The sequence below is a fragment of the Humulus lupulus genome, chromosome 5, assembly GCF_963169125.1.
Source record: "Humulus lupulus chromosome 5, drHumLupu1.1, whole genome shotgun sequence".
NCBI classification, from domain to species: Eukaryota; Viridiplantae; Streptophyta; class Magnoliopsida; order Rosales; family Cannabaceae; genus Humulus; species Humulus lupulus.
In genome coordinates, this window is record NC_084797.1 from 59884998 (window position 1) to 60029176 (window position 144179).

The 144179-nt window shown below is 38.6% G+C and overlaps 2 protein-coding genes, 1 long non-coding RNA gene and 1 other non-coding gene across 4 annotated transcripts; 2 read left to right on the forward strand and 2 right to left on the reverse strand.

The window, feature by feature from the left end:
- The first annotated feature begins 6707 nt into the window (after positions 1-6707).
- LOC133834853 (uncharacterized) lies at positions 6708-47482 on the forward strand. The gene is made up of 7 exons (XM_062264623.1): positions 6708-7141; positions 8794-8948; positions 9197-9445; positions 28590-28724; positions 43833-44015; positions 44181-44342; positions 46912-47482. The coding sequence occupies exons 1-7, from the start codon at positions 6775-6777 to the stop codon at positions 47332-47334; spliced, it is 1674 nt and encodes a 557-aa protein (XP_062120607.1). The 5' UTR covers positions 6708-6774; the 3' UTR covers positions 47335-47482.
- A 2840-nt stretch (positions 47483-50322) lies between these two features.
- Positions 50323-55422, reverse strand: LOC133779169 (uncharacterized). Its single transcript, XM_062219161.1, has 6 exons — positions 55365-55422; positions 54534-54704; positions 53616-53810; positions 53058-53414; positions 52574-52811; positions 50323-50365 (listed from the first exon to the last, which is right to left on the reverse strand). Exons 1-6 carry the CDS (start codon positions 55420-55422, stop codon positions 50323-50325), a joined length of 1062 nt encoding a protein of 353 aa, XP_062075145.1.
- Positions 55423-58638: 3216 nt separating this feature from the next.
- Positions 58639-58745, forward strand: LOC133781118 (small nucleolar RNA R71). The gene has a single exon (XR_009869913.1). It is a non-coding gene; the product is annotated as a small nucleolar RNA R71 (small nucleolar RNA).
- An 8246-nt stretch (positions 58746-66991) lies between these two features.
- On the reverse strand, positions 66992-68383 carry LOC133834854 (uncharacterized). The gene is made up of 2 exons (XR_009893481.1): positions 68146-68383; positions 66992-67339 (listed from the first exon to the last, which is right to left on the reverse strand). It is a non-coding gene; the product is annotated as an uncharacterized LOC133834854 (long non-coding RNA).
- Between the last annotated feature and the right edge of the window lie 75796 nt (positions 68384-144179).

Genomic DNA, 144179 nt, shown 5'->3' on the forward strand with positions numbered 1-144179 from the left:
CAATAAAATAGTCTATACAACCAGATCTACTAATATAACCAAAAAATACTCAAGAACTAACCAAAAATTCTACCTTTGATGGTTCTAGCTTGGAGATGAGGTCCCTTAGCTTTTCAAACTTCCTCCTTATGTTCTATACACTCAAACCGAGCCCCAATAGTTCCACATGCAGATTTTTTCAAAAGAGTGTTAGGGTCGAAGATGGAGATGAGTGGAAAAACATAAAAGCTTTAGAACCATTACCTTTGTTTTCAATAGATCACCAAAAAGCTTCAAACTTTGAGATTATCCTAGAACCACCTCACTTGAACCCTAGAATACAAGATCCATGCCATGCATGGCCATTAGAATCACATGCATGCATAGGATTTTGGGTTTGAAGAGGAGGAGAGGAGAAAACATGGAGTAGGGTTCGAACTTACTCTTCCTTGGTGTGCTCTTGAGCTTCCCCCCTTCCTTCAATGGAGAGTGAGTGCCTAAGCTTTAGGAGAGAAAATGGCAGCCATGGAGCTTGGGGAGCTCTGGGTTTTGGGGAGAAGAATGGAAAGAGCTATTTTTGTTTTCTTGAGGAAAAAAATAAATTAAAAGAAATAATGATTGGATGTGTAAGAGGGAAATGCTTGGAGGTTTAGCCAATGGGTGAGGTAGCCTCTTACTCTTCCTGGGGTAAGTGTAATAGACACTTGAGTACACTAAGGCATAGCCTAGCTGCTCATCACGCCCTCTCTCCACCTTTGGAAATGACTAAAATGTTCTTGCCCCTTTTAACTCACTTCTAATGCACTCAAGGGCCCTTTGGTAATTTTACTATCCAAATTTAACCAAAAGATTTACCCTATAGTTTTTAAATATCTCCAAACTAAAATAAAATAAATGTGAGCAAAAATAAATTTTGTTACATAACACATAATTTTGGTAATTTACTCAAATTGACTACAATGCCCTTAGAGGCTTGGGCAAGAATTTCCATTCTTATGCCCGGTAGATTGGAATTAAATCCTCAATCAATTTTTCTTAAATTTATTGGCTCGACTATACAGTCCCAGTTCCTAAATATTTTTATGCCATAGTATTCCTCATTTTACCTAATCCGAGATTTTTCCGTTATTAGGGTTTGTCCCTCGGTCCAAGACCAATTTTCTTTGCATAGGCCTAAACCTTTTATCAAATTAGAACAACAACTATAAAATTCACGAAATAACATAATTTCACATAATATTATTTATCGAAATAATATTTTACATAATTTTTCACCGGCTCCAATCGGCTACTAACGGTGTCAAATACGGGATGTTATAGCTTCGATGACTCCGGTCATACGATGGTCTTGGGAAGCATGCTCCAAACCCTCTTGCCGAATCCAATAGCCTATGTCATCCCAATCACATGGGAAGAAGAAGAAGATGAAGAAAAGTAGAGTTTTAAATTAGATCTAGGTTTTAGTTTCTATTAATGTATTTTTTATAATTAGTTTTTATTAATGTTACTTATTTTATTTGGGTAGGTTTTATATTTTTTTATTTGTTTTAAAATATATTTAGTTGATTTTTTATTATTTGAAATAGTTTTTTAAATGTTTTTTATTTAAAAACAATTTTATTTATTTTTTATTATTAAATATATTTTAAATTATTTAATAAGTTCATTAATTAATAAAACTTGAGTGCATTTTGGTCATATTTAAAAAAAGTTTGACCAAAATCAGGCTCAGAGTACTATTTTGTTCCATTTTGCAAAATGCAGGGTCCGAATTGTCATTTAACAAAATAAAAGGTCCGATCGGTAACTTTTGCACAACACATGGTCCAAAATGGTATTTATCCTATTTTTGTATAAGATACATGCCTTCAAATTCAAGGTATGATACTTCATTTCTACATTCTAATTATATAACATTGTGATTAATGATTGACATGGTAAGAATATAAACAGTGAAATATATCCCATTGTTTTGTCTCGATGAAAAATGGTGAAGTAGTGCCAATAATTGCAAATTAATAACTATTGTTGTTGAACAAATCGATTATGTATATTCGTTAAGAATGTTAAGTTTTTATATTATATTTTTTCTAAATAAATTGCACATTTGAATGAGTATAACAAATTGTAAACAACTTACACTTGATAATGTGTAATTCTCTTTCCTTTTACATATTGATTTGTTATATCTAATTCTTGTATCACTTGTATACAAAAATGAAATTTACATTTACTAGCTTTCTACCATTGTACAAATATATTTGTGTGATATATATTTTTTATTTTTTATAAATCAATTGAATGATTACAATTAATTAGTAGTTTTGTGCTGATGGCCATATGTTTCATATTTTATGCAAAATTATGTGAGTGTAATTAGTTACACTTTCTTAGTTTCACAACGATAACCAATTACAACGTTTCATAGTTTCACAATGATAACCAATTACAACATTTCTCAGTTTAACTGGTTACAAACATGAACCAAAAGGAAAAAAAATTCACAAACTTGTAACCAATTACAACTCTCAAACAAAGAAAAATTGTAATGAATTACTACTATTTTTATTTTAACCGGTTACTATGATGTGATTTTAAAATTTCCAATAGAAAAAAAATTCATATTCAAATTAAAATTGTTGTAACTGGTTACAAACTGGAACAAAAAGGAAAAAAAATATCAGAGTTGTAACCAGTTACAACTCTTAAACAAAAAAATTGTAATCGATTAGCACTACTTTTATTGTGACGGGATTTAAAAATTTCCAAAAGAAAAAGAAACAATTTCGTATTCAAATTCAACCCAAAAACCAATTGTTAATCTTAATTATTTTATTGGAATTGTAGATTGAGTAATACTAATGTTAGGTAACATAAAATTAATCAAAATTGTAAATGACTTATGAACCCTATTAGATGAGAAACTTTTCATAAAAATATACTTTATATACAAAAGCATTGCGGTGACATTGCTTATAAAAATATCTATGTTACTTTCTCTCCAAAAAATTCTGAGCTGCTTTATCTTTTTAATTATTTAAAAATTTGTTGGGTCAAAAAATGAATAATTCATTCATCCATGAAAAATATTAGCAAAATAGCTTCCAATTTTTTTTAAAGATATATATAGTTTTACTTTTCACAAGAGAGGGAAAAAAGAGTATTTTTCTGATTTACATGCCTCCATGTTTTGTTTCACTATATGTGGATGTAGATAGTGATTAAAGTTAAAAAAATTAATATGACTACATTATATTATTATTTTTAATGGTGAGTGCTCTCATTAGATTTTGGACATTTAATACAAATATATTTCAACACATACATAAATGTCTGACCAAATAAGTTACTTCATTTTCATAACTATAAAAGCTACGCGTATATATGTATAAGAAAGGGAAATTTCACTTTGTATGTTTACAAAAAAATGCTAGACATATTAAAATTTTCAAAACAATGCTATTTTTTTGTACTTTACCCAAAATTCCCTTACCATTTCCTCCTCATTTCTCTCTTCTCTCTCTCTCTCTCTCTCTCTTATTTCACCCTCTCTCACCTCACACCACCATAAACACCACCACCACACTAAATATTATATTTCGAACAGATTTGGACATGATTTTTGGGTTTTTTTTTGCGATTTTTTTCAGATCTGAAACTCTGAAATCTGCAGAAAATTGACTTTGCTCGATGGTGGTTCGATGGTGCTTGATGCCAGCTCGATGGGACCTTCAAAATCATGATTTTTCATGAAAAAATGACTTATCTTGATGGTGGTTCGATGGTAGCTCGATAGTGGCTCGATGGTGCTCGATGCAATTCTTGCAAGAGACATAATTTTTCCCTCGGGTGTCCGTTTGAGGTGATTTTTTTTTTTTTGGGTATTTTTTCAAGATCGACACGTTTGACATGTTAATATGCACATTTTTGAAGTGTAACACTTGTAAAAAATACAAAAGTGCAAACATACCTCATGTTTAAGACATCTTTTGGTATATTTTTAAGTTTTAAACATCCCAAATGTGCATATGAGTATGTTAAACGTGTAGATCATGAAAAAATACCCAAAATCAAAAAAATCACCCCAAACGGACACCAGAGTGAAGAATTATGACTCTTGCAAGAATCACATCGAGTACCATCGAGCATTATCGAGCACCATTGAGCCATAATCGAACCACCATCGAGTAAAGTCATTTTTTCATGAACAATCTCAATTTTGAAGGCCCCATCGAGCTAGCATCGAGCACTATCGAGCAACCATTCGCTGGGGCCTTCAAGATCAAGATTTTCATGAAAAAATGACTTAGCTCGATGGTGGTTCGATGGTAGCTCGATAGTGGCTCGATGGTGCTCGATGCAATTCTTGCAAGAGACATAATGTTTCACTCGGGTGTCCGTTTGGGGTGATTTTTTTTTTTTTGAGTATGTTTTTCAAGATCTACACGTTTGACATGTTAATATGCACATTTGTGAAGTGTAACACTTGTAAAAAATACAAAAGTGCAAACATACCTCATGTTTAAGACATCTAGTATATTTTAAAGTTTTAAACTTCCCAAATGTGCATATGAGCATGTTAAACGTGTAGATCTTGAAAAAATACCCAAAATAAAAAAAAAATCACCCCAAACGGACACCCGAGTGAAAAATTATGTCTTTTACAAGAATCACATCAAGCACCATCAAGCCATAATCGAACCACCATCGAGCAAAGTCATTTTTTCATGAACAATCTCAATTTTGAAGGCCCCATCGAGCTATCATCGAGCACTATCGAGCAACCATTCGCTGGGGCCTTCAAGATCAAGATTTTCATGAAAAAATGACTTAGCTCGATGGTGGTTCGATGGTAGCTCGATAGTGGCTCGATGGTGCTCGATGCAATTCTTGCAAGAGACATAATGTTTCACTCGGGTGTCCGTTTGGGGTGATTTTTTTTTTTTGAGTATGTTTTTCAAGATCTACACGTTTGACATGTTAATATGCACATTTGTGAAGTGTAACACTTGTAAAAAATACAAAAGTGCAACACATACCTCATGTTTAAGACATCTTTTGGTATATTTTTAAGTTTTAAACTTCCCAAATGTGCATATGAGCATGTTAAACGTGTAGATCTTGAAAAAATACCCAAAATCAAAAAAAAAAAATCACCCCAAACAGACAAAAAATTATGTCTCTTGCAAGAATCACATCGAGCACCATCGAGCAAAGTCGTTTTTTCATGAACAATCTCAATTTTGAAGGCCCCATCGAGCTAGCATCGAGCACTATCGAGCAACCATTCGCTAGGGCCTTCAAGATCAAGATTTTCATGAAAAAAATGACTTAGCTCGATGGTAGCTCGATAGTGGCTCTATGGTGCTCGATGGTGCTCGATGCAATTCTTGTAAGAGACATAATTTTTTACTCGGGTGTCCGTTTGGGGTGATTGTTTTTTTATTTTGGGTATTTTTTCAAGATCTACACGTTTAACATGCTCATATGCACATTTGAGAAGTTTAAAACTTAAAAATATACCAAAAGATGTCTTAAACATGAGGTATGTTTGCACTTTTGTATTTTTTACAAGTGTTACACTTCACAAATGTGCATATTAACATGTCAAACGTGTAGATCTTGAAAAAATACCTAAACTAAAAAAAAATCACCCCAAACGGACACCCGAGTGAAAAATTATGTCTCTTGCAAGAATTGCATCGAGCACCATCGAGCCACTATCGAGCTACCATCGAACCACCATCGAGCTAAGTCATTTTTTCATGAAAAATCATGATTTTGAAGGTCCCATCGAGCTGGCATCGAGCACCATCGAACCACCATTGAACAATGTCGATTTTCTGCAGATTTCATAGTTTCAGATCTGAAAAAAATCGCCAAAAAAACCTAAAAATCATGTCCAAATCTGTTCGAAATATAATATTTAGTGTGGTGGTAGTGTTGGTGGTGGTGTGAGGTGAGAGAGAGTGAAATAAGAGAGAGAGAGAGAGGGAAGAGAGAAGAGAGAAGAGAGAAGAGAGAAGAGAGAAATGAGGAGTGAAAAGTGAGGAGGAAATAGTAAGGGCATTTTGGGTAAAGTACAAAAAAGTAGCATTATTTTGAAAATTTTAATATGCCTAGCATTTTTTTTTGTAATTATAACTTTTATCAAGCATATAAATTGAAATTTCCCATAAGAAATTAAAAGTTACATATATTTTTATATATAAATGTGTGTACCTATAAAAAATGTTATAGTCTATATATATATATATAAGATATTTAAATCAGTCATGTTATTTTATAAGATTTAATGTTCTTGCCGTTGAATGTATAATTAGGACACATAGGAATATGTTTTTTTTAAGATTTAATGGTGAGATAAAGCCATACAAAATATGACTTTTTAAAAAGAATCCATGTAAAATTACACAATATGGAGATGCCATATCATCTTTTAAATCCCATATATATATTTTTTAAATTCCATAATTTATAGTCTTTTTAGAATTTTAAATAATATGTACATGTTAACTCGATTGTCTAGATGGCAATTTGTGAGACAAAATATGAGAGCATATTATTTTTTTTGGATAAGATGTTTGAAAAGAGTGAAAAACAATTAAAGAGGTGTTTAGATTAAAAATAATTGAGATATAATATATAGTTAAATATCAAAATTCAATACATAATATAATTTGAAAATATAATGAGATTATGAGAGAGCTAAAGTGAGCTAGCAGTATACTAGAGCGAGCCTGCCGAGCATTATTATATCTCAAATTAGGCTCATTACCAAAGCACCTAACAACCATGGTTGCTTTGCCAGCCCAATGCGCCACACTCACAGCAGAAATACCTCTACCTTTAACCCAAATCTGCTTCTCATTGCCCAATTCTCTTTCTTCTTACACTCGTTTGCCGGCTTTTCACTTTAGCAACACCAGGTTCTCCAGTCGCCGCCATCTCAAATCGCATTCTCCAGCGGTGGTCACTTCCGGTCACTCCGAGATCGAGGTTTCGTCTCCTCAGGTCCTGACTCGACTCGCTGCCTCTGCAGTTCTCTTTATTGGCCTTGGCTTTGCTTTTGGGGCCCGTGCCTGCTCTACTTCTCCCGTTCAGTTTCCCTCTCTTCCTCCCTCGGAGTCTTCGACCCTGCTAGAAGAACAATCTGCTCAAGGTATTTTCTTATATGCACAAGAATTTGGGTTGAAATTGTATGGTTTTGTGCCAAAATGCAAGCTATATGTGTGTGTATATCAAGACCCGTTTAGTTGTTTTATGCTTACTTTATTCGCATTGATCAAAATACTTCAATTATAAGAAATCATTGAATGAAATTTGTTTGTTTAGTGGATCTGAGGGTATGGAGTTATGGATAATTACATTGACTGATGAAATTGACAAAGAAAAGAAACATAAAACAAAATTCATGACTTTGGTCAAAGGTTTTTCTTTTCTTTTTAAGAAGCAGTAAATTTTAATTAGTTGATATAGTAAGAAAATTATCTTTATGTGTCAAAGAACTAGGAGTGACCCAAAATTTAATTCTAATCCCAAGTGACTCAATATGCCGTTCCAAATCTTCATAAACTGTATTGTTTCTTTCTATCCATAGGGACCAGCACATGGACCTCACAAATTTTCAACTTTCCTAATACAATGAACCAAACTGAAAACTTTCACTGTAGACGGGATGCTAGTTCTCCAAACAAAGGAAGATGAAGAAAAAGAGAGAGAGTCTTCATTCGTTTTTAATTCCTTTAACATGAATTTACAAGAGAACATCTCAGATCTTTCTAGTTCCCAAATTCTCCTGTCAAAGTGAATGTGTTGAGTTTTTTCTTACTCTATTCTACTTAACAAGAACCAAGTTTTAGACCTTGTTAAATGAACATCTTTATGATTTGTTCACCCTATCCTCAGAATGGCGGAAAGTCAACCTCATCTCTATGATTGTAGGCATAATTTTAATTAGTTGATATAAGAAAATTATCGTTATTTGTCAAAGAACCTAGGAGTGACCCAAAATTTAATTCTAACCCCAAGTGACTCAATATGCCGTTCCAAATCTTCAAAAACTGTATTGTTTCTTTCTATCCATAGGGACCAGCACATGGACCTCACAAGTTTTCAACTTTCCCAATACAAAGGAACCAAACTGAAAACTTTCACTGTAGACGGGATGCTAGTTCTCCAAACAAAGGAAGATGAAAAAGGGAGAGAGTCTTCCTTTGTTATTAATTTACAAGAGAACATCTCAGATCTTTCTAGTTCCTAAATTCTCCTGTCAAAGTGAATGTGTTAAATTTTTTCTTACTCTATTCTACTTAACAAGAGCCAAGTTTTAGACCTTGTTAAATGAACATCTTTATGATTTGTTCATCCTATCCTCATAATTGCGGAAAGTCAACCTCATCTTTATGATTGTAGGCATAATTTTTCACTTCATATAGCCTTAAATATATTTGATCAGAGTTTTATATGCTGTAAGAGTTAATGAGTTAGTGGGAATAATGGAGAGCTTGGATTAGTTGGATTGATTTCCATGCTCCACTCTGGGCTTCAATGGTTAAGGAAATAATACACATTCTGCTTTCCCTAATTATTCCGGTTGGAAAACACTTTGTTTAGTGACTAGCTTTTTCCCTGTTTCTTTTATCATTGAAAAGCACTTGTTTCTCTTGTTTCCAGTTTGTCTTTTCTGCTTTTCATTCTTTGAGGATACCTTATACATATGTTTAATATATATTGATAAATGTATCTATGGGTGCTTTTTTCATAGGACTTGGTTGATATTATTGTAACTGTATATCTTGTGACGCAGAACAGGTAACCGAGAGCAGAAAAAAGTTGATAGAGTGGAAATTTTAGAAGATAAAAAGTTGGAAGAAGCATTCAAAACTTGGAAATCCAAAACATATGCTTTGACTGTACCTTTGAAAATTGTTGCTCTACGTGGCTCTGTACCTCCTTCATGGATTAAGGTCAGTAGCAACTCTCCTTTACTTTGTTTTGAAACATATGTAAAATGCCTCGTTTTCCACTTTTTTTTTCTTGGTCGGTGTGTAGATAAATCTCTCTTGCAAATAGTTCCTAACTTGACTGCCTTAAAACAATTGGATTTTGTTTGTTTTTTGAGTATACTGTTTTTCTTACCTTTACTCTCTTGCTAACCATGTTGTTTATGAATACTTAATATAGTTTGTCATTTAAATTTCTTCTTGTCATAAAGGAATTTGTGCAAGCTCAAGGAAAGAGAATAAAATTTCAATTAAAGTTTCACGGAAGTCTTGAGGGCATCTTTTCTAATCTATCAACAATCTTTGACAATGGCAATGTTGGGTCGTCATCTGTTGTCGCAGCTGATATGGTTAGTGTTGGTGACTCATGGCTCAATTATGCTATTAAAAAGTCTCTAATTGAGCCCTTAGAAGGGGTAGAAGATGAAGACTGGTTTAAAGGGTTAAGCACCCAATGGAAAGTAAGAAAACAATATCATCTCCTCTTCTTTTTTGGGTAGCATGTTCATCTAAATAATTTATTTTTTATTTTTTTTGACTAAAAGGATTCTTCATTAATAAAGACATGAGTTGCCAATAGCATACAAATAAAAAGGCTATTAAGGCCATAAACAAATAGGCAGCCCCGACCACCACACAGTGGCTTGTGCCATGAATAGAGCAAGCTTAGCAAGTGAGTGAGCAATAGTGTTCTCAGACTTGTTACAATGGTGGAAATGAAAGAAATTTTTTTTGAACTTTTTGGACAAAGCATATATATCTTGCAGCACTAACCCAAACTCAGCCATAGTCTCAAATTTACATTGTATCATATTGCACACCTGAAGACAATCTGTTTTCACTCTAACACAATCATAACCCATACGTAAGCATAACATTAGTCCCTGAACAGCAACACATGCTTCAGCAACGTGAGGCTCCAAGGTCACAGTCAGGGGAATAGTAGTCGACCCAATGCATAGCCCATTTAGGTCGTAGATAGCAGCCCCAGCCCAACCTTCATTTGGCCTATATCAATCCCTGCATCCACAAATAGGTCCACCATATTCAGAGCGGGAACACTCGACGATGGGTGTAGGTCTAGAATCCGAGTAGTTGCCACTAGTGCATTTCGATCCAGAGTTTGAGCGTCTTGGTACCTTTGGAGGTAGCTTGCAGCCCCATTGATCAAGATGGTATCACTAGTATAAAAACTGGAGAAAAAAGATTGTATTTTATTTCTGTGTTATTTTACAGCCTAAAACAGTGAGTATATATAGGAAAAATATGCAAGTAACGGAAACGTTACAACTCCTATAAACTAGGAGGAAAAAAAACGGTAACATTAAGGTAGAAACGATTGATTTCGTAATTGTCATCACACCCTCTCAAGCTGGACTATAGATATTGATAATAAGTCCAAGCTTGTTTACAAGAAAATCAAACACTCGCTAGGATAACCCCTTTGTGAGAATATCGACAAGTTGTTGATTTGTGTGCACATATTTAATGCTTATTATTCTTCAATCAATTTTCTCTTTAATGAAGTGACGATTCACTGTGACATGGTTAGTTCGATCATGATGAACAGGATTATGTGCAATGCTGATGGTAGACTGATTATCACAGTAAAGCTAAATGGGAGCTTCATACTCGATTTTTAACTCCTCTAGTAGACGTTTAATCCATATTGCTTCGCACACTCCATGGGCCATGACTCTATATTCTGCTTCCACACTACTCCTCGCAACCAATGTTTGTTTTTTACTTCGCCATGTTACCACATTACTCGATACAATGGTACAGTACCCTAGATGTAGACTTTCTATCATCAACTGACCCAGCCCAGTCTGCATTTGTGAACACTTCGACCTTTCTCTCAAATGTCTTTTTGAAGAAAAGACTTTTTCCTGGTGTTAGCTTGAGATATCTCATAATTCTATATACAGCATTGAGATGTCCTTGACATGGATCATGCATATATTGACAGACCAAACTTACTGCAAAGGCGATGTCGGGTCTAGTATGTGATAGGTAGATAAGCTTCCCTACTAGCTCCTAGTACCTCCCTTTGTCAACTGGACTTCCTTCAAACATTTATTTCTTGTCTCCAAGCTCAATTGGGGTCTTGCTGGGATTGCTACCAAGAATTTCTGTTTCTTTTAAGAGATCAAGAGTGTCTTTTCTTTGGGACACTGGAACTCCTTTTTTCTTCTAGCAAATTCCATTCCCAGAAAATACCTGAGAGCATCGAGATCTTCAACTTCGAACCCTTTTGCAAACATTTCTTTGATTAGACTCATCTCTTAAGTATGGTTGCTAGTAACAATTATGTCATCAACATACACGATCAGAACTGCCATTTTCCCTTTTCCTGAATGTTTGATAAAGAGAGTATGGTTAGTTTGACTTTGCATGTACCCAAGCCTCTTGACGACCTTCAGAAAATGATTGACCATGCTCGAGGAGATTGCTTTAGACATAGAGAGATTTATTTAGTTTGCAGACTTTGGATGTATTTGGAGATTCTTCGAAACCCGGAGGCTGGCTCATATACACTTCTTCCAGCTCACCATTCAAGAAAATATTTTTTACATCGAGTTGATGCAACTCCCAATCCTAGTTGACTGCTAATGAGAGCAATACTCTGATAGTATGGAATTTGGCAACCAGAGCGAATGTCCCAGTGTAGTCAATTCCATAAGTTTGAGTAAACTCCTTTGCAACTAACCGGTCTTTGTACCTTTCAATAGTTCAATTTGCATTGTACTTGACTGTAAACACCCATTTGCACCCTATTATCTTCTTATCTGATGGTACTCTACTAAACTCCAAGTTCCATTCTCTTCAAGTGCTTCTATCTCTTTAAGAACTGCTGCTTTCCATTGAGGAGTATCAAGTGCTTCATTGATCCTAGGAATTGCAACATCTGATAGACTAGAGGTATAAGCTTTATATGGAGGTGATAATTTTGAATAAGAAATGAATTTTGAAATAGGATGTTGAGTGCAAGATCTAGTTCATTTTTTTAATGCAATAGGAGTGTCTAGATCTGACTGAGTGTTTGAGGGAGGATCATTTGAGGGAAGTGGTTCTATCACCGGATTGGGCTCTTGATTGTGATGAAGATTCGTGACTTGTTTATTTCTTTCTCTTCTGGAATACACCCGAATTTCTTTCTGCAAGTTTTGATTTTGAGGAGGTTTTTTTGTTTCTAAGATTTCCTTGGAAGAAGAAGGATTTTCAGGAATGGAATTTTCTTTTTCTGCATCTGAAGGGAATGGAGTATCTAGGGATAATTCTAAATCCCACGACCACTGAGTTTCTTGCTTGCGATTGACGTGCTCCCCCTGAAGCAAGGTGGGAGTGAAGTATGGAACACTTTTAAAAAAAGTTACATCACTTGAGGTGTAGATTTTTTTTGTGAGTGGACAATAGTAACGATATCCTTTCTGGGTAGGAGAATTGTAGAAATAATTTGAATTATTACTTAGTATTTTACAGCTAAGGTGTAATTAATGTATATTAGTTTATACCTAGAATATTCCTTTGTACTCAGCCTATTTAAAGGCTATTCCTTTAGAAGTAAAAATAATATCAAGAGTATATTTTTCCACACGGTATCAGAGCTTTAAGAGCTTAAAAATTGAGATTTTTTTCCAAATTAGGCTTATTTTTTCTGCCCTTTCTTCAAAAATTAGGGTTTGGTACTCTTGAGGTTCAACCTTAGAAAACTATTTTGGAGTTGTTTTCTCTTCTCACCTCCACCACAGAGAGATTGCTCAGCCTCTGATCAACAAAACCCCGGCGTCCACCTTCCAGATCACCGGCGAATATTGTTCACGCGCGTCACTATTCACGTGCGGTACTGTTCACAGATTTTTTTTTCTATCTTCCCAGCCAGCACCTTTCCTCTGATTTTTCCTTTCTGACCATTGAAAATCGATCATGGTCACTTCTCCAACTGATCTCAACACCACTTGTAATAATTCCACCATCACTGAAACCTCAAAAAACACTCTCTGAGGTTGTTGCCCATCACTTTGAACAGCCTAATCTTCACCACTCAATTGCTGAAAACAATTTTAAAGGGCGCGCTATGACTGTTGCTCAGCGTGATACATTCCCTTTCACCACAGATCAGATTGTTCCACTTTATATGTTTCTCAAGTCAACATCCGCACCAGATCTGAACTCTCCGAGATTTTTCTCCACTCCAAACACTTTTGCTGCGTTTAATGCTCAAACTTCGCTGTGGATCGTCGACTCTGGCGCATCTGACCACATGACTGGTCAATCTCATCAGTTCATTACTTATAGTCCTTGTCCAGGTACTAGTAAAATAAAAATTGCTGATGGCTCTCTATCAACTGTGGCTGGTAAAGGTTCCGTTTATCTATCTCCTCTCCTTACTCTTAAAGATGTCCTCCATGTGCCAAATCTATCTTGTAATCTCTCAATTAGCAAATTTACCCTTGATCAAGGTTGTATTGCGAAATTCTCACCCTTACATTGTGATTTCCAGGAATTGTCCTCAGGGAAGACGATTGGAAGTGGGAGAGAATGTAGCGGGCTGTACTACTTTGATGTTGACCCTTCATCTGCTCAAGGTAATAAAATGTTGCATTCTGGTTGTACCGCTTCTAATATTGATATTATGCGATGACATTATCGATTAGGACATCCTAGTTTTCCCTATCTGAAACATCTGTTTCCTAGTCTGTTTAAAAACAAACACTTGAACATGTTCCAATGTGAAGTGTGTCAATTTGCAAAACACACTCGAAGTGTTTTTCGTTCTCGCTCCTAAAAGGCATCTCATCCTTTCACTCTCATTCATAGTGACATGTGGGGGCCCTCCAGGGTTACAAATATCTCTAATACTCGTTGGTTTATATCCTTTATAGATGATCATACTCGTTTAACTTGGGTGTTTCTTTTAAAAGACAAATCTGATGTTGCTGCCACCTTAAAAAAAATTCATTCAATGATTAAAAATCAATTTCAAGCTAATCTCCAAGTTCTGCACACCGATAATGGTACAGAATATTTTAATTCTATCCTAGGTGATTATCTTATCTCTAATGGCATTGTCCATCAAAGTTCATGTGTTCATACTCCCCAACAAAATGGGATTGCTGAAAGGAAAAATCGACATCTGTTAGAAGTTGCTAGGGCTCTCATGTTTACTACTTCTGTTCCTAAGATTTTTTGGGGAGAAGCTATTTTGACAGCAGCCTATTTAATCAATAGAATGCCTTCTCGTGTCTTACACTGTCAAACTCCAATATCTTCTCTTCTTAAGATTCATCCTCAGACTCACCTACTCTCAGATATTCCACTAAAAACGTTTGGTTGTACTGCTTATGTTCATGTTTTAGGACCTACTCATACTAAACTTGATCCTCGTTCTCAAAAGTGTATTTTCCTTGGGTCTTCTTCCACCAAAAAGGGCTACAAATGTTACAACCCTTACACTCGCCGCCTTAGTGTCTCATCAGATGTCACATTCAATGAAGAGCAACCTTTTTATCCCAACACTTCGCTTCAGGGAGGGATTGTTAAGAATACTCACTGTTGGGATACCTGTTTACCAATGATAGGACCTGAATTCAGTCCACCCATTGAATCTAATCCACCAACTGAGTCTAGTCCTCCAATTGAGTCTAACTCTGTGCTAAATTCTGAACAAAACACTTTTGAAATGGAAAAGACAGACCAAATAAATTCAAAAAAAGAGTTGTTGGTTTATACTAGACGACGGGACAAACATCAAGTAATACCGCCTGCTACGGATCTCGTCTCCCATGAGTCTGAACCAGTGACAAATCCCAATGTAAGTGATTCTTTGAGTCCAATTTCATTTAATTCTAATCCTAGTTCGAGTGTGACAGAATCAGATTTGCCCATTGCAAAAAGGAAGGGAGTGAGAAATTGTACTTTACATCTTATATCTAAGTATGTATGCTACAGCAGACTCACACCAAAATTCAGAGCCTTTGCTGCCAAAATTGAGGAGACAATTATTCCAAAGAATATTGATGAAGCCTTGTCCATTCCTGAGTGGAAGAAAGCGGTTGAAGAAGAAATAGGGGCGTTGGAAAAAATGGTACTTGGAAAATAGTTGCTAGCCAAAAGACAAACATGTTGTAGGATGCAAGTGGGTATTCACAGTGAAATACAAAGCTGATGGTACTATAGAAAGATACAAGGCGAGACTGGTTGCAAAGGGGTTCACTCAAACTTATGGGGTGGACTACACAGAGACATTTGCACTAGTGGCAAAACTAAACACAGTAAGAATTCTCCTATCAATAGCTGCTAATCTTGATTGGCCATTGCAGCAACTTGATATTAAGAACGCCATTCTAAACGGAAATTTAGAGGAAGAGGTCTATATGAAGATTCCTCCTGGTCTCGAAAGAAAATATGGAAAAGAAACTGTGAAAATTTGAATATTTTTCTGTGTTTTATTATCTCAAAGAGAGGGAATATATATACAACCTAGAATCTGACCTAATAAATATAAATAGCTAATTCTAGAAAGTACACCATTAAAATCCCCTAATTTTAGAAAGAATAAATATACAAAATATTTGGTATTAATACCAAATTGATTCCTATATACAGCTGTGTCAACTTCCTAATTACTGAAATAAATCCACACTCCCCCTCAAGCTGGGTTGTGTATATCAAACATCCCAAGCTTGCAAATTAAATCTTCAAAACTGGTTCTTGGGAGAGCTTTAGTGAGGATGTCGGCTGTTTGAAATCTTGATGGAGTATAAATAGCTTGAACAATGGCATTCTCAATCTTCTCAGCGATGAAGTGTCTATCTATCTCAATATGTTTAGTCCTGTCATGATGAACATGATTTTTTGCTATACTGATGGCAACTTGATTGTCACAAAGCATTTGGATAGACTCTTCTGTAAATACTCCCAGTTCACCAAGTAACTTTTTCAGCTAAATTCCCTCACAAATGCCGAGAGCTAGAGCTCTAAACTCAGCTTCAGCTGAGCTTCTGGAAACAAAATGTCTGTTTCTTACTTCTCCATGTTACTAGATTATCCCAAACATAAGAACAGTAACCTGAAGTACTCCTTCTGTCTGTTATATCTCCTGCCCAGTCTGCATCAGTGTACACTCGGATTTCCTTATTTTCATTCTTCCTGAATAGCAGACCTTTTCCTGGAGTCATCTTGAGGTATCTTAGGATTCTTGTAACCGCTTCCATGTGTTCCTCTGTTGGATTATTCATGTATTGACTCACCACACTAACAGGAAAACCAATGTCAGGTCTAGTGTGAGATAAATAAATAAGGCGTCCAACTAGCCTTTGATATCTCCCCCTGTCCACAGGGGTCTGATTTGTCCCCGAGCCAATTTTCTTGTTCGACTCCATTGGAGTTGAGGCTGGTTTACACCCAAGCATTCCTGTTTCTTTGAGTAAGTCTAGAACATACTTACGTTGAGAAACAAAAATGCCATGTCTTGATCGTGCAATTTCCATGCCAAGAAAATATCTGAGATACCCTAGATCTTTAATCTCAAATTCTTTTGATAAGAAACTTTTCAACCTTACTAGTTCCTCCTTGTAATCGCCTGTTAATATTATATCATCAACATAAACAATTAGGATAGCTATCCTTTCATCTGAGTCGATTTTGACAAACAATGTGTGATCTGCCTGACATTGAGTATAGCCATTCTGAATGATTGACTTAGTGAATTTTCCAAACCATGCTCGTGGAGATTGCTTAAGGCCATATAGAGATTTTTTGAGTCTACATACTTTATCCTGGTTGGATGAATTCTCAAAACCAGGTGGAATATCCATATAGACTTCTTCAAGATCTCCATTCAAGAAAGCATTCTTAACATCTAGTTGGTGCAATGGCCAGTCCTAGTTTGCAGCAAGAGAGAGAAGAACACGAATGGTGTTGAGTTTAGCAACGGGTGCAAAAGTCTCTTGATAATCTATCCCATAAGACTGAGTGAAACCCTTGGCAACCAAGCGAGCTTTAAACCTCTCAATGCTACCATTTGCTTTATGTTTAATAGTGAATACCCACTTGCATCCCACGGGTCTCTTCCTAGTTGGCAATTTTGTGATTTCCCAAGTACCATTCTTCACCAGGGTGTTGATCTCATCTTGTACAGCCTTTTTCCAACTAGGATCAATCAGCGCCTCTTGAATTGTATGGGGAATCTGTACACTGTCAAGAGTAGAAACAAATGCCTGATAGGATGGAGATAAGATTTTGTAGGACACAAAGTTGCCAATAGGATGTTGAGTACAAGCTCGAACACCTTTTCTTAAAGCAATAGGCAGATCATCATTTATATGAATAACATTATCATGACTAGGATTACTCAAACCTGAATGTATTTCTGGAGGATGTGGATCCAGTTCTGATTCATGATGGCACTCAAGATGTGTTCGATCTTTTAATTCGTTGTCAGAATTTTTCCTGGTAGACACGGATCTCTTTAGGTTCTTGTTGTTGAGGCTTAATAGTCATAAGTGGATCTTGATTTTCTATGACTTGGGAAGAACTAGATGGACCTTGATTTTCCATGACTGAAGATGTCGAAGAAGTGTCCTTGACTGGATTGGGAAATTGATCGAGAGGCGGAGTATGAGTATGAGTACCCAGAATAATGTCAGTATGGGTACATGGAATACTCTCCCAAAGATGAGATTCATTTACATTCTCCTCCTGAATCTCAGATTTGTAGTAAGCATGTTTTTCAAAAAAGGTTACATCCATAGAGTTATAAGTTTTTCGAGTAGTAGGAGAATAACACTTATAACCCTTTTGATGGGAGGAATAACCAATAAAGATACATTTGATAGACTTAGGATCTAACTTACTACGATGTTGTGAATAGAGATGGACAAAAACAGTGCATCCAAAGATTTTAGGGTCAACAAAGCTAATGAACCGAGTATGAGGGAATAGTTGCAAAAGAGTTTGACAAGGAGTTTGAAATTTTAGCACCTTGGATGGCATCCGATTGATGAGGTATGCAGCAGTAAGAATGGCATCACCCCAGAAGAATTTGGGAACATGAGTCCCAAACATGAGAGACCGAGCAACTTCAAGGAGATGTCGATTTTTGCGTTCAGCAATTCCATTTTGCTGAGGAGTATCAACACAAGAACTTAGGTGAATGATGCCTTGTTGTATCAAATAAGGACCAAGAACAGAATTAAAGAAGTCTTTGGCATTGTCAGTTTTGAGAATTTGAATCTTTGTGTGAAATTGTGTTTGAATCATAGAATGAAAGCGCTGAAATATTTCACTCACTTCTGTTTTATTTTTCATGAGAAACACCCAAGTTAATCTCGTGTGATCATCTATAAAAGATACAAACCATCTTTTTCCAAATATAGTGTTGACCCGCGAAGGCCCCCAAACATCACTATGAATTAATGAAAAAGGTTTGGATGGTTTATATGCTGATCTAGAATAACTTTTGCGAGTGTGTTTTGCAAACTGACAAATTTCACAGCAAAAAGAGTTTGGATTTTTATTAATAAATAAAAAGGGAAACAATTTTGACAAATACAAAAAATTTGGATGACCAAGGCAATAGTGCCATAGCATAATATCACTATCTTTATTAGAACAAGAAATGGATTGATTATTCAAAGAAAGCAAACTAAACTTTTGGATTGTGCTAGTAGATTGAGTTTCATTCCTTAGAACATAAAGACCAGAACACATCTCAGCACTGCCAATCCTCTTCCCCGAATCCAAGTCCTGAAACACACAAAGATTTGAGAAAAATTTAGTCACACAATGGTGGTCACGAGTAAATTTACTAATAGAAAGTAAATTATAATCCAATTTCAGTACATAGAGTACAGAAGTGAGGGTTAGGTCCTTATTAATGATGACTGAACCCAAACCCTCAACTTCAGAGAGTGTACCATCAGCAATTTTGACAGTATGATTTCCTGTACTCATGTGAAACTCAGAAAAATTTGATGCATCTCCTGTCATGTGATTTGAAGCCCCGAAATCAAGAATCCTAGATTTAGTAGTTCTTTTATTGACAAAATAAGCTACTGATTTATTACCTCGTTCTGCCAACATTCCAGTACCATGAGTGGCAGTCAACGGAGTGGAGGATTGACTTAGAAGCTTCTGAAGGGCCTCAAGTTGAGCTTTAGTGAATGGGGCTGACTCAGTTGCCTCACTTTTTCCTTCAGCTATGAAACCAGTAGTGGCAGCAACATTCCCCCTACTCTCACGATCACCCCAAGACTTTGGCTTCCAATTTGGAGGCTTTCCATGGATCTTCCAGCATATTTCTTTGTAGTGTCCAGGTTTTCGGCAGTGATCACACCAGGGGCGCCCCTTAGTTTGACGAGTATCAGGGGTAGCTTCATGGAACTGTCTTCCGGCAGCAAGGGCAGATGATTCTTGATCTGAAAAAGAATTTTGAGAACCCATCATAACCTTTTTCCTACTTTCTTCAAGACGGACTTCAGAAAATGCTTCTTTGACCTTAGGAAGTGGCTTGGTGCTCATGATTCGACTCCGCACTGCGTCAAGATTTTTGTAATGGCCATGAAGAAATTTGAAAGTTCTCTTTCTCTCCACAATAGTACGATATAGAGTAGTGTCATCACTGCATTTCCAAGCATATTCTTCAAATAAATCCAGCTGCTGCCAATACCGTGTGAGAGTGTTGAAGTATTGCGTGACTGAGGTATCATCTTGGCAGAGATCGAACAAGGTAGCTTCGATTGCAAAAAGTTTTGAGGTATTTTCAGAACTTGAATAAGAATCTTTGACAGCATCCCATAATTCCTTTGCTGTGGCATATTAGAGAACATTTTCTCCTATATCATTATTCATAGAACTGATCAGCCATGATTTAATCATGTGATTATCAGATTTCCAAGCTTTGAATGTAGGATCATCTTGTTTTGGAGCAGAGATTTCACCCGTGAGATACTCCTCCTTGCCTTTTCCACCAATATACATCACCACAGATTGGGACCATTGAAGATAATTATGCCCATTAAATTTGTGACTGGTAACTAGGGAGATAGCTTCATTGCTGTGAGAGGGAGTTGGAGTAGAGAGGGGCTGATCTGGTGAGGAGGTCTTGGAGGTTACCTCTGAGATGGAGCTGTCTTTTTCAGCAGCCATGGTAGTCAGAAAAGGACAGAGATGGACACACAGAGAAGAGGAGAAATTTTTTTTTTTGGAGAGCTAGGCAGCGGAACCTGGCTCTGATACCATGTGAAAATTTGAATATTTTTCTGTGTTTTATTATCTCAAAGAGCCGGAATATATATACAACCTAGAATCTGACCTAATAAATATAAATAGCTAATTCTAGAAAGTACACCATTAAAATCCCCTAATTTTAGAAAGAATAAATATAGAAAATATTTGGTATTAATACCAAATTGATTCCTATATACAGCTGTGGTCAACTTCCTAATTACTGAAATAAATCCACAGAAACAGCATGTCACTTAAAGAAATCTCTCTATAGCTTGAAACAATTACCACGAGCATGGTTTGAGAGGTTCAATCAAGTGATGAAGAAGCATGGTTACAAACAAGGTCAGTCGAATCATATTTTATTCTTCAAACATTTACAAGATGGTAAGATTATAATTCTTATTATCTATGTAGATGATATGATTCTAACTGGAAATGACCTTAATGGAATGGAGGAGCTTAAAAGACTACTAGCTCAAGAATTTGAGGTAAAAGATCTTGGTCAGATGAGATAATTTCTGGGTATGGAGTTTGCAAGAACCAAGGAGGGGATTTCAGTCTCTCAACGTAAGTATGTTATTGATCTACTCAAAGAGACTGGTATGCTTGGATGTAAACCAACAGCAACTCCAGTGGAACCCAAAGGGAAGTACAATAAGAAAGAAAAGGAGAAACCTGTAGACAAAGGGATGTATCATGACTAGTGGAAAAATTGATCTATTTATCTCACACCAGACTTGACATTGCCTTTGCAGTTAGCTTGGTCAGTCAGTATATGCACAACCCTTTTGAAGAACACTTGGAGGCAGTTTACAGGATATTACGGTATCTAAAGAAGACACCTGGAAAAGGTCTGTTGTTCAGAAAAAATGGAGAAAGAGGCATAGAAGCTTTCACTGATGCAGATTGGGCAGGTTCAATTGAGGACAGAAGATCAACATCTGGATATTGTACCAAGGTATGGGGAAACCTTGTTACTTGGAGAAGCAAGAAACAACCTGTTGCAAGAGCTGAGCTTAGAGCTCTTGCTCAAGGAGTATGTGAATTGATCTGGATCAAATGAGTTCTTGAAGAACTACAACTTCTAAGAGCGAATCCTTTGAAACTATACAATGACAATAAATCAGCTATTAATATAGCATCAAGATAGAACCAAATATGTGGAGGTGGACCGTCATTTCATAAAAGAAAAGATTGAAGAAAAAGAACTATGTGTCGTTTATGTGCCAAGCAAACAACAAGCTGTTGATTTGCTAACAAAAGGATTATCAAAAGAAAGCTTTGATGAGCAAGTGTGCAAGCTGGGCATGTGGGACTTGTATGCACCAGCTTGAGGGAGGGTGTAGAAATAATTTGAATTATTACTTAGTATTTTATAGCTAATGTGTAATTAATGTAAATTAGGTTATACCTAGAATATTCCTTTGAACTTGGCCTATTTAAAGGCTATTCCTTTAGAAGTAAAAATAATATCAAGAGTATATTTTTCCACAAGAATAACCCAGGAACACTGTTTTTATTGCTCTAGGATCAAATTTACTCCAATTGTGGGCGTGAACATGAGCAAATGCAGTGCAACCAAAGATTTTGACTGGTAGAGTATTTGAAGAAGTGAGGATAGAGAGATTGAATGACAGCATATGGTATCTTGAATTGAAGGGGTCGACTTGGAAGGCGGTTAATGAGGTAAGTAACAGTGAGAACAGCATTGCCCCAAAGATGTTTTGGAACATGCATAGTGAACATGAGAGCACGGGCTACTTCTAAGAGATGGCGATTTTTTCTTTCAACAACTCCGTTCTGTTGCGGAGTATTCACACAGGAACTTTGATGAACAATACCATTTTGGAGAAGGTAGGGACCGAGAGTGATATTGAAGTATTCAGTACCATTGTCTGTACGGAGTGTTCTGGTAGAGGTTTGAAACTGTTATTGGATCATATGATGAAAGTTTTGAAAAACTTGACACGTTTCAGACTTATGCTTAAGCAGATAAACCCAAGTTATAGTGTGTGATCATCAATAAACGTAATAAACCAACCCTTACCACGAGCAGTAGTGATCTTGGAAGGTCCCCATATATCACTATAAACAAGAGAAATAACTAGATGGTGTATGCATCCTTTGAGGAAACGAAACACGTGTGTGTTTAGCAAATTGACATATATCACATTGAAATTCAACAACATTTTTATTGATAAACAAAGATGGAAACAAATGTTTTAAATATAAAAAATTGGGATGCCCAAGTCGACAATGCCATAACATAATAGTGTTAAAATTGGAATCAGAAACAGTGTGAAACATGAGTAGAAAAAAAACTTGAAACTTTGTTAACTGGATGTTGTCTGTCGAATAAATAAAGCCCGTCATGAATTCTAGCACTTCCAATCATCCTCCCTGATGATAGATCCTGAAATTGACAAGAATTGGACACAAATTTAGCAAGACAATTGTTATCGGTAGTCAATTTGTGAACAAAAATTAAATTGCATTTCGAAGAAGGAACATAAAGTACTGATTTAGTCTACTTTCATGGTGCCAATTCCTACAATAGGGGATTGAGTGCCATCTGCAATCTTGACACTAGACTTAGTCGAACAGGGAGAATAAGAATCTAACAAATAAGATAAACCTGTCACGTGATCTGTAGCACCAGAATCGATTATCCATGGAGTTTGGGCAGCGGAAGAGAAATTACTAGAGTGTGCCACTGAAGCACTATGAGATTCAGATCCAAATTTGGGTGCCATGGAAGATCGACTCAGGAGAGTATACAACTGTTCGAGATGTTCGTTACTGAAGGAAGGGGCAGCAGTAATTTTAGTTTTAGTTTGAACTTGGTTGACCTTTTTGTCATTTTGGCGACAAGGAGTCTAGTTTTGTGGTTTTCCCTGGATTTCCCAACAAGTAGATCGAGTGTGACCATGACGTTGGCAATGATCACACCAAGGTCTATCGCCTTTACGGTTAGGTCGAGGATCAAGATTGGATTTGCCAGATGGTGGTGGACCCATTTTGGAAAGAAGAGCCGAACTTTCAAAAGATTGTAGTTCTGGGTTAGTGAGCATGACACGACGACGTGCTTCTTCACGCCTGACCTCAGAGAATGCTTCTTCAGTATCACGAAATGGAGAGCGACTAACTAGGTGACTTCTTACTTCATCCAAATTGCTGTTCAACCCAGTAAGAATCTCAAAGACGCGTTCTTTCTCTAATTGTTGTCGCTGGATTGTGGTGCAATCAACACAGTGGTGTGGTATCCACATACATATCAAGTTCCTGCCATAAGTTGTGTAAATCTGAAAAATATTGAGTAACAGTTTGATTACCTTGCTTAATCTCTGAGTTTGATTACCTTGCTAAACAGTCAGGACTCGGATGGATAAGATTAGGAATAGACAGGATGAAACGGGTCTCCTCAATAGAGAAGTACTCTCTAATTAAGTCGGTATTCCAGCCACCATTAGTCATTTTAAGATCGCTTACCTTCTCAAGAGAAGAAGGGCCACTAAAAGAAATGGAAGGTCCCATGTCTTTTTTGGGTATCCAGTTATCAGTCTTGATGTTTACCGAATTTCCATCTTTTATGAGCCATCTTGCTCCAGTCAGGAACAACTCTCTTCCCTACATAATACTCTGCCATAAGTATGAGGTCCTCTGAGTAACTTTTGCTTGAGTGAAAGTAGAGAACGGGAAATAGAAGCTTTTCGTGAGGTCTGAACTGTAATAGATACGAGCTGCTTGCTTAGCTAGTAAGACCTGACTGAACAAGGACAGATTGTGAATTCCAAGTCCTCCATCAGATTTATGCTAGCACATTTTGGACCATGAACACTAGTGCATTTTCTTAGATGCAGTATTAGCCCCCACCAGAAGCGTGCACATAGTCTATGTAGTTCATTAATTAGAGACATCGACAAACTGAACAAATTCATAGCCTAGGTCGGGATAGCTTGGACTACAGATTTTAACAGAATCTTCTTCCCACTAGAGGAGAAAAGCTTTGATTTCCATCCAAACAGCTTACCCCAAACTTTGTCTCTTATAGATTGGAAAAGGCCACTCTTCGTTCTGCCTACAAGACATGGTCATCCCATATACTTTTCATGACAAGGCACCAAAGGAACCCCAAGAGATATTGCCAAATCTAGACATTGCTGGCTAGTCAAATGAGCCAAGAAACATACAACTGATTTCGTTAAGCTAACCAGTTTTCCAGAAGCTCCTTCATAGCACGCTAGAACATCTTTAAATTTCATACACCCATCTAGAGTTGCTTCAAGGAAAAAGAAATCATCGACGAATAATAGATGAGATACCACAGGGCCATTTCTTCCACATTTAAGGCCAGCAATGGAACCAAGGGAAAGCTCATACTTGAATAGAGATGAGAGACCTTCAACACATATAAGAAATAGAAATGGGGAGAGTGGGTCTCCTTGTTTGATCCCACGGGTTGGTGTAATATTTCCCACTATGTTTCCATTCACATTGATAGAGTATGTAACTGTGGAGATATATTTTTTATTCAACGCAGTGAAGTCCCTAAGAAACCCCAATTTCTCCATCATCTCACATAGAAAGTTCCATTCAACACGGTCATATGCCTTTGCCATATCTGCTTTGAAGGCAAGGTGGCCAGATTTTCCTTTTTTGCGCCGTTTAATTGCATTTAGACATTCAAACCCCACCATTGCATTATCTGTTATCAAGCGGCCCGGTATGAATGCACTTTGTTCTTCAGAGATCACACTCACAAGATCTTCTCTCAACTTGTTTGTAAGCACTTTGGCAATAATCTTATATAAGACATTACATAAGCTGATAGGGCAGTAATCAGAAGAGTGCGTGTGATCTTTCACCTTAGGGATAACAGTTATGATAGTTTCATTTATGCAACTAACTGAACCTACTCCCATGAGGAAATCCAAGCAGGTTTTGCTTACATCATCGCCAACAACATCCCAATATTTCTGGTAAAAACCTGCACCCATGCCATCTTTCCCAGGACTCTTTGAAGGGTTCATCTGAAACAACGCACATCTCACTTCCTCCTTTGTAAACTCACGTGTCAGCTGCCTGTTCATGGTTATTGAGACTCGTTCATGGACACAGTTTAGCATGCGATCCATTGCCTCTTGGGAGGCCTGAGATGATGTATATAACGACCCAAAGTACCTTTCAAAGGCAGAGGCAATGTCACTAGATTCCTCTTTCCAAATGTTATCCTCGTTGAAGATTCCTTTGACGACAGTCTTCTTTCTCCTTTGTGAAGCACTTTAGTGAAAGAAAGCAATATTTCTGTTTTTTGTCTCCCAATCGCAGCCCAATATTTCTCATCCTTATAAATGAGAGTATTAAGCTCTTTTTCAGTTTTCAAATATTCACTGCTAGTGCTTCCATCCACATGTAAATCTAAAGCTTCCAATTCCTCCTTTTTCTTCTTTTTAGCCACTCTAGTTCTCTTATAAGATGACAAGTTCCACTCACTAAGGTCATAGGCAACACCCTTAATCTTCCCCCTTAAACTATCTAGGTTGTTACACTGATCCGTACCCCAAGAGCTTTTTACAAGGTCTTTGCATTCCGGCTCATCCGCCCAAGCTAATTCAAAGTGGAATCTAGCTTTTAGACGAAGCCTGTCCCGACGATCGTTGTTCCTCAAAACTCTTGCATGTAAAGGCTTGTGATCCGACCCCTGGAGTTTTAGGTGGGAGACAATAGAGTTTGGGAAAAGGTCGAGCCAATCTTTATTGCACAACATTCGATTTAACCTCTCTTTGCAAAACGACCCTCAAGGTGGCGATTGCACCAAGTGTAGCAAGCCTCGTCAAAGCATTCCAAAAGTTACTCATAAGATATTGTGGACAGGAAGGGCCTCCACTCTTCTCATGGTCAAATAACAGCTCATTGAGATCACCTCCACATAGCCATGGGCCACGGAAGCCATGCCCCAACCTTTTAAAAAGGACCCAAAATTCTTGACGAAGGGTACTATCTGACTGCCCGTAGAATCCTGTGTATCTCCACCTTACCCTGTAATGGGAATTAACCATAACATCAATGTGGTTATAAGTGTAGCCAAGCAATTGTACATCAATTCTGTCGGACCACATCAGACATAGCCCACCACTTCTTCCTCTTCTTTCCACAACAATCTTTCCCGCAAAGTCGAGTCTAACCCGAACCAACTCCATGGCAGTCCAAAACTTATTGTTTCAAAGAGAGACGATATCGGGATTGGACTCCCACACATGGGAATGGAGAATTTGGAATGTCTGGTCATTCCCTAGCCCTTGGACATTCCAGGATAGACAATTCATAATACTCGGTGGCCCTGATTCTCAGGGACCACCGACTCATCAGTAACAACGGAACCATGCCCAACCAGTCCTGGTAAAGGAGATGGAGCACCAAACCCAACGGACACCTCTTTGGAAGGTTCAGGAGGTACATTAAGAGGAATTAGCAACTCCTTTGTTCCACGTTTGAATGCCTTTTTGGGGCTATTAGCTTTGACACCAAGGACCCCACTGAAGTTGAATCTCACTTTCTTCTTCCTTGTATAGAGTTGAGAACCAGCCACCGATTTCTCCTTCACTATGTCAGGCACAATCTTAGAATGCCCAGGAGGGTATTGAATTAAATGGCTCACGTGACTCTCACATGTGTCATTTTTAGAATGTTGCATGGGCTTTTGAATATTAGTCGCGGGCTCCTGAATACTATGCATGGGCTTTTGAGAGCCATTCACACCTATGCTCACGTGAGAAACACGTTCACTGCCTTCTTTTATAATAGATCTTTTCATTATTTCCATATCAGTAGACCCATCTCCACCTTCTGAAATACTCCCTTGATTTGATGCACAACGTGTGCTAAAACTCTCATGATCTAATAATAAATTATTATGATGCACAGGTTTACTCAAATCGGGAATGCCTTGTGATATATTAGGAATGGGCTCATACATCTCCCCATTACAAGGAGAAGTCAAACCGTTAATTTCCAAATCATGGCTTTTAAACTTGCTGGAAATCGGGTGCCATTTAATGGCAGATTCCTTCACTTGCATCTTTCCTTTATTAGCACCAGCTGTCGTCGTTCCCGTTTTCCGAGCACTGGACACCTTACCAACAACCAGAGAACCACCAAGATTCAAACCATCACCCCCACCTTCCTTCCCTCTACTTCTCTTCACTGGGTGGCCACTTGTTTTTTTGGGATAGGGGCTCTAATCCAGTCCCCAAATTTCAGTGTTGTATTGCTATCGACTCCATTTGGCTTTGTCAGGCACTCTCGGAATGGATGACCAAGTATGCCACAAAAATAACAAAGTTCCAGTAGGCGTTTGTATCGTACCGGCATAACAATCGGTTCCTGCCCTGCCTTCATTCTTTTTTTAATCACCCTCGTAAGAGGTTTCGAGACATCAATAGCAATTCGAACCCTCATGAATTTTCCGATGCACTCCCCAACCCCACTACTCTCGACATCTAGGACTGTCCCTACCGATTTATCGAGTTCGACAAACAGAACACTGGGACTTTGAGTATTTGGACCCAAAATGGTGCAATATTGAATACCATATCGGAGGGATCACATAGTTCATCGGGTTCTTTAAGGACTAAGAGACTGTTTTCAAAGATCCAGAGACCCCCTTCAAAAACTCTTTTACGATCCATAATTAATTCAAATCTGAACAGAAATATATTCTTCCCCAAGGCTTCCACCTCAAAAGAGCCTTGGATCTTCCAGTAGAGTCTCACCATTTAGATAAAATTGTCTCGTGGGATTACCCTTGTAGCAAGCACCCATCCCACAAGGGATTTAGCAATGTTATCAGCTCCTTTGTCCAGGAGTGATTGATCCACAACATCACAGAAATCGTCCTCATCTTCATCTTCCAGTGACAAGGAATCGTACAATGAGGCGAGTTCTTCATCATTCATTTTTGAATAGATAGCCGGAATCTGGGTTAGAGGCAGCCGACAAGATAATAAGCAGTCTACACTATGAGCTAGAGAGAGACGTAGGCAGAAGTTCCTATATAATTTATTTTTAAATCCTGAGTTATGTCATCTATTCTCCAGAAATTTATATATTTATATATATTATGTATAAATGTTATTTTTAATTGATCTAGTGCATGTTATGCTTATCATTTTACCTTGTTATAGATTAAAAAAGAAGTGGATGGAAGAGGGTTAAATTTTATCCAACTTTGGCATGTGTGTCTCTTTTTTAGTTGGGCAAGCTTAAAAAGCTAGCTTGCTCTTTAATATTATTAGTATAACTTTGCTGGAGATTTTTTTTTGTTTTTTTATAATTTTCTTTTCCAGAATAAGTTTTTTGCTAAAAGAATCTCAGGTATATCTACGCAGGAACCATGACGGGTGTCTCGATCCAGATGGTAAAATATGGGCTGCTCCATATCGGTGGGGTTGCATGGTGATAGCTTACAAGAAGAGTAAATTTCAAAAGCAGAATCTGGCTCCAATAGAGGTAATTTACAACTCATTCAATGATGTATGCATCATTCTAACAACAAATATAATTGTTATATTTATCTCTTTTTATGAGTAATGCTGTTGTAATTATATAAGATTATTTTTACATGTGCAATACCTATTCAAGACCACGTCCTCAATAAATGGCAGCAATGGTTAGGCACTCCTCTAGCCATTGAGAAATAAACTATCAAGGGAATCAAAGGAACCAAGTAGAGACAAGCATGGAATCCTGACCATGGACTTGTATGCCATGTTTGCTTCTAATGCTATGCACTAGAACCATATCTTGAGCCAACTTCCTCTCTTCTCACAAGAAATAGTGCTTCAGTTTTTCCACAACAGATGCACTGATTCACTTAACAAGGAGTTCTGAAGAGTACCATAATAGTTTTGAAAACAAGGGTCAAGGGACAAGTAAATCACTGTAATTTCTTTCCTCATGAAAGATAATCTTTTTTCATTCCATCCAAGTCTTTTTAGTAACTTTCTCCCGCATGGAGCCCAGAAACTAATCTGTATAGGACAACTGTTTCAAGGTTTACTTAATAGGATTCTGTTATCCAAAAAACTGGCGTAGATGATGTGGCAAGTGATTCTCGGACACGTGGCTGACACTTGGAGGAACTTTGCTAGGATATCGACCAGAAGAAAGATTATAAGCAGTAGGCAGCCTAGTCTTACCTGTGACCAGTCTGGTCGCAGGTTCCGCATGCAACATGATGTTTCCATAAAGATCTTTGTAAATCCCAAAATTGACTCCCACAATCTTCTGAGTATCCGATTATTTAGGAGAGAATATCTATAACACATGCATGTAATCCCCCTTGAGCCTATAAATAGAGAAAGATAGCTCAAGGAAGGGACTTTTGGCTTTCGAATTATTTGAGAGTAGAGTAATTCTATTTGAGAGATTGTATTGTTCTTCAGAGGTTGGTGAAACTCATTGAACCCTAGTTCTTTAATCACTCCTTTGGACCTTACATCAATAACAATCTAAGTGGACGTAGGTTATTACCAGATTCTGGGGCCGAGCCACTATAAAAATCTTGTGTTCTTATTATTTTCGTCATCACATTCTTTTCAACGCATTCATCCACGTCAAGCGTATTTTGACTCCGTGTCAGTTGACCAAAATCAGGGTCAACATTCTGGTGCTTTCATTGAGAGATTGATATATCACCGTTGAGAAAACCAATGGCGAAAACTGCAAGGAAAACTGGACAGGTGGCCGTCGCTGCACCATCAAACCCGCCTCCTCCTGCAAGCGTGGTTGAGGATGAGCCACATTTGGACTTTGAAGAGGAAGAAATGGATGACGCGACGCTAAAGAGTACTCTGGGGGCGTTGCATTAAGAGCTGGCCAATCTGAGGGCCAGTCAGGAAAGTGCTGCCGAAATCATGGCGCGGCAGCAGCAAGAGATTGAACGGCAGCGCGCGGAGTTAAGTGAGAGACAGGCGGAGATGGACCGTCGCCAGAGCATAGTCATGGCAGCCCTCGAGGCAGCCTTGCAATTGGCTAGGAATCAGGCTGCACCTGCCTCGCAGCCTGATCAACCCGCGAATGGGCCACCCCACAGGGGTCCCAATCCCAGTCCGCCTATCCAACCCTCGAGCCCACAAAGGCCCGAGCAGCCACCAGCACCTCAGGACGATGTCCCTCTAGGAGACCCTGAAGCACAGCCTCCTTCCCAAGCTGGTCGTGGCAATCCCCCGCAGCAGAGGCAGAATAGGACCGGGCAGCAACCTCGAAGTCCTAGACGCCATAGGGGCGACGAGCCGAACCTTCCGAACAGAGGACAGCATCCTCCTGGTAACAGGAGGAACTCAAAGTTAGGCTCTTCGGTCCGAGGTCCCCCAAGGCATGATAATGCACGGGGACCTAACGACCAACGCAGGCCACCCTCTAACGCTCGGGACGTTTCAGCTCGGGAAGGAAATCGAGGAAACAGTCGATCCTGTCATAGCCAATCGCGATTCAGAGATGGCAATGGTTATGATGAGGCCGATTCCGGCAGAGGAAATGCCGGTCGAAGGAATGAGGAAAAAGGTGGAAACAGGGATCAGCCACCTCAAGATGACCAACCCGGCAGACGGGACGCTGGGGGGCAATCCAGGCAAAATAACGTCTTCAACCGGCTTGGAGCTAGCAAGCAGCGGAGAAGAGACGAGGACTTGAGAGATGTACTTAACGATCGCCGCGAGCGTCATGTCGAGAACATCCCCCCAGCAACAGAAGTCACAGCGATTCCCGTCGTTGTGCAGGCCCAAATAGATGCCCTTAACCAGGCGGTGCAACAACTGGTCGGGGAAGAACATCTCATATCGACCACGACAGGAGGAAAGGCACTCCTTTCGTCCAGAGGATAGCTATGGCAGAGACTCCTAGTAAGTTTAAAATGCCTATGCTTTCGAACTTTGATGGATACGGTGACCCGGTATCTCACGTCAATAAGTTTGAGATACAAATGGACATTCAGAAAGTGTCCGAAGACGCTCGGTGCAGGATCTTCCCTGCAAGACTTTCTGATGCCGCGCAGGAATGATTTTTTAAGTTCCCTCCTGCAAGCATAGTTTCCTGGGAGATGTTCGTAAATGAGTTTTACGGATAGTTCTACGCAGGTCGAGTGCATCCGACCGAGGCAAACCAGCTGGTTGAAATTCGCCAGTAGGATGGAGAATCGCTTAAGGACTACATCCAGCGCTTTATGCGAGCAGCCGCTGGAGCGAAAACGGTAGGGGACGAAGGCAAAATGATGGCCATAACCGCAGGGGTTAGGCGTCGCACCCCTCTCTGGAAGAGCCTCTGAAAAGATGGAGTTAGAACTACCCAGGAATTCTTGGACCGGGCTGATCGTTACATCAAGCTCGAAGATGCCATTGCCGACTATGGAAAGCCTCCAGGCAAGGATAAGAAGGTAGCCGAGCCCGCCAAAGCCGCCAATGGGTCTAAGCCTAACGGGAACGGCAATGGCAAGAATGGTGGGAAACGGCCGCACAACGAGCCTTCCACCTCTGACAATAAACGAGCCAAGGGTAACTGTTATGAACCACGGTTCACTAACTATACTGCCCTAGTTGAGTCTCGGGGAGAGGTTTATCAGGCCACGAGTTCCAGTGTGCCTTATAAGAAGCTTGCCTCCATTCGAGAGGATATTTTGAAAAGACACTTCCAAGTTCTGTCGTTATCATAACGACTACGGACATGACACCAACGAATGCAACCAGCTGAAGGATGAAATCGAGTTCCTTATTAGACAAATACACTTGAGAAGATACGTACGGGCCTCGGGAAATTCCCAACGAGAAGCTCCAGGTGGCAACGAGCAAGCGCCCACACGCCAACGCTGGCCACCTTTGCAGCCTGCCCCCGTGACTGGCACACTGTTAACCATTTGTGGAGGCTCGCACCTCGCCAGAAATAGCGGAAAGGCCAGGGAACGATACGCTCGGACTCTGCGCCACGACCAGGACATCGAGATGATGACTGTGGAGGACCGCGCGCCAAAAAAGGCTCGGTCAGAAGAGGGCGAAATAACCTTCTCTGATAGCGATGCCCAACATGTCCGGTTCCCACATTCCGATCCGCTAGTCGTGGATATCCAAATGGCCAACATGATGGTGAAGAGAGTGCTGGTCGATACAGGAAGTTTGGTGAATATCCTGTATAAGTCTTCGCTGGAACGCATGAAGTTGTCCGTTAAGGACCTGGAGCCTTGCAACCAGACAATATACGGCTTCTCTGGTGAGGGACTCGCCCCCGCAGGAATAATCAGACTACCAGTGACGACAGGTACAACACCTGCTACCAGGACATTACTCGCCACTTTTATAGTAGTTGATTGTCCTTCGGCGTACAATGCCGTCATTGGAAGACCTATACTGGTTGATCTACGGGCCGTCACCTCTATGTGGCACTTGGCCATGAAATTCCTGACAGACGCAGGGGTAGGACGCGTGTTGGGAAACCAGAGGGAGGCCAGAGAGTGCTATAACGCCTCAGTCACGAAGGCGAAAAAGGGAACATCAAAAAGCACTACCTCGGATAGGTTGCAGATGGCAATTGATACACAAGCCCAATCCGGTGATGAAGTCACCAAATAGGGTGTTGCCCAAAGTGAGGATAGAGATCTAGATCCTCGCTTTGGAGATTTTGAAGAGAACGTTGGACCCGTCGAGGACCTGGAAGAGGTCCAACTCGACGAAAAAGACCCGACCAGAGTCGTGAAGGTCGGGAAAAACCTAGAACCAACCACGAAGCATGCACTGGTGGAATTTTTGCGAAAGAACTAGGAGGTCTTTGCCTGGTCACATAAAGACATGGCTAGGATAGACCCTGCAGTTATTAGCCATGTCCTGAATATAGACAAGACTTTTCCACCCGTGCAACAAAAAAGAAGGCTGCTCGATAAAGATCGATCAAGAGCCTTAAAAGAAAAAGTTGAAAGGTGAAAGGAGAATGGGTTCATCAGGGTGGCGTTTTATCCATCGTGAGTCTCCAATCCAGTGCTGGTTCCCAAGCCTAACAGCAAATGGCAAACCTGCGTAGATTTTACAGACCTCAATAAAGCCTGCCCAAAAGATTGCTTCCCACTCCCAAGAATCGACCAGTTGGTCGATGCCACTGCAGGACACGAGATCCTCTCCTTCATGGATGCATATTCGGGCTACAACCAGATGCGACTTACCAGCGGTTAGTCAACCACATGTTTAAAGAATTGATCGGAGTAAACATGGAGGTATACGTGGACGACATGCTGGTAAAGTCTAAGAAGGCAGAAGGACATGTGAAGGATTTACAAGAATGTTTTGATGTATTGAACAAGTACCAGATGAAACTAAATACTCTCAAATGTTCCTTCGGAGTTGGATCAGGAAAGTTTTTGGGGTTCATTGTAAATTCAAGAGGAATCGAGGCCAACCCCGACAAGATAAAAGCCCTGATCGACATGAAATCGTTAGAAAAGATCAAAGATGTACAAAGTTTAACCGGGAGAATCGCAGCCCTAATTAGATTTATTTCAAAATCCACAGACAAATGCGTCCCTTTTTTCAATCTACTTAGGGGCAATAAGAAGTTTGAATGGGCAGAAGACTGCGAGCAAGCTTTTCAGGCCTTGAAAGCACATATGGCACAGCCTCCCGTTTTATCCAAAGCCGATAGAAAGAGAAACTTTGTTCATTTACCTGGCGATCACGGAAGTTGCTGCGAGTGCGGTACTAGTACGAGAGGAGGAGGGCGTACAAAAAGCGGTCTACTATGTTAGCATGAGGCTGATCGGGGCAGAACAGAGATATCCACCTATTGAAAGGTTAGCGTATTGCTTAATCCTGGCCTCAAGGAAGCTGCGCCCTTACTTCCAAGCCCATCCTATCACAGTTTTAACCGACCAGCCCCTTCGGCAAGTCCTCCAAAAACCAGAGGCGGCTGGGCGATTATTAAAATGGGCAGTCGAACTAAGGCAATTCGATATCACATATTCTCCGCGAGCAGCAGTAAAATGACAAGTCTTGGCTGATCTTATTGCAGAGTTCACCGAACTCCCAGACAGCGAGCAGTGCGAACAGCCTAGTGCGCCTGAGCCTCAAGAGAAAGCTCCTTCTTGGAAGTTATTCACGGATGGGTCGTCCAACGAATCTCACGCAGGAGCGGGAGTGATATTGATAATGCCGGAAGGATATTTATTTCACTGCACCATTAGGTTCGACTTTACCGCTTCAAATAATGAAGCCGAATACGAAGCACTCCTCACTGGGTTGAGAATGGCGAAAGACATGAGCATAAAGACGCTTGATATTTACAATGATTCATAGCTGGTAGTGAATCAAGTTCTAGGGGAATATCAAGCACGAGGCCTAAAAATGGTGGCCTACTTAAATAAAACCAAAGACCTGCTAGCCCAGTTCACGAAGTATACCCTCCAGCAAATACCGCGGGATCAGAATTCAAATGCAGACGCCTTGGCCAAACTCGCGAGCGCGAAAGATGCTGACACTATGAACATTGTGCCAGTAGAAAGATTGAGTGAGCCAAGCATACAAACAATTGAAGCCAGTATGGAAATTCGAATGGAGGATACATGGATGGCGCCTTACTTGGAGTATCTGACAAATGGTGTGCTACCAACAGATAGAAACAAAGCCAGAACTCTACAAAGGCAGGCTGCTAGATACATACTGGTCGATGGTGTTATGTACAGGAGAGGGTATTCAATGCCACTACTCAGATGCGTTACACTAGAAAAAGCTAAGGAACTAATGAAAGAGGTGCATGAAGGCTTCTGTGGAGATCACGCTGGGGGCAAAGTTTGGCAAAAAAGATTCTAAGGCAAGGCTACTTCTGGCCGACTATGAACGAAGATTCAATGGAGTTTGTACGAAGATGCAATAAATGTCAAAGGTTCTCCAAAATTCCACAAGCAGCTCCAAACGAGTTAAAACAGATGCAGAGTCTGTGGCCTTTTGCAGTATGGGGATAGATTTGATTGGATCTCTGCCAACGGGAAAAGGCGGAGTGAAGTACGCAGTTGTGGCAGTCGACTACTTCACCAAATGGGCTGAAACTGAACCACTCGCTACCATAACGACCAAAAAAGTTCTTGACTTTGTCATCAAGAACATTGTTTGCCGGTATGGTTTGCCCCGAAAGATCATTTCAGACAACGGAACCCAATTTGACAGCGACTTATTCACCGACTTCTGCGAAAGGCACGAGATTATCAAAAGTTTTTCTTTAGTTGCGCATCCACAAGCAAACGGGCAAGTAGAGGCTGTGAATAAAACTCTTAAAGACACCCTGAAGAAGAGGCTTGAAGACGCTAAAGGAGCATGGCCAGAGCAGCTGCCTGAAGTCCTCTGGTCGTATAGAACCTCTCACCGAACAACGACAGGTCACACCCCATTTTCCTTAGCCTACGGATATGAGACTATGTTATCTGTCGAGTTAGATCCCTTCACACATCGACGCTTAACATACGATCAGGACCAGAACAGCCAACTGATGATGGAGTCCCTAGACTCAATTGACGAGATACGGGAGAAAGCTCAACTCCGAGTTGCTGCATACCAGCAAAAGGTCGCCCGGTACTTTAACTCAAAAGTAAAAGAAAGAAAATTCAACGTCGGTGACTTGGTGCTACGACGAGTTTTCTTGAATACCCGCGACCCCACTGCTGGAGTACTCGGACCTAATTGGGAAGGACCTTACCAGATTGAAGAAGTCCTTCACCCGGGCACCAAAAAACTTGCACGCCTAAACGGAGATCTCGTTCCACGTTATTGGAATAAAGAACACCTGCGCAAGTATTATCAGTGACCAGTCCTTTTTAAAGGACTGACTTGTATTAAATTTTACTTTTTACAAGTTTTGCAAAAAGGGTTAGCCACGTTGTATGGCTAATCGCTTATATATGTAAGATCCTTTTTTAGAATCATTCGTAAGGATATGTTTAGTCCATTTTTAATACGAGATTATAAGGGACTGTGCGCAGCCAGTCATTCTTGCGAACCTTTGTAAATTTATGTTTACAAGTATTTGTTCATTACATGTGTTGTTTTGCTGTAGTATAAGCATTACGTTTCCTATCGAGCAGAAATGTTCGAACAGGTCATGATCAAGGCAAGTGACCCAGGATCTAAAGCTCCTCGATCACTTGGGGGCATATAAGGCACATCGATAGCAAAGCATATCAAAAGGTATTTAAACACATGAACAAAATAAGTGAAAGCATGTTAAGGTACTTAGAGTATTTTTCAAAATTTATATTTTGTTAAATCAAACCAAAGTACTATGCTAAGTTCGGTCATACGGACAGATGTTATGGTAAATGAAAATATTATAACATTATAATGCAGTCTTTTACACCGCACGCATCACTGCTTGGATGTAACTGTTCAAATAAAAGGAAAGTTTGCTGCCCATGCAGCAAATTCAAAAAAGATATATAGTCTTTACATCACGACCCGTGGGTCGTGTAATTGAAGAAAAATAAAAAGAGAATAAGTTTAAGGAGTAGTAGGAGCAGGAGGGTCTTGCTCAGCAATCTGGTTGGCCGCATCCTCAACAACTCCTCCTTTCTCTGCGCCAGCGGCCGGCTGGATGCTTGGGGAAGCATGGATCCTTGCTCTTTCCTCTTCTTCGGCCAATCGAGCAGTGTAGCCGGCCAGCTCAGCATTCCTGACATCTTCTGAAAGGTAGTCAAAGTTGGCGCCCTGGTTGTGTTTCCAGAAGTCATAGAAACACCGAAGCGTCGCATTCTTGTACCTTTCCAGATCTTTGGCGTTGGCAAGCTTCAGCTGCTATATTTGGCTCTCAAGATCAGCCATGGCCTTGTTCTTGGCAAGAAGCTCCTCGTTGAGTCTCTTGCATTCGCGATATTGGACTCGGCTGGTCTCCTGGTACTCCTCCCTCTGCTTCCTCAAGGCTGCCTTGGAAGCTTCGACCTCCGCCAGCTTTGCCACCGCAGTATCCTTCTGCTGGGTGACCGCCTCCAACTCCCCCACATGCCTGGTTTCTGCAGCCTGAAGCTCCTCAGCAGCTTTCGCCTGGTACCTCTCGATGGCATTTGCCCGAGCCTGGTCGATGGTAGCTTGGGCACGAGTACGAGCAGCAGTTGCAGTCAGCAAAGCCTGTGGATAAGAGATAAAGTTAGAGTCTGTTGCCAAGAATAAAAGACGGAAGCCAAAGAGATAAGAAATGCTTACGCTGGCCATTTCGTTTAGGGCCCTGTTCAGAATTTGGTCGACCCCCATTTTCTCTACCTCAGCCATTGCATCTTTGCAACGGTTGTACTTCACGATGTGTGCAAGGCGGTCCTTGGCTGCTCGCAAGGCGCGGCTCGAAAGTTTGGCCCCAAGAGCTTCGTCCCGCTGGGTTTGTTCTTTAGCGGCTGCAGGGGGAGGGTTCGTCGTAGCAGGCGGGGTTTCCTTTTCAACAGGAACCGAAGGCTGGGCAGAAGTTTGCCCAGTTAGCACGTCCTTGGGAGGATCTTATGTTCGACCCTTCTTGGCAGGAGGTCCTTGGCTTGATTCACCGTTATGCCTCCTGGACGTCTTTCGCCGGACCAGAGGGACTTCTACTTCCTCCTCAGTCTGATGTAAATCGAAGACGTTGTGAGTGGTCATATCTGCGTACAAATAAACATATGCAAATGATAAGATAAAGGCAAATAAAAACTCTTGATAAAACAGGAAAGATGTCACAAAGTTTAATACCCGAGCTACAATTACTGGTCGCTATACTATTGACTCTATTAGTCACACACTCACTATCTGGCACGAAGAAGTCTGACCCTAGATTTTGAGTATACGTAAAGTTGCCCTCCTCGTCAAACTAGTGACAGGGAATTGGCAAGCTATTTAAAAGCGAAATAACTGTACCGTTTTAATCGGAGGATTCCCCCAAATTCACAACAGGTTCTGTTGCCTTTTGTTTCTTCTTGCCTTGGGGTGCAGAAGGATTGCCCGTGGGTTCCCTGATTGTAACCCCCGTCGGCCTCCTTCGTGGAGGGGACGCAGGGGGTTGCTGCTCGGGATCCCCCTCGGCAGTGGCATCTGCTACTACGGGTCCTCTTGTTTCATGGCGAGGAGGCAGGATGCCAGATAGCCTCAGATTTTCATCAGTAACCAGGGACTTGACGCTTTTTTCTGCGTTTGTCATCCTAGCCAATGCGGTGGACCTCAACACCATGTCTGGTGTTGGGGTCGGACGTAACCATGGGCCTGAAAGACAAAGTGTACTTTAAGAAAAATGAAGGGAAATTCGCTGATAAAAAGTATCGACCAGTAAAAACAGCACTTACCTCCTCGAGCGAAGGCCAGGTTGTTGCTGGTCATGTCCGGAGTGAGGAAGTACTCCTTGCTGTACTGCCCCACGTTGGATATGTGCGTATTGTCACTCAGGAACGTCCGGCTTGTCTCCTGGTGACAAAGATGGAAGAAGCCCGTCCCATACTGTTGAGGGTTGGACTTGAGGTCGAAGAGATAGTTGACCTCATGGGGGTAGGTTCTGGTTATTTTTTGAGTTTTTACAAGATATAGAGTGCGGCCAGCATTCTATATCCATTCGGAGTAATTTGGAAGGGGGCGACACCAAAATAGTTGGCCACCCCCTGATAAAAAGATGTAGAGGGAGGGTAGCCCCTGCCTCTATGTGATATCTAGACCAAACACTGTATACACCTCCGGGAAGGTTAGCCCTTGGGTCTGCAGTAGGAATTTTGAGATTGACCCCTGTGAGAGGATACTTCCTGATGTAGTTGGCAAGCATCCGAGGAGTCACTTGGCTGGTCGGGGAGAGATACCACTCGACATCAGGCAGATTCTGATGACGAGGGCGGACTCTAGTTTGGATATTAGGGTCAGGAGCGGGATTTTCTCGACCACTGGTCGAAGGAACCCTAGCCTGTGAATCAGGCTGGGCAGGAGAGTTTGGGCTATCTTCGGAGTCAGGTCTTTTCTTGCCTAAAGACTTAGAACGGGTTATTTGAGGAGATGGACGAGGTCTAGGAGAAGATCGTGAAAAAGGGATCTCGTGAACTCTGTCGGTCGGTTGTTCTTCGCCTTCGAGCAGCTGGGCAAGATAATCGTCGTCGATGGGCCGTTCACCTCCCCACAAATCTGGCATTAAAGTCTGCAAACAGAAGAATGGAGAGGTGAGGATAGAGAATTTTTAAGACTTTTTAGAATAGCGCTGGTCGAGATAAAAGTTAAGCTTTTATACAGCAGCATTCTAAAAAAAAGCTAAAATTTTCCATACGAACAGTTTGAGAAACAGATCAAAGGGTGAAAGCAAAAAGTTTTTCATAAAAGCTTTTTCAACTCCCCTTAGGGCGGGAAAAACCTATTTTTTCGGTTGGCCTAAAAATCGAACCTTTACTTCGGTTTTACGTCCTAAAAAGTATGATCTCAACTATCAAACTAACTCGTAACTTTTTTCACCCACAAGACATTCTACTGACAAGCATGTAACGCCCTACTTCCTTAGAGCCGTTACTTAGTGAGTTTTAAGACAAAACAGTGTGCAAAGATCTCGCTAACCGAGGTTTTGAAACGAAAGTGTGACTAATTAAAAGTTAAGGCTGTAATCTTAGAAAAATGCGTTGTTTCAATAAAACTTCTAATATTAAACATTGGGATCCCAAAATAAGGTTTGAAAACTATTTACATCTAAAAAATGAGTTCACAGTTGATAAATCATAAAAATCATAGATTATTACAGCCATTTTCAAATAAACCCCCAACCAAAGCAGTCGGGCAGGCCAAACATGTACGCGTCGCTTCACGCTCTCCGTACTCATGGTTGGTTGACTCAGACATTGCCCTACCTGCAACACAGAGCACCCGTGAGCCGAAGCCCAGCAAGAAAACTCATGCAGAACATAACATATGCAATGTATACAGTTTATCATAATAGATAATCCTCAAATAAACAAGTCAACCATTAGACTAAGCTAACACAGCCATGCCGCCCCAGAGACCTTACCAAAGCCCTGGGGTATCGGTTCTCACCGCGAGGATAACTCTTGTATCCCTTGGGTCCCACCTTGAATATAGCATAACACATGTATCCACCGGGCCCCGCCCTGACTATAGCATCCCATGTGCTAGGTGTTACTTTCGGCCCACGGCCGCCCCGGCCTACGCCGTACTCGGCCCTTGCCGTTCATTTCATCATAATCACACATATAATATAACACAACAACATGCAATCAAATATTAATTCATTTAAGTCTGCACCCTAACATGTGATGCAATATAGGGCCGCGCCCCACAATCATACTATGGGCCCACGCCCTATCCTACGGGTGTTATAGTTTTCTTACCTGAATTCCGAGCCTCCTGATGCACTAAAGCCGCGAGCACGGTCCTCAAGCACGAGCCTCACCAACAACCTAGTCACAACACACAAGAAACATCCCTCAATACTAATCAACCCAAAACCACTTCCCGGGACCAATCCCGCACTCTCGGGACCTCTAAAACCTTAAAACAACACCCCGGAGACATCCCCCGAACCCCCGGAGCAAAGGCCTAAAATTGCCTAAAAATGATGCCCTGAATTTAGCCTTGTGCCGCGGCACCCATCAGTCAGAGGCTCCCTCGCCGCGGCACGAAAAACCTGTGTCGCGGCACGCCTTCGCAGACCCAGAATTCTGGGTTTTCTCCTGCGTTTTCTCCAAGCTAAAACCTTCCCAATTCATACCAAACCAATACCCAAACCCCAAAATCAAATCCAAACTTCATATGACCCATCTAGCAACCCATAAACATCATCAAAGCAATCAAATCCCCAAAATCCACATCCTTGATTTCAATTTCAGAAAATTAAAAACTCAAAGTTCAAACTTAACCCATGCTCAAATCTCTTAACCCATAACATAATCGAGCCTTAAATGTGTATAAATTCCTTACCTCAAGTAGAGAATCCCATCCCAAGCTCCCTTGATTCATCTCCTAAGTCTCCAAATTTCAGCTCCTTCACTTCTTCTTCTTCTTCTTCTCATTGCCCTAACTTTCCTTCTCTTTGGTTTTTCTTCTCTTTAGTTTTTATCAAAACCAAATAATGCCAAGCCCCAAACCGTGTACCCCCTATAACCCAGCTGCCATAAATCAATTTCCCAGTCAAATGACCATTTTACCCCTCCTTGCCTATCCTTTCCCAACTAAACCTCAAGGGCACTTAAGTCCTTTTACTTCTATTTCATTTCTACCATTTTCTACCTAGAACTTGTTACTCTCAGCAGTAACTAATGGTTACCCAGGTTACTAAATCTCTAATAACCATTACCCGCTAAATCTCAACTTAACCATAAAATTCCCGAGGTACCCCTAGGCTCCTCCCGAGCCGGGTATAGAAATCCCGTTGTGACTCTTAAGTTAAATTGCTCTCTAGGACCGTCTCGGCACGTGCATCACAAAATAAAACCACACTCACGTGGTACAAATCACGGAATACAATTATCACAAATATGCCCTCGGCGGGCTAAAATTACAATTATGCCCTTCAAACACAATCAGGGCCTACATGCATACTAATACACATATACATGCGTCTCAGATAAATAAATAGTCAAATAACATGCTTTAAATCATAACCATGCATTTAACTCATAAAATCACACATAATTCCCATCGTGCCCTCCTGGCACGCTAATCAAGGCCCTTAAGCCTTATTAACGAATTTGGGTCGTTACAAAGCACCTCAACCCAAAAGTAGATAAACTCAACAGTCAAACATACAGAAACATGCATTACAAAAATATGAAACATAAAGATTCCAAGACTTACCAGAAAGAAGGTCGTGGAGATTGGTAAGAGTTTTCGGAGATCAGGGAACTCTCGGGCTGAGTCTTGAAAACGCAGAAGGACGATCTCCAGAAGAAAATGGATGCTCTGGTTTTAGGGTTTCTTGAAAGAGTAATGGCGTGCGTAAAAAGAAAAAGAGAACTTCGGAGATGTTATATATAAATTTTGTCTGTGGCATTAAAAGGGATTAATCATCAGCTTCCCTTTTTTCGAAGTATGGGGAAACGAGATAGCCGTCGAATGATTACTGGGGAAGTGAAAAGTCATGATTAGACAAGAGTAGGTTGCTTTTTCCAAGAACACACGAAGGGTTCTGACACGTATGGTGGGGTCACTGAAGGGTCGTTTCCTCAAAAGTTTATTTATTGCTCGTAATAAATAAACTTGAGGGGCAAATGTTATCCAAAAAACTGGCGTAGATGACGTGACAAGTGATTCTCGGACACGTGGCTGACACTTGGAGGAACTCTGCTAGGATATCGACCAGAAGAAAGATTATAAGCAGTAGGCAGCCTAATCTTACCTGCGACCAGTCTGGTCGCAGGTTCCGCATGCAACATGATGTTTCCATAAAGATCTTTGTAAATCCCGAAATTGACTCCCACAATCTCCTGAGTGTCCGATTATTTAGGAGAGAATATCTGTAACACATGCATGTAATCCCCCTTGAGCCTATAAATAGAGAAAGATAGTTCAAGGAAGGGACTTTTGACTTTCGAATTATTTGAGACTAGAGTAATTCTATTTGAGAGATTGTATTGTTCTTCAGAGGTTGGTGAAACTCATTAAACCCTAGTTCTTTGATCACTCGTTTGGACCTTACATCAATAACAATCTAAGTGAACGTAGGTTATTACCAGATCCTGGGGCCGAACCACTATAAAAATCTTGTGTTCTTATTATTTTCGTCATCACGTTCTTTTCAACGCATTCATCCACGTCAAACGTATTTTGACTCCGTGTCAGTTGACCAAAATCAGGGTCAACAGATTCCATTATTTTTTGTTTCTTAACATAGAAAAGTAACTCCCAACTAAGTAACCCAACCAGTTAACCAGCCATCCTCACATACTCTTCTTTGAGCTTATCATATCGTCAAATTAAACGTCATACCTGAAATAGCTAATGATAATCAAACTCTGCAACATATTTAAAATCTTATCTTGGCTTTGCGATACGAAGGAGATTGTATTCTTGAAAAACTAGCTCTAACTGAGATGTGTCTGCATTATCCTTGTTCTCAATAAAAGCTTCAATATCAGACTCCTGTTTTGCCTTTGTCCATCATTCCTCACAAAATCCCATACAGCCCCTAATCCAACTTCTCCTTTTTTCTAGAAGGCCATAATCTAAAAGACCCAGTTAGGATCCATGATAAGTTAATTGTTGCCATATTTAATCTCAGAATGCGCAATCGATATGAAGCTTGATGTCATATTCTGGTTGCTCATGATATATGTGCACCATACTTTATCCTCCAATTGATCTGCCCCATAAAAAGGTCTCCAGGAAGTTTATTCTTTTGTTTATTTCACAATTACAGAAATGGAAGATGTTACTGAATACAAGTTCTTCCAGTATCATTGTTTTCAATGTATAGGGCACAAACAGTAAAATGTCATGTTTGTTATTAGTGAAGAGAATCAGAGTTTTCCATTTAAACTTTATTCTACTGCCTCAGGAATGTGATGGCAACATATATTCATTTAAAAAATTGAACACTTTTACGGATCCAGTAAATTTTATAAAGTCTGTGCTCTCGTATATAGTATTCTGACATGGCAAACTGCTACTACAGGACTGGGCAGATTTATGGCGGCCTGAACTTCAAGGAAGGATAGCAATGGTTAATTCTCCTAGAGAGGTTCTTGGTGCAGTTCTGAAGTATATGGGAGCTTCATATAACATAAACAACATCAATTTGCAAGTTGATGGTGGCACAGATGCTGTCCAGCAAAATCTGGAATTCCTTGCAAATCAGGTAGAGATGACATCTAAGTCATAATTCTTATTCTATATCGAAAAAGTAGACAATGCTACTTTTTATGGTTAATGCAACAAGGACTTAAATGTGGGACAATAATGTTGCTGAAGAATTCTATTCTGTTTCATTTTGTATCGTTTCACCTCCATTGGTTTTATGCAGGTTCGGTTATTTGATAATACACACTATCTAAAAGCATTTGGAGTTGGAGATGTTTGGGTGGCTGTTGGGTGGAGCAGTGATGTCATTCCAGTTACAAAGCGCATGTCTAATGTTGCAGTAGTTGTTCCCAAGTCTGGATCTAGCCTGTGGGCAGATCTTTGGGTATGCCTTGTTTCAAGTTTTTACTCTGAAATTTTCTTTCTTTTCACTTTTTCTATTTCATCTGAAATAGCATTATTTAATTTTACGTTTAAGCAGTAACAGAAGATAAATATACTTTTTTCTTAGTTACTGTTCATATCTTATTTTTTGATCATGATATCTGTCATATATGGAGGAATTTTTTATTCAAAACATCAGTGCTTGTATTATTAATATGAAAAACAATACAAGAGATATGTGGGAGTACAGGAAACTTACTACCCATACATAAACAAAATCAAACAGAAAACTAAACTTAGGATTCTATAGCACAGAACTAAGAATATAAACATTTACACAAAACATTGCCAATCTCTACTTAAATCAGAGAATGGGACATTCTTAAATTCTTTCCTGTTGAAGAGCCAAATGACTACACAATATCTCGCTCTGTCCCAAGTCTCTTCTGCACTATTTTCAACCTCCTCAAACAGTCTTTTATTCCTTTTCAGCAACATTGCCCACCACACAGCTGCTATCCCTGTTCTCCACAATACTTTTTTGCCTCTGAACACCTTGAACTATAAGCTCCTCACAACTCTTTGGCATGCACTGATGGATCTGAAATTAATTTAGATACCAACCCCAAATTCTTCTAATTAAGGAGCAATGTAAGAATACATGAGAAGAATCCTCCCAGCTGCAATTACATAACACACCATCCGGGAGATATCTTCACATAAGGTTTTCTTCATTGGAGAACATCGTGGACACTCAACCTTCCTAAACACAACAGCCATAAGAAAACTACTCTTGAGGTTGTAGTACTTTTCCATATCGTTGTTGCCCAAGAAAATTGTTTATTAGGCACATCACCAGTCAATATTTTAAAAGATGATTTGCAAGAAACATCTCATTAGCATCCCCCAACCATATCTTCCTATCCTCCAATTGTGGGTGAATTCTTTGGTTTTTCATTCTAGACATCATATCTACGAGAATAGGGACTTCTCTATCATTTGAGTATCTTCTGAAATGTAAGTTCAGCTCACTCCCTTCTCTTCCTCAAGGATACAAAAATCAGCTATGTTTGTGTCCTTTTTTTTTCTTCCAAAAGCATAGCAATTCTAGGAAAGGCCATACTTAGGCTTTTATCCCCACACCAAATTCCTTCTTCAAATTGAATTGACCTTTACCCACATTAAATTTCACTAGTTGCCAAAACTCCTCATAATAGCTAGAAATACTCCTCCATGGACACCTAGAAGATTTCCTATTCCCATCCTTTGTGTCCCACCTATTTTCCGGCATACTGTACTTGCTTCTTATGATCTTATGCCACTCTGAAGGAACACGCCATAGCCACGTCATCAGCAAAGTTTTGTTACTTTAAGTTGGCCAATTTTGAGACCCTTTCGATTTTGACAAGCACACATTCTCCCAAGCAACTAAGTGATCTCCTCCTAAATCCCTTCCTTCCCACATGGAGGGATGAAGATGAAATACTTCTAAAATTATGCACACAAATTGGATACGAAGAATTTGCTTAGATGAAAAAGTAATCATCTTACCTTAGTATGTAGCATAGGACATAGGACTTGGGTTGAATATTTTGAAAACACTTGCTAGAAAAGCATGTAGCATAGGACTTGGGTTGAATATTTTGAAATTCGTTTGAACGCTTCTAAAAGTAGCTTATTATGGGTTTGAAAGCCGAAAGGAGCTTCCTAAAAGTCGCAGGCCCTCTTTGGCTAAGTTCTTTAAAGTTTTTTTTTTCAGCTTTTAGAAATAAAAAACCACTTTTAGAAGTCTATGAATAAAAAATAAAGTCTTTTTTTTAATTCAAAATATCTTTTCAAAGAAAATAGGTTCCCTAGCTTCTCCTAAAATCCTTGTGAAAAAAACTATTTTCTAAACTAGAATAATTTTCCTAATTCCTAATTCACTCTCATAATATCTTTTTGTTTTAATTGATTATCCAAACACTTTAAAAAAAAGTTTTCATTAAAAAAAATATTTGGCCCTGTTTGGCAAAGTTTTTGCTTATGGCTAAAAGTATAAGATTTGTAAAAGCTTTTGACTTAATTTTCATGTTTGGATAACTATTTTATAAGATTTTTTTAATGAAAAGTTCTTTTTAAAGTGTTTGGATATCAATAAAAAATATATATATTTTATGAGTAAAGTAGAAATTAGGAAAATTATTCTAATTGAGAAAATAACTTCTCAAAAAGGTTTTTTGAAAAAAGATGGGAATCCTAACTTCTCCAAAAAGAATTTTTAAATTAAAAAAAGACTATTTTTTACCTAAACACTTTCAAAAGTGTATTTTTTTTTTAAAATTCTAGAAGGTAAAGACAGCTTAAAAAAAGTATATACAAGTAAAAGTAGAAGTTTTCCCAAACGAGGCCTAAACTTATACCTGATACCCTTATGAGAGACAGATGAGTGAATTCCCATTAAGGAACAAAAGTAAATGCCCCAAGTCACAACAAACTTTCTGAATATAATAAAGTAATAAACGAAAGCATTTTGTTATGAAATTTATGTTTTCATTGATTTGTGAGGTTATACTTTCTTCTTTTTCTAGGCCATCCCGGCTGCCTCTAGGCTCGAAACAAGTCGAATTGGGGGACGGATTCGAGGGCCATCTCCTCTCATACATCAGTGGATAGAGTTTTGCTTGCAAGCTAGCAGAGCGATTCCGTTTAAGGAAGAAGTAATCCCTGGTGCATCTCCATCTGCGCTTGAAAGTACTCGTCTTGAAGTGCCTAAAGAGCTTAAAAATGGTAAGCCAAAACTGGACACCAACCTTATTGCAGGAGTACCTCCGCCTAATATCTTAGCCAGATGTGAGTTTTTGGAACCGTTAACTGACTCTTCTTTGGCAGAGTACCAACGGTTGATTGCTAACATTAAGAAACCTGACCATGGTTTGTTCTACAAAATGAGTCGACACTTTTCGTCAGTAATTCAAACATTTCAGCTGAAGCTGAATTTAAAGACAAGATAACCATGATCTTAATTTTTATCATGGGGTTAATTGTATTATGGTCTAATTCAATGTGTCTAAGGCAATAGATTAATTCTTGTCGACATCTATACTCGCGATCAATGAACATCATAAATAAATATAAACAGTTCAGTTGTCTTCTAATAAATTTGTATAGCTGCCCTGCAATCATTCTCTTCCGGAAATAATGTTGTTTTTTTAGATGGATTAGTTGCGAATAATATTGAGTCAACTCAGCCGTAAAGTATTGCTTTCGCTTTGGTGGTTTATTTGCTGTTTTGCTTCTGGTAATTTTTTTAATAGGGGTGCATTTAGTTTTTTAATTTTGTAAAATAAATAAAGTACAAAACCATTTAAAAAGGGGAAAAGTTGAGAACTCCTTTGTTTAGGAGGAAACTAAAATTAGAAATTAAATATATTTAGTTAAACTACCCATTATTATCGCTAGACTTTCCAAGTTACTCTTATTTGAGCACGTAGTTCTAAATGTTGTTGTAGTATGTATTATATGTGACATATTAAAGTTAAATTGGAATTGCATTCGAATTGTTTGCTAAAATGTCTAAAGAAGAATTCTAGGCTCATGACAATTCATATTAGGCTCAAATAGTATTAGTTTTGAAATGCATTCTAAGTGTTTGTTAAAATAACTCAAAAAAACTAAAGTTGTCATTGCAAAACTGAAACTTTTATGCTGTCATATATATGTGTGATAGCTATATTTATAAAATTGTATTCAATTTATGAAAAATTATTCTTTAAAATATAAACATCAGACCTTAAATTCTAAACCACAACTCTTTAAATTTTAAACCACAAAGCTTAAAATGTAAACATCAATATTTTTAAATATAAACTTCAAAACATAAAATCTAAGTTACGATCTTTTAAAAGTTTAACACCAATACTTAAAATCTAAATCACAACTTTTCAAAATGTAAACTACAAAACTTAAAATTAAAATTATTAGTATTTAAAATTTAAACCACAAAGCTTAAAATTTAAACTACGATTCTTTAAAATTTAAACCATGATTCTTTAAAATTTAAATTATGACTCTTTAAAATTTAAACCACAAGGCTTAAAAGTTAAACTAGGCTTAAAGTCTAAACCAAGACCATATAAAATATAAACAATGATCTTTAAAATCTAAACCACGACTTTTTAAAATTTAAACCATTAGTGTTTAAAATTAAACTGTAAGACTTAAAATTTAAATCACGATTCTTTAAAATTTAAACCACAAATCTTAAAATTTATACCATAAGACTTAAAATTTAAACTACGATTCTTTAAAATTTAAACTACAAGGCTTAAAAGTTAAACTACTAAGCTTAAAATCTAAACTACGTCCATATAAAATATAAATAATTATTCTTTAAAATCTAAACCACAACTGTTTGAAATTTAAACCATAAAGCTTAAAATTTAAACCATGTGTTTAACGCCCAAAATGTGACTACACTAAGCGGTAGTTGTAGTAAGATCGGGCGGTCGATCCACAAGGAGGTAACCTAAAATCAAAAGGTTAGTAGAAAATAGCACAAAAAGTTAGTAACAAGAAGTAAATAAAATTGTAAATGGAAAGATGTTTGAGATTTTGGTATTGTATTTTGATAAAGTGATGAAATGAGATAAGTGAAATAAAAGTAAGATGTAATCAAGAGTTTGAGAAAATGAAAGGTTTCAAGAATCATCCATATGTTTGTTTAGTTACTTGGTTACTTTATTTACAAAAATACACAAGTAAATAGTTCACATTCCAACATTTACTTGGAAAATCTAACATTAAAGTCCATAGTTTTTCTAACAAAAGTTCATTTGAGCTATAAAGTTCTTTACTTTAAAAGCACAATGTTAATCTTATGAAAAATGACAAAATACCCAAGGGCAATAATGCAATAGAAGATTAGACATAAAATTATGTATCAATATTACTTTTACTAATTAGAAGCACATAGAAAGAGCATGACTAATCCTATATACTATTAGCATAAGTAAATAAAGATAGCAAAATAAAGATAGAGATGAAAGAACATAAATAACCCAAATATATTACATTAAGAACATAGTAAATCAAAGTAGCAAAATAACATCACTTGCATATGGAATCATCCCTAACTTTCCTAGGAAGATTAGGCCATTATGCTCATGATTCTCACAAAATTCTAAGAAGAAAATATGAGAAGAAAGTGAGTGGAAATTTTGCTATAGTTTCTCTACTCTAAAAATTACATACCAAATGTGAAGAGAGTGTCCCTATTTATAGATGGAGAAAAGGACTAAAAAGAAATTAAACAACAAAATGGGGTTTACAAAATAAATCTGAAATATTAATAATAAGATATGATTTTGAAAAATTAAATCTTATTATTAATATTACCCTAGCTATTTTTGTGTATAGTCAAAATGCTCCTTTTCTAAAATACCACAAAAACATGAGCTTTAAAGCTCAAAATGGCAATTTTACAAACCTAATACCCACAAAATATGGCTGATGACACAAGAGGGTTTTGACCCACTTTCAGCCAATGAGGGGGTGCCACGTAGGCAGGCTGTTGCAAGATGTTATTGGGTCACGGGCTTGTGTTGTGGCTGGGAGAGTTGGGCTTGCACGTGACTAGGATGGCTGAAAAGAGGAGCTAGGCTCTTTGGGCCTGTTGGAGCCGTGGAGCTTGAAGGCAATGCTGAAGGGCGGATTGGGCCGTTGGGCCTGGAGGGAAACAAGGTCACATTCTTGCAACAGAAGTGCTAATTGATGGAGCTGAAGGAGGCGTGAGATTGAAGGGGTGCAAATGGAGCTGTTGGCGGCGACGTGGCAGGGCGTGATTGGCTGGCAGGGAGGCTGGCAGGCGGTGGCTCGGCAGGGAGGCTCGGCGGCTCGGCTCGCGTGGCTTGAGCTCGGAACGGCTCAGCTGTGGCTTGGCTGCGGGCTGCTGGACCGTGGGCCTCCATTGGGCCTCAAATGAAACAAAGAAAAGGAAGTTACTACAATAATATCATTTTTAGCACTCTTTTTTCAAGTTTAATTCTTTTCTATATTTTTTTCTTTTAATTAGGCTCAAATGCATTATAATTCATATAAAATATTTTTAAATTAAATTAAAACTAATATTTTCCATTTAAAGAATATATCATAATAAATTCAAGAAAATATTATTCAAAACTTAATTTAATTTGAACTTAAACTTGATAAAATGACATCTTTTGAGCACTAATCACAACCCCCAACCAGCTTATTGCTAGTCCCTAGCAGTTCAAGCGAAAAAGAAAATTGTCAAGTTGAATAATCAAGTCAAATCAAGCAAAATCATCTAAGCATTTTCAAAGTATCAGCAAGAAGTCAGAAATTACTATCTAAGCTACTATAGTTGCGATTTCAGAGTTGTGTGTGTGTGCACCAAACCATATTCTTTTTATCACAAGTCATAACACAAATAATATCGAAAAATCTCAAAAGTATAAAGATCTCAACTCCAAATTCCTCACGGGCATTGAAAGTGTTTTTATGGGAGGGATCACACTCTTGGAGTTGGAAATGTAACAGTTTACGCTCAATTGAGAAAAGATAAACTTTTTAGGACAATCAATTTGAACAAATATTGATCACAAGATAGGCAAATCAACTTATTGGAATTCAAATGACAAACAACCTTTGGGATTTACATGAGAAGGCTCTAAGAACAAAATGACAACTAATTAGAAATGATAAATAAGAAAATGAACTATAATGATAATAGTAATTTTTTTTTTTAATACAATTACACAAAATAATAGTAATAGAAATATATATACTATTATTTTTTTTCTTTAACAATTACAAAATAATAGAAGGAAGTGTTGCTCTTGTTCTTTTATTTTCATTTATTTATTATTATTATTTTTTTTTTCTTTTTCTTCTTTTTTTTCTTCATTATTTTGTTTTTTTTGTTTTTTTTTCTTTGACAAGAGACAACACAAAGATAACAAGGAAATTACAAATACAATACAACACAAACTTATTACAAAGACTTTTCTTAAATGAAAAACATCCCTCTAGTAAATGTCATGTTTTAAATTCCAAAGATGTGACTTTACCAATTCAAATGATCAATAAAAGTTCAAAAAGTTGTTTTCTCAACTCTCACAACTCACCAAGAAATGAAAAACTTTAAACTTGAAATTTCTCTCAACTATTTGTGTTAACAACCAATTTATTTATCATATGTTTGGAAAGTGCACAAAAGAACTCTGAAAATCACTTCTTAATAGCTAAACATAGTAAGAACTGACTCAAACCAACAAATTATACTCATGCTTAGATAATTTTGAGAAAATTTGACTTAAAAATTCAACAAGACAATAATGTTTCCCAAATGACTGCTAATGACGTAACAATAAGATTTTACAAATGAAAGCCAATGCATGTTCACCACCCCCAACCAAAAGTCAGACAGTGTCCTCAATGTCAAAATGAATAAGCAATGAAAAAGATAAGGAAAGAGAACACCTAGATGATGACCATGTCCATGAGGTGAGAGCGAAAATAGCCTGGTAACAAAACCCCAAAACAAAATACAAAAACGAAAAGCATACAAAAATAGAAAAATAAAGCTAGGGAAAAAAAAAAAAAAAAAGAACAACAACAAACCATTCAGAACGTCAGAGTGTATAGATTGGGTCCTTAAGAAGGACCTCTTCAACATGACTCACACTCTCAATGTAATGCTTCAGCCGTTGGCCATTGACGCGAAAAATTCTCCCATCGGTTGGATCCTCGACCTCCACCGAACCGTTGGGGAATACTTGCTTTACTACAAATGGACCAGTCCATCGCGATCGCAGTTTACCGGGATGCAAGTGCAAGCAAGAGTCGTACAGATGCACTTTTTGATTTGGCTCAAAGTGTTTTCGCAGGATTTGTTTGTCATGAGCGATTTTCAATTTTTCCTTATAAATCCTGGAATTGTCATATGCATCGTTTCTCAACTCCTCAATTTCGGACAACTGGAGTTTGCGATTGATACCTGCGGCATTCAGATCAAAGTTTAGGGATTTGATAGCCCAATATGCTTTATGCTCGAGCTCGACAGGTAAATGATAGGCTTTTCTAAAGACGAGCCGATAGGGAGACATCCCAAGAGGGGACTTGAAAGCAGTGCGGTATGCCCAAAGAGCGTCTAGAAGTCGTGTAGACCAATCTTTGCGGTCGGGATTTACCGTCTTTTCCAGAATGTGTTTTATCTCCCTATTGGCTAACTCGGCCTGACCATTGGTCTGTGGATGATAGGCATTTGCAACTTTATGAAGTACACCGTACTTGCGCATAAGAGCCTCAAAGGATCGGTTGCAAAAATGAGTGCCTTGATCACTGATGATAGCGCGAGGGGTACCGAACCTTGATAACACATTTTCTTTCAAGAATTTGACAACTGTAGCGTTATCATTGGTTCGACATGGGACAGCCTCGACCCATTTGGAAACATAATCCACAGCGAGAAGAATGTAAAGGTAGCCAAAAGAAGGTGGAAACGGTCCCATGAAGTCTATCCCCCAACAATCAAATATTTCGATAACAAGAATTGGGTTCAAGGGCATCATGTGCCGACGAGATAAGGATCCTAACTTTTGGCACCTTACACAAGAACGACAGAAATCATTGGTGTCTTTGAACAGAGTGGGCCAGTAAAGGCCGCATTGTAAGATTTTTGCAGCGGTTTTCTTCACAGAGAAGTGACCACCACAAGCATCATTGTGGCAAAAATTCAGCACACTAGACACCTCATCGTCATGGATGCATCTTCGCATGATTTGGTCGGGGCAATACTTGAATAAGTATGGGTCATCCCAAAAGAAATTGCGCACCTCGACCAGAAATTTGCGTTTGTCTTGTGAACTCCATTCGGATGGGAGTTCACCTGTTACTAAGTTGTTTACAATGTGAGCGTACCACGGCAACTTAGCAACAGAAAGCAATTGTTCATCGGGGAAATCATCATGAATAGGTGGACCGTCAGCGGGATCGCTGAATTCAAGTCGGGACAAGTGGTCCGCGACGACATTTTCAACACCTTTCTTGTCTTTGATTGTTATATCAAATTCTTGCAGGAGAAGGATCCACCGTATTAATCGCGCCTTAGCATCCTTTTTGGAAAGGAGATACTTAAGGGCGGAGTGATCTGTGAAGATCGTAATAGGTGATCCAATCAAATAAGAGCGGAATTTGTCAAGGGCAAAGACAACGGCAAGCAACTCTTTTTCAGTAGTTGAATAGTTCATTTGGGCACTATTGAGAGTTCGGCTTGCATAATAGAAAACAAAGGGTTTCCCCTCCCTTCGTTGTCCTAGCACAGCTCCCACAGCAAAGTTGCTGGCGTCACACATGATCTCGAAAGGAAGACTCCAATCGGGTGACTGAATGATGGGAGCAGAAGTGAGCGAATTGACAAGCGCTCGGAATGATTCCTCACACTTAGGTGTCCACTCAAAGGTAACATCTTTGGCTAGGAGGTTGCTTAGTGGACGAGCAATCATTGAAAATTTTTGTATGAACCTCCTATAGAAACCAGCATGACCAAGAAATGACCTAACGTCCTTGACAGTCTTAGGAGTCGGCAGGTTGGAGATAAGGTCGACTTTGGATTGATCAACCTCAATTCCCTTTTCAGAAACAATGTGGCCTAAGACTATGCCAGAGGATACCATGAAGTGGCATTTTTCCCAATTGAGGACAAGTCCTTTCTCGATGCATCGTTTTAAAACAGCTTCAAGATGAAGAAGACATGTCTCAAAGGAGTTTCCAAAAACGGTTAGGTCATCCATGAATACTTCCATTGATTTTTCGATCATGTCACTAAAGATGCTCATCATGCATCTTTGGAAAGTAGCTGGTGCATTACACAAGCCAAATGACATACGCCGGAAAGCAAACGTGCCAAAGGGACAAGTGAAAGTGGTCTTATCTTGATCCTCCAATGCAATCTCAATTTGATAATAGCCAGAATAGCCATCAAGAAAGCAATAGAAAGGGTGACCAGCTACACGTTCAAGGATTTGATCAATGAATGGGAGTGGAAAATGATCTTTGCGGGAGGCGGCATTCAATTTTCTATAATCAATGCACATGCGCCACCCCGTCACCGTTCTTGTGGGGACAAGGACCCCTTTTTCGTTTTGGATAACGGTGACACCAGATTTCTTGGGCACAACTTGAGTTGGACTGACCCATTTGCTATCTGCTACTGGGTAAATAATACCGACATCTAGCAATTTCAAAACTTCATTTTTTACAACCTCTTTCATCGTGGGGTTCAGTCGCCTTTGAGGGTCTCTTCGAGGGATAGCCTCGTCCTCCAGATTGATCCGATGGGAGAAAATTAACGGGCTAATACCTTTGATATCAGCAAGCGTCCAACCTATCGCAGATTTATGTGCTCGCAGTAGCTCGAGTAACTGCAATTCTTGAGAATTTTGAAGGTTGGATGAGATGATAACTGGAAAGGTTTCACCGTCTCCCAAGAAGGCATGTTTCAAACCCTCGGGAAGTTGGGTCAATTGAACAATTGGAACCTCTTCGGCTGAAGTTTTCGGCTGTGCCCTCTCGCGAGGTAGCTCTTCAAAGCGAGGTTGCCAAAACTGAGTCCGTCTATTGCGTGAGTCTATGTGATCTGATATTGCAAGAGTAGACTCAATAGAGCTTGGACTTTCGTTGTCAGACAGAAGGAGGAGTTCATCAAGATTATCAAAGTTGTTGCGCAATTGAACCTCCTCAGGAATTAAAGAGTCAATCATGAATGTTTGATAACATTCATCATCTTCTCGGGGTTGTTTCCCGATGTGGAAGATATTGACTTCAAGAGTCATGTTTCCAAATGATATCTTCATTAGACCATTCCGACAATTGATCAAAGCATTTGCAGTAGCAAGGAATGGTCTTCCGAGGATAATAGGAATTTTAGACTCCATGTTCACCACAGATTGGGTATCAAGAATAAGAAAATCCACGGGGTAATAGAATTTTTCAATTTGAACCAATACATCCTCAACGATACCCCTAGGCTTTTTGGTGGAACGATCAGCAAGCTGTAGTACAACAGATGTTGGCTTCATTTCTCCAAGACCGAGTTGCGAGTATACAGAATAAGGCATGAGATTGACACTCGCGCCAAGATCAAGTAAGGCTTGGCTGACTTCATGGGTCCCAATTTGGCAAGAAATGGTGGGACAACCGGGATCTTTGTATTTGGGCGGTGTTGTAGAGTCCAAGAACTTTACTTAGCTAATTGTTAGTAGTATTATAGTATGTTTAGTGTTATCTTTGTTACTATGGATTTTTGGTTCAAACCAGGAGTTATTTGGACACTCATAGTAGTACTTATAGATTTTCTAAGTTTAACCTATAGTTTAAGAATATTAAGTATAACCTAAGGTTTGATTATATGACTGATATTAAGGATAGTATTTGTTATATTATAAGGTTTAGATATCAACCAATAGGATTTTAAGCACATGTTATGAATGGTAATTAAGGATTAAGTATTTTTGAGGATTAAATTAAATAAGGGTAAAATTTGAATGTTATAGGGTCAGTCAGCAGCCTTGAGTACGTTGAGGGCTTAGTCAAGGCTGTTTACTCCATTCAAACTTAGCTAAAAATGTGTAAATTCGTGTTTAAATATTCAGCATATGCCGATATATCGCAGCTATAGGGGGGCGATATATCGCAGCACGTAGATACGGAAAACACGAATCGATGCACGGTTGCCTCGGGAACAAAGGTCCAGGCGATATATCGCCTATAGGGGGCGATATATCGCCTCCTCCAGTATGTTTTCAAATGTTTTTGAATTCATTTCCTTTCAGCCATTCAAACTCCTTCAACAGTCCAGCATCTTTTGAACGAGTCTTCAGCCTCTGCTGAACGATTATTCAAATGATTTTCACCTAAAAAGCCATTATTTTTATTCAAGTAAAATCAAGATATTTTCATTCCCAAACTCTATAAATAGGACCTAGTACCCAGCCATTATTCACCATTTGCTCTAAGTTCAGAAGCTGCTAGTGTTAAGTGAGTGTGAGAGTGTAAACACCTGGTTTGGGGAAAAACTATAAGCTTAAACATCATAAGCTTATCAAACACTTTGGGAAGTGAGTTCTATAGTATTTCGGTGGAGGTTAGATTGATCTTGCAAATCTTTGAGGTAACCAAAACTCTAGTTCCTTTCTGTATTATGTTTCCTTTCCTTAGTCTTCTACTCAATTTCCTAACCTCATTCTTATTTTGGTTAGGGAATCCAAGTTCTTAAGCACTTAAGTTGTGGTAAGCATATTGTCTTTTAATGGTTTAGTCTTCCTATTCTCTTTCATTTCATCTCCTTTCTTTAGACTCACTCTTGTTCATTATTGGTTTTAGGAGTGTTCCAAAAAGTCCCAACTCAGTCCATTTTATCCCGGTAACTTTGGTAAGGAAAATAGGCTAGAATCAATATGTTATGTGCTTATGTTATCTATATGTTTTATGTGTTATGATATGTATATGTGTATGTTTGTAGGCTTGGGCATATGACCCATATGACTAACAAGACCCCAAATGGGTTATGGGCATATGACCTACTTAGCTAGTAGGACCCCACTAATCCCATGGGCATATGCTTGTTTAGTCTATGGGACCCCAAGTAATAATGGCCATTATAATAAGTGTATGTTATATGTATTATGTTAAGTCTTTATGTTTTCTTATGAAATTGTGTATATGACTATGTGTTAGATTTTCCTTGCTGGGCATTAGGCTCATTCCTTTTTGTTTTATGTGCAGGAAAATAAGCTTTAGAGGCGGTAAGATTCGTGACACTTGGAGGATGTGTATCGATGGTGAATGGAGTCAAGGGGCCGAGCGTTATTCGATTCGAGGATGTAGTTTCGGTTTTATGTCTTTTTATATGTATTTTCCGCACTAATTATGTAATGTTTTATTATTTTAAATTATGTTTTTGTTTTAAAGACAATGGGATCCCATATCCGCTTTGGTATTTACTTTGTAAATAACCCTTATTTTGCAAGTTATTCAATAAATTATGGTATTTTCGTAAAAATGTAAGTTTTATGTATAGTTTCGTTAATGGTCCAAATAGTCTAGATTAGTGGGTCATTACAGGTGTCTTTTGTTCAATCACCGCACTCACTTGCTCGGTCAAGAAAGCAGTCTTCTTAACATGGTGCTTCCTTTTTGCAGTGCAAAGATCCTTGATGATTTTGGCATAAGCGGGCACTTGTTTAATGATGTGAAGCAAAGGAAGATTAATCTTCACTTGTGTCAAGTGCTCAAGGAGTTCAGCTCGGTTATCAGGAAGTTTCCCAACAGGTTTCAAAGCCTGGGGGAATGGTACCTTTGGGGTGGCATTGAGTGGTGGATTTTCGGAAATGACTTTTGGAATACTGGGAGAGTTGGATTTTATGGGTGGGTCTGGCAAAGTTTTACCGCTTCTCGTCGTGATGGCATTCACTTCCTTGACATTTTGATCATTTGAATTTGAAGATTGGGCCATGTGTTGGCCTTGAACATTGAATTTCGGTTGGGAAGGAAGTTTGCCTTTTTCAGGAATGGCCAAGGATTCAGTCAATTTTTGAGAATTGACATTTCATTTCCTTGATTTCTTCCATCATTTGGCGATTCAGTTTGGATTGTTCCTCCATGAATGCATGAAGAGTATTATCGAGAGAATTGCGTTGTGGATGAGCATTGTAATGAGGTGCAGAATACGCCTTTGATGGTTGAACTTGTTGCTCATTTCTCCATTGGCCTCCAGACGATTGAGCTTGGTTGGAATCTCTCCAACTGAAATTTGGGTGGTTTCTCCAACCAGGGTTGTACGTATGGGAGAATGGCTTGTTATATGCCCCTATGGCATTGCATTGCTCCTCATAAACCCCCCTCATTTCATTCAAAGCTAAGCAGTCCTTAGCTAAGTGCTCCGTCCCTCCACAAACAAAGCAAGGTTCTTGCGGTTCCGCTTGAGCGACCATGTGTGACTTTTGCCCATTTTTTCGTCATTAAGACCTCAAACTGCTTTTTCAAAGCTTCGAGTTGGGCCTTAATACTATTCTCTTCTCGAAGTTGATAGATCCCAGATGGTTTGTGTCGGTTGGTGCTGTCAGTAGCACTTGGACCAGTCCAGGTGTGAGACTTTTTTTGCAGTTTCTTCGAGATATTCAAGAGCATCGTCTGGCTCTTTTTCGAGGAATTCACCATTGCATAGCATCTCTACAAACTGGCTCTCACGACTCGTGAGGCCTTCATAGAAGTAACTGACCAAGCGCCAGTTCTCATAGCCATGGTGCGGGCACTGATTTAACAGATCTTTGAATCTTTCCCAGACTTGATAGAACGTTTCATTGTCTTTTTGGGAAAATGTGGAAATCTGTCGTTTCAGACTGTTGGTCTTATGACTAGGGAAGTGTTTCAGAAAGAAAGATTTAGTCATCTCCTCCCATGTTCCAATCGACCTAGGTCTCAAAGAGTACAACCAGCTTTTGGCTTTGTCCTTCAAGGAGAAAGGGAAGAACTTCAGTCGCACAGCATCGGCATTGTCGGCTCGGTTATAGAACGTGGCTACCACCTCCTCGAATTCTCTGATATGCACGTATGGGCTTTCGTTTTCCATTCCATGAAATGTAGGCAAGAGTTGAATCATGCCAGGTTTAAAGTCTAATGCGGGCATATTAGGAGGGAAGATAATGCATAAAGGCGTGGAAGTGTGAGTAGGGTGGAGGTAGTCATTGAGAGTTCTTGGTTGGATGTCATCATTGCGAGCCATTGCGAATGGGTTATTATCAAGGAAATTTTGTGGAGAAGCTGGATTGGTGGAAGGAGTTCCGGTAGGAGTGGCAGATGAATTGGAAGAAGTGTCACTGGAAGTTTCGTGATGATTCATCCACTCTCGGAAATCAGAATTAGATTTATTTTATGTCTCTTCTTTTTTTTATTTATTTTTCTTTTTGATTTTTTTTTTTTGATTGATTTTTTTTTTTTTTTGTTAAACTTGTTCCCAGGTAGAATTAGAGGTTTTCAGGTGATCTCCAACGCCTTACTAGAACTCCCCGAGGTTACTAAGTAAGTATGGTGGATCACAAGCCAACCTTTTCGACCAAACAACCTTTAAGCAAAGTGAAATTGCTTATTTTGACAAAACAAGCTTGGTTTTCTTATAGTAATAAGTTCAACAATGTAATAGTGCAAAGATAGATGCTCGAAATGTTCCCAGGCCGATTGGGAAGGTTGCCAAGGTACCGCTTTAGGCCCACACTTGCCTAGACAGAACTCCCCGAGGTTCCCAGGAAAGTGTGGAGGGTAACGCTATCACAAACCTTATTTAACAACCAATCTTTCTAGACAGAACAATATCGGTTTCTACCATTTGTAATATTACACAATTGTTCCTAATACTAAGAGTTTTATGATCGAAATTTTATGAACAATTTTATGCAATTTTATGTTTTTTTTTTTTTTTTAAAAAAAAAAAACCTAAATTCTAAGGAAAACTAAGGCAAAGGAGAAGAGAAACCTAAACTAAGTAACAAAATAATAGCAAGTTTAATCTTTTTTTTTTTTTCAAATATGTATTAAACAAAAAAATAGAATAGAAATTAAAAAAGAAAAATTGAGTAAGAAAAAAAAATTATATAAGTATATATGGTCTTTTTTTTTTTTTTTTTTTTTTAAAAAAAAAAACAAAAAGAGAAGAAAAATGGAAAGGGAAACAAAGAAATAAAAATAAGAATATATATATAATTTTTTTGTTTTTTTCTGTTTTTTCCGTTGTTGCTTTTTTTTATTTTTATATATATATGTATATATATATATATATGAATATAAATATAAATATATATATATTTTGGTTACCGAAAAAAGGAAAGTGTAAAAGAAAAGAAGAAAAAAAAAATATATATATATAAGTAAAGAAATTTTTTATTTTTTTTTGGTTTTTTTTTTGTTATAATAATAATCTAATTAATTAAAAAATAGTAAATAAAAAAAAATACTAACACAATATTTATTCCAACAAAAACACAAATAAAGTTACTAATATTTTTGTAAAAATTTTACTAAACCTTTGAAAATTTACCTCCCCGGCAACGACGCCAAAATTTGTTTAACGCCCAAAATGTGACTACACTAAGCGGTAGTTGTAGTAAGATCGGGCGGTCGATCCACAAGGAGGTAACCTAAAATCAAAAGGTTAGTAGAAAATAGCACAAAAAGTTAGTAACAAGAAGTAAATAAAATTGTAAATGGAAAGATGTTTGAGATTTTGGTATTGTATTTTGATAAAGTGATGAAATGAGATAAGTGAAATAAAGGTAAGATGTAATCAAGAGTTTGAGAAAATGAAAGGTTTCAAGAATCATCCATATGCTTGTTTAGTTACTTGGTTACTTGATTTACAAAAATACACAAGTAAATAGTTCACATCCCAACATTTACTTGGAAAATCTAACATTAAAGTCCATAGTTTTTCTAACAAAAGTTCATTTGAGTTATAAAGTTCTTTACTTTAAAAGCACAATGTTAATCTTATGAAAAATCTAAAAATGACAAAATACCCAAGGGCAATAATGCAATAGAAGATTAGACATAAAATTATGTATTAATATTACTTTTACTAATTAGAAGCACATAGAAAGAGCATGACTAATCCTATATACTATTAGCATAAGTAAATAAAGATAGCAAAATAAAGATAGAGATGAAAGAACATAAATAACCCAAATATATTACATTAAGAACATAGTAAATCAAAGTAGCAAAATAACATCACTTGCATATGGAATCATCCTTAACTTTCCTAGGAAGATTAGACCATTATGCTCATGATTCTCACAAAATTCTAAGAAGAAAATATGAGAAGAAAGTGAGTGGAAATTTTGCTATAGTTTCTCTACTCTAAAAATTACATACCAAATGTGAAGAGAGTGTCCCTATTTATAGATGGAGAAAAGGACTAAAAAGAAATTAAACAACAAAATGGGGTTTACAAAATAAATCTGAAATATTAATAATAAGATATGATTTTGAAAAATTAAATCTTATTATTAATATTACCCTAGCTATTTTTGTGTATAGTCAAAATGCTCCTTTTCTAAAATACCACAAAAACATGAGCTTTAAAGCTCAAAATGGCAATTTTACAAACCCAATACCCACAAAATATGGCTGATGACACAAGAGGGTTTTGCCCCACTTTCAGCCAATGAGGGGGTGCCACGTAGGCAGGCTGTTGCAAGATGTTATTGGGTCACGGGCCTGTGTTGTGGCTGGGAGAGTTGGGCTTGCACGTGACTGGGATGGCTGAAAAGAGGAGCTAGGCTCTTTGGGCTTGTTGGAGCCGTGGAGCTTGAAGGCAATGCTGAAGGGCGGATTGGGCCGTTGGGCCTGGAGGGAAACAAGGTCACATTCTTGCAACAGAAGTGCTAATTGATGGAGCTGAAGGAGGCGTGAGATTGAAGGGGTGCAAATGGAGCTGTTGGCGGCGACGTGGCAGGGCGTGATTGGCTGGCAGGGAGGCTGGCAGGCGGTGGCTTGGCAGGGAGGCTCGGCGGCTCGGCTCGCGTGGCTTGAGCTCGGAACGGCTCAGCTGTGGCTTGGCTGCGGGCTGCTGGACCGTGGGCCTCCATTGGGCCTCAAATGAAACAAAGAAAAGGAAGTTACTACAATAATATCATTTTTAGCACTCTTTTTTCAAGTTTAATTCTTTTCTATATTTTTTTCTTTTAATTAGGCTCAAATGCATTATAATTCATATAAAATATTTTTAAATTAAATTAAAACTAATATTTTCCATTTAAAGAATATATCATAATAAATTCAAGAAAATATTATTCAAAACTTAATTTAATTTGAACTTAAACTTGATAAAATGACATCTTTTGAGCACTAATCACCATGACTTTTTAAAAGTTAAACCACTAGGTTTAAAATCCAAACCACGACCATCTAAAATATAAACCATGATCTCTTAAAATTTAAACCACGATTCTTTAAAATTTAAACCACACGACTTAAAATTTAAATCACGACTTTTTAAAATTTAAATCACAAGATTTGAAAGTTAAACCATGACCATATAAAAATATAAACTATAATCATTTAAAATCTAAACCACGATTCTTTAAAATTTAAACCACGACTCTTTAAAATTTAAACCATAAAACTTAAAATTTAAACCACGACTCTTTAAAATTTAAACCACAAGACTAAAAAGTTAAATCACAAATTTTTAAAATTTAAACCACAAGACTTAAATGTTAAACCACTAGACTTAAAATCTAAATCACGACCATATAAAATATAAATCACGTTCCTTTAAAATCTAAACTACGACTCTTTAAAAATTAAACCACTAATATTTAAAATTCAAATCAAAATGCTTAAAATTTAAACGACGACTATTTAAAATTTAAACCTCAAGACTTGAAATTTAAATCACAGAGCTTAAAATTTAAACTATCTCCCTTTAAAATTTAAACCACATTCCTTTAAAATGTAAACCACGACCCTTTAAATTGTAAACCATTATGCTTAAAATCTAAATAATGTCTCTTTAAAATGTAAGCCACAAGACTTTAAATGTTTATCTTTTAAAATGTAAATCACACCCCTTTAAAATATAAACCACTAGGCTTAAAATCTAAATCATGACTATTTAAAATGTAAACCACAATGCTTAAAATGTAAATCACGACTCTTTAAAATGTAAATCACTAGGCTAAAAATCTAAGCGACGACCCTTGAAACTATAAAGCACAAGGTTTTAAATCTAAACCACGACTTTATAAATTTTAAATCATAAGGCTTAAAATGTAAACCATTAGGCTTAAAATTTAAATCGCGTATCTGTAATATAAAACACAAGGTTTTAAATCTAAACCACGACTTTATAAATTTTAAACCACAATGCTTAAAATGTAAACCATTAGGCTTAAAATTTAAATCACGTCTCTTTAATATGTAAATCATAAAGCTTAAAATGTAGATCATGCATCTTTAAAATGCAAACCACAATCCTTTAAAATCTAAACCACACCCTTTAATAACCATCAGGCTTAAAATTAAAACCACGTCTCTCTATAATGTAAGCCACAAGGCTTTAAATGTAGACCGCATCTCTTTAAAATGTAAACCACACCCTTTTATAATCCAAACCACTAGGCTTAAAATCTAAACCATAACCCTTTAAAATGTAAAACTCAATGCTTAAAATCTAAATCATGACCATTTAAAATGTAAACAACAAGACTTAAAATCTAAACCACTAGTCTTAAAATCTAAACCACGACCCCCTTAAGACTTAAAATCTAAACCACAACTCTTGAAAATGTATGCCACAAAGTTGAAGATATAAACCACTAGGCTAAAAATATAAACGACCACCCTTGAAACTATATAGCACAAATTTAAAATATAAACCATAAATCTTTAAAATTTAAACCACAAGACTTAAAATGTAAACGACTAAGCTTAATATCTAAACCATGTCTCTATAAAATGTAAACCATAACGCTTAAAATGTAGACCATGTCTCTTGAAAATGTAAATCGCAACTCTTTAAAATATAAACCACAATTCATTAAAATCTAAACCACAACCTTTTAAAATGTAAACTACTAGGCTTAAAATCTAAACCATAAAGTTTAAAATTTAAACCACATCCCTTTAAAATGTAAACCACATTTTAAGGCTTGTGGTTTACATTTTCAAAGATGTAGTTCCTATATTAATTAAGTTACATGTGGGCACCTATGTGTGAACTTGGTGTATATTTACCACTTTTGGCACCCTTGGGCCATAATGATTATTTAAGTGAAAATCATAAGTCTTAAAAGTTTGTGGCTTATCTTTATGAGTGTGGGGTTTAAATTTTTGTGTTTGGGGTTTACATTATAAGTCTTGTGGTTTATATTTTAATCGATACAACTTCAATATTAATTGAGTTGTATAGGGGTTGTTGAGTGCCTGTATATGAGCTTGGTGCCTATTGCCACTTTTCGCATTGTTTCGCCATAAATGACAATTTGAACTAAAAATCATCATTATTAAGAGCTTCTGGTTTACCTTATGAGCACGAAGTTTATTGTAACGCCCTGGTTACCCCAGAACAGTTACGGTGAACGGTGAACCGGAAATTTGACTCATTGCCTGAGTCATTTGGTTAAAATCGTGATCTAAGTGTTATTAACAAGTTAAGGTGAAAACCAGTAAAAAGGAAAGAATATGTTTTATTGATACATAAAACTGTTCATGGGCCCACAAGAACATTTACAAGTTATTTACAACTCAAAAAGGTCATTACTATTCCAAAATTTCAAACCCCGCCGACCTAAGCAGCAAAAATAGGGTAAACCCCCTAGTTCCTCTGAGAACTCATTGGCCGTGGTGGTCAAGCGGCCGCATATGTACACATCACCACCTAAGCTCTCCATTCAAGGCTGGGTGAGCTTTTCTTTTCCTTTACCTGCACCACATAGCACCCATGAGCCAAAGCCCAGCAAGAAAACACAGTATTGTATATAAACGTTATCAAAGGATTATCATTATAATCACACATGGCTCGTAGCTCTCAAACAGATGAGTGAATATCACTTGAGGTTCTGATAAACTATACTGAGTGACTAACAAGCAAGTCACTATCTCAAGTGGAAGAGTGGCTGCTAGGTGAGCCACTAGCCTTCAACAGGTTCTGGTAAGGCATACTGAGTGATTGACAAGCAAATCACTAATTCAAGTGGAAGAGTGGCTGCTAGGTAAGTCACTAGCCTTCAAGCGCTTATAATATTCATCGAACTTGAGGTTGGTCCAACATTAATGCTCTTTGAGTCATTCAATGTAGAAAGTCGATTAGATCTAATCTTTATTGGCTTGCGTTGAACACGCTAAGACAGTCCTGACTAGTGAGTCAGCACAATGTGACCAGTGCCCAGTACCACTACCGAACCTGACTAATGAGTCACAACTTCACAGTTGATACTAGCACCTTTGCCAAATCTGACTAATGAGTTACTACCACGCACAAGTGAGCAAGATTTACTAGGTATTCTACAATCAATTCATGTCCACATTTATACAACCAGCATGCGTCATGAATAACCATGCATGTCACATTTGGGGTGCAGTTTTCTTACCTCTGGTTCGAGCAAGAAATAATAACAAGAACGACCCCTGAGAACGATTGACTTTTGATTCCTTAGCAGTCACCTGATCACAACCAATTACAACCTCAATTAATAAGAATCAACATGGATAGGGTTTTAACCTAAGCACCACTCTCGGGACCTCGAAACATGCCCACACGGTGAGTAGATTCGACCCCGGGCCTTAAGGATTGAAACCCCAAGTAAAAAACCCTTAAAAACTCTCAAAACGGGACTTTGAAGGAACAGAGTAGCGCTACAACGCTCAACCCCTAGCGCCCTAGCGCTATACTCAGAACCCCCAACACGCGCACCTGCCTCTTGAGTAGCGCTGTAGCGCCCTAAGGTGGGCGCTATAGCGCTACCTCCAGCACTGAAATGCCCTGAAACACCCTTTTTCATCTCCTTTGATTCCCACCTGATTCCAAAGCTTCCAAAACCCATTTTTGATGCCAAATGAACCCAAAAACCATCCTAACATACCCCAAACATCCCAACCATAGGAACCCTAGCCAAAACTCCCAACAAAACCAAAGTCTCAACCTAGAAATCACAGCTACAAAACAAAGCTGAAACAGAGCAAACTAAGGAATTCTATGGCTAGAAACTTACCCAAAACTTAGCTTATGAAGCCCTTCAATGGAGGAACACACTCCCAAACTTCCAAGGCTTGCTTCCCAAGCTTGAACCCTCAAGATTGATTCAAAAGTCACAAAGAAAACTGAGGAGAAGATGATACGGGAAAGCTCTCAAACGTGCTCTGTTTTTCTACCTCAACCTCAGCCAAAAATGGCTTATATCTATCCTAGGGGTGAGATGACCATTTTACCCCTAGGTCAATTTACAGTTTGTAAAGGCTCCCAAGGGCATATCTGGTATTTTCCATCTATCTCGTTAATCATAATTAACGCTCTCCAATTCCCGCTATTCTCAATAATCTCAAACACCAATAACTCACATCCTGTTACCCTTTAATACCCGGTAACACTCTAATCATTAAAATCACCCCGAGACTAAACTTGAGCCCCGATCTTAAACATGTTGTGACTAAACTGCTAATCATCAATCCAAGATCGTCTCATGCTGAATGGCTCGAACAAACCCACATTATAATGTGGTCTCAACATATATCACCCACATGCATACAAATATACAATTTTACCCTCAACTGTCAAATTACCATCACACCCCTGTAATTATAAATGTGGACTCACATGCATACATTTAACATCATATTATAATATAATTAACGTATACATGCATAATATCATTTAATGGCGCAATTAAACAATTACGGCCCTCCCAGCCTACTATTCCCGCCATTAAACCATACCGGAGAATTCGGGACATTACATTTATATTTTAGTTTATTAAAAAGGTTATAATGTATGTGTGACATGGCTTAAAATAGAGCATTTAATACTAGTAGATTGTTGTGCCATTAGGATAAGTGAGAGCAAGTAAAAAACATGAAAGACTTTAACAAACAGACATAAAGAGAATGAACTAAAATTTGTTCAGCAGCTTAAGTAATTAATTCATTTATCTTTGTTGCTAAATACATTAATTTCTATAAGACTTTTTTATTGATAAAGTGAAAAAAACAAGAATTTTGGGCAAAATCAAGTCGCCCCATATGATAAAAACTAAGGTAAAAACAAGCTAGCAACCTCCACATGCCCTAAAGAAAATTAGAGATCGTGCATACAAGAAAAGCAGTGGAATAACAATACATCCAAATTAATGGAAATTTGTTACTTGCATCAAATTTTACTTTTGATTGAAACTCAAGTTCTCATGGCAAAAATATTCGTCCCAGTTGCTAAGCTATTAGGATTTTGCCCTACATAGAAGAAACAAAACATCACATAAGAAAGAAAAAATCATATAAATTAGCCAAAAAAAAACATATGCAGTTATAATGAGTGTATTGTCTCTATCTTGTCATGGATACTTACCATCAAGTCATGAGAATTATAAAGAAGCTTCCCATTTTGTTTATCAGTTTGCAAAAACAGAAAGTTTAGTTTAGAAGTTTCATCAAACAGATTAATTGCACATAAAGCAATCAAAATATACACACATCACAAATTATGAACCATTCTAACTCTATTAATCCCTCATATAAAACCATTAAAATTAAAAAATTAGAAGAACATGTGTATCAAAATTATATGTGATAGCCACATGACTAATTTATAGGTCATTTAATTCATAGGTTATCAAAAATGAAAATAAGGTTATCAAAATAAGCTGAGCTTTTTTTATTTTTTTTTAAAAAGATGAACTTTGTTCTTGGTGTTAAAGAGTACATATTGATATTCAGATAAAACTTTGATATTCAAATAAAACTTTTAGGATGATATTATGTAATTGGCATAACACATACATATATATTTTATTATTAATATCATATATGTATATATATAGTTAACGAGGAATTCAGATAAGGCATCAAACAAAATTAATAATACACATAAAGTTTTGATTGAAGAATTTTATCAAACACTTGAACTGCACAACACAATTCATGAATAACCAATCTACCATACCACCAATCAAAGCCACGAAATGTTAAAGAATTAAAATTAATAATGGTATACTAAAAAATAATGAATCAAAACTATGTAAAACTACGAATCTCCTTACCCAATATTAACTAGCACACTATTTTCAGAAAGAATATGGCATGTATATATTGCTCATTTTCTTGGACGAAGAGAAAGAGCTATGAAGCCGTGTGTATAGCTTGGATGATTTGTTGTGATTAGTGGTGGATGGCATCAATGGTGGCTGGCGGTGCCGGAAGAATGAAAAAGATGATGAGTCTGAAGAGTGAGGGGGAAAAGTTGTGCGCTGGTCTTTTGAGTGGGAAAAGGGGTATAATGGGGACATTATAAAAAAAAATATCAAAAGGTGGGTATAAATTAAAAGAGTTATATTAAAGAGGAAATTACATTTTATATTAGATTTTTAATAAAGTGTGGAAAAATATGGATTTTTAAAAAAAAAAGGTTAATCTATGGCTTTTCTTTTAAGAATTTTAACTTTTATGGGTTTATTTTCCCATATTTTTGTATAAAAATTGGTTTATGCCATAGTTTTACTTTTAATCAAATTTGGAAGGGTATGTTTGTAATTTGATTATTATTTTTTTAGGTTATTTGTTTTTTTATATTGTTTTTATATGACTAATTTTATAGTAAATTTTTCTTTGGTTGTTTTGCAAATTTTTTTTGTAATATGAATTGTTTTTAAAATTATTATTTATTTATTATAAACATGTTTTTTTTAAGATTGTACGTTTTTTTTTTCAAATCCTGGGTAGGGTAACCAGTTACTTGATTGATCTTAAAAAAAATCCTAGAGTTAGGTTAAATAACATGCACCAAGAGGGGTAACCAGTTATCCTAAGATGAGTAACTTTCTGCCATAAGAGGAGTAACCAGTTACCTAAGAGGGGTGACGAGTTACTTATATTAAATATGAAAATAAACATCAAATTTGAAGGAAAAAATAGAAGAACACTTCATTAAAAAAGGAAGAAGAAGTAACTATGATTTTAGTAACATAAGTAACTAGTTACCATAAAGAAACCATAAATACACACACACCAGAACGTGAAAATAACCAGTTACCCTCAGAAATATACATACAAAGAATGTGAAGGTAACCAGTTACCCAGTTACCCATTCACGTTTTCATATTTTTATTAGTTTTCTTTCCAAATTTTGGTATTCCTATAAGTGTTACAATAAAAAGAAAATGCTGAAAAAATTAATTTGAATTTTTTTTACACATAGTGGAAAAAACTATAAAAAAATAACAATAATAAAAGATAATAAATAAAAAAAATAGTAGAATATTTATGTAATGTTAAAATATATGTGTGAAAAAAAAGAAAAAAAAAGAATGAGAATGAGAAAAGAATAAGAACAAAAATGAAAAAAAAAAAACAAAAAGAAATGATGAATGAAAAAAAATAGATGGATAAATAAGAATGAAAAGAAGAAGAAGAAGAAAAATAATGGAAAAATGAAAAGAAAAAAAAATATGAATGAAAAAATTGGTAGAAAAAAAGAAAAAAAAAACTCATGTGTGAAAAAAGAAAAAAATAGAAGGAGAAAATAATAAATACAAAAATGAAGAAAAAATAGAATGAAAAAAAAACTGAAAAAATATGAAGAAAAAAAAACAAAATAATACAAATGAAAGAAAAAAATAGATAAATAAATAAAAATGAAAAAAAGAAGAAGAAGAATGAAAAAATGGAAAGACAAAAAGATGAAGGAAAAAATTGGTAGAAAAAAAAAAGAAAAAGGAAAAAATGGAAGAAAAAACAAGTAAGGAAAAAAAAAAAGAAAAAATAATAAAAAAATGATGGAAAAAAAATTACCTTCAAAATCAAAGAAAACATAAATATGATAAAAAAAATGTGATATTTCCATATTTTAGTTAGCTACTAATTGTGTTTTCCATACTTTAACTTTTTCTTTAATAAATTTCTCATACAAATTAAGAAAAGTATAACTCCCATATTTTTGCACATTAATAGTATAAAAGCTATATTTTTGAAAAATTCCCTATATTAAAATGGGCACTGGGCCTCATTTCCTCAAAAGAGATTATCAAAAGGTGGGCATAAATTGAAAGAGTTATATTAAAATGGGCACTGGGCCTCATTTCCTCTTTAAAAAGTGAGAGCTAAGAGCATCACGCTAGCAACTTTGTATGTTGCCAAAATAATTTAAATATTTTTTTCTCTCTCCTCATCTACATAACTATTGACGCGGTTTTTTGCCAACTCTGGATTAAGAAATCCGATAACAGAGAGATTAATTCTCTTTGCTAAACCGTAATTAACTAAATGAACAACTTCTCACACTCACACTTTTACGTGGTTCAGTGGTTAAAATTCACCTAATCCACAAGGAAATATTATTTACAATTCCTACAGAGTTTATGTATCTTAAAAAGCAGTCACTATTCCTGTCCATTGTTGACCCTGATTTTGGGCAACTGACACGGAGTCAAAATATGCTTGACGTGGATGAATGCGTTGAAAAGAACGTAATAGCGAAAATAATAAGAACACGATATTTTATAGTGGTTCGGCCCTAGGATATGGTAATAACCTATGTCCACTTAGATTGTTATTGATGTGGGATTCAAATGAGTGATCAAAGAACTAGGGTTCAATGAGTTTCACTAACCTCTGAAGAACAATACAATATGATTGATATGATCACTCTAAACTCCAGCGATTTAGAAGTCAGTAAAAGAGAAAATAGATCAGATCCGCTTCCCTGAGCCCTCCTCTTCTATTTATAAGCTCAGGGAAGATTTACATTGATTTGTTACAGATATTATTTCCTAAATAATCGGATACTCAGGAAATCATGGGAGAGAATTTCGGATTCCATCATAACTGCCTAAGATTTCCTCCGCGTGTTACGTGCCTACGACCAGACTGGTCGTATGAAGAGACCGATCGCATAACGCCGAACATCTTCCTGGTCGATAGTCGAACACAGGTTTTGCCAGGTGTCAGCCACGTGCAATTAATTCCTGCCATGTCATTCACTTCTGATTTTTGGGATAACATCCATCATCCTTGATATTTATAGTGGATATTCCTTGACATGTTTGGGTAATCGTGTGCATAAATATGCTAACTAATCAATCAAGATAACTTCCCATTTACATAGGGATATGATTGCCTATGGAAATTACATATGTTATCTCGGACAATAAATATGCAATACAACCTGGGCATTAATGAGCGTATAAGGAACCCCCAAGTCTTTCAGAGTCCTTCATTGCGTGTCATGACCAAGTTTCCACGAGCTGGAGGTCGAAGAGTGAACAGACTTTGGTATGAACCGAGTTCAGAGTATCCCGAAGGCGATCTAGCCATCACATGTCTCAAACTAGGCTATTGTCCTGAGAGGCGATCTGGAGATTATCTACTTGTCATACTGCCAAGTCCTAACTTGAGTTGTTCACGTCAAAGTTAGCTAAATGTCCTACTCGCATGCTTTCTCCATATGTTTATCCACTAGTTGTACCCCCGGAGCTGAATGATTGCATCCATGCTTATTTTGGGGTACAACAATTGCCCTCCAAGCTCTTGCTCGTGCATGACGTCACTTCTAACACGCACAGTAGGGGCTTTTAGGCTTCTATTGTGTGAAATCGTGCCCACCCACTACTCGAGTGTTAAACACGTGGTCGTCTATAATAGGCGCCTGTTTGGGTTTCGAGTACTGTGACAACTGTCCTGTCAACTTTTTGCCACCACAAGGGTTATTTAATTTTGACCTTTGGATCCTGAACTAACCTTATTGAGTGGTCCAAATTAATTCCCAAAGTTTCCCTATAAATAAGAGAATCAGACCTGAACTTTGCCACCTTTACATTCAAAAAGTTTCCTTTAAATTTTTTTTTTCCCTTTTCCCCTCAGACCTCCTTCAAAAACCTTCATCATCCTCCCATTCTTCAGAAGCTCTCAAACTCCTACATTTGGAACCATCAACATCCCCGTCGAGTAAACATATAAACTGTAAGTATCTCTTCATCTAGTTTAAATCTTTCATTCTTTATTTTTCAATAAGTTCCTTTTATTTTGAAATTTTCCCAGTACAGTCTTGTACTTTAACCATGTCTGAGTTCAATAGGGGTTTGCTTAGGCTAAGAGAATGATACTAGGTTCGTTTAGAAATAAGGTGTGTGAAAAATGGGTAATTTTCTGGGTTTTGAAAGGATGTGATTTTTGATGAATCAATTAAGTGACCTGTTTGTGCGTAGAAGTTGAGGGGATTTTAGGTTTGGCTCTGGGTTGCTTAAGTGTCACGATTCCTTGAGCTGTTTTGCTTTAAACTGCTTTCAAAAGAGTACTAGGTTTGACACGTGAATCCTGAAGTATCAGGGATTTCCCCTAGTCTATAGTGCGTGGCCAAAGACTGCGCGTGGAAACACGCGTTGGTGCTAGGGTACATCCTAGCTTGCGTATATTCTAGAATAAATAAATCGAATTCAAACCCCCGGGTCGCTAGACCTTTGTCCTTGTAGCTAGACTTTATTTTAGGTCGCCACTAACAGGCTGCTTTGTCGTCAGGCGAGCTAGATCATGGCCCATCAAAAGAAAACCGTCGCGAGCTCCTCTTCTCAAAGCAAGAGTAAGGGCAAGCAGGTTGTGCCCAAAACCCCCCTTCCCCACTTTGGCCTGGTGGTGGACAGGGAGATCGTAGTCGACCCTGACGCCTTTTTTGAGGCCGAGCACATTGTGTCTCAAATAACGATTCAAGGCAAAGTGAACAAGATTTTACTGAGCCACTAGATTGAAATGGGACCTGATGGCCTTGTTGCTCGACCTCTGCCGGAAGGAGAGCAGAGCTGTACTTCACTTTAGGATGATTTTGATGTCTGGAGTGATGAGCATCTGAAAGCAGGTGCTTTCCTCCCTTTGGACTAGTACTTCGTAGAATTTTTAAACTACGTCAAACTGGCTCCATTCCAACTCCCCCCAAACTCATATTGGCTTATTGGTCGGGCTGAAATATTTATTTTTGAAGCATGAGTGAGAGGTCCCACCCCGGCCGACATCATGTATTTCTTCTGCCTCAAAGCCAACCCTGAGCAGAAGGGGAGATGTGATGTTTCTACTACCTCACTCGATTTCCCAACACGGCCTCCATCATCGACCTCCCCAGCCATCCTAATGACTATAAAGATCAATTCTTTATGTTAAATGGTTTCAAGAACTGCACTCACCGATACTTCAATCGTCCTCGTAAGTTTCCTAACTCTTCGAATTTCATACATGAATACCTTTTCTATTGAGTTTAAGCCTCCTAATTGAGTTGCTTCTTTGTGCAGCTATATACAAGAGGACAGGGTGATCTGAGACCCTTAGAGGTCAGTACGAGACACTGTCTCATATTCCATCGAAGGAGAAGAAGTTTCGAATGGTAGTGACCGATGCAACCATGGTGTCCTGTAAGCTGATACGTAAAGATCAAATGTTGGCCATCAGAGCCCGAGGTCCACCCCCCGAGCTCCAACCTCCTCAAGAAGTTCTCCCCGTCATTGAAGACACCGAAGAGGTGGCACCACTGGTGCACAAGAGAAGAGCTCTTGAAGATGGGCAACATCCTGACCCAAACCGAGCTTAGTCGGGGGCAGCATCCGGCACTTTCGGCCAAGGTAACCCTATAGAGAATTAGATAGGGCTACTGCCAGTTTTAGGCTAGTCCGATTCATCCCACGATAGGTCGTGAGTCGACATCCTATTGACCCAGACCTGAACGTGACCCTCCAACAATGTGTGGATCAATTGGTGGTTCGTTACGACAATAGTTATCCTTGATGCACCATAGTGGTAGATAATACCCTCCACTTTAGGTCCACCATTTTTTAGGATTATGGTATGAATCGTACAACGTGGCCTTCCCTACATCAGGGTGTATTTTCCCCAGGTTTTAGGCAGACTATAGATGAGTCCAACTTAGATGAAGAGCCCTGATAAGTACCGAATTTGTCTATTTTTAATTCATTATTCTTATATTATTATGCACTTGATTATTTATTTATATATGTTTAATTAGTTTATTTTGTGTTTTTAGGATTTTCAAGACATTTAGGTGAAAATGAATGAATTTGTGATGTTTTACAAGTAATGGTTAAACTCGAAATTACAAGTCTGAAACTTCACACTTAATTTTGATAATTTTCTAATACCCTTTTGGAAATATACCTAAAAATACAATTTTTAGCTCTTTTTCTTAGCTTTCTATTTAATCGTCCAATTCCAAGTTATATCGAGTAAGTTATGCTTAAAATACTTTTGGTCATTGCAGCAGAAGAAAACCGAAAAACGGGAAAGCTTGCTACGGCCGCGACCAGCCTTATTCCAGGCCGCGGCCTGGGGGACAGAACGTAGTGGCCGCAGCCAGCAATGTCCCAGGCCGTGGTCGGAGCCCGATTTTCTGGAAAATACATTTTTCAAGTGGCCACGGCCACCAAGAATCACTGGTCGCGGCTGGCGATCGATTTTTCCTTAAATTTCAATTTTTAAATGTAATTTTTGAGGGCTATAAAAGGGATTAGGGTTAACTTTTATTATAACTTTGGATTGCGATTTTTAGAGGCTAGAGCAGCAGAGGAGGAGGAAAAAACATCATCATCTATATTCTTCAATCTAGTTTTTCTTTCTTCTCAAAACTCTTTTATTTTCATTGAATATTTATGTTTATGAATATGAATATGATTATGGAGTAGTTTTCTGTATAGTTAAGGGTTATTTCAAAACCCTAGACATGAGATCTTGAATGCATTGATGAATTTTATTCCTTTTATTCCCTTATATTAAATTGATTCTATTTTTCTATTTGAATGTCATAGATCTTGTAAAATCTTGTTTAGATGGCCACTAATTGGGGTTTTGCATTGTTCTACTATCATCTTAGGATTTCTATTCATCTAATAGTTTATGATTCTAAGTAAAGTGATAAATTGCAATTAAGGTATTGTGACAGGTATTTTAATTGTGAGGAAAAATAGAACCTAGGTTAAATGAATTGCATGCTTAATGAATTTGTTGCCTAGATTAACCTGTTTCCACAAAGTGTAATGCTTTTAGTAGGTTAAATATATTGCATGCTTAATGAGTTTATTGCTGGGTAAAAAGGGTTAATTAAGAGCGCTTAGCTTTAATTAATTATATTAGGGAAACTAGGATAATTGATTGCTTAAGTGTTATCTACGAGGTTAATAATTTAATTGGGAATAGGGAATATTATTCATCATTGTTGATAGATTGATTGTTGAAGGTGGAGAGTAATTCTTGACTATTTCTTTAATATTGTTATATATTTAGTTATTCAATCGTTGATATTTATTTCATTTTATGTTTTCATCTATTAAAACTAAAAACCATTTTTAATTTTAGTCTAATATTATTTTGAATAATAATTTGATCATAGTCCTCGTGGGTTCAACCCTTATTTACCGCTATATTGAAGTAGCTGGTGTAAGTGAATAAAAAAAAATATATTTAAATTTGATATGGCATACGACACGCATCAAATTTTTGGCGCCGTTGCCGGGGACTATTTTATTTAATTTGTTATTAATTTTTTTTTCTCTTTTTACTAACTTAGTCTATTAGTTGTGGTTGATGTTTTCAAGGCTTGCATAAAACTTGATTTGAGACATGGAAATGTACTATCAACACTGTTATGATCCTCAAATTAATAGATATGACCCTTATTCTAACAATTACAATTCACAATGGGAGGAATATCCTAATACTTTCTGTGGTGGAAATCAATATGTTGAGCCAAATTACTACTCTCAACCAAAATATAATGAGTTCACGCCACAATATTCAGATCCATCAATTGGAGATCTCATCAATGCATTAAATGCCAGCACTCTCCAACTTCAACAGATGTCAGAGCAGGCTTATGGGCCTTTTCCTCAACAATCTCCTACAGGAATGTCACAAGATCAGGAACCATCAATTTCAGATATGCTAAAAATATTGCTGGCTTCAACTATGCAGACCTAAGTTATTCTTCAGAGTACAGAAGCGTCCCTCAAGAATTTGAAGAGTACTATGAGACAAATTGTTACATCATTGAATAATCATAAGGTTGAGAATATTGGAGAATTACCCACAGAATTAGAGAGTAATCCAATAGAGAATGATGGTACCCTAACTCTTCAAAGTGGTCCACAACTTGACATGCCACCTTATCCAGACATAACATTTGATCTAATTCCAAATCAAGAAGTCAACAATTCAACCCCAGAAGCATCTTCTCCACCGGAGATCGAAACTTTCACGTCAGTTGGTCCATCATCACAGAACATGCTACACAAACCAACTATTAGATCCTTTGTCCCTATTCCTCCTTTTTCGAGCAGATTGAAACAAATTAATAATGAGGAGGAAAATAAGATGATCTTTAAAATCAATATTTCGCTTCTTAAAACCATTAAGCAAGTACCATAGTATGCTAAGCTTCCTAAGGAGTTGTCCACAAATAAAAGAAAACTGAAGGGTGATAAAAAGATAAGTGTGGGGGAGAATTTTTTCTATTCTCCAAAGGAAGTTGCTACCCAAGTGTCAAGACCTTGGGATGTTTATAAATCCATACACTATCAGTAAAAGCAGGTTTGATCATTGTATGATAGATTTAGGAGCACCTATTAATGTTATGTTTTATTCTATTTTTGCTTCTTTAAATCTAGGGTTATTAAAAGAAACTAGTGTTATTATTTGATTGGCTGATCGCACTAATGCTTGTCCCTAAGGGTAGTTGAAGATGTTTTGGTGCAGGTTCAATTTGATAGGCCATTCCGACTTATTAGAAGTACAAAACTAGATGTCAAAGTATGGGCACTTACAATGAAATTTGATGGTGAAGTTATACAGTTTGATATGTTTAATTCTATTGATAAGAACAAGAGGAAGAATGTTCTGTTAAATGACCCACCATAATAATCATGACCACATCATTCATTCGAGCTAACGACATTAAACAAAGCAAACTTGCGGGAGTTTTTCTTACCTTTATCTTTTTATTTTGCATTGATTTATTTATTTAGTATATGCCTTGAGGACAATGCATAAATTAAGTGTGGGGGAAGGGAAAGCTGCCTGTTTAATTTTTATTTGTCTTTTCTTTAGTTGTTATTTGTGTTTGTGTTGTTTAGTTATTTTTTGTTATTTAGTTGTTTATAGTGTCATTTTTAGTTGTTTTTTAGGTTGTTATAAGCATGGTTTTGTTGAAAGTTTTCTGTCAATGATAAAACTTCTGATTGAGATAAGAATATGTTTAGGAAATTGATGAATTCTGCATGAATTGTGTGCTTAACTCTTGTCTAGTTGTTACTTAAGCTTGAGCTTAGATTTTTAAACATAATGTGTTCAATTAGATTTACTTTTTCACTATTGTTTGGAGATATTTATGCATGATATTACTTGTATATAGTCTTAACCACTCTAGAAACCATTGATTAATTGTTTGAGGCAAAATCCTAAGTACACATGATTAGGAAGATGATTAAGGCATGTTCTTTGGATCGTTTGAGCCTTTCAAGCTTACCTATGAAATTGAATATCCTAGTTTCCCATTTTTGAGCCATAATGACTAATCTTTTTCTTTTATAAGCCAATATCGGAACCTTTACAGCTTAAATTTTTTTATCCTTTTTGTGACCCATTACACCATAGTTTTTTTATGATTATTTGATTTGGTGGGTTGGATTATCGATTGTAAGAATGGGAAGTTGTATTGGTTTGTTGGATTATAATGTGAAAGTATATGATCTACTATTTCTTCCAATGAGTTGAATTGAAAAGAGAAAAAAATAGAAAAAATCTGCATTGAGAAATACGAAAAAAAAAAGTGTTGCAAAAGTATAAGTGTGGGGAAAATAGTAAGATCAACGTGGAAAGAAAAAATGGAAAGAATATGTATTTTATTGAATTGTATGGGAAATTTGTGGGAAGATCTAGAGAATAAAAAAGAAAATTATAGGCTATGGTGTGATTTAATCTTAAATATTAATTTTTCGTCTACCTTTAACCTTAGCCTTACATTACAAGCTTTTAAAGACCTTTTGATTCTTGATTATGTGTGTTTACATTAGTGGAGAACAATTGGTTAATGTCTATGGAGTGGATGTTTTTCAAGAAAATATTATTATAGATGAGACTTTAAAACATATTATGGCATGTATAAATTGATTCGAATGATTGTGTTTTGGTAGGTTTAATTGTGCACAATCATAAATAGATCGAGTTTAAGTGAATACTAGACATTGAGTTGAAATTATGAGGAATGTGGAATTCGAATTTTTCTTATAACGTATTTGGTTGATTAATCTTTGAGACAACTAACGCTTTTGAAAAAACCATTGTTTATGTTTTTATTTGCTTAGGTGTTTAGATTTTATTTTGCTTGCTCAAGGACGAGCAAATGTCAAGTGTGGGGGAATTTGATAAGTACCGAATTTGTCTATTTTTAATTCATTATTCTTATATTATTATACACTTGATTATTTATTTATATATGTTTAATTAGTTTATTTTGTGTTTTTAGGATTTTCAAGACATTTTGGTGAAAATGAATGAATTTGTGATGTTTTACAAGCAATGGTTAAACTCGAAATTATAAGTCTGAAACTTCACACTTGATTTTGATAATTTTTCAATACTCTTTTGGAAATATACCTAGAAATAAAATTTTTAGATCTTTTTATTAGCTTTCTATAGCTCTTTTAATCGTCCAATTCTGAGTTATATCGAGGAAGTTATGCTTAAAATACTTTTGGTCACTGCAGCAGAAGAAAACCGAAAAATGGGAAAGCTTGCTACGGCCGCAGCCAGCCTTATTCCAGGCCGCGGCCTGGGGGACAGAACGTAGTGGCCGTGGCCAGCAATGTCCTAGGCCGCGGCCAGAGCCCGATTTTCTAGAAAATACATTTTTCAAGTGGCCACGGCCACCAAGAATCACTGGCCACGACCGACGATCGATTTTTCCTTAAATTTCAATTTTTAAATGTAATTTTTGGGGGCTATAAAAGGGATTAGGGTTAACTTTTATTATAACTTTGGATTGCGATTTTTAGAGGCTAGAGCAGCAAAGGAGGAGGAAAAAACATCATCATCTATATTCTTCAATCTAGTTTTTCTTTCTTCTCAAAACTCTTTTATTTTCATTGAATATTTATGTTTATGAATATGAATATGATTATGGAGTAGTTTTCTGTATAGTTAAGGGTTATTTCAAAACCCTAGACATGAGATCTTGAATACATTGATGAATTTTATTCCTTTTATTCCCTTATATTAAATTGATTCTATTTTTCTATTTGAATGTCACAGATCTTGTAAAATCTTGTTTAGATGGCCACTAATTGGGGTTTTGCATTGTTTTACTATCATCTTAGGGTTTCTATTCATCTAATAGTTTAGGATTCTAAGTAAAGTGATAAATTGCAATTAAGGTATTGTGACAGGTATGTTAATTGTGAGGAAAAATAGAACCTAGGTTAAATGAAGGGTTTATACCTTTTTGGACCCTGTGTTTTGACAAATTACTTTTTGGACCATATGTTTTGTAAAATGATTAAAATAGAACCCTAAACTCAATTTTGATGAAGAAAAAATTGAATATAACAACACAATTTTTAAGCAGAATGATTTTATTTTTGTTCTGAATTGTTAGTTTGGTAAATTATTTGTGATTTTAGTTGAGAAAACATTGACCAAAATCGGGTTTAGGGTTCTATTTTAACCATTTTACAAAACATAGGGTCCAAAAAGTAATTTTTCAAAACAGAGGGTCCAAACAGGTAATGGGAAAAAACACAGGGTCCAAAAAGGTATAAACCCTTAAATGAATTGCATGCTTAATGAATTTGTTGCCTAGATTAAACTGTTTCCACAAAGTGTAATGATTTTACTAGGTTAAATAGATTGCATGCTTAATGGGTTTATTGCTGGGTAAAAAGGGTTAATTAAGAGCACTTAGCTTTAATTAATTATATTACTGCTTAAGTGTTATATGTGGGGTTAATAGTTTAATTGGGAATAGGGAATATTATTCATCATTGTTGAAGGTGGAGAGTAATTCTTGACTATTTCTTTAATATCGTTATATCCTTAGTTATTCAATCGTTGATATTTATTTCATTTTATGTTTTCAGCTATTAATACTAAAACCCCTTTTTAATTTCAGTCTAGTATTATTTTGAATAATAATTTGATCATAGTCCTCGTGGGTTCGACCCTTATTTACCGATATACTGAAGTAGCTAGTGTAAGTGAATAAAAAAAATATATTTAAATTTGATACGGCATACGACACGCATCAAGCCCCAACCCCGTACGACCTAAGGCATAATAATATTAGAGTCCCCCCTCCCCTGATAATCCATGAGTTAGAGGTTTTACCAAGTATGGCTCATAACCCTGAGTCGATCATAATAGTTTCCTCTTTTAGCTCGGAGGGTAGGGTTCTTGCTCTGTTCTTTTCCTTGCATTAGTTTGACTAACTATTTATTGTATTTGACTTTTTCTACTCATTTCTTTGCAGGCGACGATATGGACCTAAAAGACGCCTTTAAATCTGGTGGGACCGGAGCTGGAACCATAGTAAAATACGTAAGAGTATCAAAGAAAGTTGCCTCCAAGTCCAGAGCTTCCACTGAATCTCCTGTAAAAGATAAAGGTGCCAGCTCCACCCGGAGACAGCAACAGCAAACTCAATCCCCATCTCCGGTAATGACCATTAGCGTTCTTAAGGCTTCTCCTCCTCTTCCTCTTCCTCGACCTGAACCTGCTCTGGTCCCTAAGGTTGTTCAGGGCGAAGTTCCCTCCGTTCAGATCCTGGTCAAACCTCTCGAACTGGCAAGGATCCCAGAAGCATTCTGAGGAACTGTATATGACATAGCGAACCATATGGCGGGCCATGCATATCGAGCAAACGTTAAGGACCTAAGGGCTATGGAGGAGCGTTCCCCTGAGGATGTTCTGGAGTCTTCCATGGGAATGAACCTGACTGTAAGCCACCTTCATTCCCCCTATAGTACTTCTTCTCCTTTTTTTTTTGCTTTCATAAATTGACCCTGACCTACATTTTTCTTTTGTAGTTTGTCCTGGCTCAACTCCGTGGCATCGCCCGGTCTCAAGCTAGGTAGGAGGAGCTCAAGGCCGCCCTGGCCGCATCTCAGGAGAACGAGCAGATTTCTAAGGTCGCTTTAGCCACCTCCCAAGAGAATGAGCGAATTGTTGAGGACCAGGTTGTGGAGGTGAGCCAATGTCGGGATCAGCTGCAGGCCGAGATTGACAACCTCAATAAGAAACTTGATGAGGTTGATGTGCTCAAGAAGAAGCTATCCAAGGTCGAGACCAAATCTAAGGAGTAGATTGTAGACTCGATGAACGCCCTAGAGGAGATGCTCTACCAGTGTTGGGATTACAACCAGGAAGAGATTTCTCCTTTATGGTGGCGGAGCTCTGGGGACCTTATCTTGCCAGGTTTCAGAGTCGATTCTCACAAGAGCGTTCTGAGACCGTGGATGCTTCCAGAGCTATTGAAGGGGACGGTGAGGAGGTGCCATCACATGAGCAAGTTGACGAAGCTTAGTGATGTCTTTGTTTCATTTATTTTGCTTTCTTTTTCCTATAATTAAGTCCTAAAAAACTAAAACAATCGCATTCGGGCTTAGATCGAGGTTTTTTCTCCTCGAGATAATCATATACTTTTTAGTACATGTTTGTTATTTTGTGATCTATTTTTGTTCTCCTTAATCTTTTATTTTCTCATGTTTATGAATTTTGAATTCTTGCACACTTGAATTGTAGGGCTTGTCTTTAGATCGAGATAGATTTCTGATGGCTCGACTAAACAATTTTAGTTGATTTCTTGGTTATACCCAAGAATTTGCCCGCCTAATAGCGTTATGCCTGTTAGGAATCAGGCCTCAGACTTGGTTATGTTTAGGAGTTTTATCCGCTTAATAGCATTATACTTGTTAGGAATCAGGCCTGGGACCTGGTTATATCCAGGATTTCCTAGTTGTCTTGTAGGTTTTGTAAATTTCCCAACTTAGCTCGTATTCAGAATTACTTTAGAAATCCGAGCTTTAAAAAGCTGTTGAATAATCATTTTTTTGAATTCTAAGTTTTAAATTTTATCTGAACATGCTAAACTCTTTTAAAAGCTCTTCGGTTATGTGGCCTCCAAGCGACCAGAACTTATGCATATTCTAGGTTGTTTTTACAAAATGAGCACGTGATTCTTTACAAGAATAAGATGAAAATTTTGGCTCTACGTAAAAATCCAATGTTATTTAGATGAAGTGACTTTTATAAATAAGCCTTACATGGGACAGTACCAAAAACATTAAAGAAAATTAACTATGTCAACTATTACTGATAGTACTTCTTAAGGTGTAGGGCATTCTAGGTCCGTGGAACTATCTCTCCATTTAACCGAGCTAGTTTAAAGGTTCCTTCTCATAGGATTTCCACGGTCTGGTATGGACCTTCCCAGTTTTCTCCTAATACACTGTCCTTGGGATCTTTACTTGCCAAACACACCCTCCACAGCACTAAATCTCCGAGTCCAAGTTTACGGCCTTTCACCTTCAAGTTGAAGTAACGAGCGATTCTTTGCTGATATTGGATGAGCTGCAATTGTCTTGGTGGTATTGGAAAGCTTATTCAATGACCTACGAAAGCTTGTTTCACAAGAAAAGTCAAATTCAGATGTTTACATGGTGATATTCAACCTACAAGATTACATAAGCTAGAGGTACGAGATTTGAAATTCAAATAAAGATATTTTGGAGCATTATCAAGTAACAAATGAAATCATCTAGAAAACTCTTTCCACAACCTTATCATTATAAAAAGAATGCTTTAAACTATTTTAGATCTGTCTCGCTCTCTTTCTTCTTGACCTCTCTCTATTTCCTCTCTATCTTCTCTTACTTCTTTTTCTGTTCTTTTCCATGAACTAATTTTCTTATCTGGGGTTTAATGTAGTCACTTGGATTTCTATTTAATGTTATTATGATGTTCTATTGATTCTTCTTCTTTATTCTAATCTATATAATGTTTGCTTAATGCTAGTAAATATTTGATCAATATTTGCTTTATTTATGATTTTGATTCAAAATTTGAAAGATGAGAATTGAATATGCCATCGTTATATAGACAAGGTTACATATTGGCCGAAAGTACCTATATGGCTTGTGTAGTAAATAGGTTTCTATGCTTAATTCTTGCTATATGTTTAAGTTTATCACAGAGATGTAGAAAACTTGCATATAGGATGAGATCTTATGTCTTGAAAAAGAATAGGAATCAATTTATGCTAACTTGCTATTAGAATAAGAAGAAAGAAATTTAAAACTGATTAATAAAATTAGTATAATGAAAAGTTGATGAAGTTAATACCCTAGGTCTTTTTATTATTGATTTTCATCTTTTGATTAGTTATTTTGTTTATAGTTATTTAAAATTTTATAATTAGATTTATTCATCTAAATTTTGTTTGCCAAATAGAAATTAAAGAACAATTAGTGGTAATTGGAAAATAGTCTTCGTGGGAATGATACTTTATTTATCATCTATATTACTTATATCGATTGCGTGCACTTGCGTATCATATTTCACGATAAAGTTTTTGGCGCTGTTACCAGGGACTAAATTTCCAATATCAATATTAATTGTGTTTTTTTTGTTCTAATTTAGTTTTTATATTTTATATTATTAATATCAACATAATTGATTTTTATTTTAACTTGGTTTTTTTTTATTTATTATTTAATTTATGTTTCTTTTCTGTGTTTAACTTGCGAGGTAAATCAACAAATGCTCCATCAAGATTACATCGTGGGTTTTTCCCAACAACACAATGAGCAATTTTACTTCGCTTGGGGGAGATTTAATGAATTGGTGGAGAGATGTTATCACAATTTCTCAAGGGGGTGTCTTACACTTTTCTTTTACAATGGATTAGATGATGCAACAAGATGTTGGTAAACTATGGAGCAGAGGTAACTGGTGAACCTTTATTAAGAAGATGTCATGATGATATAATGAAGTTGTTGAATGATATAATAGATTTTGATTACCATGGGCTGCGGGATCCTTCACTGCAAGGTTGGAGTCACCAATATCCTCCATCATTCCAAGATCCTAATATTATACCCAACCATTCGAGCATGAAGAGCATAAACCAGAAATTGAAGAAGTACTGGCTCAATTGAAGAGCACTTTAAATTTAATGGTGCAGAATATGGAGTGGTTTAAGGAAAATTACTCAAACAATCAAGGTTGTGAGAGTTATTCGAATACTATAGAAGTACCAATGGTTGAGCCAATTTAAGAGATTGAGTGTGAAGTTGATGAACAAGAGACCCTTGAAGTTATATTCACTCAAAATTTTACTAAGTTTGATACTTGCTTGGTAGATAATTGTTGACCCTTGAATTGATCAACGACATGTAATCAGAAAACGATATAGAATGAGATGAAAACAAGAAGAAATCAAGACGAAAAAGTAAACGACACAAACAATTTATAGTGGTTCGGCCCCAATCAGATGGTAATGACCTACGTCCACTTAGTGTTCTTATTGATGTAGGATCCCAACACTGTGATCAATGAACTAAGGGTTCACGAGTTTCACAAGTTTCAGGATGATTACAATTTCGGTGAATAATAACACCGTAATTTTCTCTCAGAATTCTCCTAGTCAAAAGTCCTCTCCCTTGAGCCTTTTGATTCTTATTTATAGGCCCCAGGAAGGTTACATGGGCCAATGGGCACCATTAAGACTTGTGTATCTAGGTAAATAAATAAATTACAATTAATGCATAATTACAAGATTGCACATCTGAAGGAAATAAATGAATATATGCGACCAGGCTGGTCGCACATAAGTATGAGGCTTGATTAACCAAAAATCTTCTGGTTGATGGCCGAGTAGGATACACTTACTAAAAAAAATCACGTGCCTCCCACGTGTAGAGCAATCCTACCACGTCATCGGGTAGTCTGTTTTTGGGTAAACATTTGCCCCAAGTTTATTTTACTGTGACCAGCATAAAGTAAACTTAAACAACAGACCTTTCTTATGTCCTATCCACTCTGTCAGAGCTGTCCATGCCTTCTCAAAAAAGGCAACCAATCATATCATTGCAGTTTTCCAAAAAGTGGTTTGACGGCTATCACGCTTTTCCATGCCTCGAAAAACCAGCCCCCATCAATACCTCAGTAACCGTGCTTCGACCAATATATATAACTCTTCACATTTACTTTTTACCTTTTACTTTCTATCTTTCCTCAAGAACACTAAAGAACAGAGCACAAAGAACCCAGAAGACCCAAACGATTCCAACGATCTACGGAGTTTCTGTCCAGCCACTCGACTTAACATCTTAGAAATTTACAATTTTCATCCAAGTAAGTTTCTCGAACTTCTCCGTTGTTGAGATTCCATGCAATTTTTAGTTTCTGGTTCGTCTCAGATTCGAAGTTTCTGAATGTTCTTGAAAAAACGATTTGGGGTAGTCGGGCATGTAGATATTAACATGATAGGATAAGGAAAAAACACTAAATGAGGCTTAGGAGTTGGCTTGGGAGTTAGGATTATTGATTTAGGGTGTAAAATCGACATAAAAGTTTGATTTTTAGGCATCTAGAAAAAACTGGGTTTTTCCCACCCTTTCTCAGAGTCGAAAAGTTTTTTCTGAAAAACTTTTCACTTCTGCTATTTAATCCATTTTCCAAGCTGTTCGCATACTATTTAGTGTTTACGTTAGGATGCTACTGGTCGTATAAAAACTTAACTTTTATATATGAGCAACGTTATCCCACCTCTTCTAATTCTTTGGTCTATTGGCCGTAGATTCTCATCTCCCCTTCTCTGTTCACAGATTTTCATGCATGACCCGTGGGGAGGTGAGAGGCTGGTCGACGATGACTTGCTCGTGCAGCTACTCGAAGATCAAGAACAACCGTCGCTGCTAATCTTAGAAATTCCCTTTTCTTATAACCCTTCAAATAGACCTTCGACCAGTCCAGCCAGCATGGGTCGCATAAAATCCATTGCACAAAAAAGAAAGAAAACAACCATGCCTTCCGATAATCAGCCTGCTCCTTGGGCCGAAACTCCTTCGACTAGTCCTCATTCTGAAAACACTTCCCAACTAGAAATCCAAACAAAATCGCGACTTTGAGACATCCTTCAACCATAATTCGAATGGTACGTAGTGCCTCCTAGTGTTATTACAACTAGGATGTTAGGGAATTATCTCAAGAAGTACAGACTTCCTGGGATAACCCTAATCAAGCCTTCAGCCGACCAGCGGGCAAACCTGCCTGGGGGTGCCTTCAGCACCTGGTCGAGATATCACATTGAGGCAGGGGCAACCTTGCCTCTCCATCCATTTTTCCAGGGGGTGGCCAACTATTTCGAGGTTGCTCCCTTCCAAATCACCCCAAATGGATATAGGGTGCTCTCTGCTCTCTATATTCTGTATAGCCACAAGAAGTGGCTTGTTCCTACGCCACATGAGATCAATTATTTGTTCGATCTCAAGTCCAACCCCAATCACAACAACACGGGGTTCTTCCACTTCTACCACCAGGAATCTGCCCGCACCTTCCTGAGTGACATTACCCACAAATCCAACGTGGGAAAGTACTTCCAGGAGTACTTCTTAACACCGGACCTGGTTGCCAACAATCTGGCCTTCACCAAAGGAGGTAAATTATTTATTCACTGGTCATTCAATTTCGTTTAGCTTTTCCACACATTCCTTAGAACTTTGGTGTCATCCAAATCCATGGCACTGACCAGTCCCCACTTCAGAAATGGAGATACGAGCAACATCCTTGGCTAGCATGAAAAATATCGAAAAAAGTGTCAAAGAGCTGGTCACAGAGACCAATCTAAGGTTGGTTGGCCTTTTGGCACCTCACTAGGATGTGAGGGAGTCAACTGCGGGAAGTGCTACTGGGGGAGAAATTCCTGAGCAGCATCAAGATATGTCACAACCCCCGAGGAGGGCAATGGGAGTGACCATCAGGGAACCGTCCAGCACCCCGCGAGCAGCTGTTGGTCCTGCTCAAAAAGGAAAAGGCAAGCAGAAGGTCTCTGAGCATCCCGAGCCTATTCTCAAGTCTTAGGATGAGAATGGTACCGACTTTTCACTCTTAGACATTTTTCCCATTCCCTGTCATTTATTTGACAGGGACGACAACTTTAAATACACACCTAATTTAAATTCAGACTTCTTCAAGGCAGAGAGTGAGTGTAGCAGTAGTTCAATAAGTAATGTAACGACCAGTAGTTGTAGCTCAGGTATTTTACTTGTAATTTCTTTGATCTTATTTCCTTGACTTAGTAGGTATCTACATCTATATTGCTTGACTGTTTGCTTCTATATTGCAGTCATGCCGACTGAAGATCTATTCGACCTGTATAGCGGACTTGACCCCGTTGCTCCTGCGAGCAAGAAAAAAGGGAGCAGGCAACATCGTGGAGAAAGCAGCAGCAACCCTCCACCAAAAAAGACTCGAACTAGGGATCCTCCAGCACCAGTTCCTTCTAGGGAAACTACACCTCCTCCAGCTCCCATCGACCAACCGTCTCCACCAGCCCCTGCCCTCTAGTGCATTCTAACTAAACTCCTCCAACTCCCGCTGACCAGACACCTCTTGATCAGACAGGAGAGACTTTGACAAACATGGTTCTCAGCTCGGCCAAAGATAGGCTGACAAAGTTATCGAGGCACCGACGCAGCCGAGAGGCCATAAAAAATACTAACTCCATGGAAGTCGATTAGATCTTTAGCCGTGCGCTGAATGAAGTGCTCTGCGTAAGTTGCCATTTTTCGCTGAGCTTTATTTTTTTTATCTTGTCACTTTTTTCCCAATAACAGTTTCACCATTTTTTCTAATCGCAGGGAGTTCTAACCATGAGCGCTGGCTGGCGCTGCTTGGGGGCCCTGACTGCTCAATACGAGAAGAGGCTTGGCGAGTAGCTCAAAGCATTCGAGGATAAACATGCCGAGGAGCTTAAGATGGCTGAGGCGAAATACACCGAGCAACTCGAGGTAGCTGAGAAGAAAAATGTCGAACTGCTCGAACAGAAGACCAAGCTAGCCGAAGAGCTGAAACAACACCAGACTACCTTGACCAAAGCCATTGATACTAAAGAAAAGTACAAGGAGGCTTCTTTGCTTAATTTCAAGGAAGCCTCTAAGCTTCAAGATGAGCTGGTCATCAGCAGAAAGGAGACTGAGGGGTTGGAGGAATGTGTCAAAGAGCTCGAGGAGACAAATGCCAAGAACCTGGAGAGGTACAAGGGAGACACCTTTAAATGCTTCTATACGTTTTGGAAGAATAATTGTGGGGCGGACTTCAGCTATCTATCAGAGCGTATGAGGCAGTCTGAGATAAACAGGTGTCTGGCTCACCTTGAAGAGGAGGAGAGAGCGAAAGTTCCAGCATCCCCCAAAATCTCTCTGGCTATGGGCATCGATGGTGTAGATGAGGAAATTAGGGCCTCTGTTGACCCAAAAACTCCTCAAGATCCTCCTGCTTCATAATTTCTTTTATTTAAATTTGTTACTTGGGACACACGGACCTCGGTTCATAGTGTCAAGACAATATATTTTTTGCAGCACATACAACTTTTTCTTTTAAACAGAGAATTACATCTGAGTAGTAACTGCTCGCGGTGTAAAACAATTTACTTTTAATATTTAGATATTATAATATTTGCAATATATTACAACATCCTGTTCGCATGACCGAACTTAGCATAGCACTTTCGTTTGATTTAACAAAATTTAAACAAAATTTTGAAAAATACTCTAAGTACCGTAGCATGTTTTCACTTATTTTTCTCATGTGTTTACATATACTTGTCGATATGCTTTGCTTACTAGGTACGCTTTTTCTATTAAACAAAGAATTACATCCGAGCAGTAACTGCTCGTGGTGTAAAACAATTTACTTTTAATATTTAGATATTATAATATTTACAACATATTACAACATCCTGTTCGCATGACTAAACTTAGCATAACACTTTGGTTTGATTTAACAAAATTTTGAAAAATACTCTAAGTACCGTAGCATGTTTTCACTTATTTTGCTCGTGTGTTTACATATACTTGTCGGTATGCTTTGCTTACTAGGTACGCTTTTTCTTTTAAACAAAGAATTACATCCGAGCAGTAACTGCTCACGGTGTAAAACAATTTACTTTTAATATTTAGATATTATAATATTTTCAATATATTACAACATCCTGTTCGCATGACCGAACTTAGCATATCACTTTGGTTTGATTTAACAAAATTTAAACAAAAATTTGAAAAATACTCTAAGTACCGTAGCATGCTTTCACTTATTTTTCTCGTGTGTTTACATATACTTGTCGATATGCTTTGCTTACTAGGTACCTTATATGCCCCCCAAGTGATTGAGGAGCTTTAGGTCCTTGGTCACTTGCCTTGACCGAGACCTGTTCGAACATCACTTCTCGTAATAAAGATTTAAAAAAAATGATAATATAGCAAAACAACACACATAATGAGCACATACTTGTAATAAATAGAATAATTGGCAAGATTGACTGGCTGCATGCTATCCTTTTTATTTCTCGTAATAAGTGGACAATCGTGTCAGTATGAGTGATCAAAAATTCGATCTTACACTTATAAGCGATTAGCCATATGGCTGACTAACCCTTGTTCATAAACTTGTAAAAAGTGAAATTAATACAAGCCAATTCATTAAAAAGAACTGTTTATTGATAATACTCGCGTAGGTGTTCTCCATTCCAATAGTGAGGAATGAGATCTCCATTTAAGCGAGCAATTTTGTAGGTGCCTGGTTGAAGGAATTCTTTGGTTTGGTATGGTCCTTCCCAATTAGGTCCAAGCATTGCAGCAGCTTGATCACGGGTGTTGAGAAAAACCCTTCTAAGTACCAAATCTCCCACATTAAATTTTCTTTCACGTACTTTAGAGTTGAAGTACCGGGCGACCTTTTGTTGGTAAGCTGCTACTCGAAGTTGGGCTTGCTCACGCCTTTCATCGACTAAGTCCAGAGATTCCATTAATAGCTGGCTATTAACGTCTTGATCATATGCCAACCTTCGGTGTGATGGCGGATCTAATTCAATAGGCAACATAGCTTCATACCCATAGGCTAAGGAAAATGGAGTATGGCCTGTTGCTGTTCGATGAGATGTTCTATACGACCAGAGGACTTTAGGAAACTACTCTAGCCATGTCCCCTTTGCTTCTTCAAGCCGTTTCTTCAGAGTATCCTTTAATGTCTTGTTGATAGCCTCAACTTGTTCGTTTGCCTATGGATGAGCTACTGAAGAAAAACTTTTTATAATTCCATGCCTTTCGCAAAAATTGGTGAACAGATCACTGTCAAACTGTGTGCCGTTGTCTGAGACAATTTTTCTTGGAAATCCATAGCGACACACAATGTTCTTGACCACAAAATCCAGCACCTTCTTGGCCGTGATGGTCGCAAGTGGCTCAGCTTCAGCCCACTTTGTGAAGTAGTCAATAGCAACCACCGCATACTTGACGTTGCCTTTTCCTGTGGGCAAAGGCCCAATCAAATATATCCCCCACACTGTGAATGGCCACAGGCTTTGCATTTGTTTTAGCTCATTAGGGGCTGCTCGGGGTATCTTGGAAAATCTTTGGCACTTTTCACACTTTCGAACAAAATCCACAGAGTCTTCATTCATTGTTGGCCAGAAGTATCCTTGCCTTAGGATCTTTTTTGATAAACTCTGCCCCCCGACATGATCTCCGCAGAAACCTTAATGGACTTCTCGCATTAATTCTTTGGCTTTTTCTTTAGAAACACACCTTAGAAGTGGCATTGAGTATCCTCTTTTGTATAAAATTTCGTCGATCAGGATAAATCGAGCAGACTGCCTCTGGAGGGCTTTTGCTTTGTTTTTATCCATTGGAAGTACTCAATGAAGGGTGCCATCCATGTGTCTGCTGCTTGAATTACTAGAGAGGTTTCTTCTGCTTTGATGCTTGGTGCGGGCAGCTATTCAACATGCACTATAATCAAGGTGTTAGCATCTTTTGCACTTGCTAATTTGGCCAAAGCATCAACGTTTGAGTTCTAGTCATGAGGTACTTGCTGGAGAGTATATTTTTCAAATTGCGCCAACAAATCCTTTGCTTTGTTCAAGTAAGCAACCATCTTTAGACCCCGGGCTTGATATTCTCCAGTAATTTGATTAACCACCAACTGGGAGTCACTATAGATTTCAAGTGACTTTATGTTCATGTCCCTGGCTAATCTTAACCCTGCGAGTAGCACTTCATACTCGGCTTCGTTATTGGACGTTGTGAAGTCAAATCTGATTGCGCAGTGGAATCTATGTCCTTTAGGTGTTACCAAAATCATACCTGCTCCAGCGTGGTGCTCATTAGAAGAGCCATATGTGAACAACTTCCAAGAGGGAGTTTGGCTTTGAGGCTTAAGCTCTTCTATTGGTTCAATGTCTGGAAGTCCAGTGAGCTCCAGGACAAAGTCTGCTAGAGCTTGTCCCTTTACTGCTGCTCGCGGCGAATAAGAAATATCAAATTGTCCAAGCTCAATCGCCCATTTCAATAATCGACCAGTGACTTCTGGTTTCCGTAGGACTTGCCGTAGGGGTTGGTCGGTGAGTACTGCAATGGGGTGAGCTTGGAAGTATGGTCACAACTTTTTGGAGGCTAAAATGAAGCAGTAGGCTAATTTCTCAAAGGGTGGATACTGTAGTTATGCTCCTATTAGCCTTTTGCTTATATAATACACAACTTTCTGCACATGTTCCTCCTCTCTTACCAAGACAGCACTAGCAACATATTCTATGACCACCAAATAGATGAACAAAGTTTCTTTTTCAACCGGTTTAGAAAAAATCTGTGGCTGCGACATATGAGACTTTAGAGCCTAGAAAGCCTGCTCGTACTCCTCCGTCCATTCAAATTTCTTATTCCCCCTAAGTAGATTTAAAATTGGGACACACTTGTCTGTGGATTTAGAGATAAATCTACTTAGAGCGGCAATCCTCCTGGTTAAACTTTGAACATCTTTTATCTTTGTTGGAGATTTCATATCGACCAGGGCCTTGATATTTTTCGGGATTAGCTTTGATACCTCGTGAGTTCACTATAAATCCCAAAAATTTCCTTGATCCAACTCCGAAGGAACACTTAAGGGGATTCAACTTCATCTGATATTTATTTAAGACGTTGAAGCACTCTTGTAGGTCCCCAATGTGTTCTTCTGCCTTCTTTGACTTAACCAGCATGTCGTCAACATACACTTCCATGTTTACACCGATTAGCTCTTTAAACATGTGATTGACCAGTCGCTGGTAAGTCGCACCAGCGTTTTTCAAAATGAAAGGCATCACTTTGTAACAGTAGAGCCCTGTATCGGTCCGAAAGCTAGTGTGATCCTCATCAGGTGGGTGCATACTGATCTGATTGTATCCAGAGTATGAATCCATGAATGATAGGACCTCGTGCCCTAAAGTAGCATCGACCAACTAGTCAATCCTTGGGAGTGGGAAACAATCTTTTGGGCAGGCTTTATTAAGGTCTGTGAAATCCACGCATGTTCTCCATTTTCCATTCGGCTTGGGAACTAGTACTGGATTAGAGACCCACGATGGATAAAATTCTACCCTGAAGAATCCGTTCTCCTTTAGCTTCTCAACTTCTTCCTTTAAAGCTTTTGACCTGTCTTTGTCGAGCAGCCTTATTTTCTGTTGCACTGGTGGAAAACTTTTATCTATGTTCAAGACATGGCTGATAACTACAGGGTCAATCCCAACCATATCTTTATGCGACTAGGAAAATACCTCCTGCTTCTTTATTAAAAATTCCACCAATCTCTGTTTTACTGTTGTCTCTAAGTTTTTACCGACTTTCACAACCCTAGTCGGATCTGCTTCATCGAGTTGGACCTTTTCGAGGTCCTCGACTGGTCCTACTTCCTCATCAAAATCCCCAAAGCGAGGATCTAAATCCCTATCCTCACTTTGGGCAACACCCTATTTGGTGACGTGCTCACCTGATTGGGCTTGTACCTCATTGGCCAATTGCAACGCTTTTCCGGCCTCTCCCCTCGATCCACCCCTTTTTCGCCTTAGTAATCGAGGAATTGTAGCATTCCCTCGCTTCTCGCTGGTTTCCCAACACGCATCCTATCCCTGCATCAGTGGGGAATTTCATGGCAAGGTGCCAGACTGAGGTTACGGCTCGCAGGTTGACTAGAATAGGCCTTCCAATCACATCATTGTATGTAGAAGGACAATCAACTACTATAAAAGTAGTGAGTAATGTCATGTTCGCAGGCGCAATTCTTGTTGTAACTGGAAGCCTGACCGACCCTGTTGGCGCGAGCCCTTCGCCAGAAAAACCATAAATGGTTTGGTTGCATGGCTCCAGGTCTTTCACTGACAATTTCATTCTTTCTAGCGAAGACTTGTACAAAATGTTCACTGAGCTTCCCGTGTCCACTAACACCCGCTTAACCATTGTAATAAGAGGTGAAGAGAATTGTATTCACTTGTATTTCAATGAGAAATAAACATATATTTATATACAAACTAGGGAAGCTATTCTAGGAAACTATGAGAGAATAGGAAACTAATTAGTCCTAATTTATAGCTAATTTACAGTTAATATGAACAACTAATATATATAGCAAAAACTCCCCCTCAAGCTGGAGCATATAAGTTAATCATGCCCAGCTTGTTACAAAAATAATCAACCCGCACCCCATTTAATGCTTTTGTAAAGATATCCCCTAGTTGTTCGCCGATCTTCACATATCCTGTGGAGATCAAGCCTTGCTGAATTTTCTCACGAACAAAATGACAATCAATTTCGATGTGCTTAGTCCGCTCATGGAACACAGGATTAGATGCAATATGAAGACCAGCTTGGTTATCACACCATAATTTTGCTGGTACTGAAGTCTTAAGTCCTACTTCAGTCAATGGCTGATAGATCCACATTACCTCACACACAGACTGTGCCATAGCCCTATATTCTGATTCTGTGCTTGATCGTGACACAACATTTTGCTTCTTACTCTTCCAAGAGACTAAATTCCCTCCAACAAAAATAGAATAACCTGAAGTGGATCTTCTATCCACTTTAGAACCTGCCCAATCTGCATCTGAGAAACATTCAATATGAGTGTGCCCATGATCTGCGTACACGATACCTCGTCCTGGTGCTCCTTTCAAGTAACACAAAATTTGCTCTAATGCTGCCCAATGATGAATTGTTGGAGATGACATGAACTGACTGACAACACTAACTGAGAGTGCAATGTCTGGATGAGTCACGGTAAGATAATTCAACTTTCCAACCAACCTACGATATCTTTCAGGATCTTCAAATGGTTCCCCATCTTTTGCAAGGTGCACATTAGGACTCATTGGAGTACTACAAGGCTTTGCTCCCAATTTTCCTGTCTCAGTCAACAAATCAACGACATACTTTCTTTGAGATAGAAAAATACCTTGTTTACTCCGAGTTACCTCAACTCCCAAGAAATACTTGAGCACCCCCAAATCCTTCGTGTGAAACTGAGTATGAATGAAGGAATTAAGAGATGAGATTCCTCTAGTATCATTTCTAGTAATAACAATATCATCCACATACACAACCAATAAAATGATACCTGCAGTTGATCGTTTATAAAACACAGAATGATCGGACTTACTTTTCAGCATACCGAATTTCTCAACAACCTGACTAAATTTACCAAACCAAGCACGAGGACTTTGCTTCAAACCATATAAAGATTTTTGAAGACGACAGACTCGCCCTAACTCCCCCTTAGCAAAAAAACCAGGAGGTTGCTCCATATACACCTCCTCCTGAAGATCTCCATTAAGAAAAGCATTCTTGATATCTAGCTGATGTAGAGGCCAATGATGAGTAGCTGCCATTGAAATAAACAATCGAACAGATGTCAACTTAGCAACAGGAGAAAAAGTATCACAATAGTCCATGCCATAGGTTTGAGCATAACCCTTAGCAACAAGATGGGCCTTTAATTGAGCAATTGATCCATCTGGATTGACCTTAACAGTGAATACCCATTTGCACCCCATGGCCTATTTTCCTGAAGGTAAATCGACCAAGACCCAAGTACCATTTTCATCTAAAGCATTCATCTCTTCTATCATTGCATCATGCCAACCAGGATGCAATATGGCTTCATGAACAGTATTAGGAATCGAAATAGAATCAAGGGAAGCAATAAAAGAACAAGAAGAAGATGACAAGTGATTATAAGAAACAAAAGAAGAAATAGGATAAGTGCACTGATGTTTACCTTTGCATAGCGCAATGGGAAGATCATCACTTGACACTGGATCTGATAACGAAGAAGTAGGTGCAGGACATGAAACAGGAGGCAGACGCTTGGTGTATACTTTAATAGGAGGCGGAGGCATGCCTGGAGCTGTGGCTGAGACAGGATGAGTAATAGGAGACTCACTGTGAGTAGTGTCTGAGATAGGTTCAGAAATAGGAGATTCCTCAGGAAGTGGGTCAGGGGCAGAAGAAAAGATAGAATATAACAACAAATCATCATCATCCTCCCCCTGATGAGTAGGAATAGAGGAAGATGAAAAATAGGGTGTGGTTTCCATGAAGGTAACATCAATGGAGACAAGATACTTGTTGAGATTTGGACAATAACACCTATACCCTTTCTGAAGACAAGAATAGCCAAGGAATACACACTTCAATGACTTAGGATCTAATTTGGTGACATTTGGATGAACATCTCGAACAAAACAAGCACTACCAAATATCCTAGGATTAACAGGAAATAATGACTTGCCGGGAAAAATAATTTTATACAGGATCTCACCATTAAGAACAGAAGATGGCATGCGATTGATAAGAAAACATGCTGTAGAAATGGCATTGGCCCAAAAATGTTTAGGAACATGCATTTGAAATAAGAGGGCTCGTGCAATTTCAAGAAGATGTCTGTTTTTACGTTCTGCTACACCATTTTGGGATGCAGTATCAACGCAAGAGGTTTCATTAAGCATGCCATTAGAGACCATATAAGAATGAAATAAAGCAGATGTATATTCTTTGGCATTATCACTTCGCAAAGTACGAATAGAAACATTAAATTGATTCTTAATCTCAGCACAAAATGCACAAAATATAGAAAAAAACTCAGAATGATTTTTCATTAAATATAACCAAGTTACACGAGAATAATCATCAACAAAAGTAACAAAATACTTGAATCCAGGTTTAGACAAAATAGGAGAAGGACCCCAAACATCAGAATGAACTAATTCAAAAGGAACACTAGCACGTTTATTGACTCGTGGACTCGAACTAAGACGATGGTGTTTGGAAAATTGACACGACTCACAATCTAATGAAGACACCTTACTATATTGCGGACAAAGTTTCTTGAGCAAAGGAAGAGACGGATGACCCAATTGACAATGAGCCTCAAAAGCAGAAGTGACACTTGAACAAGCAAAAGAAGTTGGTGGCGGTATGTCAAGAACATAGAGGCCTCCAGATTCATGTCCTTTACCAATAATCTTCTTCGTCATAAGATCCTGAAATAAACAATGACCGGGAAAGAATGAGATGCAACAATTAAGATTACGAGTGAGTTGACTAACATAGAGCAAATTGAAGGATAAACTAGGTAAATGTAAGACATATGACAAAGTAAGTAGGGGTGTAGGAGTAATAGTGCCAGACCCACGAACACAAGATGGTGACCCATCAGCTAAGGTAACAGTAGAAGTTGAAGTGTGAGAATGAAAAGTGGAAAAGAGATGGGAATTACCTGTCATGTGATCTGTGGCACTAGAATCAATGACCCATTTGGAGGATGAAGAGAGAAGACATGTATTAGATTTACCTGAATCGGCAATAGCAGTGACAGAAGGACATGATGACTTGAGTGATTCTTGATATGGCGAGAACTTGGCAAATTCATCAGCAGAAATAAGGACGGATTTATCAGTGGCATCAATAGTATTTGCAACATTAATAGAGTGTTGTTGTTGATTTTTAAACTGTAGCTTTCTACACTCAAACTTGGTGTGACCTGGATTTTTATAGTAGTTGCAAATAATGCCTCCAGAATCCAATGTTCGAGTTTCAACTCCTTGTGAACGACCTCCTTTATGCCCAGTTGGAATAGAAGATTTCCTAGGCGCATAATTATTACGACTTACCAAAGCACTATTAAGAGGAACAGAAGGAGTAATTTTTGTGCGAAGAATACGACTAAAGACATCTTGTAAAGAGGAAACATCAGAACCAGAAAGAACCTGTGCTTTCGCAGAATCAAATTCAGGTGAGAGACCTGCTAGAAAGCTCATAATAGCCATCTGCTCTTGCTGGCGTTGTTGAACCTTCACATCAGTGCTAAATGGCAGCAACATATGAAGCTCCTCACACGTCCTCTTAAAGGACATAAAGTAGTTCATAAGGGACTGATCTTGTTTTTCCACACGGTAGAATGCTTTGACACCTCATACATACGGGAGAGATTGCCTTTTCCAGAATACAAAAATTCCAAATAATCCATTAGTTCTTTAACAAACTCACAATGATTGATCAAACTAATTACCTCATTGTCAATAGAATTTCGGATTTGAAGGAATAAGCGAGCATCCTCCCTCAGCCATGTCTGTCTTGAATCATCTTTTTCTTTAGGAGGATCATCACTCAAGTGGTCATATTTGTTAATACTTCGTAGATAAAGTCGAACAGTCTTACACCACTCCAAATAATTCAAACCAATCAGTTTATGGTCCGTGATTTTAGACATCACAGGAATCACATCAGATGAAACCATAGATTTCATCTCTGATTTATTCTCAGCCACATCTATTTAAAGAAACACAACAGAAAACACAAAAAACCAATGTAGAATCACAACAAAGATAGACTAAACCCTAATTTGTGTTTATGGAAAACCCCAAAATAAAAAACCCTAATTTTGTAGCAAAATTCAAATTTTATAGACTAATGCTTTGATACCATGTAATAAGAGGTGAAGAGAATTGTATTCACTTGTATTTCAATGAGAAATAAACATATATTTATATACAAACTAGGGAAGCTATTCTAGGAAACTATGAGAGAATAGGAAACTAATTAGTCCTAATTTATAGTTAATATGAACAACTAATATATATAGCTAACAACCATCATATTGGCTATTTGGACGTTCACGACCAGAGGGTCCAAATAAGGGAACCGGACATGCTGAGCGTCAAGCTCAGAGAAAGTTATTAGCTCTTCCTCTGTTTGAGATTTATTGGGAGTTCGCTCCTCCACATTTAGCATTTCGATGTCCTAGTCGTGGCGTAAGGTTCCAGCGTATCGCTCCCTTGCCTTCCCACTATCTCCTACAAGGTGTGGGCCTCAACAGATGGTTAGCAATTTACCCACCACAGGAGCGGGCTATAAAGGGGGTGAGCGTTGGCGTACAGGCGCCTGCTCGTTGCCTCCTTGAGCCTCTCGCTAAGAACCTCCAGTGGCTCGTACATATCTCCTCAGGTGTCCTTGTTAGATAAGGAACTCAATTTCATCTTTTAGTTGGTTACACTCATTTGTGTCATGACCAAAGTTGTTGTGGAAACGACAAAACTTCATTGTATCTCTCTTGGAGATATCCTTCCTAATTGGCGTTGGTCGCTTGTAAGGGACATTGGTGCTGGTCGCCTGGTACAACTTTGCTCTGCTTTCGACAAGGTTCGTGTAGTTGGTGAATCATGGCTCGTACCTATTTCCCTTAGGGCGCTTATTTTCAGACGTTGACGGCTCGTTGTTCGTCCTTTTTCCACCATTTTCCCATTGCTTTTGCCGTTGCCATTGGGTTTATCTGACTTGTTGGCGGCTTTAGCGGGTTCTTCTTTTGGTTCCTTGTCTTTTGTAGGTGACTTCCCTTCGTTGGCAATCGCCTCTTCGAGCTTAATGTATCGATCTGCTCGATCAAGGAATTCCTGGGTACTCTTCAACCCATTCTTCCTTAAACTGTTGCAGAGGGGAGAGTGGCATCGCACTCCAACAGTAAGGGCCATCATTTTTCCCTTCATCGCCAACTGTTTTAGCTCTAGTTACTGCTCGCATAAAACGCTAGACATACTCCTTGAAGGACTCTCCTTCCTTTTGGCATATCTCGACCAGCTGTTTCCCGTAGAACTCTTTCACAAACATCTCCCATGACATTATGCTAGCAAGAAGGAATTTAAAAAACCATTCCTGAGTAGTATCAGATAGGGTGGCTGGAAAGATTCTGCAGCGAGCATCTTTTGACACCTTTTGGATGTCCATCTGTATCTCAAATTTATTCACATGAGATATCGGGTCCCCATATCCATCAAAGTTGGGCAATACTGACATCTTGAATTTGCTAGGGGTTTCCGCCATTGCTATTCTTTGTATAAATGGAGTACCTCTTCTCCAATCATACTCGATATGAGATGTTCGACTCCCCGCCAGCTGCTAGACGGCCTGGTTCAGTGCATCGATCTGGGCTTGTACTGCGTCTGGTATCGCCAGGGCGATTGGTGCCGGAGGAGCGTACTCATTGTGCCTTTCGCGCTTGTCGTTGAGTACATCCCTCAAGTCGTCATCTCTGCGCCTTTGCTCGCTAGTGCCTAACCGATAAAAAATGTTAGGCTGCTTAGGCTGCCCCCCATCATTTTTGCTTGGAGGCCTATTTTCTCTTGGTGGGGGGTTCTGGTCTCCACCTCTCTCTCTTTGCCCTTGACTAGCATTCCTTCAGCCAGAATCAGCTTCATTGTAGTCATGACCATCCCGAAAACATGATTAGCTATGGCGCGACTTGCTGGTCGCACTATTTCCTCCTCTTGCTGGTATCTCTTGAGTGTTAGGGGGAGGCCTGCATTGGTCGGTGGGTCCCCGTGCATTATTATGTCGTGGGGGGCCCTTGACCGCAGAGCCTGACCCGGCATGCCTTCTATTAGTAGAAGAGCGTTGTCCCCTGCTTGGTGGATTCGATTCCTCAACTGTTTGGCATCTAGGGCTTCAGGGAGGCTGCCCGACCCTATTTTGCCTTTGACGTTGAGGATTATCTCGACCAGTGCGAGAAGGTGGCTGCTGCTCAGGATCTTGAAATGGAATATCCTATTGAGCAACAAGATGTTGCTTCGGCCTCTGAGGGCTTGCCGGCTGAGGTGGAGGACTTGGGTCAAGGCCTTGTTGTGGTGGTGCACTTGGTGGCTAATCTGGTTGAGAAGTTGGTGCAGGTCATCCTCGTGCCAACTGGATGGATGACTTCAGGGCAGTAGTGGCATCTCTTTGTTGGCGGTCCATGTTAGCCTGCCGCTCATTCAACTCTTGACGTTGGCGATCAATCTCCCTTTGTTGCAACACCATCGTCTCAGCCACATTCTCCTGATTGGTCCTCAGATTGGCCAACTCCTCCTGCAACATACTCACTGTTGTCCTGAAGGTCTCAGAATCCATCTCCTCCTCTTCAAAATCCAATTGTGGTTCATCTTCAGCCACATTTGGTGGAGGAGGCTGGGTGGATGCAGCACCAGAAGTCTGTCCCGCCTTTCTGGATGTTTTCGCCATTTGATTTCCTTTGAAGTCTCGAATTCGATCTCTCAATGAAAGCACCAAAATGTTGACCCTCGAATTGGTCAACGACAGGGAGTCAAAAAAATGATATAGAATGAGATGAAAACAAGAAGAAATCAAGATGAAAAAGTAAACGACACAAACAATTTATAGTGGTTCGACCCCAATCAGATGGTAATGACCTACGTCCACTTAGTGTTCTTATTGATGTAGGATCCCAACATTGTGATCAATGAACTAAGGGTTCACGAGTTTCACAAGTTTGAGGATGATTACAATTTCAGTGAATAATGACATTGTAATTTTCTCTCAGAATTCTCCTAGTCAAAAGTCCTCTCCCTTGAGCCTTTTGATTCTTATTTATAGGCCCCAGGAAGGTTACATGGGCCAATGGGCACCATTAAGACTTGCGTATCTAGGTAAATAAAGAAATTACAATTAATGCATAATTACAAGATTGCACATCTTAAGGAAATAAATGAATATATGCGACCAGGATGGTCACACATAAGTATGAGGCTTGATTAACCAACAATCTTCTAGTCGATGGCCGAGCAGGATACACGTACTAAAAACAATCACGTGCCTCCCACGTGTAGAGCAATCCTGCCACGTCATCAGGTAGTTCATTTTTGGGTAAACAATAATGGTTATGGTGTGGTGAATGAAGTAAATTCCATCCATGATCATGAATTTGTTGAAGAGAAAATCACAACCATGTTTATGGATAGTCGAGTGGAGAGTGAAAAACAGTCAGAAGGGTCATATGAGGAATTCACAAATGAAGATGAGGATAATATGACTTTGGAGGATGAGGAAGCACCAGCAATCATTGATTTCAGTTCATCAATGGTACAATCATATATACCTCCAAGGGATCCATATTTTAAATTGATGACACCTTTACTATTCTACATCCTTTATGGGTTACCAAAGTTTTCTCCCCAAGCTCATCACTCAAAATCTTGTGTTGTTGGATTGACGTACAGATTAGATTCATATCTTGCCAAGCTTGAGGGCATTCAAAATGACAACCTTCAAGTTATCTTGTATGACACATATTATGGGCGTCAACCACTTATTGACGCATCGACGAATAACTTTATATTTGCAACCTAAGGAGGATAGCAAAGATAGTCAATACAATGGAGCAATGCATTGGATTTCAGGGAAGTTTTCTTTTCCTTTTCTTTTATTTATACATTGGGGACAATGTTTAGATTATGTTTGGGGGAAGGGATTTGATTTTTATTGCTTTGCTCATTGTAGATATCTTAGTTTTTTTAAGTTTAAGTTTTGTTAGGTTTATATTTATTTTTATTTTTATGTTTTGTTTAGAGTGTTAGTTGAATCAAGTTGACAATGATTAGCCAATGATAATATGATTGAATGATGTGTTGTATAAATTGAATGGGAATAAAGCTATAAAAATCTGTGTACTTGGTTGAATAGTTCTTTCCATTTTTATATTGTCTACTTAAATAATTGAGAGCTTAATCATGATTTTTAATAAATTTTATGTGATTGAATATTATTTATTCTTGATGAATTTTCAAGATAAAATTAAAATTGAAATTTATTTTATCTTAGAACTTGTTTGCTTGCTTTTTTGAGATGAAATCCTAGATTATGCATGCTTAGGAAGATGATTTAGGCAATTCTTTGGAATGATTGAGCCTTTCAAGCCAACCTTGATGTATTAAATCCTTAGTTACCCATTTTTGAGCTTAATGTGAATTTTTTTGTATGACACTTATTTTGAGCCTATTTGAAACTTTGTTATTATTATTTTTTCTTCCATTCGATGTATACCATGAGCATATGAAAAGTGATTGGGGGATGGTTTGTAATGGGGTTTATATTTGGAAATTTGTGTCAATAGAAGAAGAAAAATTGAGAGAGAAAGAAAAAATATTGAAAATAAACTATACTTCAATTGACAGTACAAAGAAATAGGTTTGGGGGAGTGTAGTATCATTAGAAAACAATTAAGAAAAAAAATCATTTTTATGAATTCTCTCTCAAAGCAAGAAAGACTGAGAAATTTGGGATTGTTTTGGGTTTGTAAGTTTGCCATAAGATTGGTTTGTATGCTTATGGTATAGTTGAACCTAAATGACTTTTTCATCTACCTTTACCTAAGCCGTTCAATTATAAACCATGAAAGTCCTATTGATTTTTGAGCATGTGTTGTCAACATTAGTGGAGATTAGTAAGTATAGCAAGCTTATGAGATAATGATTGATTGTAATAAAAAAATTTGGCGAGCATGAATTGATTCAAATGCATTTGATTTATTAATCATGATTTTGAGAGCTTTTATTTTTGCTTAGACTTAAGTGAATTGGAAAAATGTTTTGACTGAAATTCTGGATTATTGGTTGATTTTCCTAAAGATTATATAAGCATGTTATTCATAATATTTTGAGGTTTAAATTGTTGTTTTAGGTTTTTAGTTTGGTTTTTGTTTGTCTTTTGTGTTATTTAATCGAGGCCGAGTAAATGTTTAGTTTGAGAGAATTTAATAGGATAGATTTTTAATACTTTTTTTTGTCTTAGTTTTATTATTATTATTTTATAGTTTTAGTTCTTTTTATGTGTGATTATTGTATTTTTTAGGTTGTCATTTGTTAAATGGACATTTGAGAAATATTTCAAAATTTATTTGAAATATTATATTTGAGAAATATTTCAAAATTTATTTGAAATATTATCTTCAATCAAGAGAAAAACAATAAAAAGATATTTATTTGAATTGATTGGAGGAGTAAAGGAGAATTCAAACTTAAATTGTTGGAAAAATATGAAATATTTTGAATTTGAGACAGTTTTGGTATTTTAACCATATCTCCCGATTCACTTATTCGATTTATGTGTTCTTGGTGGCATTGGAAAGCTTATTCAATGTCCTACGAAAGATTGTTTCACAAGAAAAGTCAAATTGAGACGTTTACATGGTGATATTTGACCTACAATATTACACAAGCTAGAATTACGAGATTTGAAATTCAAATAAAGATATTTTGGAGCATTATCAAGTAACAAATGGAAACATCTAGAAAACTCTTTTCACAACCTTATCACTATAAAAAGAATACTTTAGACTATTTTAGATCTATCTCTCTCTCTTTCTTCTTGACCTCTCTCTATTTCCTCTCTTTCTTCTCTTACTTCTTTTTCTGTTCTTTTCCATGAACTAATTTTCTTATCTAGGGTTTAATATTATTATGATGTTCCATTGATTCTTCTTCTTTATTATAATCTATATAATATTTGCTTATTGCTAGTAAATACTTGATCAATATTTGCTTGACTTATGATTTTGATTCAAAATTCGAAAGATGAGAACTAAATATGCTATCGTTATATAGACATATGTTACATATTGGACGAAAGTACCTGTATGACTTGTGTAGTAATTAGGTTTCTACGCTTAATGCCTGTTATATGTTTAAGTTTATCACAGAGATGTAGAAAACCTGCATATAGGATGAGATCTTATATCTTGAAAAATAATAGGAATCGATTTATGCTAACCTGCTATTAGAATAAGAAGAAAGAAATTTAGAACTGATTAATAAAATTAGTAGAATGAAAAGTTGATGAAGTTAATACCCTAGGTTTTTTATTATTGATTTTCATCTTTTGATTAGTTATTTTGTTCATAGTTATTTAAAATTTTATAATTATATTTATTCATCTAAATTTTGTTTGCCAAATAGAAATTAAAGAACAATTAGTAGTAATTGGAAAATAGTCTTCGTGGGAACGATATTTTATTTATCATCTATATTACTTGAATCGATTGCGTGCACTTGCGTATCATATTTTCACGATTAGTGATGGGCGGTCAAGCCTAGTAAAGTGAAGTGTTAGGGTAACTTCTCATAGTCTCTGATAAGGTCATTTTTATATTAATAATTGATAGGTTTTTCCATGCTTAGATGGTGTTATGATAGCATTTTTAGTAGTTTTAACTTAGTTTCGTGACTCTACAACATATTTTTTACATTGCATTTTATGATGATAAATCTGATATTTTGATGGCAAGCGTAGTTTATAAATCATAGGTTGAAAAAAAGACTCGCTGAGATGAGGTTAAATTGAAGTTTTAGGAGCATTCCAGGCTTTCAGGATTGAAATGTTGAAGTGGCGGCAGCGTACAAGCTATCTAAGGTCGAGAATTGAAGATAGGCCGCGACCCATAAAATTCAGGCCGCAATACTTTAATTGGAATTGACGTTGTAGATTTTATGTTCTAGATGGGCCGTTGCCCAGATTTTTTAGGTCGATGCCTGTTGTGTAGAAAAGTGGAGTTGGGTCGCTGCCCAGTTTTTTCAGGCCGCGACCTGCGTGACAGATTTTGTGCATATTTTGTAGGCCGCGACACACATTTTCCAGGCCGCGGCCTGCAACATTGTTTTCAAATTTTTAATTACATTTTAAATAGATTTTAAAGGAGACTATAAAAGATTATTAGGATTAATTTTGAGATTAAGTTTTATTACGGTTTTTGAGAGAAAAAGACTCAGAAAGGGCTAGAGAGAAGGCTACAACACTTCAACACTTTTGTTCATCAATCTAGTTTCTTTTCTTCCCTTAATATCTTTAATCCTAATTATAATTATGTTTGTGATTATGATTACTATTATGGAGTAGGTTCTTTTTAGGTTAAGGGTTAATTCAAAACCCAAGACATGAATTCTTGATTGTTGATAATGAATATTATTCTTTAATTTCTCTCAATATTAAATTGTTTCTATTTTTCCAATTGAATGTTATCAATTTTGTGATTTCTTGTTAGGTGGCCAACTAATTAAGGTTTTACATTGTTCAATTGTCATCTTAGAATTACTACGCACCTAATAGTTTAGGATTCTAAGTGTAAGTGATACATTGCAATTGATAGTGATGTCAAAAGAATTGTTGATTGTGATGAAAAATAGAACCTAGGTTAAATGAATTATATGCTTCATTAATTTATTGCCTAGATTAACTTGTCTCCATAGGACTTAATGCTTTATCTAAGTTAAATAGATTGTATGCTTCATAGATTTATTGCTTTGCTAAAAGAGTTGATTATTGAGTGCATCACCTTGATTACTTGTAATAGGTTGACTGGGATAATTGTCTGCTTCAACGTTATCTGTGGGGTTAATAGTTTAATTGAGAAATTGGAATAATATTTATTATTAGTGACTAGGAATGATCGTTGAGGGTGGAGATTAACCTTTAACTGTTTCTTAATATCGTAATATCAATCTTTATTTGCTTTCTAGTTTATGTTATTTAATTTTGATTTCAAAATCTAAATCCCCTTTTAAGTCTTGGTGCTAATTATTGAATAATAAAGTAAAAAATAGTCCTCGTGGGTTCGACCTGTGCTTGCAATTATACTAAAATAATTGGAAGTACTGAAAGAAAAATAATTTTTAAATTTGTTGTGGTATACGACACGCATCAGTCTCACTTCAAAGGTTATAGAAATAGGTCCTTAAGTGAGACATATTAGGCTAATGCTTTTCAGTTTTCAGAAAATTGTTTTCATTGTCTTAAAAACAAAGAAAAGAAACACTCTCTATTTTCTCTTCCCTAAACCTCATGGCCACACTAGAAAAACTATGAGCTTTGTGTGTTGATTTTATACAACATACACAATCACACACACTCTCATGAGTTGAGATACCAAAGTGTTCATTAAAATTTATCATTAAGAAGGAGACCACGCATCCTCTTTGTACTGTGCAAGTCATAGCTTGGAAGAGAAGTGGTCAAGGAGTTGTATTCAATCTTAAGAAAAGTGTTTTGTGCTAGATACACGTTACATGTAATGACCCAAAAATACTAACACTAATTTTGCAGAAGCAAAACCATTTATATGTAATGTGTGCACACACTAAAAATGTTTACATTTTAAACTTAAAAGTCATGCAATAAACTAAAATAGTTTAGACATAATTAAAATAATCATTTAAAAAATGCAGACTCCCCAAAGGTTAGGCCACATGTACACTTTCACTAGTAGACCCTAACATTCATTGTCTCAGTTTTTTTCTCGCCATTACCTACAACATGAATAACTAGGTAAGTAATACTATTTAGTAAATCAATCTGACAACACATAACCGAAGTTAACAAAAATGACCAAGTCATTGTCCACACAATATATAACTTACACACTTAGGGTTCCGGATAAATCTGAGCTCTATTCAAATAATTCAAGAACGCCTAAGCATCCTAGTGATATCGTAATACCTTGTGCAGAATCATCAAAACATAAACTCTGCATACAAACCAATCCAGAGCAAAAGCAGAACAATAACCAATAATATATTTTGACCCTAGAAGCCAATTCAATAGTTTTTAAAATATCCCCAAGTATCTCAATTCAAATCACAGATCAGTCTTGAATCTCCGCAATGATATTTAAAATCATAAATCCATCTCGAGGGTATACAATGGTTACCTAGGGAAATCACACTATTACAGAAGGTGTTGGTGAATCCACACTGAATCATCGAGACTTCTAGGTTTACCCAGTATACTTACCTCCAAGTCAAATTTCACGGTAGCTAACAGGACCAAATAATAACATTTCACAATGGAGCATAAGCACCCATAGGATCGTTCAGATACCTTTGTTTACCTAGTATACTTATCTCCTGGATAATTCGCAAACCGGATTAAAATTACATATCACAATGGAGCATAAGCACGCCTAGGATAGTTCCGACTCCTAATTTTATCTAGCATAATTATCTCAAAGGTCTCGGGCATAAACCTGACCACCAACACACAACATCTCATGTGGATCGTAAGCACCCCTAGTCATTGTCTCCAAATGAGCCCTCTCTATAACTAGGGTATAGGCCCTACTTATAGCAAAAAAATACACTAGTTAATTCATTTTGCAGCCCTGTAAATCATAGACTGACTCACTAGTTGTCATTTGTTGCGCACGGGAAATCTTCCCACAGAGAATCCCGTCTTGTTAGCTAACACTGTAACTAGCATACGGTGTACTCAGAATAATTATATCATTATAGTAGATTATCATTTTACTTTGGAGCATTAAGGTCACAATCGAATACCCACCAAGGGTATTTTTGTCCTCACATGTTTTAAGCCATAACGACATTTAAGGTTTTCGGAAAAATTCCTTCAACGGGTCTAGTTATTTGAAAGTCGGCTTTTATGAAATTTTCCGCTATGTTTTCACTATTGGACCTCGCCGGAAATATATTGTTTTTGAAGCTTTCAAGCTTTTCCAATTTTAGTCTTTCTTTGATAAGTTACCAAAAATCCAATGCTTTTGGTAAAATCTCTTAAATCATAAACATTGATAAATTAAGTTAATTTAATTGATTAAGAAATAATTATAAAAATATTGATTAAGTTTAGTTTGTTTTTGAAGACAATTTAAGAGAAAAATAATTTTATTTTAAAAAGATAGTTTATATCCATTTCTTTGAAAAATTAGGGTTTTGGACCCTTTTTAAATTCTTAAACAAAATTTTATTAATTAATAAAAATATTAATTTTCTAGTATCCAAATTAACCTTAATAGTTATTTAATGTGTTAAACTCAAGTCTATAATTATCAAGATTAAACTACATTTCCTAGCCAAACACTTAGAAAATTTCCCATTTTTTTCCAAGTATAAAACATTTTTAGTTGTAGTTATAAGTTGCCTAATTTAAAAAATTGTATTTTGACAACTATGACTTCAAAAACTTTCAAACTTTACAGAACCAATCTTGGATATTCAAAGAAGTTTCTTGCCAAATTTTACACCAAAATAACTATTTTTTACTTGGTGAAACTATTTTCAAAAGTTTTTTTTTCATCTGCAGTCCTTATTTTTTACACTTTGTAACACTTAAGTCCCGAAAGTTGATTTTGTATCAGTTATGTCCTCAATCTTTTCAAATCGTATCATTTAGGTCCGTAAATGCTATTTTTATTTCTTTTTTCTTACAAAATACATAAATAAAATATAAAATGTGGTGGATCATTCTTAAAAAAATTGGACAACTTAATTTATGACAATATCAAATATGACAATGAAAAAAAATTATTTTCATGACATTTTAAAAAATATTTAATAGTTTTATAAATTAAATTAATTTTTCATTAAAAAAATTCTTACCTATAAATTTTTAATATTAATTACTGAACTATCATGGGATGATCAATATTTATAATGTACATATTTATTTTATAATTTTTTTTTATAATGCAACTTATAACTAATCATATATATATATGCACATAAATAAATTTATATATAATATTATTAAGTTTTAAAAAAAATGTATGAAATAAAAAAGCATAAACATAATAAAAAATGATAATATCAAGATAATCGAGATAATATAGTTATTAATATTAATTATAAAACAACAATGTAGGTAAGAATATTTTTTAATAAAACACTAATTTAATTTATAAAAATATTAAACATTTTTAAAAATACCATGAAAATATTTTTTTCCTATGCCATGTTTGTTATTGTCATAAATTAAATGTCAAAATATTTTAAGAATGATTCACCATTTATTTTGTATTTTTTTATGTATTTTAAAAGAAGCAAGAAACAAAAATAGCAGAATCAACAAAAATATTTCTGTTCATTCTGTGATTTGCCCGGTTTGTGGTCTTGCTGATGAAAGTCATGGCCATTTATTCTTTGTGTGCATCTTCTCTAAGAAGGTTCTACAGCTTGTCTCTAGCTGGCTTGGAGGGGCTACTTGGCCTGGTAATTTTGCGGAATGTATCGCTTGGCTGCCCAGCTGGAAGTCTGGTTGGCTTCATCATATAGTGGCTGCAACACTTGCTGCTTGCACTTCTTTCATCTGGTTAAATCAAAATGCTTGTTGTTTTGTTAATAGTTGTTTTACCGTCTTTAAAGTTGAGCAATTGATTAGGCACTCTGTTAAAGCTAGAGTTCTTAATATTACTTCTAGCCACCTATCTACTAGAGAAAGGAAAATGATTGAGTTTGTAAAATCTTTGTAAGTGTTGAGGGCTGATTGTTCCTCCCTTTGGTATTATCCAGGTTGTTTGATCAATGAAATTTCTTTCTTTTGATTAAAAAAAAAAGAGAAACAAAAATAGCATTTAGGGACCTAAATGATACAATTTGAAAAGGTCGAGGACCTAACTGATACAAAACCATATTTTGGGACCTAAGTGTTACAAAATGTAAAGAATGGGGACCGTAGCTGAAAAACAACCCATTTTCAAAAGCCCCCCTTCAAAACTGCCCAGGGAAAACTTAATTTTTTTCTTGAACTTTGAAATTTTTTAAAATCCACTTGGTTTATTATTTAGGTCTGAAATTTCTTAGGCCCATACTAAAATATGTAAACATTTTCTATAAGAAAAATTAGGTCATTTGAACAATTTTCACTCATTGAAATGGGTTCCCAAACATGGCTGTCCAGAGGCTATTTTGAACTTCCACAATTTTTTTGCCTAACTTTCAAAAATCATATCTCTTAGCCAATCTTAATATTTTTCTTTGACACTTTACCAATTGTTTTACCAATATAAAAATAGTGTTTATTCCAAAATTAGCCAAAAATGCATCAATTTACCCATGGAACTCATTGTCCAAATTCGGTTGTTTCTACAGTTTTTGAAAGCCATTTTACAGATTGCTCATCAATTTTGCAAAAATCATAACTTGGCCATTTCAAAACCTTTTTGAAAATTTGTACATAGTATAAACACCCACTCTTCCTAAACTACACCATGGAACTAAGAAAATATAGAAACATGTTCATATAAGTTTTTCTTGACCAATTGGAATTCAAGACTTAAACATTTTCTCACATAGAATCATAGTTTGCCTATGGAGTGTTGGATTCCATCACTAAACCACCATACAAACATCAATGCATGTATGACAAGAAAACGTACAAGCATTATTACAGTTCCCATAATGAATTTAAACACATCATATTAATCAAACATGGTAGATCATTAAAAATTAAACATAAATATGATTGAGGTGACCAATTACCTCTTGAAGACTACTTTGTTGAATGTGGATGACCTCTAGCACTTCTACTCCTTGTTCAAACCCTTAATCTACATATTTACACTCCCTACAAGCCCAACAATCAGATTACAAAAGCTAATGAGTGTAACTAAGAGAAGAAACCAACAAAACTAACAATTTTGACAAAGAAAAGTCGAGACTTTTACCTTTGGATGTTCTAGCTTTGTATAGTTTTCCTTAGCTTCAAAATAGACCAATTGGTTTAGGACTATCTCTATAGAAGGAAGGACATGAGAGAATGAGAGTTTAAGTGAGGGTTTGTGTGAAAAAAAATTCAGAGGAAACACTAGGGTGGTCAGCCAAGGCTTGGAGAGAAAGCAAATAAAACTTGGACACAAAGTTTTGTGAAATGAACAAATGAAGATTTCATTGTCTTTTGAATTTATGTGGCATAAAAATTAGACTTGAAATGACCATTTTAACCCTTTAGAAGCCGTCCCTTATTAATCTCAAACTAAGCCTAATCTTTTCTTAATTAATCTCAATTAAGTTAAATAAACCTATGATTAATTGTGTGTTTTCTAAAAAAGTTAAGAAAACACACAATTAAGGCATCCTTAGAAATGGTGTCAACCTCCCTCTTAAAGACCTCCACCTCCTGTTGAAGAGACTTCACTCCTCCGATGCTTGTGTGGCCTTGTCTTTGCTGGTTGTAGCTTTGGCTAGGGCAATCGCAGTCTCATCTCAGGCCTTGGTGACCCCTTCGCAGCACGGGCAGCGTCGCCTACAAACTTTGCAACCTCATCCTTGGTTCTCTGAACCTCCTCCCTGGCAGCCTGAAGTTACTTGGATGCTCTACGAGCTGAATCTTCAAGTGCCTTGGTCTGAACTTGCTCTGCCTTGAGAGAATTCTGTAGGCAACCAATTCCTTTGGAGGCACTCTGACCTTCCCTTGAGCGTGTCAACCTTGGCCTGAGCTTGGTGAAGCTCATAGGACTTCTCCACCATTATGTCCCTGAGACGCCGGCAGGCTAGAGCTAACTGCAAAACAAGTTATAAAACTTATTAGTTTGTACCACTCTAAACAAAATATATATGGTAAAATAATGGTGAGCAGACTTACGCAAATGATGGAATATCAGCAGGAGGCGACAAAGGACGCCTCATTGCTATCATCCGATTGGGAAAAACTCAAAGCGGTGAGCTCACCTGTGGAGAAGCTCCGTCACTAGCGGAGCCACCACGTCTCTCAGCTTAGCCGAGAATAGGGTCTCCAACTCTGCATGACCAATTGGGGGCTCAAAGTGCCTTTCCCTTGGAGGTTTTTAGTTGTTGGAGAGCCTTCACAATCTCGTGGAGGGCTCTATTCCCTTCCTCCATGTGAGCATCAAAATCCTAGACCATGGCCCGGTAGCGCTGTTACATCTCCCCATCGAAATTCTCCAGACAGACTAGGAGTTAGGGGCGGGTCACCAATCTCTGGCTCTCCACTCCCAAAAAATTCTTGCCATTTGGATATGGAGAAGAGGAAATCTCATGAATAGGCATCCCCTTTGCCTGAGGAACCTCTCCCTGGGGGAGGAGGTCCACTATCGCTTGGTTGGTGGAGAGGTCGCTCCATCCCAAAGAGGTTGCGATCCTCCCTCTAAAGAAGAACTCAGAGCCCCTCCAAGTCTAAGAGCTGATCAGACAATGTCCACCAGTCCCATGTGATCTGCAAAGCAAAAACGACAGTTAACAATTTTCCCAAAAACAAAGAGTAAGCGTAAGTCGAAAGCACGAGGGCTTCTCAGAAGCCCCACCACTAAGCTCCTTCGAGTGAATGACTCAGTGCGCAAACTCCCTATGTAGCCTTCCCATTTCGTGGGTAGTGTTAGTTTCGTACTGGCAAAACTAGTTCAGGTGGAAATATGTTACATCGTCTAGAGGCACAAACCCCCGCGGCGGTAACTGTCTCTGCGGGTGGTGGAGATAGGCATCTATGAAATCTTGGTAAACATGAAATTCCCCTATGGTCAAGTGGCGGTTCGAGATCAGGCCACACCAAAAAAGCGATGGAGAAGCCCATACGTGATCGAGGCTTATGCGTCCCCTACTTGTATAGCGTAATAAACTAATATAGGAGTTTGTAAATAGCGCCCTAATTCTATTCTTTTTTAAAACGTCGTCACTCAACTCATATTTAATAGAAAAAAATATCACTTTAAGGAAAAAATCAGTGGGGCCTTGATAAAGCATGCAAGTTTGGGCCAAATAGTTGAAAATAAAATAATGTATCCTTATGCAATAATTAGAAATGAAATACAAATTTAAGTCCCATTGACGCAATTTAAATAAATTCATAACATAGGTTCTTTTGTTTCTGGCGCTCATATTGATCATTTGTACGTTCATAGGACACTCCATGCCATACATACTCAGATGTCAGAACTTCCCACATCACATCGCATGCCAAGGAGAAACCCTATTGTTTACTTGAAAGAGGGGAAAGTAAGGGGGGGGGGGGGTGAGCTAAAAGCTTAGTAAGGAAGTACAACAATACAACAATATCAAAGAAAACACAAGAAGAACATGTATCGTAAATCAGGACAATACATAGTATCATCATAGTCATAGTTTATAGTCATAAATGTAATCATAGTCCTACATCACATTCACACATCATAAACATACTATATGTGATCATGACACCTTTGTTGTCCATGACACATCTTGAGGTAACCAGTAAAAACATAGGCTGGTAAGACCTCCTCTATGAGGTAGACAGGATCTTAGGTTCTTGAATAACCTCGGCGCATCCGCCCTTGAGTTACGTCATATTCTTAGTAACTCCTTTGTTGTGTCGTGTTTAACACACTAGCAACCTTTTCTTTTCATTCATAATACAAGCTCATGTAACACAGTCACATCAAAGCATAGCAATTACATGTTTCATAACACTTGTCTTATCATAACTTATCAACATAGAACTTCCATTTCTATAACACTTTATTTCTTACAACATAACAAATCATACCTCTCTTAGCATAAAACATAGAAAAATTCTATCTAACTTCCTTACCTCAGGTCCAAGCAAAGTAAATTGCAAAAATGTCACAACGAGCCTATAATCATAATCAAACCTTCGTCTTTAAAATCACGTAAGAATACTCATGCCCAAAATACATACCACATGCACATGTGGCACAAGTTGCACTACAATTACAAACATACAACAATTCCACAAAAAATCATAAAAGAATAATGCTAATTCTACCAATCCATCATTCATGGTTACAACATAAAAAATCACATGTTTGAATAATAGGCTTATGTTTAAACGTAAAAATACACTTGCATGTAACATCCATACATGGGAATGTTCTTAAAATTTAACGTTTAAAATCAATAATTTCTACATGGTTATCTCATTGTCTTTTCATAAAAATTCACCAAGCATAATTTATTGACCACTTAATTATTTCCTCATCATCATTTTTTTAACCACATATTTGTCATTAAAAAAATTTATTGCACAAATTTAATTTAGTAAAATAATTCATTAGCTTTTAATTTCTCATAAAATAATAATCTTATTTATTATTAAATAACAATTAAAAGAACATGAAAAAATTTGTAGTTACTTATAATGACTAAATGAATTTCTTGATTACTTTTAGAAAAATAATTTTACTTATCATAAAAGAAAAACTGCATATTTATAAGTGTGAAAATACATATTTAAAGTGTGGAAAAATCACATTTTTCATATAAAAAATCTAAGACTTAATTTATTTGAGCATATGTTTTACTTATCTTAATTAAAAGACATTTTCTCTTAATAAACCAAAAATTCCAGCAAGCTTTTTATTTAATTAAAATCACATAATTTGATTTAAACCATATTCTTTCACATATTAAATAAAAAAAATGGATGTGTTTATTTTGATAAAAAAACCCCATTAGCATGTGAAATTAAATGTCCTATTTATTTATATAAAATCAAAACATCACTTTGAGGCTTCTCTTGCGCATTTCAAAGTCATTTATTTATCATTACCATCAAATAAATAAATAAAAACATCAAGTACATATTTGTCTAATTGCACCTTTAATCATGTTAACACATAACCTAGCATGTTTTTACAACTCATGCATTCTTTTTAACACCCTTTTCATTAAGTCACCCTAACATGTTTCTATACTTGAACAATCAAAGAATACATCTAATCATACAAAACCAACAACAAAAATCAAAACAAATCTACCCATAATGTGTGTTCATGTGGAATTCTTTGAAACATAAAAACATAAAATATCACAATTATTCCATGACCATAACTAAAATAAAACAAGAAGCCAAAACCAAAATCTCACAACCCTTTTAGATACCTGTTAAGAAAATGAATACTATATTTAGATATTCCTATATTAAGAGTTATTAATATAGCTTTACTAAAATAAGGAAAGGCTTATATTAATTAGTATATATAGGACGACTAAAAAAAATGTGTGGTTTATATGGTTTAGAAAAACCTATAAATTAGTTTTATGTATTCATTCTCATATATCCCAAAACAAAAAGAAGAAAAGCTTAGAGAGAGAAAAGCTTTTGAGAGAATTTTTGTGAGAAAAAATTCTTGGGTATAATTGGGGTGTGGGTTGTGAGAAGTGTTGTAAACACTTTGTGTATTTTTGTTTCTCAATTTCAGTAAAAGAATTGCAGCAGATTTAGACATTTTTTTTGCGTGTGTGTTATTTCCGCTATTATATTTATTCTCACTAATCTGATTCATAAGAAAATTCGCGTAATTTTTCCCAACAACACCCTAGGCCGAATTGCACATAGAGTTCAATAGCAAGATTTATCATTCAAACGCACCATGTTTCTTTATTCAAATCATTAAGAGAATTAGTACCAACAACATGCATAAACCAAAACATGCTTAGTGTTGTACGCCCTGATTTTCCCACGGTCTGATTAGCAAGCCGAGCTGCGGCCTAACCATGATTACCTCATGATCATCCCCAGGGGCCGGAGCTTCTGTCGTAATGTCGTGCCTTCTTAGCTCGAGGAAGCCCCAAGAGCTCGCCTTCACTGCCCAAGGCCGGGGCAGGGATTCCGAAGGTCGAAGACCGAGCTAAGTATGAAGCTCGTGGTATGAGCTTCATATGGAGGCTATGACCCTTTGTGAAGTCAACACACGCAAGGTAAACGTGCACATATCAGGCATCACGTGTCTGATATCCCCCTGACTTCTCGGACACGCAGCAGGAACGTGCGTATTCAGACACCCACGACTGGGTTGGGCCGTGCGGCCCATTACCTCCTTACCTATTGATTTGACCACACTTATGTGTCAGGTTTAGGAATTAATCATGAATGTCACAGAATTGAGACGACAAGTAAGAAGGTCACGGGATGACCTTCTTACCAACTTCTAGGTGCCTTCTCCTATAAATATGGAGATTCTGGGAGTTGATAAGGGTTGGAAAAATAATCTCTTGTAAGAAATACTCTGTAATCAAATACTCAATATAGATCAATAACATTGACTAGTGGAGTAGAAAGATTTTAACCTTCGAACCACTTAAAAAACGTGTCTCGAGTCACCTCTTTCATCCTCTAAGATCATATATCTGTTTCGGTTCTACATTTGGCACTAATCCCTTTATCTTCTTCTCTTAATTACCTGTTGGCGAAGAACCGCGTCAACAGTTTGGTGCTTTCATTGAGAGCAAGTTCGATTAGTGCTGCTGCAAACATCCAACTATGGTGACTACTGGGTCCAGGCATGGTAACGAGACAGAACAACATGATGGGCAGGAAGCTCATCATACTACCATCCCTGATGAACAAGTTCTTGAAGTCCAACAGCAGCCAGGAAAACAGCCGGTGGGCCAAGATGATACCGGTAGTTTGGCGCCTCGGCCACCTAATCCGAACCCATGTTATTATACTGCGGTAGAAATGGAGAACGCTCAACTGAGGAGTCAGTTAGCAACAGCTAGCCAGCAAATCCAGGATATCCTGGCCCGATTACCCCCTCTCACAACCGGCGTTAACGTCGGAGAGAGGCAAGGCGAGGCTCCTAAGTCTCGCCGGGGTAACCGGTCCAGGCATAGCCATTCGGATAGACTTCCGGCAGCCAACTCCACCCCTTCATCACACCATTGAGAGGCAAACTTCGAGGAAATGCCTAGGACCGGACAACAACAATACAGCCGTTCGGTCAGGACATCAACTCCTAGCTCTCAGCCATCTTTGAGGACGCCCAGGAGAGCTCGAGGAAATTCCCGAAGGAGATCCGGGGAGGGCTCGCGACGTCAGCCCGTCCCCGACGACCATCCTGCGCCTCGTCCAGATCACCCGGCGCGAGACCAGCAGGTTGGCAGGGCCGAAAGGCCCCCACCAAACTTGATCCGTCCAGATGGAACTAGGATCGCCTCCCCAGTCAGGCATCCTCCATCTCTGATCAGATATCCGTCTCCTCCTCGGCCCGTCCGGGACATCCTAGCCTATGGGAGTAGTAGGAGAAACCCGCCATCAGCTGGACCTTCCCGGTGCAGCAGGGCGCCAGGGGAAAGCTCAGGTCGTCACCACCAAAGGCGGACTCCAAGCCTATCCAGCAGGAGCCATTGGACCGGCAGTCACCGGAGTGGTCTTTCTGGGGGAGACCTGTGTCAGCGGTTAAGTTCGGCACAAAGTCACCAGACCACCCAGGGAGGTGACCTGCGAGATCACCTCAACTCTCATAGAGGGGACAGAGTAGGAGGAGATGGCCAGGCTCGTTCAGGGGGGGTTCTGTCCGGAGTACATAACGGAGGGAATGTCCCAAATAACCTATCTCAAGATAGGAGGGGCAATAACCCACCAAATGTGTACAATGGATCCGGAGCTGTTGAACAGCCCCGGAATAACCAAGGACATCAGGACCAAACCCTCGAGCGCCTGACTCAGATGGAGGAGCTGATGAGGAAGCTCCTATCAGAAAAAGAAAAAGATGAATATGATTCGGGAGACGAGATGGAACTCTTCGCCCCCAATATAACATCAACGACATACCCATCTGGTTTCCGTATGCCTCACTTGTCAAAGTTCAACGGGGACGGAGACCCGTCGGACCATTTAGGGATGTTTAACACCCTAATGATGGCCCATAACATTGGCCCGGAGATGAGATGCTTGATCTTCCCTTCCACACTGACTGGACCTGCCAGACAGTGGTTCAAGCAAAGTAAAAGACAGTCAATCAGTTCCTGGAAGACCTTCTCAGCCGACTTCAAAAGGGCATTCTGAGCCTCCCAGGCCGCCCGTGTTCAGGCCGACTCCCTGGCTAACGTGAGACAGCAGCCTGATGAAAATCTGAAGGCCTACCTGAGCAGATTCGTGAACGTCGCTGCTCGAGCTAGAGATGCGGATGATAGCTCCAAGCTCATGGCCATGAGAACTGGAATCCTTGTCGGAGGAGACCTATGGAAGGATATACAGAGGAAGGGAGTCAGCTCGGTCAACGAATTCCTTAACAGGGCCCAAGAATGGATAAACTTGGAAGAAGCCGAAGCATCAGCTGCGGGAACTAGCCAGGTTCTCGATCAGCCCGCGGGAGTAGGGACGGAGGTCGTGGCAGCGACCCCAAACGTCGCACAGAGCAACCAGCCCGGTGGAGGAAAAAGAAAGGGCAATGGTGAAAATAGTCAGCACGACCAAAAGAAGAATAAGTCCGTAGAAAAGTTTAAGCCCGTTTTCACGACGTATACCGACCTCACCCAGTCCAGAGAGAGTATCTTCTTGGCCAACTCTACTCGGGTCCCTTGGAAGAGGCCGGAGCCATTGAAGTACCACAAGGGAAAGAGAGACACTTCCAAATTTTGCCGTTTTCATAACGACATCGGCCACAATACCGACGATTGTAGGCATTTAAAAGATGGGATCGAGACTCTCATCTGAGCCGGTCCCTTGGCTCAATACTCGTGAAACAGGGTCCCAGTGAGTCGACCTGCTCCAGAAGCCCCAGCTAGTCAGCCCGGGTCTCGGGTAGATCAGGATGTCCCTCCCCCCGTGGTCGGAGGAGAGATATCCACCATCTCTGGAGGTCCGCACATGGCTGGCACGAGCAGAGGTGCCTAGAAGAGATACGTGAATGAACTAAAGGCTCACAACGGAGTGGAGTTCGTCCCGGAGCAGTACCGGTCAAAGCAGCAGCGATTGGAGAAGCAACCAATCATTTTTACGGAGGAAGATGCAGGCCATGTCCAGTTCCCTCAAAATGACCCCTTGGTTGTAGCAGTCCATCTCGCCAACCGGAGAGTGAGGAGGGTACTGATAGACAACGGGAGCTCGGTGAACCTCCTATTCCGATCCACCTTAGAGAAGATGGGTTTGACCATCGTCGAGCTAAAGGCAACCTCCATGATGCTGTATGGTTTTTCGGGAGAAGGATCAGCAGTGATAGGGACGATCGAGCTGGTGATCACCCTAGGGGAAGAATCTCGGACAGTCTCCAAACTACTCGAGTTCGTGGTCATAGACTGTCCCACTGCTTACAACGCCATTTTGGGCCGACCTACACTCATAGCTTTCGAGGCTATCACTTCCATTTGACACCTCGCCATGAAGTTCCCTACTTCAACAGGAATTTGCACTATCCAGGGCGATCAACTCGCTGCCAGGGAATGCTACAACATTTCCATGAAGGGAAAATCTAAACCCGGGCAGCTGGCTATGGCCATTCTGAGTGAAGAGGAATCTCAGGAACCCTCAGCGGACCCTGAGATTGAAAAACCTCAAAGCGCCAAAGGGGGAAATGTCGCTTTAAGTGAGGATATTGACCCCCAAGTAGGCGAAGACAGATCCGAGCTCCAGGCTATTGAGGAGCTCGAGGAGGTGAACCTTGATCCACAAAATCCATCACGGATGGTCAAGCTCGGGAAAAATCTCTGCGGCAAGAGGAAGGCGGAGCTGACTACGTTTCTGCGGGCTAACTTAGATGTATTTGCCTGGTCCCACGAGGACATGGTGGGGATTAGCCCGAGTGTCATCATGCACACGCTTCATCTGGACAAAAGCATTCCCGCCAAGTCTCAGAAGCAAAGACGTTTAGGAACAACCCGGGCTGAAGCCCTAGAAGAAGAAGTAGCCCGGCTAAAAAAATGTGGCTTTATCCGCGAAGCCAAGTTTCCAATTTGGGTCGCCAACCTCGTGCTAGTTCCAAAGCCCAACGAAAAATGGCGAACCTGCATTGACTTCTCCAACCTGAATAAAGCCTGCCCCAAGGATTGTTTTCCATTGCCAAGGATTGACCAGCTGGTGGATGCCACGGCAGGGCACGAGCTCATGTCTTTTATGGACGCGTACTCAGGCTACAATCAGATCGCAATGAATCCGGCGGACCAGGAACACACCAGCTTCATGATCCCAACTAATGTCTATTGCTATAAGGTCATGCCGTTCGGACTGAAGAACGCCGGAGCTACCTACCAAAGACTAGTAAATAGAATGTTCGCGGACCAGATCGATAAAAACATGGAAGTGTATGTTGATGACATGCTAGTCAAATCAAAGACTGCCGATAACCATGTTTCCGACCTGGAAGAATGTTTTAAAATACTACGAGAATACGGCACGAGGCTCAATCCCCAGAAATTCACTTTTGGAGTCGCGTCAGGGAAATTCCTGGGGTTCATAGTCAATACCCGAGGAATCGAGGCAAACCCCGGTAAGATCCGGTCACTGCTCGAGCTTCCTTCGGCCAGGTCGCGGAAAGATGTCCAAGGCTTAACAGGAAGAGTGGCAGCGCTCAACCGGTTTATTTCCAAGTCAACCGATAAGTGTTTGCCCTTCTACAACCTGCTCCAAGGAAACAAGAGGTTTGAATGGACGGTAGAATGCGAAAGCGCATTCCTCGACCTGAAGGCACATCTGGATGAACCGCCCGTGCTATCCAAGCCCAAGGCGGGAGAGCCTCTTTTTCTCTACCTGGCTGTCACTGAGGATGCAGCTAGTGCCGTACTGGTACGAGAAGAGGACCAAGTTCAGAAGTCAGTCTATTACATTAGCAAGAGACTTCTCGGGGTAGAATCACGATACCCACTGATGGAAAAATTGGCGTTCTTCCTAATCACGGCCTCGCAAAAGCTCAGGCCGTACTTCCAATCTCACTCAGTACACGTCATGAACGATCAGCCTCTAAGGCAGGTTTTGCAAAAACCTGAAGCATCGGGACGTTTGTTAAAATGGGCGGTCGAACTCAGTCAGTTCGAGATTTTCTACACTCCACGAACTGCTATAAAAAGTCAGGCCCTCGCCGATTTTGTGGCAGAATGGACGGGATTCCAGGAGGATCCAGCAGAGGGCTCACCCCAGGTCACCTCGCCCCAATCGTTGTGGAGGATCTTTGTGGATGGTTCTTCCACCGAGAACGGCTCCGGGGCCGGAATCATTCTGATATCCCCCAAGGGACATAGATTCCACTCGGCGCTAAGGTTCGGGTTCAAGGCCTCCAACAACGAGGCAGAGTGCGAAGCTTTGTTGGCCGGGCTGAGGATAGCCAAGGAGTTAAAGGCGAGCTCCGTCCAGTGCTTCAGTGACTCCCAGCTCGTGGTAAACCAGGTTCTGGGCAAGTATCAGGCGCGGGGACCCAAGATGGCCGCATATCTGGCAAAGGTAAAAGCCGAGCTGTCCGCATTTGAGCGAGGATCGATCGAACAGATACCTCGAGAACAGAATGCTAATGCAGATGCTCTTGCCAAGCTCGCCACCTCGGGAGAGACGGAGACCTTGGGGTTGGTGCCACTAGAATTCTTGGAAAAACCAAGTATAGAAGGAGACCGGGCTGAGGTCGAGATGGTCGACGCCAGGCCGACCTGGATGACCCCCATTCTTGAATATCTCTTCGAGGGCATGCTGCCTGAAGGACGTAACGATGCACAACGAATCCTATATCAAGCTCCGAGATATACGATAGTCGATGGGGTGTTGTACCGACGTGGGCATTCCCTACCTCTCCTCCGGTGCGTTCTTCCAAGTGAAACGAAGGCCGTCCTGCAGGAAGTTCACGAAGGATTCTGCGGAGACCACACCGGGGGGCAGAGCTTGGCCTTAAAGGTTCTCAGGCAAGGGTATTACTAGCCAACTTTGTCCAAAGACTCGATCTCGTACGTGAAGAAGTGTGACAAGTGCCAGCGATTCGCTGCAGTTGCTCGAGCTCCTTCGGTCGAGCTGAAGATGATCTCGTCCCCATGGCCGTTTGCCGTTTGGGGGATAGACTTGGTTGGCGCCCTCCCCACTAAAAAAGGTGGGGTCCATTAGGCCGTGGTAGCCATCGACTACTTTACTAAGTGGGCTGAGGCAGAGCTGTTGGCAACGATAACGTCCAAAAAGGTGCTTGACTTCGTGGTTAAAAGCATCATCTGTCGCTTCGGCCTGCCATAGAAGATCATCTCCGATAACGGCACTCAGTTCGACAGCGACCTATTCACTGAGTTCTGTGAAAGACATGGGATTGTAAAAACTTTCTCCTTCGTGGCCTATCCTCAGGCTAATGGCCAGGTCGAAGCTGTCAACAAGACCCTAAAGGCGAGCCTCAAGAAAAGATTAGATGAAGTGAAGGGGGTCTGGCCAGAACAGCTCCCCCAGGTCCTATGGGCATACCGGACCTCGCATCGGACTCCTACGGGTCATACTCCCTTTTCCTTAACCTTTGGGAGTGAGGCAGTCCTCCCCGTGGAGATAAAGGTTCTTTCGCATAGAGTCCAGTCTTACGACCAAGATCGAAACCATGAGCTCCTGTGCCATTCCCTCGATCTGGTTGAGGACAGGCGAGAGGATTCGCAACTCCAGCTCGCCCATTATCAGCAGAAAATCACCCGCTACTTCAACACCAAGGTCAAAAAACGCGCTTTTAGCATGGGCGACTTGGTCCCGAGGAGAGTTTTCCTCGCCGGAAAAGATCCCAAAGATGGAGTTTTGGGACCGAACTGGGAAGGACCATACCAGGTCATCGAAGTCATCAAGGAGGGAACTTATAAGTTAGCTCGACTTGATGGAGGGGCGGTCCCGCGAACTTGGAATGCCATCCACTTAAAGAGATATTATCAATGATCCACTTGTAAGGCCTGGAAGGCCACTTTTTATGTATTAATGAAAATCAGCTTTTTACGCATATTTGCAAGTGTAATCTTAAAGTAACCACGAAAGACCCTTTCCCAGTTACTTGGGGGGCATATTGTACCTGGATATAACTAGGTCTCCTTAACGACTTAGATGTTGATTCTTATCGATTGACCGTTGTTTTCTTAAAAGCACGAGATATTGATAAGGGTTAACGTTGACTAAGTCCTATCTTGGTTTTAACCGGGTCATAAAACTTAGAAGTTAATTTAAATCTATTGATCGATGTTCTTCCTAAAGAGCTCGAGATATGGATAAAAGTTAACGCGAACTAAGTTTTCAAATTAAATTCTTGGTTTTAACTGGGTCATAAAACTTTTAAGTTAATTTAAATTTATTGATCGATGTTCTCCCTAAAGAGCTCGAGATATGGATAAAAGTTAACGCGAACTAAGTTTTCAAATTAAGTTCCTGGTTTTAACCAAGTCATAAAACTTAGAAGTTAATTTAAATCTATTGATCGATGTTCTTCCTAAAGAGCTCGAGATATGGATAAAAGTTAACGCGAACTAAGTTTTCAAATTAAGTTCCTGGTTTTAACCGGGTCATAAAACTTAGAAGTTAATTTAAATCTATTGATCGATGTTCTTCCTAAAGAGCTCGAGATATGGATAAAAGTTAACGCGAACTAAGTTTTCAAATTAAGTTCCTGGTTTTAACTGGGTCATAAAACTTAGAAGTTAATTTAAATCTATTGATCGATGTTCTTCCTAAAGAGCTCGAGATATGGATAAAAGTTAACGCGAACTAAGTTTTCAAATTAAGTTCCTGGTTTTAACCGGGTCATAAAAATTAGAAGTTAATTTAAATCTATTGATCGATGTTCTTCCTAAAGAGCTCGAGATATGGATAAAAATTAACGCGAACTAAGTGTTATACCCAAAAATTGGAGAATGCATCCTAGGAGGCTAAGGAGAATGCATTCTAGGAGAGCTAAGGGGAGTGGTCCTAGGAGACCCCAAGGAGGATGTGGTCCTAGGAGACCCCAAGGAGGATGTGGTCCTAAGAGACCCCAAGGGTGTGTAGGAGGCAAGCCTCCCAAGGTTTTCTAAGTGTTGGCTCGAACGTGTCCAAGGTAAGTAGCTAAGGAGGAGGAGTCTCATGCAAGATGATGGAGACTTAGATTTTGATAAGGATAGCCTATACAATGTTCGATCGGACATGTTTGGGAGATGCTAAAGGAGAATGCCTTGAACTTGTCCAAGGTGAGATGTCATGGAGGAGGTTGCCTCAATGTTGTCCAAGGTGAGATGTCATGGAGGAGGTTGCCTCAATGTTGTCCAAGGTGAGGTGCCAAGGAGGTTGCCTCAATGTTGTCCAAGGTGAGGTGCCAAGGAGGTTGCCTCGGACCACCTTGGTCCGAGGAGAAGCCAAGGAGATTGGTTCAAGGAGGAACATGGCATGCTAGAGGAGAGTGCCATGTTAGAGGAGAGAAGTGCATGTCCTACCACCATGCACGTTCAACCCACGAAAACATGTCCTACCACCATGCACGTCCGACCAACACTTGCATGGGTGGTCAGTAGGAGGTGGATCAACTAGCTAGAGGAGACTAAGTCAAGATTCCCAGAGACAACTTCAACAACATACGCGGGAATCTCTCATTCTTCTCACAAATGGGGGGTTTGTTATGTTTCGAATTTTGAATGTTTAAATGTAATAAATATAATAAAATATCCCTATCATAAGGGGATATCAGTTGAGGATCCCAGGCCTATAAATAGAGAGCTTATGGGATGAGAGAAGGGTCTTCTTCTGCTTCTTCTTTCTAGAGAGAGAAAATTGGGACTGTGTATTCTAGAGATAGAAAGTTGGGTCTGTCTATTCTAGAGAGAGAAAGTGCTGAAATTAGAGAGAATTCTTGTATTTTCACAATCTGTACTGAAGAAACTCAGTTGGCTCAGTCCATCTGATCTTGAGTATAGGTCTATAAATCACAACTCTAAGTGGATTAGGCTATTACCGACAATCGGGGCTGAACCACTATAAAAATCTCTTGCGTGTTCTTTATTTTCTTTATTATACCATTTGTGTCATTTACATTCTCTTGAAGGCTTGTCGTTATTGACGTTCTCACGTCGTTGGCTAAAAACGTAGTCAACACTAAGTTTCTCAAAAAAAATTTATTGTAACCAAAGCGCGAAAAGGCAGGAAAAAGCGTAAATTAAAAACGTCAAAGCAAATTGTCTCGAGGTGAAAACACCTCATGCAAAGGTTACATCAAAAAAAAAAAAAACTTAAAAATATTCAAGGGCAAAAGAGAAAAAACGCCCTAAGCTCCGTCAGGTGACCCCTGGGAGGTTGCTGTCTCACCCTGCTCTGCCGCACCAGAGCCTTCCCCAGTTTCCGAAGGCGGCGCCTCTTTCTCAAGGCGAGCTTGGAACTTCACCAGCAAGCGCGCCCAAAGACTCGGTGACATGAAAGAAAAGTCAGCCTCCGGATTGTAGGCCCAGCAGTGATAGAACAGATCTTCCAAGGACTGCTCCGAAGTGGTCCGTTCGGCCTCCAGGGCGGCCTGGATCTCAGTCTTTGCAACCTTGAGGTCTGTCCGCGAGGTGGCAAGGGAGGTCTCGAGTTCTTGGACCTTCAAGCGGGTCTTCTCCAACTCGGCCTTCGAGGTCGCCAAGGCATCTTTAGTTGCCTTAGCCTCTTGAAGAGAGGCCTGGTGCTCGGTCCTCATATCCTCGAGCAGAGTTTTGGCCCTGACGATCCTCCGGTGAAGAGCGACAACGCCCTGCGAGAAATGAAAGATAAATTGCCTTAGAGGAAAAATAGGGCAAAGTGTAATGGTAAAAGCTTTAAGAGAACAGGGCAACTTACCGTTAGGGTCATGCCCATTGAAGACTCCATTACGCCAACCGGGCTCATTGTCTCAATGGACCGGAGCTCCTTCTCGGTGAATTTGTATATATGGCTGACGGCGTAGTTCGCCGACTCATACACCGTTCCCCGGAAGGCCTCTGGGATCTTCTCCAGATCCTGGGGATTGACTGGGATGCGTACATCGGAGGCCACCACGGCCGAAGTCCTGAGCTCCGTTCCTGCGTCTTGGGTGGCGGCTGGAGCTCGCGGAGGTGGTGGAGGCATCTGGCCTGCTCCTGTAGCAGGGAGAATCGCTCCCGCGACCTGGTCTGCCGGGGTTTTCTCCTTCTCCTTTGCCGGAGACTTGGTGGAGACCTCGGCGACGCTCTTGGACCCCCGGAGCCTTTTCAGTCTTGGCCCGGCTGAGGGGTTCCCCCCGAAGACTGCGCCTCGCAAGCTTTCCTCGGGCTGAGACATCTCTTCTGTCAAAACAAAAACATGGTTAATACAAATTAGCAACCATACAGACACAAAGACAAAGGGTTAAAGGTAAAAAGTATGCGAATACTAAGGGAGCCCTACCCCCCGAGCTGGAAGAAGAACCTAAGACGATTACTTCCCGAACTGGCGCAAGTTCTGGGTCCGGGTCTGACTCAGGGCTAGATTCTCCTACGTACTACCTAAGCCCCGGAGCTAAGATACCCCTCCGGAGGGATGGCCATGAACGGAGGTTGGTCCCATACTCCTCGAATAGGATCGACCTAAAGGCTAGGGTGTTATCTACTACTACGGTACCCTTAGGTCAGCTATCTTGGTAGTCTAACATGAGCCGATCGACGCAGTGGAGCAGGGTTGTGTCTAGGTCCAGATCACTTCGGCGACGATGGACGAGCTGTCGGGGGTTGAATCTAGCTAGCCGGGGGTCGGCAATGGCCCTATCTAAGTTCCTAAATATGTAAAGGTTACCTTGGCCCGAGGGACCTGCGGCTGCTCCGGACTGGATCCTCTCTTCGTCCGTTATCTGGGCGACCTCCAGCGCCCGCTTCCTGCTCCTCACAAGTGGAGTCTCGTCCTCCTCGTCCATCGCGACCTCCTCCACGATGATGGGCATAGAGGAGCGAACTGGGGGAGGCCCCCGAGGCCTCCTTAGATTCAAATTCTGATTTGGGAAAATCAGCTTACAAGCCACCATCGTCTCGTCCGTCACGAGCACCCGGTAGTCCTTCTCACTGGGGCAAGCCCGCCAATGTGTCGTATTGGGCCCCGAGGGTCACAGATTTCTCTGTCCTTGCGAAGATGGCTGGAAGATTAGTTTGAGTCAGAACGAGGTATGGGAGGAGCTAAAATGACACTTAAAGTACGAGCTAAGGTCAGAGAAAACTTACGAGGACGATTGAAATAGTGATGCTCGCAATTCCGGAACCCAGTTGACATGAAGAACTGGTCCTTAAAGTCATTAGGGTGGCTGGGCAGCTCGATGACCGCCGCCGTATTGGGAAACCGGGTTAGTTAGTAAAACCCATCGCCTCGCCCCTGCTGGTCTGGGCTGTCTTTAAGGCAGAAGAAATATAAAATGTCTGCAGGAGTGGGGACCTCCCACTCGTGCTTCTGGAACAAATACCTCAACCCTGCTAGCAGACGGTAGGAGTTGGGGGGGGGGGGGGGAGCTGAAACGGGGCCAACCCCACGTAGTTGAGGAAATCAGCAAAATACTGATCCAGTGGAAAGAAGGCCCCTGCCTTAAAGTGTTCACCGCTCTAGGCCGCGAACGACTCGTCGAACGGTGCACAGCTCCGCTCGCCATCTGAAGCAGGTCGGGCCACTATGGATGCTTTCCCCAGGGCGATGTTGTGGGAAATGAAGATTTTGTTAATCTTCACCTGGTCGGTTATCTTTGAGACGATCCTCTCCGCCTCAAAGAATGCATCAGGGGCAACCTCGACCTCCTTCTCCACTGCCGGCCCGAAGCGGGGGATCGGGGAGCTAGGCATCGCCGCCTTTCCTCTGTCCTGCTGGGAGACCGAGCTGCTGACGTTCTTCTGGGGGAGATTCCTCTTTGGAGCCATTTGGTCGCCTAACGAACAAAAGAAAACATTTCAGAAAAGGTGACCCAAGCATGAGGAAAAAGCAATTATTATTTGCACGAGCTGAGGTAAGCCCAGCCCGTGGAGAGTGGGACCACGCGGTTCGATGAACACGCGCCTGTGCTCCCAACAGATCCCTGATTCCTCAGGATTTGTGTGTCAGGAGGGTCAGGATAGAATTTTCCTTGGGGGGAAAGTTTCAGTAGGCAGAAAATTGCAAAACCGCCTGTGAGGCGTGTTCCCTAAGCTACCCGGTTTTGCACCCAAAATTACCAAAACTCCTACCCAGAAAATTTTCCCCAGAGAAAGCATCCTAAAACCCATATTCTAAAATGGTTTCCTACAGCAAAGATACCCTAACCTAAAAAGGGCTTTCACCCTCCGTATCCACAAAACCCAGTAAAACCTTGCATGCGGCTACAGTAATTTTTTTTACCTATGCTACAGTGGCATATATTTTCAAAACGCACATGGTCAGGAAACTTACAGTGTGTGGCTGGGAGGTGGATGGACGTGTCGCCCTGGTAAAAGCTTCGTCGGTGTATTGGCTTCCAAAGCTTTGAAGAAATCTGTGCGCCTAAGCTTCTTGAACGCTGAAAGTAGCAGTAACAGAGTATAGGGTTTGTTCTTCTGAGATAAAGAGAGAAGAAGAAGAGAAGTTTGAAAAATTCCGAATGAAAGGGTGGCCCATGCGTAGGGTGGCCACCCCTTTTTATATGCATAAAATATCACGTGTAGAGGGCCATTGGATGGCCCTGATGAGGGATCCGAGGCCCTCCACTCGAAATACGAAACGATGGCTGGGCATGGGCTAGGCCATTAAATGCGGTTCTCGTAAGACGTACCGTCACCACCCACGATGTTCCACGTATCAGGCGCCTGCGTAAAAAGTGGAATACGAAGAGTTCATGGGGAAGTCTAAAAGCCCCTACTGTGGTCTTATATACGACGTAATATACCACAAGCAGGAGCTTGGGGGGCAGATGTACGCCCTGATTTTCCCACGGGCTGATTAGCAAGCCGAGCTGCGGCCTAACCATGATTACCTCATGATCATCCCCAGGGGCCGGGGCTTCTGTCGTAATGTCGTGCCTTCTTAGCTCGTGGAAGCCCCAAGAGCTCGCCTTCACTGCCCAAGGCCGGGGCAGGGATTCCGAAGGTCGAAGACCGAGCTAAGTATGAAGCTCGTGGTACGAGCTTCATATGGAGGCTATGACCCTTTGTGAAGTCAACACACGCAAGGTAAACGTGCACATATCAGGCATCACGTGTCTGATATCCCCCTCACTTCTCGAACACACAGCAGGAACGTGTGTATTCAGACACCCACGATTGGGTTGGGCCATGCGGCCCATTACCTCCTTACCTATTGATTTGACCGCACTTATGTGTTAGGTTTAGGAATTAATCATGAATGTCACAGAATTGAGAGGACAAGTGAGAAGGTCACGGGATGACCTTCTTACCAACTTCCAGGTGCTTTCTCCTATAAATATGGAGACCCTGGGAGTTAATAAGGGTTGGAAAAATAATCTCTTGTAAGAAATACTCTGTAATCAAATACTCAGTATAGATCAATAATATTGACTAGTGGAGTAGAAGGATTTTAACCTTCGAACCACTTAAAAAACGTGTCTTGAGTCACCTCTTTCATCCTCTAAGATCATATATCTGTTTCGGTTCTACATTTGGCACTAATCCCTTTCTCTTCTTCTCTTAAGTACCTGTTGGCGAAGAACCGCGTCAACAAGTGTATATCAACATTATATCACAAATCTTATCATGTTCCTATAAAAACATAACCATCTCTCAAATCCATAAGCATGATTATTCAAAATTCAAAATAATAAGAACCCTAAAACAGATATTCAACAAAGCAACATAAGAAAGAAAGATAAACCTAAGCCTATAATGGTCATGTTCCTAACATCCAAACAAAATCAATAACAAAAAAAAAAAGAACATAATATTCTCGCCAAATACCAACCCAAGTTCATAACATAATCAAACTGACAAAGAGGTCAAGATGATCCACAACCTCTCTTGCTAGAAATCAAAGACCCAAACAATGGCCACCCTCTTTGAACAAATCTAGGGTTTTCGAAACCCACATCAAGAAAAAGAAAAAAGAAACAAACAAAAACACTCTTAAATCTATGAAGGAGAAGAAGAAAGTAAAAGAAATCATCATGAACCAAGGCTTACCACTAGAAATTTTCAAAATCCCTATTCTTCTCTTCTTCCTTCTTCCTTTCTTCTATTTTCTCTTCTTTTCTCTTTCCTCCCTCCAGGTTACGACAGCCACAAGAGATTGAGCCTCAAGGGTCAATCTTCCCCTTTATACTAACCTAATTGGTTGAAAACCTATTCTAGTGGGAATGAGAAACCTTCCTAAACATATTTCGTAACTTAACCTAAATAAAATAAAACAAATAAGACAAATAAATAAATGGGAAAAAGGATGACAACAACCTAAATACGGGAAATGTGATCTTTTGGTAGTTCTAGGGCCTTGCCACTTGGGACTCGACTTTGACCCTTATTTTTCGGCATTTTAGGGAAAACACTATTTCACAAAAATTGTAGATAATCTAATCAGCTTTCTAACGGTACTAATTTTGTCTAAATCGAATATCTGCAACTCAAGTTATGAATGTTTATTGAGGCTTGGTCCAGGGTTACGAGAATTCAAAAAATAAAAATGGCAACTCTATCTCTTCTTACCATTTGTTTCTCATTTATTTCTTGTGTGAACACAAGCCTTCTAGAGCCTTCTCTCTTTATTTCTCCCATAATTTTCCTTCTAATTAAATTAAAACTAAATAACAAATAAAAGGAAAAATCCATAATAATGCATGGGAAAACTATTGCATGCTCACCATGAAGTCATGCACATGCACACACACAAGTGCTAAGGTACATTTCTTCTAACCATGCACCTTGGTGCATACAACCAAAACTCAAGGGCTCACATAAAATAAACAATTAACAATTTTAATTCACATAATTTCTACCAAACAATTCAAACAATAAAATAAATTCCTAACACTTAATAATTATAATTTATTGTCTATGTTTTCACCCAAGGACACGTGATCACCCGAGTAAGACATGTGCCTCTTTTTTATGAAGCAACATCCAAAAGATATGTCCTTGGGAGGTCATTTCTCCTCGGATAGTGAGATGGCGTCGACATCTCTCCTGGGCCATGTCCCGAGAGCTATGAATGTCTTCCCAAGGTTATATCCCGGGAATGCTTGGTTGTCCATGGTTTTCCTTGCCCTCAGTTATATTCTAGGCCGAGGACCTAGTCCTCGGGGTCTTAAGGATAAGCTAGGTGCCAGCCCATGTGGATTAGCTACCTCAGAGGAAAACCTGACAACCTCTTTTGGGCAATCTGCCTATAGTGTTGTCGATGGTACGACTCGAAAACTCGCACTCCCACTACGCTGCCTGACACGGAAGTACGTACAGCATGCCCTGACAGCTCTAGGGGCATGTTCCTCGTAAAGTGGTTACCTTTTTGTAGTGGGCCTTGCAAATCTCGCTCGGGCCGTGGTCTCTATTCAGTGCAGCCTAATGCATTGAAGTGCATTAATCCCCCAATAATGGGGAGAATGTGTATTAATTACTTATGATTAACATTAATGACCCCAGCCTTTACAAAAAGGGCTAACAGTCTAATTGTAAAGGGTTCGATTTTTAGAGAGAAAACTCCTTGAACTTAGCGCAATCTAAACATTGCCTGAGAATACACCATTGGAGCTTGCAACCACAAGCTTACAATCCTCTTAATACTAGAGAATCGTCGACTAGGATTCTTTTATAACCTGAACAACGTAAAACTCCTTTTGTTCTTACAGTTTATTTCTTTAATCTCTCCTATTAAGGTTGATAGCGAAAAAGGCAGTCAACATTTTTGTGCTTTCATTGAGAACTTGAAGAAAGTCTTTGAAACACTGACAGCCATGGCGACTACATGAATAAATGTTACAGATGAGGTGCTCCCTCCTACCAGAGTTGAAGGAGGAGAACCCATTAGGCAACCACCTCAGGACGTACCTGAGATGATGGAGGACTACGATGAATATGCCAAGTATGATGGCGAAGATAATGGTGCCGACCAAGGGTATTATGAGGACGAATATCCTTGGCCCATGGAGGCGGAAGAGACACCGGAGGTGGTGGTCCTCCGTGAACAGGTGGCCACCCAACAAAAAAAAATTGATGCTCAAGAAGGTAACATCGCTGCCCTTCAGAAAACGGTACTTGCCATGAACCCAAGGGTTGCGAGTGGACCCCAATGGCAACGTGCCAGCTGGGCACCCAACGGGTGTGCCACCTGCGTACCCCGTTGGAGTACCACATATCAACGCAGCTGGCTTGCCTCCCAAGCACCTAGCTGCAGAGGCACGAGATCCGCTAGCTAAGATGTCCACCGGGCACCCAGCCGGAGTTGAAGCCTCAATGCCACCGCAGGACCGTGGTAAGGGAAAAGCTGATGATAACCTTGCTTCGAAGCAAACAAGGGCCCGAGGACACTGCCAAGGAGTCAGCGCCCGTGGATCTCGGGGCGTTCTGCACTGACACGCCCACATGGATTGCACGAGGCCTGGAGCTAGTGTCCCTTTGGGACCTAACTAGTCCAACTAGAATAACGGTCCAGGAATCTGCTCGAGGAATGCCCACAAAATCGAGTACATGGCATCAGTATCTTGGTAAACGAAAACGAGTCTGCTGGAGAGACTTAAGTGGCTCGTCCAGAAGATAACGGTGCGTTTTTGAGGATAGGCCGACCTGCGAGACAACCTCAATGCTCGAAGGTACAATAAGGCAGGAGTACGCGAGCCTAATGGAAGAGGCCTGTCAGATCGCCAAGATAATCTCAATGCTCAGAGAAGAGATAACCTGACTCAGAGCATCAACCGGGATCGCGACCCACTCCGTGCAGAGTTAGAAAGTCTGAAGCGGATAATGCACAGGATGGCCAGGTGGCAAGGACACGAGTCTGACTCGGAAGATGAAGAGGTAGATGTTGGAAATGTGCCCTGAAAGCATATGTAGTAGACATTGTTTTTATGAAATAAATAAATGAATTGAATTTTTTATGCATATATTTTATGGACTATATTATTCTATGATAATATTATGTAAATATCAGGAAAATTCCTAAGTTCATATATGTGATCTCAAACACGTATTGGTACGAGAGGATTGTATTTGAGATAAATGAACTTGAATAGTTTGCAGTAAAATAAAGTTATGGAATCTTTAGATTAATTACTGCAAGTACGGTCCACTAGTATTATGAATACATGTGATCTAGATCCGGATCACTAGTGTGGTAGGACACTTTAGTGGAGGTGCTTTATATATTAGAGAATATATAGAATTGGACCAGATATGTTTATTAATATTTAGTTAAATGCCGTTTCGAAGTATTAATCAAATATATCAACTGATGATCATATACAAATAGATCTTAATCCTATAGTTACTATGAACTCCTGTTTATGTTATATGAGTTATTTGATTCACTTGTTAGGGTCTGTCAGAATGATCAGGCTAGAAACTTTTGTTTTGGGAACTCATTAATATAGATGGCTGGGGACATAGTATACAGAAATGGAATCTATGCCTTCTCGCAAGAGATTGAATGATGGTTCTCTTAAGGGTTGACTTTTGGGACTGAAAGGTTATTGAGCTCAAATTCATAATTCAGTTATGAATTAACCTTCACTAGTAGAGTCAATGGTACTTAAGGAAACAAGAGATAATTAAAAGGGTAAGACGGTAATTTAATTCCCGATTAATTATGAACCATTATTAGAGGGTCAAGTTGTATGCAATGATTACATCAATGGACGCTTTATGATTATAAAGTACTCAGTAAATGAAATGTCTATAATTACAAGAGTGCAGTCTCATATTTATAGTGGAATAATCATGAGATTAATAAATTAAGATTATTTAATTAAAGAGTTTAATTAATAATCTCAAATTTATTGGAGCTTGGAATTATAGGTCCATAGGTCCCCATAGCGGCTCTATCAACACTGTTCAAGGTAAGAGATGATATGAAGGGAAAATAGTTTGAAGACATATTTAAGAAAAAATTTGTTCTTCAGGCCAAATATGCAATTATATGATAATGGTGATTAATTAATTAATTACAAATTAGTTGTAGTTAATAAAATTAATTAATATTTAATTATTGTATAATTTTCGAAATTATATTAAATAATTAAATTAATTTTGAAATTTAATTAAATAAATAATTAATTATAATTTTCGAAATCATAATAAATTAAATATTTATTTTCGAAAATTTTGGATTTAATTAATTGGTAGAATTAATTAAATATCTTTATTTGAGTGGGAGAAAATAATCTGATAAGTTCAAATTGGATTTGAATTTAAAAGATTAATATTTATTCAAATAATTAATTATATTTGATAATTAATTAAAGAGATAATTAATTTGAATTAGTTATCAGGTTGTTAGATCTTATCTGACAAAGTAATTTGAATAAATAATTAAATAAAATTTGAAAAACCAATATCTCTAGAAATTAGGAAGCTACACGTTCACACAGTCCATGGATTGTGTGTGGCGTGTAGGGCCAGCATTTTTAGGGATGGATTTTCATTTTTATTTATTTAATTAAATAATTAATGGATAATTCAAAAATTGGTTTTTGGATTTTTTCATTAATAGAATAATTAATTAATTAAAAAGTAAATTGTAAAATGGTTATAGATTTATTTTTTAAAATTTGAATATTTTCTTTTAAGTATGACTAATCAGAAAATTATTCAAGTAAGTGATGTGAGATAACTCTGAACATTCGCTCTGTGAAAAATAGAACGATAATTTTCTCTCCCTGAAAATAAAGAACCAATTCTCAGGCCTATTCTCTTGATCTCATGTGTTGAGTACATCAAGTAGAATCACAAATAAACTATCCTTCATTCTCTAAGTGCCCACACATTTCTTGAGGTGTAGAGAACGCTTTGGAAGATCTTGGTGTGAGTACGTGGGAGCGGCTTGGATAGGAAGATCGTTCTAAATACGAAAAGATAGCAAGGAAACTTGCTAGGCTTCAAGAGGTATGAATTCTTTCCTTATATTGTTTATGATTAATGTATGTATATTAATGGATCCGCATATTTAAAGGTAGTTTAAATATGTTACAAAATTTTTGTTGTACACTGGGCCAACCACACCACCATTCCGCTGCGTATTAGGAAACTCGTTCCTAACAATTGGTACCAGAGCGGTCATTAATCTCTGCATACATTAATTACTGTGTGGGCATAATATGCATTCTTATGTTATTGTAATATATGTGAATGGATGGATGTATGTATGATAATAGTTTGTTAATTTTTCTTAAAATTCTAGATGAAAAATGTAAGCCATTTTGGGGCATAGGAATTTTTGCAATTTTAATTTTCTGTGTTAAAATTATTTGAAAATTCAGTAAGGCCCGAGCCCCGGGTTCTGAGCCCTGAGCCCGAGCCTCACCCAGCCGGCGTGCTGCCTGCCCAGGCGCCCTGCGCACCCCACCAGGCCGAGAGCCCGCGCCCCTGCACCTGCGTCTGCCGCGAGCCCTGCGCGCCCCTGCGCCATGCCCAGCGCGCACCTGCCCAGGCGCCCTGCACCCCTGCGCGGCCCTGCGCCTCGCCCAACAGCTCACCCAGCCCGTGCCCCTGCGCCCCTGAGTCTGCCGCACCCCAGCGCCTGATGTTGCTGCATCCTCAGCCGCATGCCCCGTACCGAGCCACCATATGCAGCCGCCCCTAGGGTTTCTAAACCCTAGGGCTTGCATCCAAAAATTGTCCATTTAAATTATGGGCTTAATTAAGTTAACCCATAATTAAAAATTGTTTTATTTTGAATTAATTGTATGAGCCCAAATTCAAATCTGGGCCTAATAACTTATTGGGCATTAAACCCAAGTTAATTATTCTTAAAATTTGTTTAAGATAATTAAAAGTTATTTTAATTCAAAATTAAATGGATAAGTGGCTTAGTGGATCAAGACTACTTGTGAAGGCCCTAAGTAATAGATAGAGATCTATTTAGGTCTTATTTAGTTTCTTACATTTGTGTGTATATTTTTGCAAGTGTTGTAATTTTTCTAGAAATACCCAAGACACCCGGCCCACATTTATTTATTTATTTAGCTAGTATTTATTTATTTAAAGGTTTGAATGTGATTAAATTTTTTAATACTTTATCATGCATTTTTTGACATGCCATACATATAACCCACACAATATTTAAAATTGAGCATGCATCTCATAAGAGTAGAAACATGCCTTAGGATTGTCCTATGTGATTATATGCTGGTCCATATAATAATAAATCTAGTTTTTAACTAGTTCAAGAGCGGAAACAGATTTTAAAAGTTGTTTAATTTCTAGTATTTTATAAAATTGTTTTATTAAATTATAAATGATATTCTTAGTAATTATAGCGAAATAAAATTGAACTAATTAGGGCATAGTTCTATATTTTTAATTTTGCTTAATTTGATTAGTAATTATCAGAATATCATTTGGTAAAAATAGATCACTTTATTTTTACAACCAATTAAAAAGATAGGATGTTTTGAGAAAACACATGTTCTAAAATAGTGAGTGGGAGAGGGAGTTATGACAATAAGTCCCATGGTCTCCATTATTAGTTAGCATCGAGGTAACATGGAGAGGGCCTCACGGCACCATTGCTTGTGTCCCCCTAAGGAAGGCTTCCGACTGTGTTATTCTCAAGGAAAACTTCTTTTTCAAGAATAAGATTTAATGATGTATTTCAAGTTTGACTGACCCTAAAGCACACTCTTGAGTTAAGTCAGTGATCTAAAATAATGGGTTACACTCACAAGGTACATTAGGCTTTCGAGCGGACTAGTGTATTCTTGACCAAACAAGCGGTTGTTTACAAGTCATAAGAGAAATATTGATTTAAGTTTTAACTTATAAATTTGAGAGCCTGTCTCAAAATTAATTTGGAATTAGTCTGACCTACCCTAAGGCTGGTCCATTAATGTTCAAATTCATTAATCATGGAATTAGTAATTAATTTTTATGTGTTTTTTGTTGCATTCATGCATCACGTTTACTATTCCGAAAATAACTGATATTTATTATATGCATAGATTCATTTTGTTTATTTATTTATTTTCAGCAATTATGTCTAGCTCAAATCCTGTATCTTTTTTACTTGCTAATGAAAAGTTGACTGGTGAAAACTACATGAAATGGAAATCAAACTTGAACATTGCATAAATATGTGAGAAGCCTAAAAAGTCATCCAAAAGCAAAGAGAACAAGAACACTAAAACCTCCAAAAGGAAGACCCCAAAAGGGACTTGCTTTTATTATGGAGAAAATGGTCACTGGATGAGAAACTGTTCAAAGTATCTAGTTGACCTCAAAGAGAATAATACAGGTAAATTTGATTTACTTGTGTTAGAAGCTTGTTTAGTGGAAGATAATTCCTCATCCTGGATAGTAGATTCAGGAGCCACTAACCATGTCTGCTTTTCTCTTCCGATTCTTAGTTCAACGAGGAAGCTTGCTGATGGAGAGGTGACTATGAGGGTAGGCAGTGGTCAGATTGTCTCTACAGCAGTAGTTGGAACAACCCGTTTGGAATTTGATAATAATGAATTTCTTGTTTTAGAAAATGTTTATTATATTCCTGGATTTTTTAGAAACTTAATTTCTGTTTCTATGTTGCATGAACAAAATTTTAAAATATCTTTTAATAATAATTCGATTGTTATTTCAAGATATGGCTTTAAGATATGTTCTGCAAAATCTATCGATGGGCTTTATAAACTGCAAGCTAAAGAGAAATCTGTAAATAATTCTGAATTATTTAAAACAGCAAATCCTAGATCTATTAAACGACAAAAGACTGATTCTGATAGTGATACATATCTGTGGCACTTGAGATTGGGCCATATTGGTCTAGACAGAATAAATAGGCTTGTAAAGGATGGTCCTTTAAGAGAACTATCTATTGGATCTCTCCCTGTTTGTGAATCCTGTCTAGAAGGCAAAATGACCAAGAGACCTTTCTCTGCCAAAGGTTCAAGAGCCATAGAACCACTTCAGCTAGTACATACGGATGTTTGCGGTCCACTAAATGTACAAGCAAGAGGAGGTTATGAATACTTCGTCACTTTTATTGACAATTATTCAAGATATGGTTACCTATATTTAATGCAAAGAAAATCTGAAACTTTTGGAAAGTTCAAAGAATTTCAAGCAGAAGCTGAAAAGCAATTAGGTAAGTCATTAAAAGCTCTTCGATCTAATCGAGGAGGAGAGTACTTGGATTTTGAATTCAAGGACCATCTGTGTGAGCATGGCATTCAATCCCAACTCACAGCACCTGGAACACCACAACAAAATGGTGTTTCGGAAAGAAGGAACATAACGTTATTAGATATGGTTAGATCAATGATGAGTTTCTCATCATTACCACTGTCATTCTGGGGCTATGCGATTCAATGTGCTCTATACATATTAAATGTTGTTCCATCTAAGTCTGTCCAAAAGACACCCATAGAATTATGGAATGGTTATAAACCTAGTTTACACCATTTTCAAATTTGGGGGTGTCCTGCACACGTGCTTAAAGGAAAGACCGGGAAGTTGGAATCACGCTCTGAAGTGTGCATGTTTGTGGGTTATTCCAAAGAGACCAGAGGTGGAATTTTCTATAGTCCAAAAGAAAATAAAACATTTGTCTCGACAAATGCAACTTTTCTTGAACATGACTATGTGAATAACCACAAACCTCGTAGTAAGGTTGTTCTGGAGGAGATGGTCTCAAATGAAGTTGCAAAGTCACCAGCAACAACCAATGAAAAACGGCAAGAGGAAACTGCTAGTTCTAGTCAGAATAGTATTGAACCTCGTTGTAGTGGGAGGGTTAGTAAGCAACCCACACGCTATGAACACGAAGTTCAAATGATTGTGTTTGACATAAACAAAGACGATCCATTGACATTTAGAGTTGCAATGGATATTCTGACAAGGACAAAAGGCAAGATGCCATGAACCAAGAAATGGAATCGATGTATTCCAATTCTGTCTGGGTTCTTGAAGATCCACCTGAGAATATCAAACCCATTGGTTGCAAGTGGATATTCAAGAAGAAAAGAGGAGCGGATGGGAAAGTAGAGACTTTCAAAGCAAGGCTTGTAACCAAAGGTTACACACAGAAAGAAGGGGTTGACTATGAAGAAACTTTTTCTCCTGTAGCCATGCTAAAATCCATTCGTATACTCTTGTCCATAGCTGCATGCATGGATTATAAGATTTGGAAAATGGATGTCAAAACAACTTTTCTGAATGGCTACCTTGACGAAACCATTTACATGTCTCAACCAGAAGGGTTCGAGTTAAAAGGTCAAGAGCAAAAGGTTTGCAAGCTTCTTAGATCCATTTATGGACTCAAACAAGCTTCTAGATCTTGGAATCTTAGATTTGATGACACAATTAAAACGTTTGGTTTTGAACAAAACGTTGACGAACCTTGTGTCTATAAACAAATCAAAGATGGTGTAGTAGTATTCCTCGTTCTTTATGTTGATGATATATTACTGATTGGAAATGATGTAACATCATTATCAAAAGTAAAGAACTGGTTAGCTGAACAATTCCAAATGAAAGATTTGGGAGAAGCCAAGTATGTTCTGGGCATTAAGATTCTTAGAGATAGACAGAACAAAACTTTGGCATTGTCTCAAGCAACTTATATTGATAAGGTGCTAGAATGCTTTAATATGCAAAATTCCAAAAAGGGTGATATGCCAACCCGTTCTGGAGTAATCCTTTCCAAAGAGCAGTGTCCCAAAACACCTCAGGAAGAGGAAGACATGAGACAATATCCCTATGCCTCAGCAGTAGGCAGTCTAATGTACGCCATGTTGTGTACAAGACCTGACATTTGTTATGCAGTAGGGATAGTTAGCCGTTATCAATCCAATCCTGGATTGAGTCATTGGACTGCAGTAAAGAATATTCTCAAGTAACTTAGAAATACTAGAGATTATATGCTTGTATATTCAGGTGGAGACCTGAACCCCACTGGTTACACTGATTCTGATTTTCAATCAGACAGAGATAATCAGAAATCGACTTCTGGATTAGTGTTTACTCTTGGAGGAGGAGTGGTAGTCTGGTGAAGTATTAAACAAACCAGCATTGCAGACTCCACCATGGAAGCCGAGTATATAGCGGCTTGTGAAGCAGCTAAGGAGGCTGTGTGGCTCAAAAAGTTCTATTCCGATCTGGAAGTTGTACCAGATGTGGATAAGCTACTAGTCCTATACTGTGACAACAGTGGGGCAGTAGCTAACTCAAAGGAACCACAGAGTCACAAGAGGGGAAAGCACATCGAGAGGAAGTATCACTTGCTAAGAGAGATAGTTCATCGAGGAGATGTTGCAGTTATGAAGATAGCTTCAGACCATAATCTTGCAAATCCTTTCACAAAGACTTTATCTATAAAATCTTTTAAGGAGCATGTAAGAAACATGGGAATGAGAGAGATGCATCATTTGCTTTAGGGCAAGTGGGAGAATGTTGGAAATGTGCCCTGAAAGCATATGTAGTAGACATTGTTTTTATGAAATAAATAAATGAATTGAATTTGTTATGCATATATTTTATGGACTATATTATTCTATGTTAATATTATGTAAATATCAGGAAAATTCCTAAGTTCAAATATGTGATCTCAAACACGTATTGGTACGAGAGGATTGTGTTTGAGATAAATGAACTTGAATAGTTCGCAGTAAAATAAAGTTATGGAATCTTTAGATTAATTACTGCAAGTACGGTCCACTAGTATTATGAATACATGTGATCTAGATCCGGATCACTAGTGTGGGAGGACACTTTAGTGGAGGTGCTTTATATATTAGAGAATATATAGAACTGGACCAGATATGTTTATTAATACTTAGTTAAATACCGTTTCGAAGTATTAATCAAATATATCAACTGATGATCATATACAAATAAATCTTAATCCTATAGTTACTATGAACTCCTGTTTATGTTATATGAGTTATTTGATTCACTTGTTAGGGTCTGTCAGAATGATCAGGCTAGAAACTTTTGTTTTGGGAACTCATTAATATAGATGGCTGGGGACATAGTATACAGAAATGGAATCTATGCCTTCTCGTAAGAGATTGAATGATGGTTCTCTTAAGGGTTGACTTTTGGGACTGAAAGGTTATTGAGCTCAAATTCATAATTTATTTATGAATTAACCTTCGCTAGTAGAGTCAATGGTACTTAAGGAAACAAGAGATAATTAAAAGGGTAAGACGGTAATTTAATTCCCGATTAATTATGAACCATTATTAGAGGGTCAAGTTGTATGCAATGATTACATCAATGGACACTTTATGATTATAAAGTACTCAGTAAATGAAATGTCTATAATTACAAGAGTGCAGTCTCATATTTATAGTGGAATAATCATGAGATTAATAAATTAAGATTATTTAATTAAAGAGTTTAATTAATAATCTCAAATTTATTGGAGCTTGGAATTATAGGTCCATAGGTCCCCATAGCGGCTCTATCAACACTGTTCAAGGTAAGAGATGATATGAAGGGAAAATAGTTTGAAGACATATTTAAGAAGAAATTTGTTCTTCAGGCCAAATATGCAATTATATGATAATGGTGATTAATTAATTAATTACAAATTAGTTGTAGTTAATAAAATTAATTAATATTTAATTATTGTATAATTTTCGAAATTATATTAAATAATTAAATTAATTTCGAAATTTAATTAAATAATTAATTATAATTTTCGAAATCATAATAAATTAAATATTTATTTTCGAAAATTTTGGATTTAATTAATTGGTAGAATTAATTAAATATCTTTATTTGAGTGGGAGAAAATAATCTGATAAGTTCAAATTGGATTTGAATTTAAAAGATTAATATTTATTCAAATAATTAATTATATTTGATAATTAATTAAAAAGATAATTAATTTGAATTAGTTATCAGGTTATTAGATCTTATCTGACAAAGTAATTTGAATAAATAATTAAATAAAATTCGAAAAACCAATATCCCTAGAAATTAGGAAGCTACACGTTCACACACAGTCCATGGACTGTGTGTGGCGTGTAGGGCCAGCATTTTTAGAGATGAGATTTTCATTTTTATTTATTTAATTAAATAATTAATGGATAATTCAAAAATTGGTTTTTGGATTTTTTCATTAATAGAATAATTAATTAATTAAAAATTAAATTGTAAAATGGTTACAAATTTATTTTTTAAAATTTGAATATTTTCTTTTAAGTATGACTAATCAGAAAATTATTTAAGTAAGTGATGTGAGATAACTCTGAACATTCGCTCTGTGAAAAATAGAACGATAGTTTTCTCTTCCTGAAAATAAAGAACCAATTCTCAGGCCTATTCTCTTGATCTCATGTGTTGAGTACATCAAGTAGAATCACAAATAAACTATCCTTCATTCTCTAAGTGCCCACACATTTCTTGAGGTGTAGAGAACGCTTTGGAAGATCTTGGTGTGAGTATGTGGGAGCGTCTTGGATAGGAAGATCGTTCTAAATACGAAAAGATAGCAAGGAAACTTGATAGGCTTCAAGAGGTATGAATTCTTTCCTTATCTTGTTTATGATTAATGTATGTATATTAATGGATCCGTATATTTAAAGGTAGTTTAAATATGTTACAAAATTTTTGTTGTACACTGGGCCAACCACACCACCATTCCGCTGCGTATTAGGAAACTCGTTCCTAACAGTAGAGCCATGTGCTCCTCACCTTGTTGAGGCCCCGCTACCTCTAGGATTCAAAATTCCATCCATAACATCCTATGATGGTGGTTAGGATCCCATGGACCACTTGTCCAAGTTCAACAGGTTAATGTCGGTGCATCGTGTCTCAAGCGACGCTAAGTGTTACATGTTCCTACTCACCCTGGTAGGACCAGCAGATGAATGGTTTAAGAAACTCGGACCAGGGTCCATTCAGTCATGGCACCAATTATCATCCGCCTTTCGAAGACAGTTCATAGGAGTTTGGAAGGTAAGCTTTGAGGTCAATGCCTTGGCCAATATCAAGCCAGGACCTTTCGAGACCCTCAAAGCCTACATCAAACCCTTCAAAGAAGAAGCAGTGAGAACCTAGATGGTCGATGATGGCCAACAATTGATGGCATTGCAGGCTGGCATACGTACAGGATCCCCACTCTGGGATGATCTCCAGCGAAGGGGATGTCGGTGTCTCGACGACTTCATTTGTCGAGCACAAGAATACATAAGCTGGGAGGATGCCCAGATTGGGGCATTCGGAGTGTCCGCCCTTTTCCCTGCATCGGCTGCACCTGGCCTTGTGGCCTCGGGGATCCAATACTCCCCCTATGTTCACATCCAACAGGGCTTGGTGGGAGCCCAACCCAGCCAGAGTGCCACTCCTTCCTGTTACAGTGCCATGTCTGCTCCTGGATTTGGTATGGCTCCTGCAGGGTTCGAGGCAGCGCCCACTGGATATAACACTTTTCAGCCTACATTTAGTGCTGGAGTTGTCACCCCATCCCAGCTGGCTAAATCCAGTAAAGCTCCTAATGGCACAAGGCGTGGAGGGAAGGGTAATGGCTGCAAACCCAGAGGGACCAGAACCACACAACTTGAAAAGGGAGTCATATTAGGCAAGAAGTACGTCTCGCAGTACTCTGAGTACACTGACTTGGTGGACTCCTGAGAGAACATCTTCGTGGCCACGACACAACACGTTAATTACAGGAAGCCGCTGCCCATCTGAAGAGACAGGGATAGACACGACCCTGGAAAATTTTGTTGTTTCCACAATGACATAGGGCACCACACCAATGAGTGTCGTCAACTCAAGGATGAGATTTACAATCTCATCAAGCTGGGGCACCTCCATCAATATCCCAAGGGTGGAGTGTGTCAAGCACTACCTCTCGTAGCATGACCAGTGGTCCCACTTGCCGCACCGCAGGCCCCAGCGGTGGCTCCTGTAGTTCCCCAACATCTAGTGCCCCAAGGACCTCCTCCAGTGAACGGGCGGGTAGGAACCATCTCAAGAGGACCTCACTTGGGGGGCACTTCACGAAGCTTGCAGAACAGGTATGCGCAAGCTTTGAACCACGATGATGAGGTAATGGCTTTGGCCCAGCTACCTGGCCAAATGCCGTGAATCACTGACCAAGTCGTAACATTCTCCGAAGATGATGCTCGGAGAGTGAATTTCCCCCATCATGACTCATTGGTGATTGAGAGCCAAATCTCAAACAAAATGGTGGTGTGGATTCTAGTAGACAATGAGAGTTCGGTGAATAACCTATTTAAGTTAGCTTCG

Coding starts and splice junctions, on each gene's coding strand:
- LOC133834853 (XM_062264623.1), top strand. CDS start 6,775: ATGGTTGCTTTGCCAGCCCAATGCGCCACACTCACAGCAGAAATACCT. Junction 8,949..9,196: donor TACCTCCTTCATGGATTAAG/GTCAGTAGCAAC, acceptor CTTGTCATAAAG/GAATTTGTGCAAGCTCAAGG. Junction 9,446..28,589: donor GGTTAAGCACCCAATGGAAA/GTAAGAAAACAA, acceptor AAAGAATCTCAG/GTATATCTACGCAGGAACCA.
- LOC133779169 (XM_062219161.1), bottom strand. CDS start 55,422: ATGAAGCCAACATCTGTTGTACTACAGCTTGCTGATCGTTCCACCAAA. Junction 53,811..54,533: donor AGCAGATAGCAAATGGGTCA/GTCCAACTCAAG, acceptor TCCTAGCCAAAG/ATGTTACCTTTGAGTGGACA. Junction 53,415..53,615: donor CTTTGTTTTCTATTATGCAA/GCCGAACTCTCA, acceptor TTCTCCTGCAAG/AATTTGATATAACAATCAAA.